At 39.6% G+C, this 101,447-nt stretch overlaps 3 protein-coding genes across 3 annotated transcripts; 1 reads left to right on the top strand and 2 right to left on the bottom strand.

Moving 5' to 3' along the window:
* Positions 1-9,116: 9,116 nt before the first annotated feature.
* cnih4 (cornichon family AMPA receptor auxiliary protein 4) lies at positions 9,117-14,450 on the bottom strand. The gene is made up of 5 exons (XM_062992130.1): positions 14,367-14,450; positions 11,719-11,787; positions 11,330-11,442; positions 11,091-11,231; positions 9,117-9,933 (listed from the first exon to the last, which is right to left on the bottom strand). The coding sequence occupies exons 1-5, from the start codon at positions 14,433-14,435 to the stop codon at positions 9,906-9,908; spliced, it is 420 nt and encodes a 139-aa protein (XP_062848200.1). The 5' UTR covers positions 14,436-14,450; the 3' UTR covers positions 9,117-9,905.
* A 4,068-nt stretch (positions 14,451-18,518) lies between these two features.
* On the top strand, positions 18,519-27,118 carry fez2a (fasciculation and elongation protein zeta 2a). Its single transcript, XM_062992313.1, has 9 exons — positions 18,519-18,832; positions 21,090-21,198; positions 21,276-21,392; positions 22,630-22,741; positions 23,363-23,628; positions 24,673-24,753; positions 26,514-26,589; positions 26,668-26,733; positions 27,055-27,118. Exons 1-9 carry the CDS (start codon positions 18,519-18,521, stop codon positions 27,069-27,071), a joined length of 1,158 nt encoding a protein of 385 aa, XP_062848383.1. The 3' UTR covers positions 27,072-27,118.
* An 8,876-nt stretch (positions 27,119-35,994) lies between these two features.
* rspo3 (R-spondin 3) lies at positions 35,995-66,923 on the bottom strand. Its single transcript, XM_062992129.1, has 6 exons — positions 66,620-66,923; positions 47,933-48,115; positions 47,669-47,812; positions 46,530-46,676; positions 46,245-46,418; positions 35,995-36,877 (listed from the first exon to the last, which is right to left on the bottom strand). Exons 1-6 carry the CDS (start codon positions 66,714-66,716, stop codon positions 36,666-36,668), a joined length of 957 nt encoding a protein of 318 aa, XP_062848199.1. The 5' UTR covers positions 66,717-66,923; the 3' UTR covers positions 35,995-36,665.
* Positions 66,924-101,447: the final 34,524 nt, after the last annotated feature.

Below are 101,447 nucleotides of genomic sequence, written 5' to 3'. Positions count from 1 at the left end.
TGAGGATGAAGCAGTTGCTTTAATAGATGGATTTCATGTGTGCTTTCCTCCAGGTACCTTCTTCTTACCACCTAGGATACATGCAAACAGTACATTGGCTGTTCTAAATTGCCCCTTGTTGTGAGTGAGTGAGTGTAAGCGTTCGTTGTCCATTGTACCATTAGTTCCAGCTTCGTGCCAAGTGTTTCTGTGTCGGACACACCACGACCCTGACCAGAATAAATCAATACTTGTTCTCCAAATTAAAAACATTTTGATCGTTCTAATTCTGATTTGTAGTGTGTATCATATCGTAACCCCTATTTGAACTGAACATGCGTATCAATACACCTGCTAGCTGCTAGTGTTTTCTATTTGTATTACTGCAGCGTTCATATGCTATGATGTACTAATCCCCTTGTGTCAGTAAGCTGTTGTCCTTTCCGATTTTTTTTACTTAATCCTTGATTTGTCTTTTTATATTATTATTTTAGCTATTATTTACTGTACTTTAAATTGTTTGATTTATTTTATTTGGGCTTATGAATTTTTGCTTAGTTATATTATTAATTTTATTCATTCGTTTACCTTAATTCCTTAATTATATATAAATATATATATATATATATATATATATATATATATACAAGGGATCTTCAAAAAGTTTCTGCACTTTTATATTTCAGTTGGAAGCAGTGGGGGTGGGAGGAGTAGTAATTGGTCGTGTCTGATAGACTGAGAGCTTTTATTCTGGATTTAGCGCCATCTGATTTCCACCTTTTTGGACGCTCAAAGAAGCTTTAAGGGGAAGAAGATTTTCATGTGATGTAAAAGCAGCGGTGCGTCAGTGGCTACACGCTCAACCAAAAACATTTTTTTGCTGATGGCATTAAAATGGTACGAGGCTGGGAAAAATGCATTGCAAGGAAAGGTGACACTGTAGAAAAGTGATGTCATTTGTTCTTGAAGTTTAAAAAAGTGTGGAAACTTTTTGAAGTTGATATATATACACCGATTAGCCATAACATTAAAACCACCTCCTTGTTTCTACACTCACTGTCCATTTTATCAGCTCCACTTACCATATAGAAGCACTTTGCAGTTCTACAATTACTGACTGTATTTCTCTACGTACTTTTTTAACCTGCTTTCACCCTGTTCTTCAATGATCAGGACCCCCACAGGACCAGCACAGAGCAGGTATTATTTAGGTGGTGGATCATTTTCAGCACTGCAGTGACACTGACATGGTGGTGGTGTGTTAGTGTGTTGTGCTGGTATAAGTGGATCAGACACAGCAGTGCTGCTGGAGTTTTTAAATATTGTGTCCGCTCTATTAGACACTCCTACCTAGTTGGTCCACCTTGTAGATGTAAAGTCAGAGTCGATCGCTCATCTATTGCTGCTGTTTGAGTTGGTCACAGGACGCTGCCCACAGGGCGCTGTTGGCTGGATATTTTTGGTTGGTGGACTATTCTCAGTCCAGCAGTGATAGTGAGGTGTGTAAAAACTCCAGCAGCGCTGCTGTGTCTTATACACTCATACCAGCACCATGTCAGTGTCACTGCAGTGCTGAGAATGATCCACCACCTAAATAATACCTACTCTGTAGTGGTCCTGGGAGAGTCCTGACCATTGAAGAACAGCATGAAAGGGGGCTAACAAAGCATGCAGAGAAACAGATGGACTACAGTCAGTAATTGTAGAACTGCAAAGTGCTCCTATATGGTAAGTGGAGCTGATAAAATGGACAGTGAGTGTAGAAACAAGGAGGTGGTTTTAATGTTATGGCTGATAAGTGTATATATATATATATATATATATATACAGTGTATCACGAAAGTGAGTACACCCCTCACATTTCTGCAAATATTTCATTATATCTTTTCATGGGACAACACTATAGACATGAAACTTGGATATAACTAAGAGTAGTCAGTGTACAACTTGTATAGCAGTGTAGATTTACTGTCTTCTGAAAATAACTCAACACACAGCCATTAATGTCTAAATAGCTGGCAACATAAGTGAGTACACCCCACAGTGAACATGTCCAAATTGTGCCTAAAGTGTCAATATTTTGTGTGACCACCATTATTATCACTGCCTTAACTCTCCTGGGCATGGAATTCACCAGAGCTGCACAGGTTGCTACTGGAATCCTCTTCCACTCCTCTGTGATGACATCACGGAGCTGGTGGATGTTAGACACCTTAAACTCCTCCACCTTCCACTTGAGGATGCGCCACAGGTGCTCAATTGGGTTTAGTCCATCACCTTTACCTTCAGCTTCCTCAGCAAGGCAGTTGTCATCTTGGAGGTTGTGTTTGGGGTCGTTATCCTGTTGGAAAACTGCCATGAGGCCCAGTTTTCGAAGGGAGGGGATCATGCTCTGTTTCAGAATGTCACAGTACATGTTGGAATTCATGTTTCCCTCAATGAACTGCAGCTCCCCAGTGCCAGCAACACTCATGCAGCCCAAGACCATGATGCTACCACCACCATGCTTGACTGTAGGCAAGATACAGTTGTCTTGGTACTTCTCACCAGGGCGCCGCCACACATGCTGGACACCATCTGAGCCAAACAAGTTTATCTTGGTCTCGTCAGACCACAGGGCATTCCAGTAATCCATGTTCTTGGACTGCTTGTCTTCAGCAAACTGTTTGCTGGCTTTCTTGTGCGTCAGCTTCCTTCTGGGATGACGACCATGCAGACCGAGTTGATGCAGTGTGCGGCGTATGGTCTGAGCACTGACAGGCTGACCTCCCACGTCTTCAACCTCTGCAGCAATGCTGGCAGCACTCATGTGTCTATTTTTTAAAGCCAACCTCTGGATATGACGCCGAACACGTGGACTCAACTTCTTTGGTCGACCCTGGCGAAGCCTGTTCCGAGTGGAACCTGTCCTGGAAAACCGCTGTATGACCTTGGCCACCATGCTGTAGCTCAGTTTCAGGGTGTTAGCAATCTTCTTATAGCCCAGGCCATCTTTGTGGAGAGCAACAATTCTATTTCTCACATTCTCAGAGAGTTCTTTGCCATGAGGTGCCATGTTGAATATCCAGTGGCCAGTATGAGAGAATTGTACCCAAAACACCAAATTTAACAGCCCTGCTCCCCATTTACACCTGGGACCTTGACACATGGCACCAGGGAGGGACAACGACACATTTGGGCACAATTTGGACATGTTCACTGTGGGGTGTACTCACTTATGTTGCCAGCTATTTAGACATTAATGGCTGTGTGTTGAGTTATTTTCAGAAGACAGTAAATCTACACTGCTATACAAGCTGTCCACTGACTACTCTAAGTTATATCCAAGTTTCATGTCTATAGTGTTGTCCCATGAAAAGATATAATGAAATATTTGCAGAAATGTGAGGGGTGTACTCACTTTCGTGATACACTGTATATATATATATTCACACTCAGTGTATTTCTTTAGAAGTGACCTCTTCTTTATTTTTCCGCTACATGATGTTCTTATGCTTTACAAAGTGTTACAGTCTCGCCATCCTAGGAACTTTGATTTGCTTTCTAATATGTGCTATTTGTGTGTGTATGTATTTTATGGCATGTATTAGAAGACTTGATCAAAAATATCACCTAGGCCGAGTGTCCACCTTTTTTTCAAATGTTCTGCTTTTCCGCCTGCATCAGGTAAGCTCCTCTTCACAGGTTTTCACTTCCTTCACCAGCCAAATGTGTCCTGGAAGTGAGGGATTATGTTCACACACACACACACAAACACACACGCACCCTCTGCACTGTTAAAATGCTTTTTCACCAATGTTAATCACGTTCAATGTGCTGCTTATGCAAACGAACCGTTTTCGTTTTGGTGACTTTGTATTTCATTTAAGAATTTGGATCTGCTTTCCTGTGACGTGAAAGCATGGCTCTTAGCCAGCTCGTTATAACCACATGGCCTAGGGTGCAGTTACTGGGCAAACAGTTTGTTTTGCGTCAGGTTCTGAAGGATCTGTTTTGCATTTAACTGTGTTAATATTACAAGTGATTGTACTGTTCTGTAATGTGTAGGAGAAGTCTTATGTATGCATATTTTCAATAAAGCATTCAGGGTTTTAAAATAGAACTATGAGTCAGTACGTTTTACTCTGTACTGTTTTCATTCCAGAACCTTGTAAACACTTTCTGAGTACTAAGTTTTGTACTCTGATCAGCCATAACATAAAAACCACCTCTTTGTTTCTACACTCACTGTCCATTTTATCAGCTCCACTTACCATATAGAAGCACTTTGTAGTTCTACAATTACTGACTGTAGTCCATCTGTTTCTCTACATACTTTTTAGCCTGCTTTCACCCTGTTTTTCAATGGTCAGGACCCCCACAGGACCACTACAGTGTAGGTATTATTTAGGTGGTGCATCATTCTCAGCACTGCAGTGAAAATGTGTGTTGTGCTGGTATGAGTGGATCAGACAGCAGCGCTGCTGGAGTTTTTAAATACTGTGTCCACTCACTGTCCACTCTATTAGACACTCCTACCTAGTTGGTCCATCTTGTAGATGTAAAGTCAGAGACGATCGCTCATCTATTGCTGCTGTTTGAGTTGGTCATCTCACTATTCTCAGTCCAGCAGTGACTGTGTGTTTAAAAACTCCATCAGCGTTGATGTGTCTGATCCACTCATACCAGCACAACACACACTAACACACCACCACCATGTCAGTGTCACTGCAGTGCTGAGAATCATCCACCACCTAAATAATACCTGCTCTGTGGTGGTACTGTGGGGTCCTGACCATTGAAGAACAGCATGAAAGGGGGCTAACAAAGTATGTAGAGAAACAGATGCACTACAGTCAGTAATTGTAGAACTACAAAGTGCTTCTATATGGTGAGTGGAGCTGATAAAATGAACAGTAAGTGTAGAAACAAGGAGGTGGTTTTAATGTTATGGCTGATCTGTGTATGTCGTGGCATGGCAAGCAAGTTTCATCTCAATAATTATTTAGAATATTGCTTTCTGATGTTGTTGGAAATGGAACAGTTGATGATGTTCTCTTGGTATAATAAACGTAAAATGCAAATGTTCTTTTTTTTTTTTTTTTTTTATATATTCTTACTATTTCATTTGAAGAATATAAAAACTATTTAAATGTAATTTTAGATTCAGGTTGGACTAGAAGCCAGGGCCTCTTAGTATAATGAATGTAAAATGTAAAGTTTTACTATTTTATTTCAAGAATATAAGAAAAACAATTTAAATGTAATTTTAAATACAGGTTAGACTAGATCGCTAAGAAAGATTGTAGAAGTCAAGATTAGGGTCAAACATTTCAAACTTGTTTTTGAAGATCTGATTTTTTATTTTTATTTGCATTGTTTTTTTAATCACTACACAGCTAACCACAAGGCCAGCAACCATCTTGTATAGTTCACATTTCATGTTTTACCACCACTTTTATTCTGGTTAGGGTCAGGGCAGAACTGATTTTAATTCATTAACACACCCCAGACAGGACTGCAGTCCATTGCAGAACCAGCTAGCTGACAGCACTGCTGGGGATTCAAACCCTGGGTCCTCTGTACTATCACATTCAATGTTTCTTAGCAATCAATCAATGGCTCGGTGGGTAGCATTGTCACCTCACAGCAAGAAGGTCCTGGGTTTGATTCCCAGGTGTCGTGCTCCAATTCTTTTCTGTGTGGAGTTTGTATGTTCTCCCGGTGTCCGTGTGGGTTTCCTCCGGGAGCTCTGGTTTCCTCCCACAGTCCAAAGACGGTCAGGTAAATTGCAGATACTTAAATTGCCCTTAGATGTGTGTGTGTGTTATTTATTAATTAGGATTTTAATGTCATGTTTTACACACTTTGGTTACATTCATGACAGAAACGGTAGCTCCTCGTTACACAAGATTCATCAGTTCACAAGTTTGTCGTCAAGCACAGTCATGAACATTTAGTATCGCCAATTCACCTCACTTGCATGTCTTTGGACTGTGGTAGGAAACCGGATCACCCGGAGGAAATTCACGCAGACACGAGGAGAACATGCAAACTCCACACAGAAAGGACCCGGACCGCTCCACCTGCGGATCAAACCCAGGACCTTCTTGCTGTGCCACCGTGCTGCCCGTGTGTGTCTGCCCTGTAATGGACCTGCTCCCTGTCCAGGATGGGTTTTTGTGCCTTGCACCCATTGAGAGCTAGAATAGGCTCCAGCACCCCCCGAGACCCTGATAAGGATAAGCGGCTTAGAAAGTGAGTGAGTTAAAATTTTGTTAACCAACAATGGTTCATACTGATGTTAGAGTCTGGACATTCGCAGGAGATAAATAGGTGGACTGCTCTTTGGTACCTAAAGTCAAACACCATTGCAAATTTTATGTTAGTAAATATTAACGAGTGCACCCCTAGAGAGGAATGAGGTCAGAGAAAAAGTAGTGTCTGATGTTGACGTCAGTGTAAATAAAAACGTGGCATATTTTCTTCTTTTGATCTTTTATTCATTTCAGATGAAGTATTTCCCACAAAACTGACACCACAGATTAAGTTCAAGTGAATTTCAGGTTATAAAGAGAAAGCATGCATCCTCCAACATCCCCTTATACAGTACATCCCAGCATTAACCAGGTTAAACACAAGGACTTAACAGATATGAAGGCTCATGCCAGTGATGTGCATGTGAACCGAAAATGAACATACTTTTGCGAACAGCTGCTGAAAAAAATTCTATGCAAACAGGTCCTGTGTGCTGGTCCCATGTAATTTCAGCCTAACACTGTACGCCTTCACACTGGTTCTTATTCGGTTTACCTGTAGGTTCACCACAGTGAATATCACTGCATTAGATCCCTACTGACTGATGTTTGGTTTGGTTTGTAAGGGCCATCATGTCCTTTATTGGCGTTTTAGAAAGCAGGTCATAGATTTCTGGAAGACAGGTATGTTAGTTAAAGTCATATAGAATTTTCCGTAAGTACAAAGTACCGTATGTGAAACAAAACAAAAAACCCAAACTGTCACCTTATGGTAAAAGAAAATACAATCCAGAAGCCAATTTTTTTGCTGAATATATATTTATAATTATATAATTATTAATTATATTTCAGCTGCTCCCATATTTAGGGGTTGGATCATTCTGCTCCACATACTCGATTTGGCACGTTTCCATGCCAGACGTCCTTTCTGACGCAACCCTAATTTTTATCCAAGCTTGGGACTGGCACTGAGAACGCACCAACAAGTGCACATCCCAATGGCCACCACCTTCCCTCTTTAATTGACTTGATAGACAATTATGTCCGTGTAGATGGCCAACCAGCTGATAACACTGCTGAGATTTGAGCACTAAGATCTCAGCAGTAGTGGGCTGGTGTGTTTTAAGTTATTGGCCACAATGACCCAAGTATGTTTTATTTATTATTGAATGACACACAGTGCATGTTCCTTAGAAGTGTTTATGTAAGACTGCATGATGGCAAAGCTCAGTAGGAAAATTCGAACAATGTAAACAAAATATAATGATACTGTAGAATCCCCATTCATGTGGTAGGTTCATCGATTTGGCTATATGACCACTGATCAGCCATAACATTAAAACCACCTCCTTGTTTCTACACTCAGTGTCCATTTTATCAGCTCCACTTACCATATAGAAGCACTTTGTAGTTCTACGATTATTGACTGTAGTCCATCTATTTCTCTAAATACTTTTTTAGCCTGCTTTTACCCTGTTCTTCAGTGGTCAGGACCCCCATGCTGGTATGAGTGGATCAGACACAGCAGCGTTGCTGGAGTTTTTAAATACCATGTCCACTCACTGTCCACTCTGTTAGACACTGCTACCTAGATGGTCCACCTTGTAGATATAAAGTCAGAGACGATCGCTCATCTATTGCTGCTGTTTGAGTTGGTCATCTTCGAGGCCTTAATCAGTGGTCACAGGACGCTGCCCACGGGGCGCTGTTGGCTAAATATTTTTGATTGGTGGACTATTCTCAATCCAGCAGTGACAGTGATGTGTTTAAAAACTCCATCAGCATTGCTGTGTCTCGTCCACTCATACCAGCACAACACACACTAACACACCACCACCATGTCAGTGTCACTGCAGTGCTGAGAATGATCCACCACCCAAATAATACATGCTCTGTGGTGGTCCTGGGAGAGTCCTGACCATTGAAGAACAGCATGAAAGGGGGCTAACAAAGCATGAAGAGAAACAGATGGACTACAGTCAGTAACTGTAGAACTACAAAGTGCTTCTATATGGTAAGCGGAGCTGATAAAATGGACAGTGAGTGCAGAAACAAGGAGGTGGTTTTAATGTTATGGCTGATCAGTGTAGCTGCAACAATAATAAAGATGTTATATGCATGACAGATCAATAAACAGACATCACTCTTGTTGATGTACCTAAAACAATGGTTCTTAACATTTTTACCTGGGCTGCTACAATGATAAAAATATTTGATTAAAATGTTTGCAGCCATATAAATACCTTACTATACTAGTAATAATGAACCTAGTTTTAAAGTGTAAGATGCACATTAATGTCACTGACCGAAAACTAAACATGTAAACCCAGCAGAAAAGCTAATTAATAGAAATGAAATCTAATTACAATTTTTTAGAAATGCTACACCTTACTGGTACTATTTGATCATGACAGACTGGCATTGCTATTCAAGTATTAGTGACTCAAAACCTAATTATCTGGGCCCAGATGCTCAAATACCCAAACAAAACTATTAGGACACCCACTCTAATTTTAAATTCATTTGTTTCAGCCAACAAATGCTAACAAGTATAATAAATTAAATAAAGGAAATACTATGCTTCCAACTTTCCAGTTCAAGCTTGGTTTAAACAAACTCCAGTGGCCGGCCAGCACAGAACCCTGACTTCAGCCCCACTGAACAGCTTGGAATGAACTGGAACATCCACTGAGACTGTGTTGACCATGCGTCAAAGTCACAAATTCCCACAGACGTGCGTCAAAGTCTTGTGAGAAGCCTTCTCAGAGGAGTCTGTTCTAGCTGAAAGGATCACTTAGAGGTCAGTCCATTTATATCTATTTTAATACAATTTGATTTTGAAATAGGATGTCAACCAAGCTCTTGGTGTAATTTTTGAGAATCTGGGGGCTGCTAAATCAGCAATTCCCCAATTTATTACCCCTGAGCAAAACGCTATAATTCTAACTAGACTCCCTTATAATCCTCTTTAAGCAATATCAAGATGTGACAACGATTCCCTTGCCAACAAGCCTGATAGATGATCTGATATAATTGTTAAGATGAAAGCCAGAAGGCACAAAGGTAACCATGGTAGCATTGTATTACTATTGTAACACAACATGTAGACACTGACATAGCAGAAATCCTACACATAAAAGATCATATGTTCCTTACTACCATTTAGAATTATTTTGAACAAAATTTAATTTGATTTATTTTTAACTAATGAACAGCAATAAAACATAGTACAAAACGTGTTCTAGCAACTGACAATAAAAAGTACATCTTGGAGACAGCTGGACATGTGTTCAGTGACAGGATTTACAAAACAAGCTTGTTGAGCGATGACGTGCTCCGGGCCAATAGGTCGCTTCGCTGAGTCAGTGCGATTGTCATGTTGCTTCAGCCCTGAGAAGCAGTGCATGATGGGAGCAGTGCTGAGAGTAGTGCTGAGAGTCTCTTACACAAAAAGCTAAATAAAGAAACTACACAGATCTGTGATGTAATGCAAATAAGCAAACAGAAAGAAACACTGGTCTTTCAAGTGATTCTTTAGTGATGGGAAAGGTTCTGCTGGGGATGATGTATCTGGTATCTAAAGGAGTGTATGTGTGTGTGATGTGTCTCTGGCTGTAGGTGATGTCTGTATTCACAGCACAGAAGAGACAGTTTATGATTTGGCAGTTGGATTCTTACTTCTGTAGAACATCAGTCGTTGATCAGTGCCAGGATCATGCTGGAAGTGAAACCAGAGAGAATGAAAGTGAGTGTGGTTCAGTAGGACAGGGGTTAACTGGACAGAGGTTAAACCAAGAGTCAGGAGGTACAGAAACCCTAAACAGGCAGGACAGGTTCCAGTTACTGGCTAGTCACTGTTTAACTTTTAATTAGAAAAGCAAAGTTGTTATACATTCAGTCATTTCATTTAGTTTATAGACAGTATATACAGTACATATTGCACTGCATTTGACATATTGCACTATAGATATATTGCAATTTTATTTACTGCATTTACTGAGCTGCTAGTTTCTTAGGTAAACCTGCATTGCACCACAATTACTGACTGTTACTATGTTGCTATGTACCCATCTGTTGCTATGCACAATATATCCAAACCATTTCAACCAGTCTTAGTTTTGGTATTAAAGATTAAACACCCCTGGCCAGATAACATAGTTTGTTTATTTTCAAAGTAAAAAGTCATCCAACCTCTGCAGCGACTTATTATTACTATTTTTTACTTTTATTTCTGCATTTCTCCCTTTTCCCCCCTTTCTCCAGATCTAGTCATATCCAATTAATTTGTATCGCCTACCCCAAGGGAACTTTTTTCCAAGCGACCCAAATTTTGTCCATGATTTTTTACGCAACCCAGGCAACACAAGCATTGCATCTTACTCTGTCTGTTTTTTCTCTGTACAATCTGGTCCTACTGTGGTTTACAAGATGTAACATAAATTGTCTACAATAGTGTGTTTGTGTACAAGTGTTTGTGTCATTTAATTTTCAGTATTTTCTCTGCAACCCTTTTTTATTTGGCTCGTAGCCCTTTCACAAAGTTTAAAAAGCCCTGCCCTACCCTGCCCAAAAGCGTGATACCCAACACAAGCTGACCCTCCGACATACGTGTGGTACCCAGGTGCTTCTTTTCACCTGCCTGAGGCAGGTTCACACAGGGATCAGTACTGCGCACACACTTCTTTACATTATTCATCAATTACACCAGCAATGAGGACTTCCTTTGGCCCGTCCTCCCTCAGACATAGCCAATCCCGTCTGTGTAGGTGCCCAATAGACTGAAACCAGAGCTGAGATTTAAATGTATTTATTTATTTTTTTAAATATTATAGGGCTGTGTTATGTGCACGGCATTAACACAACAGTTTGTCTTACCTGTACAGGTAGATGAAAAAGCAGAGCAGGTGGAAACCTAATTTAATCATGGCCTCTTTCATGTGGGACTTTAACTGGCCTCTATTGTGAATTTCCGTCGGGTCAAACACTCCCATGTTCCCCATAGGAACCTTCAGATATCTAGGGGGAAAAAGAAAACACTTAAGCAATGCTGGATATCACTGGGAGGTATTATGTGTTAAATAAATAACACCACTCAAGCACTTGGAACAGCTTACCTGTAAACATTCCACGATGCAACAGGTACATTGAGCAGAAAAATGAACCAGTGCATGGAGACTAGCATCAGCACCGTGGCCAGAGCCTGACCAATGAGTTCAGGTATGACCCACTATATATACAGAGATACATAGTTAGTCACATAATAAAACATTAGGATTATGATATTTTACATTAAAGTAAACAGGTTGGCAGGGCCAGTCTCAAAATCTATAGGTCTTTAATAAAAGTAACTTTGTAAACTGTCCAGAATTTCACAATCAGATTCTGCAAGTCAATGAACTGCACATTCCCCAACTAGAAGACACCAGTCTAATATCATGAGGACTTTAAGTGACATACATTTAGACATGCATGGTTCAATGCAGAACTGAAAATGAACACTTACTTTGTTTAACTTTGAACAGCAAGCCCGAGCGTTAATGTAATCACATTCAAGATCAGACAAAGTAATAATCTGCATGTACAGTTAAGGTCAATAAGATTAAAATAGAATTTTTTTTTATCAAATAACAGAAGTCAGCATCACAACATTTGCTAAAGCAGCATCAATAGTGTTAGAACACACATTAAACTTCAAACACACATCATTTAGACAGCAAAACCAGCAGAAGGTTTACCCGAAGCCAATCAGTTTTGAGCAGCGTCTGGATTTACACTCACCTAACACTTTAGGTACTTGTACCAGGTAAATACAATTTCTTACATGAATAAATATGCTACAAATAAATGGATTTGGTCACCTCCTTCTACCTCATCCATCAATGAACAGGGATCCCCCACTGACCAGATGTTAAATGTCTGTATTAAGCAGCATTTTAACTATGCTACTGTATGGACAAAATTGGCAACAAGTCTATTACAGGAACAGCAAGGTAGGATGTTGTGGAGACAAAGTATTTGAAAAACTGATTATTATTTTTTTTTTTTTACAAAGATATGCAGGCCCATTTCTGTGCTTAAATGTCTGTCAGGTGCATCCAGCTTATTTATCCCTTAGATGTGTCTAGAACTTGGAAAGGCCCACAGGATGCAAAAGCAATCATTTACATTTATAGCATTGGCTGACGCTCATATCCAAAGCAGCTTACAGAAGTGCTTCTTCTACACAAATCTGTAACAAAATAGATAGATGGCCTAGATGCCCAATGTGCAATTATAGGTGAACAGTTATATTTAAAATGAGAGGAATAATAAACGAGGCACTGTGAAGCTTGAAGACCCAAACATAATACAGTAGACCCTTGAGTTACGAACGGTTTACCATACAAACATTTCGGGTTAAGAACGATATTTTTTTCAACTTAACGTACGAACAAATTTCGGATTACGAACAGAAATTCGCGAAACACATGACGTCACGAACAAGTTGACTCCAACCGTCTCTCTCTCTACATATATACTGTATATACAGTGACCGAACATCCATACGGTGTTTTCTTTATATTTTGCAAAATTCGATATTAAAATGTCCCCAAAGAAGGTTCAGAGGAAGTGCAGTGGTGAGAAAATGAAAAAAAAATCACTATTCGTTGTTGTATAATTATTCTGCCAGTACCTGTCACCGTGTATCAGACAGAGGGGACATGGGGTGTGTTCGAAAAGCTAGTGTGCTGTCTACATAGGCAGCATTTTACGTCATCCTGTGCGCGCTCCCGAGAAGGAGGCTGTTCGAAATCCTAGATGCCTTAAAATCCACACTTCTGAGGCATCTTATTATTTCAATGTTATTTTGGCTCAAGAACGAGTGAGCATCGAACGCTGCCTTAATCAAGACAATCCCAGCATTCATGGCTGACGGGGCGGATAAACGAATGGAGTTATTTTCAAACGTAAATAAAATATTACTGATTTTTAACTTGCATAAACTTGTACCGAGTGTTTTTATTTGCAAGTTCGGGCTTGTCAGGAAATTTAACCGTTATCGGTACATGAAGGGAGATGTTATTGACGTTAGCTACTTCAGTTTATTGGTTTTAATGGCGAGATGCTAAATGCTAAATGCGAAATGCTAAACCCGATGGAATCGCTGTCTAAGTAGTGCGTTCGAATAACCTGCCTTTTAAGTCACTAACTTATTAGAATCCTCTCTACTAAGTCAGCTGCCTATGTAGACAGTAAGACAGCAAGGCAGCTCCCTAGGTTTTCGAACACACCCAGTGAGTGAGAGAGAAGAAGGAATTCGGCTCAGTAAAGTAGTCTTTCTTTCGTGCAATTACACCTACAAAATACAACACTATTGAAATATAGAAAAAGAAATATGAGAGTTATTGTTGTTTCTGGTAGATACATTTTATTAAAAAAGAAGGAAATGTATTATGGTGTATGGTACAGCACACGTACTGTACTGAAATGTGATGTGTGTTTTTTATGTACAGTACAGTACTACTGTGTATTGTTTATTATAGTAATGTCTAATCTATCATTTAAGATTTAAGGGAAAATATACTTGAATTTATAACAAAAAAAAGACAATTTAAGACATTAGAAAGGTTAGGTAAGGGGGTGGTTTGGGAGGTCTGGCATGGATTTATTCTGTTTACGTGATTTCTTATGGGAAAAATAGGGTCCACTGTACTTATAATCATAATAGAATGATTTTTTTTTTTAAATAAAAGCCTATTAAATAAAAATCCTCAAAAATAATTCGAGAAATGGATCAATCATCAAGTAGTTTGTATCAAGAAGCTAATGAACTTTTGCCCTGACTAACTTTTCACTAAGGAACAATGAAACACCTCGTTTATTTTTGAGGAAATACAGTAAGTTCCTTCCCTACATGACACAAACACAGTCCCAGTTTTCTTTGTAAAATGGGAAATTACACAAAACCAGTCCTACTTTAATCTGAAATAGCAAAATCTATCTACTGTAAACCTGTCTAGACGAGCTAATCTGTTAACGTTAGTCAACCGACTGTAAACCCGGGCTAGCTAAATAGTGCATTAACATTATACGCCAGGTTGTTCTCCTAAAACCCGCAAATTAAAAGCGACATCTACTCCGATATTTAAATGATATGCAAATAAAGGATACAAAATATACCGACAGGAAAATCAAAGAGCAGCAGTCGACAAGAGACAGAATAAACACGGCGGCTTCCATCTTCAACTTCAGTCCGCGTCTATTTCCTCTTGAGTTCTGCCTCGCTGCTCCGCATTGCAGCCTTCACACAGCGCTACCGCCGCTCAGTGCTCACACCGCATCATTACTGCCAGCACGGTCCTGCTATTCCAATAGCGCTTTTCCACCAACAGAACCGTGGTTCTTGAACCGGTTCTGTTCAGGTTTCTTCGAACCTTAGTGTTTTGTAGAGAACCGACCCGCGTTTCCACCAGTTTTTGGGAACCAAGCGTGCGTCATCAACGGTGGGTGTTACACAGCGAAAGTAAAGAGTAACATGATGGCGGAGCGTGTAGATTACGTGCGAGCATTTGTGCTGTTGTTACAGATGTTCGTTTGTATGTAAAAAGCGTCGATCAGCTGTTGGTGATAAGAAGACGTAGACGTGTTTGTCGCAGTTGTTGTAGTCTTTAGTTCACTGACGTGAGAAGCGTTTTGCGCTTCGCTTTTACCACGACTCTGGGCGTAAATAGCTGGGCGTAAAAAGTTCCATGACACGAACATACTGTGGCGCCGGCGAGTAGGAAGGAGAGCGTCGGGGCTGCGAGTGAGCTGCCCTTGGCAGTTCACTCAGTGGATTAGGACAGACACTCATTCATACACACAGACATTCATACAACAGACAAACATAAAGGCTGCCTATCCAGCCCTCACCGTAGCCACCCCAGCCCCAACACTGGGCTACACGGCCACGGTAAGTACGGACAGCATGGCCGCAAGGGCTTCTGGGTAAAGCCCGTGGCGGCCCCCTAGCGGTGACGCTACATTGCCCCCTCCCTAATGGTCAACCGACCCGGTGACCAACTCGCCAGCGTCCACTGGGTGGCTCCTCGGCCAGACCGCACCCCATTACACTGCCGAGCCGCTCTTCCACCCACTGCTGGACCGGGCACCCTGCCCCTACAGCCACCTGGGCTAGCGCACTCAAACAGACCGGACATATTGGCCAACTGTACCACCAGAGCCACCCAAATGCCCCAATCCCACTTCTGACACCAATGTGGCGCCGGCTACAATACATTTGTGTGAAATAGCCATCAAATCCAGTCTAAAAGCTCCACATGTATCTGTGTTTAGCAGGATTAACTTCACGTGTCGTGTTTATGTAGCTCGGGGTTCTGAATCCACAAAAAGCTTCAACTAAATAAAGCGTAACGTGGCTGAATGTACTAAAAGTACAACACAGAAACACTCAATTTCTCTGTTATTACTGGTTATAAGTGCTCTGTACTGCCCAAATTCATCCCTCAGTGTTTCCACGTTACGCTTTATTTTTCACGTTAAGTGTTTATACTGTCCAGGTCACTTTTACCACGTTATATCACACAGTTCATCGCTTTGAAAATGTCAGCGAATATCAGTGGCAAACTGGCTCAAAATGTAATCAGGTGAACTTTAAACGATGAGAGTGGTTTAAATTCTATATAATGTTATAATGTCTCATGTGAAAACATCCGCTCCAAACCTCTACACTGTGACACGCCCATAGACAAACGCTGAAAAACCAAGTATTCTGTGGTGCCAGATAAGAACGCTAGTTCGCTATCTGAAACCTCTTTTTTTCGGTGGAAACACGTGGAACCGGTTCAAAATCAAGTTCGGGAACCGGAACGGAACCAGAACCGTGTCGGTGGAAAAGGGGTATAACTGCATTCCTTCGTTATTTTTTTAAAGCTGAACCTGAATTTGCAGTAAAATTTTTCAATAACATCAAATTTAACACCCTTTTCATAGTTTTAATCAACATCTGGTTGATTAAAACTATGGTCATTGTGGTGGTGGGTCTGCTTCCCTTGGTAACATTGGACTCAAAACAGGAGTAATTATCGCAGGGCAACACACTACATTAGGGTTTTTAAACACATTAAAACACATCAAATTAATCAAAACGAAACACAAAACACCGCTCAGGTGGCACATCTGTAAAACACGCTAGCACACACAACTCGTCGGTTCGAAACTCAGCTCTGCTATCCGGCAGGCTGGGTGCCTACATGAACAACAATTGGTTGTTGTTCATACAGAGTTGTAGCCGGACGAGACCTCAAAAACTGATGCAATTACAACCTCTGCTGGCTGATTGATGGTCCCTGCACAGAGTTCAGGAATAATGCGTTGATCAGGGTGTGGCTCTCCGTACACAAAGCTGATCTGCAAATAAACTCACCCTGTGCAGGTGAAAAGATGCAGTCGGCTACTGCACACGTGTTGGAGGGGCGCGTGTCAGTCTCGCTCCCCTCAGTCAGGAGTGGAGGTCAGCATCGGTAGAGAGCAAGCATAATGCAATCGGGTAATTGGATACTAGATTGGAAGGAAAACTGAAATACACTTGAATAATGATGTCACGATCTGGTCCCACTGTGGTTTACAAGGTGTAAAGTAAAGCTGTTATGTGCCTGTTAAAATTCGTTTATTTAATTATTATTATTTTAGTCTGCGACCTGCACTCCACTCAAGGGTTGCGACCCAGGTTTTGAAAAACCCTGCACTACATTACACTCATTTTCATACTCATTATATACCATTTTTAAGAAGTCCACCTTCTGTATAAAACTTCTCCATTCATTTAATTTGAAACATTTTGTTCTCGAATTCAAATCTCAAACCTTAAGACCATCTGGATTGTCCTGGACTTTTCTCCACAGTCACCTGACCTAAAAACCAGTGTTTCAGTGTTCAGATATCTTTATCAAACTGTTTTAATGTAGGTGAAATTAAATTTAAATTAAAATCCATACAAATATAAATACAATATCATTATATTACACCATTACATTTTTTATCAAACAAGACCCAATCTCCACTACAAAGGACAGATGATAAAAACAAATAAATAACATTGTTACTATGTTTCTTTTAACCACAATACTTAAATTATCAAAAATATCCTAAATATCGGGCTGCTCAGGTGGCGCAGCGGTAAAGTACGCTAGCTCACCAGAGTTGGGGTTTCGAATACATCATATCGAATCTCAGCTCTGCCTTTCCAATTAGGCTGGGCGGCTGCATGAACAACGATTGGCTGTTGTTCAGGGTTAGAGGGTAAGAAAGTCGGATCATAGGTCCTCATAACTGGTGCAACTGCGGCCCCTGCTGGCTGACTGATGGCGCCTGCAGAGGGCTGAGGAATAATGCTGATGGGGGGTGTGGCCCTCCGTACACAGTGCCCGTCAAGTGTATGAACTCGACTCATGCAGGTGAAAAATGCAGTCTGTACTGACTGTGCGTACAGGGGGCGTCCTCAGTCAGCGGTGAAGGGTCGAATCAGTATAGAGGACGCATTCAGGGTAATTGGACACGACTAGACTGGGGGATAAAAATTGGGGGGAAAAAGAGGGGGAAAATATGTTTGTTTATTGTTTGTTTATTAAGAATTTAACGTCATGTTTTACACTTTGGTTACATTCATGACAGGAACAGCAGTTACTCATTACACAAGATTCATCAGTTCACAAGTTTATATCGAACACAGTCATGGACAATTTAGTATCTCCAGTTCACCTCACTTGCATGTCTTTGGACTGTGGGAGGAAACCGGAGCACCCAGAGGAAACCCACGTGGACAAGGGGAGAACATGCAAACTCCACACAGAAAGGACCCGGACCGCCCCACCTGGGGATCAAACACAGGACCTTCTTGCTGTGAGGCGACAGTGCTACCCACTTAGCCACCGTGAGGGGAAAAAAAAATAATAATAAATTTAAAAAAATAATAAAATAAATAAATTATATATATATATATATATATATATATATATATATATATATATATACAGTATATATATGTATGTATCAAAACATTTTCTTCCTCTGGGTCTCAGGAGGATATGGGATGGGGGGGGTCTATATATCCACTGCGACCCTGACCAGAATCAAGTGGTGAATGAAAATCCCATCATTTTATTTTGGTGTACTGAACTAAAGGAGTCGAATCACTAATAGAATCGTTGTGTACATTAGTGGGGTGTCTGTGACTGTGAGGCTGGATCAGTGTCATTATAAATTCCTACGCTGACTGAATAGGACACTTGAAGCCGTGACTCCCCCGGGCTGCAGCAGGGGATGATGGCGGCGCCTGGATCGCCGGATCTGACCGCATTAAAGCCGTCATTACAGACCAGTACTGGACACAAAAAGCAGTCGGAACCTGAGGGGCTTAAGCTGAACGTGGACGGGTTAACAGAGCTGCTGAACAGTCTTTCTGACCCTGTTAATACCGGGCACAACAACGGAGAGAGCGCAAGCTTTACATCAGTGGAGGATCTGATTACCATGTTCGACCAAAAGTTAGACGCGTGTTTTGGAAATTTGGAAGCTGAAAGCGAACTTATAGCACCGGTGGAACAACTTACCGAAAACACAGTCCTACACAGCGACGAGTGAGTGGAATAGTGAAAGAATGTGTTCACACACTAGTGCACGATGGCGAGACATGCTGCTGTACATGTATAGTGCTTCTGTACTGACAAGGCTGCAAGCTTTATTTATTATTATTAATTATATTTTTTATTGCACAATAAAATATACACCTCAAATGCTAATTTAAGTTTTTTTAAATTATTACTGAAATATGGTATATTTATTATTTCTTCAGGCTGTATGAATGGAAGGTTAGTGCATAGTAGACATAACAGCATCTCCAGTTCACCATGACAGCGGGGTCACGTGATTGAGTGTGCTTAAAGGAACATACAAGGATTTTATCACATGGTCCAGCGGTTCTCATCCCGGGGGGTCGGCACCACGTATGGGGTTGCAGAAATCGTTAATTGTTATTTTATGGAGCTAGCAAAGACAATTTTATGAGCATATTGTTGTGTATGTTTTATAGTAATGCAGTTATATATTTATTAGGATTCTAACGTCATGTTTTACACACTTTGGTTACATTCATGACAGAAACTGTAGTTATTCATTACACAAGATTCATCAGTTCACAAGTTCAATGTCAAACACAGTCATGGACAATTTTGTGTCTCCAGTTCAACTCACTTGCATGTCTTTGGACTGTGGGAGGAAACCGGAGCGTCCGGAGGAAACCCACGCAGACATGGGGAGAACATGCAAACTCCTCACAGAAAGGACCCGGACCGCCTCCCCTGGGGATCAAACCCAGGAGCCACTGTGCCGCCCATGCATCGTGGTCCAGCGATTCTCTGCCCGGGAGGTCGGCACCACGTATAGGGTCGCAGAAATTGTTATTAATTGTTATTTTATGAAGCTAGCAGAGACAATTTTATACGCATATTGATGTGTATTTAATTTAGACCTTCAACATCATTGGGCTACTGTAGAGTGTAATGCACAGAACTGGTGGATCTGCATTATTTGTAACTGTGCCCAAATAAAGTGTGGCAATTATTTAACATTATTAAAAATAGAGACAATTTTGTGAGTAAAATGAAATCACAATTTTTGTCCCTGAATTTAAAATAGTGTTTAATTGGCCATACATATTCTAGATTTACCCATACGTTCCATAACCTTATCTGGTCCAGATTACTTGTCAATGGAAACGATGACCAAACACAGTATCATAGGTTTGTACCCTATAGTTCCATACCACACTGTTTGTAAAATAGTGCTTGAGCAGACTGTCTTTTTGCAGAAGTGAGGAATCGTGGAACCACGTGTGGGGTCGCAGAAATTGATATTAATTGGTATTTTATGGAGCTAGCGGAGACAATTTTATTAGCATATTGTTGTGTATTTAATTTAGACCTTCCCTCACGCTGTTTGTAAAATGTACTGTTATTGTTGAATGTTATTCCAGATGTTTTACAGTAATACAGTTAGTTACTGTATGCAGATAAGTTAAGATTATCTCTGTCTTTACCTTTTTCTGACACAGGAAATTATGTCTGCTAAATGACCAACCAGGCCAGCAGAACATCCTCAGGTCTCCAGGTGGCAGGCTAGTGTATTAGACTGCTGCGACATCTAAGCATTTAAAGATAATCACTTTCAATATTTAAATATGTACAGGAGGTGCTTAATGGTGCAGCGGTAAATTCCGCTAGCCCACTGCCGCTGGGATCCAGGATTCGAAATTCTAAGCAGTGCTCTTGGCTGGTTGGGAGTCTACATACAGACATGATTGGCTATATGGGTGAAGGGGGTGGCATAGACCCCACAATGGATCGGCATCCTGTACAGGGTGTGTTATTGCGTTGTGCCCATTTATTGCTGGGAAATCTGATTCACTGTGACCATGACCAGGCTTTCTACATTAATGCTGCCATCACAGAAGTGTAAATTACCTTTGCCCAGGGCACTGACACCACATACCACAACAGACCCTTGCTTTTGGACTTGTTGCTGATAACAGTCTAGATGGTCCTTTTCATCTTTGGTATGGAATACTGATTTGACTGACCACAATGCACATGTCCACTGTGTGATGCCTCAAAGCCCAAAGAATTCGACGGTGTCTGGACATGGCTGACATAAAGCTTCTTTTTTTGCTGAGTAAAGTTTTAAGTGGCATTTGTGCATGTAACTTTGTATTGTAGTGCTTGACAAAGGTTTGCCAAAGTAATCCCTCACCCATGTATATCAGCTATGAGCTAATTTCAGTTTTTTGATGTAGTGATGCATATTTAAACTCTTAATGCAAATGGTCTTCTTTTTTTCTAGAATTTGGAATTCTCTGATAGAACATTTTGGTAAAATCATGCCAGTGGACTGGAATCAGTCTTACACCCGCACACTTCACCTCCCCACACTCATGACTGAGGACAGTCCGGTAAGTTAAATACCCGTTTTCAATTCTCAGCTCTTTTAGATTCTGTTTGGACTATTAATTTGTATCTTGTTGTTTAGAGGGTGGATAGTGTGAATTTGGATGTTTCTGATGATGAGGAGCTGAGGGAGCAGATGGACCTGCATTCCATCATCGTGCCTTGTGTTAATGATGAGCCCTTTGTAACTGCAGAGCAGGTGCCATTAAATAAGCTTTACTTCTTATTTGACTTGTAGTACATCATATGCCTGTGTTGTAGCTTGTTGGGCAGTGCGTCTATGAAAATAAGTTTTTGTTTGTTTGTACTGTATGGTTTGGTTGTATGATATTTCTGCATTGGTACCCATGACTCTTCAAAATAATTAAATTTGAACTGAAATGTCTTTACTTTGAAAAATATTAATGCCTGCAGCAAACCTAGTACACATTTACAGGTTTGATTGGCATACAATTTACATACAGAATTACATACAGACATGACTGCCTTTGTCTGAGGGTATGGCCGAGGCCCCGTGATGGATTGGCGTCCTGTCTGGGGTGTGTTACAGCATTGTGCCCAGTGATACCAGGGAAACCGAACCCCCCGCAAACCTAACAAGGGTAAAGGGGTGGTAAAAAAATTTAATTAATTAAACAATTAAATCTCCTCACATTATGAAAATTGACAAGCAGTGTTTTTTTTTAACTCCTTAATTGGTTCATTTAGTGAAGAGAAAGACCAATAAGGGTGTTATGTTTGAGATTCCCAGGATTAATTGTATCCAGAGTGTCAAGCATTTAACTAAAAGTGTGTGGTTTATGTTGCATTTCACTTAGCATAGATTTAGGAATTAGAAACGTTGATCTCCACTTGCTCAAGCTACAGTGTGGGGACTCCAATGTCAACACTGTTCTTTAGTTTTGACTGTCCAAGCACCAGAAGTTTATGAAAAAGTGAATTTTTTCACTTTTTATAAAAGCAACGACTACTGTATGTTAACTGAGATAAAGTATATATTAACAATACTTGAATTTAAACTATGAATAATGCTACTTCAGTTTTGTTGTCTGTATGAGCTGCCATGTTAATAGTTTCTTCACCCCCCAAGGATTCAGAATATAAAAATTTAGAATTTAAAAGCTGAACATTATTGAGAGGGCTGGTGGGCTACCACATATAGAGTTTGTAGAGCATGCTTAAGCACAAATGACCCAAATAAACAAAATAAAAGCTAGAAATATTTCACATCAACAACAAACAATGAAAAGTTTATGGTAAGTGAGCAATGCTAACAGTGTCTATTGAAAAAAAAGCTAACTGGATATGTTGACTGAGGGATTCGTTCCACTGGACATTTTCCTACAGTAAAATGAAATTCTGCAAGAGACTTACTGCAGGTATTTGATAACACTGTAGCGTAGTAGTATTAGTAACAGACTGACTTTGATTTGAAGGTGATTGAGGAGATAGAGGAAATGATGCAGGACTCTCCAGATACTGAAGCAAAGCAGAACCCTGTTCAGTTAAAACTGACACAAAAATCCATCAACCACAGCTTTGAGGAAAGTAAGTATCTGAACACATTTTATTGTGCGATTGTGCTACAATGTGGTTTATTTTTAATCCAATTTAAAATTTAATCCCGTGGCTGTTGTTTGTCAATGCACAGAACTGGTGGGTCTGCATTATTTGTAACTGTGCCCAAATGAAGAGTGGCATTATTAACATTATTAAAAATAGAGAGAATTTTGTAAAACAAAATCACATTTTTGTGCCTGAATTAAAAATAGTGTTTAATTGGGCATCCAGTGCACTATAATGTTCAGTGTGTTTGTGTTATACACTACTGTATGTATACACTATATTACAGGCTATGAATAGGAAGTGAGTTGTTTACCTTGAAGGTAAAACTGAGTGAAATATTAGTAAAAATCACCACAAAAATACTCAAAATTCATATACTGTCCAAAAATGTAAATACAATTAGTGAAGTACGATGTTCCAAAACACTTGCTAGATTTACCCATATGTCCCATAACCTAATTTAGCAGATGTACCTTGACAAGGTCCAGATTACTTGTAAATGGAAACTATGACCAAACACAATATCACAGGATTGTAACCCTACTGTTCCATACCATACTGTTTGTCAAAAATACTGTTTGAGCAGACTGTCTGTTTCTGCAGGAGTGAGGAATCTCAGTGTTGCAAAACTGAATGAGCTATTGGAAGAGGTGGAGGCAGAGATCAGACACTACTCTGAGGATCTGGTAAAGCATCTGGCTCTGAGAGATGAACTCGAGTTTGAGAAGGAGGTGAAGAACAGTTTCATCTCTGTGCTGATAGACATGCAAAATCGTCAGAAAGAGCACAGAGAGTTCATGAAAAAGAAGAAAAGAGAAAAGAATGAAGCCAAAGCAGAACATGGAAGAGCAGGGAGATTACCAACAAGTGTGAGTAAACACCCGGTATTACTGAATATAAAAAACATGCACAAATATATAATTTATAAATCATGCTAATTTCTAAAGATCAACCCTTTGTAGTTGATAATATCATAATATTGTATTTGGAATAATACCATGTTACATCTGGCAAATATAACAATTAAAATGCATGCTTCCAACTTTACAGCAATATTTAGGGAAGGCCCCTTTCTGTTCCAAAGCAAGATCTATAAACACATAAAGAAAAGCTTGGTTGAAAGAAACACTGTGGTCTGCAAAGAGCCCTGACCTCAACCCCACTGGACAGCTTTGGAATGAACTGGAACATCAATTGAGGCTTTATTGACCAACATCAGTGCCCAGCCAAACAAATGCTTTTTTGGCTAAATGGGCACAAATTTCCACTGATATATTTCAAAGACATGAAGAAAACCCTGGTTTAAAGAAACTCTAGCGGCCTGCCTAGAGCCCTGACCTCAGCAATATATACTGTATTTCCAGCTCACTGACCTTCTTAACCGCTTATCCAATTAGGATTGTGTGTGTGTGTGTGTGTGTGGGGTGGGGGGTGCTGGAGCCTATCCCAGCTTTTCAATGGGCGCAAGGCATACCTTAGACGGGGAGCCAGTCCATCGCAGGGCAGACACACACACACAAACACACACACACACACACACACACACACACACATACGCTTCACCTATAGGGCAATTCAGTGTCTCCAATTAACCTGACTGCATGTTTTTGGACTGTGGGAGGAAACCTGAGCTCCCGGAGGAAACCCACGCAGACACGGGGAGAAGACGCAAACTCTGCACAGAAAGGACCCGGACCGCCCCGCCTGGGGATCAAACCCAGGATCTTCTTGTACTTCCAGCTATGTTTTTTTAAATTATTATTTTAATGACTGATACATGTGCTGTTTTTTCTTTTTCAGTTCTGTCTTTTTTTTCTGGGACTGTGGTTTTTCTGTTTAATTGGACTTTCTTTTCCCTCTCTTTCATTTTCTTTTTCTGCTCTTTCATTTTCTGCTCTTTTCTGCTCTTTCAGCACTTCAGCATGGAGAGCATTTCAACTGCCATACAAAATGGTTTTCGGCAAACTTTTAGGAATGGGGGCGGGGACAAACAGGTGGCTATACCCTTTCACTACTCTTTTTTCTCTCTCTGAAAGACTAAACTATTTTGTTTGTGATTTCACCTACAAATTTTACACTGTTTACACTAGGGCTGCACGATATTGGAAAAAACTGACGATATTGGAAAAAACTGACGATTTTTGCGATTTTTTTTCCTGCGATATATATTGCGATATTAAAAAAATGCAGGAATTTTCACCACATTATTAATAATATTAATAATGCATGTATCTTACTCTAAATAAGGGGCTCATCTGTAAAAAAGGGTGGTGCCTACAAGAGATACAAAAGATTATGACAAGCTACATCTTTGTACTCGGTTGAAACTGAGCATTAAACTAAGAAAGCTTCAATATCACATGAGGGAATTAACATGATTGACAAAATGGGTCATTTAATATTTTATTTCACAATCAAAACCTCTTCAAGTAGTAAACATTATTAAAAAAAAACTATACAAACAAAAGAACAGCTATACACCTGTTCGAAATCCGAGATGCCTTGCTAAGCTCACTACTGAGGCATCTTAATATTTCCATGTTATTTTGACTCAAGAACGAGTGAGAATCGGAAGCGTCCTTAGTGATGAAGGCAATCCCAGAATTCATTGCGGCATCTCTTCTCTCACAGAAAAATAAACATGGCTGACGGTGCGGACAAAGTTATTTTCAAACGTAAATAAATAATTATTGATTTTTAACGAGTGTTTTTATTTGCAAGTTTGGGCTTGTCAGCAAATGTAACAGTTTTCTGTACACGAATCGAGATGTTATAGTGACATGTTAGCGCCGTCCCACCTCATTCCATTGGTTTTAATGGCAAGATGCTAAATGCTAAACGCGAAACCCGATGAAATCGCTAAGTAGCGCGTTCGAATAACCTGCCTTATAAGTCAATGACTTATTAGAATCTTCTCTACTTAGGCAGCTGCATATGTAGGTAGTAAGACAGCAAGGCAGCTCACTAGGTTTTCGAACACACTGGTAGATGTATACTTACATTAATGACATTGTTGCAAGTCTGTTTCAGTGAATTCTCCCAAAACTGACATCATATTTTAAACAATAACAATTACATTGACCTGAGCAGCTTTGTATTCATGATAAGTACAAATTGTGACTGAGATTTCTGACAAAAATCTGAGAATTCCCTGAAATCTGGATTCCCTGAATCTTTTTATAATATTATGTGCTGTAAATGGTGAATTTTTCTTTGAACTGACAGTTTTCTCACAAAGTGAGGCACAAAGTGGTGAGCCATGACCAAATTGTTTGCAAAGACTGAACCTTTAATGGATCTTCCTTTTATAAGCAACAATGATACAATAACCTCTTACCAGTTTGCCTGTTAATTGTGGAATAGTACATAATAAAACCTAAATATTCTATATTAAATTGTGTTGCAGGTATCAAACTTAAAATGTATTTATATTTACACAATGCTGTCAGGTTGAGCAGCCAAAACATCAAATGCTATTTTTGTACCTGTGTCAGAATGCTTATATGATTTTACAAAATCTCCTATCTTTTCTAGACATTTGGTTTGTAAATAAATTATGTATTGCTGTATATTTAAAAAAACGAGCTAGTCAACTTCAGTAATCAACTTGTCAGCAGTTTTAACCCATACTTACTATAACCACTACAAATGACAAAATGCAATGCATTGTTAAATGAATTTCTTTTAAAATAAACTTCAAAGGTCCCCTGCTTCCTCAAGTGCAACTTCTTAAACGTAACTTTTTTATCTATAGTACCTCACTACAGTCATTCCTTATGAGAAGAAAGAAGGACCTCCAGCAGTTGAAGATCTTCAAGTTCTCACAAAAAGTAAGTGTTGTCTGTTAAAGTGCTGTGTGGGTAGCAGTTGGTGAAACTAATCTGAATAATTATTACTTCTCTCCACAGTTCTTCAAGCCATGAGGGACGACAGTGATAAAGTACCCAGTCTTCTTACAGATTACATTCTTAAAGGTAACCCCTTTAATTACAGCTTCATTTGTGATGTAGTTCTAATGACATATACTGTATTATACAGTAACTATACTACTGAAAGTCTGCATGAGTTTCCTCTCACCTGCCAAAAACATGGTGGGAGAAGATGGCTAATCTAAATTGCCATCAGGTGTGAAGGAGTGATATATGTTTACTTTCAAATAACTGGTTCACAGTCCAGAGTGTATTTTGTCTTGTTCCCAGTGTTTCTGTGTGGATAAACTGGGACCCTGACAGGAATAAAGTGTTCAGTAAAATAAGTAACAGTGTTATTAATTACAGTGTTCTTTTCTTTTGCAGTTCTTTGCCCTTTCTAGGAGGAAAAGTAGAGAATGTTTTTTTACTTGGCATTTCAGGACAGAGTTTATTAAAGAACAAAATTCCAGATGGATGGCTGCAGTGTTATCAAATACGTGCACCCAAATTTAACCATGTACCTTTTATTAATGGGCTTTTGCTTAAATATTTATTCATGATTCACTGGATGTTAAGTGTGTTTCCATGTACAGCAAAATCAGATACAAAAAGTATTGGCAATACCTTTTTTACTTTTCCTAATGTATTTACATGCACATTTATTACCAAAAGAAACCTCTAAAAAGTAATGTCAGATTAATGAATACTAAAAGTTACTACAAGTTCTATTACATACTTATACTGAATATACATTGATAAACCTCTCCAACCCTTCTCATGCTCTTGAGATGGATGTGCCACCCCGGAGGAGCTAGACTACCTGTGCAATCTGAATGGGCTGCAGGTACAGACTTATGCTACCAGTAGTGACAAGGAAAATAGCAAAATGCAAAACTAGAGAAGAATCAGTCAGGAAGAACAAGGAGAGAGTAATTGTTTGTGGCCACCATCTGCAAAACCATTTCCTTTTGGTGGTTGTCTTGCTGTGGCCTCTAAAGTGCACCTGTTGTCACTTTCATTTGCACCAATGCTTCCTCAGTGGACAGATTGAATACTAGAAGGTTAACTGACTTGGTGTTAGACTGTGATAATTAAGTGTTCCTTGCTGCTGCAACAGTGATAATTAATTTGAACACTAATAATTAAAACATTTTGATTGTAGTTTATAGAAACCATAATATGAAATATCAATATCACATTTCGAAACTAGAAGGGCGGCACGGTGGCTAAGTGGGTAGCACTGTCGCCTCACAGCGAGAAGGTCCTGGGTTTGATCCCCAGGTGGACCGGTCCGGGTCCTTTCTGTGTGGAGTTTGCATGTTCTCCCCGTGTCCGTGTGGGTTTCCTCCGGGTGCTCCGGTTTCCTCACACAGTCCAAAGACATGCAAGTGAGGTGAATTGGAAACACTAAATTGTCCCAGACTGTGTTAAAAATAACCTTGTGAACTGATAAACCTTGTGTGATGAGTAACTACTGCTCCAACACATCATACCTTTTTTACAGGTTGCATAATAACCTGAGGTACATCCAGCTTGTAATTAGAAGGAAATACAGTTATGGACTGACTCATGTGGACCTAAAAGCTCTTAAATGTTAGTTAAAATAAATGCATGTAAGCATGGTAAATGCATTATTGAAAACATGTTGTTGCTGTATTTTGTACATGTAAACACACTTTGATTTTCTTTTCATGTTTACTGTTTGATATGCTGTTTTATTTCACTGAAATTTGTTGTCACTGTATGTTAAACTATGGAGTGTAAAGATCAAACCGAAACCGAAGTGCTCTTATAATCACCCATGCAACAGTGACACTTGCAATTGCAACATGATTTCTGTCTACTTTTTTGATCTTGTGTGACGTTTTACTCCGTTTGACTGTGGTGTTGACTGGGGTGTTGTAGTTTCGATCCTAAGGGTTGAGATGTTTAGTTTAGTCCTGAGCATGCAGTCTGCCTGTTAAATGGGTGTTGCTGCTCTGAATAGAATGTATTTTTTAACATTAATTTACTAATTAAATCATCTTTAACTTTTTAAACAGAAATTATCTGCTTACATTCATGCTGATATTGTTGATTGCATTGTTTACACATTAACATGAATACAAAATGAAGGGATAATAATGTTAGTTATGCAGTTTTCTTTCTGTAATTCATGCATATTGAACACGTTGAATCCAAATGCATTATGCAACAGATTCATTCATTTATTGTCTGTTTTAGCAGCTTTATTCTATTCAGGGTAGCAGATGCAACAAATTATAAATTAAAATAACTGTAGAATCAGACATTTGCATAACAGCTTGGTCGTATCTGATATGTTCTCCTTCTGGAAACTGTCATTTCTGTGATGGCAGTGGTTAAGGACTGGTAATTAAAAAGAGTGCTAGATCAAGTCTCACCATCGCCAAGTTGCCACTGTTGGGCCCCTGCACAAGGCCCCTAACCCTCAGTTGCTTGAATTGTATTCAGTGATGACTGTAAGTTGCTTTGAATAAAAGCATCTGCTAAATGCTGCAAATGTAAATAAGCAAGCAGTGTCGAACTAGTTTAATGACACGTAATTTATTAAACTGCTTTGTCATTGTTTGTATGTTTTAATCTTTATTTACTAATTTAATTGTTTATTTGACATCTGTATTAGTGAGGTTTCCTAACTCGATTGTTTTAGTTTTTAGAAAAAAAGAGCGTAAAACAAAAATAAAGTAAAATGGAACCATCTGTGTTTTGCTTCCGTTCTTTTTTTCGCTAATAAAGTCCTCTCAGCCTTGTCCAGTATATCCACTTCAGTTTTACACATGATGTCTTTTGTCTATGTATTTATTAATTTAGAACAAACAAAGAACATGTATACTAAATGTATATGTAACTTAAAAAAAAACTGTATTTCAGTAAAAAATATGGCGGAAAAGTATTCAGTGAAATGTGTTTGTAATCAAGTTTAAATCTAACAGGTTGTTAATATTCATTCATCCATTCATTCATCCTGGTCAGGATCATGATGAGTCTGATGCATTGAAAGCCAGGAAACCCTGGACAGGTCACCAGTCCATCACAGGGCAGACACACACACACACACATACACACTTAAGGCAATTTTTAGTAGTACCAATTAACCTGAGTGCATGTGTTAGGACTTGGGGGAGGAAACCCATGCAGACACAGGGAGAACATGCAAAATCCACACAAAGGATCAGAGAAGGCCGAGAAATTTAACCCAGGCCCTTTCTGGCCTTTTCACGGTGCTGCCCGGTCATACTTACTCACTTACTTTCTTAACCACCAGTCCATCGCAGGGCAGACACACATACACACACTCATTCACCTATAGGGCAATTCAGTGTCTCCAATTAACTGCATGTTTTTGGACTGTGGGAGGAAACCGGAGCTCCTAGAGGAAACCCACGCAGACACAGGGAGAACATGCAAACTCCACACAGAAAGGACCTGGACCACCCCGCCTGGGGATCGGACCCAGGACCTTGTCGCTGTGAGGCGACAGTGCTTCCCACCGAGCCCTGCCCGGTCATACTGGTGAGGTAAAACTGAAATAGATCCTTCTGGCAGCAATTTAGGCCATAATGTTTGAACAATCTAGCCCATTTTTTACTTGATCTGATTAAAAATGTAAAGCATTGAAGGAAGTTTTATGATTGTGAATTTCAGAGGGGCCCTTATTACCTTAGAGAATTAAAGATAATTTGCAAAGTGGATGCTGCAAAAATGATATTATTTATTACAGTAGACTGTATTATCTTGATGCTGTAGTTGCGAACAAAATACTAATATTATTAATCGGTGGTGTTCAAATACTTATTTTGACCTGTTAAAATAATGTTTATGTGAAAAACTTTTAATTTATTTTTATTTATATGTATGCACATATTAATAATTCACAAAGTGAAAGGAAATTATGTATAAATCTAAAGTGGATAAATGCACTGTTAATTTCTTGTTGGTTGTTCTCTGTTTCTCTCTGACTTTAGCCAATTTTAAAGATTTCTTATGGATTTTTACTGTTACCCTTAAACCTTTCTTTCAAAGGTAAATCATCATTATAGAGATTTTCCTGAAAAGCACTGACCAGAGTTGCTCAAATCTAGATGGAGTTTATTGCATTTAAAGATTTATCTTCATTTTCCTCTTGGCTGTGGATTTGATGATTTCTTAGAAAACGGTGTTGAAAATTTTTCCTCCTCTTATCAACACTTTGGAATGTAACTCTTAGCCACTTTGCTGATTTATAATACTCCCTCCAAAGTTAAATGTCTTAACAGAGATTCAGTTCTCTTTTCTGCACTGTAAAATGTACTCAACAAAATAATGTTTATTATATGTAAAGAGCAAGCTATATCACTCAGCAAATCATCAGGGAATACTTCTAGTTTTCTGTGTTTAGCCAGACACAGCAAAATAAAATGGGGTTCATTCATTGTTTTGTACCACAAAACAATTTTCATTTTGGCAGAGGAAGGTAATTTTTTGTTGGCTCACAAAGCCAGTCAGCCGCAATGCAATATCATAAAAAGGCTAAATGCTCTTGGAGAAGAACATGTACTGTAAACATGAACTCAGAGACTGTCCAGGCTTATGCATGTCTAAATGTAATGCTGTTCTTCTCACTTCTCAACCATTTTAATTACAGTGGTACTTCGAAATTCAACGTTAATTGGTTCTGGGACTGGCGTTGAGTTTAAAAGACGTTGAGTTTCAAGGTATTTTTTTCCATAAGGATGTATGGGAAACCTGTTAATGTGTTCCATGGTCCTATGGAACTGCATCATTGGCAACCATCAGTCACAATTGACTATGGTTCTGCACACTGAGAGTTATATAATGTCTTTTGACAGTTTGGACTTGGACATCTCCTGGTGTGGCTATGCAGGCCTATGCGGGAGTGGCAGTCCTTGCCACAGCAATTGCACCTGAAGGAAGTGGCTACATGGACTGACTGTTTTTTTCTCCCTTGACCTTTTCTCCCTTTTCTCTTCTTCCATCAGCTGGAGCTTCACTTCGTCACTTTTTAGTCTATGGTTTAGTTTACGCCTCCAACAAGAGTGATCCAGGGCAAGTTCTTCCCATCTGCTGATGTCCATGTCTAAGGGCCTTCATGTCTCGTTTGCTAGCATCTTTAAAACAAAGTTGGGGGCGACCTAGAGTTCTCTTGCCAGTTGACAGTTCACCATATAAAAGGTCCTTGGGGATCCTGCCATCCTGCATCCTACGAACATGTTCTAGCCATCCAAGACAGCGTTGACGCAGAAGGGTGTAGATGCTGGGTGTGGTGGCACGTCTGAGGATATCGGTATTCAGGATTCAATCCCACCAACTCACTCCAAGGATTTGCTTCAGGTGTCACATGTGAAAGGCATTTAGCTGTTATTTTATATAATAACACAATATAATATAAAAACACTGAAATACAATTGAAAAACAGTTACAAATAACTGTAAAAATACAATAAAACCTGCACTTTACCTTTACTTCTTTGTTTACTTTTCTTACGCTTTCTAATCATGGATGCTTGCTCTTAGAATACCGTATTCCATTCAGTAAAGGCGCATTCACATAAGAAGCGACAAAATAACTGTTATGCTTTTCCACTTTTTCCCACATTAAGTTTTGTGCACCGCTATTTAGTCTCATGTGAATGCGCCTTTACTGAACGGAATACGGTATTCCAAGTGCAAGCATCCACAATTAGGAAGCGTAAGAAAACAATAAAGAAGTAAAGGTAAAGTGCAGGTTTATTGTATTGTTATATTGATTTTAACTGTTTTTCAATTTCATTTCAGTGTTTTAAATAGAATTATTGTACTAAAACAACGAGCGAGGAATTTAATTAGTGGACAGAACTAAGCAGTAACAATTAAGAGAAGTTTAGTGTTCCTGTGTAGTTCTTTCAGTACATTAATCCATGTTAAGCTTTATTTTTTAAGATGATTCTTACAATTCCAATATGGATTCTTACAATATGGCCAGTGATAGCTCAGTGGTTAAGGTACTGGACTAGTAAACAGAAGGTTGCCGGTTCAAGCCCCGCCACCACCAAGTTGCCACTGTTGGGTCCCTGAGCAAGACCCTTAACCCTCAATTGCTCATTGTGTTTCGCTCATTGTGTAAGTCGCTTTGGATAAAAGCGTCTGCTAAATAATGAAAATGAAATGGAATGAATGAATTCCTCAGAACCCCAAGCTACAGTATAACTCAAGTTTATATGAAATACAGTGAGGAAAATTTAGCTAAACACAGAGTGGATTTGATTGTTATTTGTCTCATATTTACAGTTTGATGACATTTCACCGCATCGCTCAAGGCAAGCGCTAAACAAAGCAGCTGTTTATTGTTAATTTAAAATTGAATTAAAAAAATCTTTAAGCTGAAAACGTCAAATTTAAAGGAACGTCGAGTTTAAGGGTATAAATTTCTCCCCGAAGTGAGTTTTGAGTTTAGGGGACGTTGAGTTACAAGGTACCACTCTATTTTTAAATCATTGAATTTAAAACTTTGAAATCAAAACATTCTAATTACACACTCTGTCTTATCACTAAATATAAGATTGAGGTAAACAGTTCAATCACTTTGCTGCCGTTGGAAACAATAACTGCAGTCACATGTTGCTTTTCCCCGTCTTATATTTAATAATTCTCAAAGTTGTATCAGAAACTAGATGTCTTCTTTTAGATACTTGGTTAACTCTTAGTCTAACTCACTAATCAATCTAAGCCATGTCAATTAAACTAAATTAAGAGGTAATGTATTGTAAGCAGATTAGTTTACTATCTGGACTGTACCTTTTCAAATAAGTTTGTGGGTACAAAAGTAATTGTATAAACTGCACCCTCAAATGCAGGTGCAATAAATAGCTCTTCACAGCAATTCCACAGAATATCCATGATTTGTTTTTATATATAACCTATTGATAGATGACATTTTTAACATGTTTTGTGCCACAAGAAATCAATGAATACGTTTCCACTAAAATGTTAATAAGAAAGTTTTTTTGGTATGAGAAAATTATTTCAAATTACTACATATGGTTCTTTTGCTCTTTTATTAATTATTAAGTGTTTCAGCCATACACATTACTAACAGGTGTTAGTAACAGGTGAAATAAAATAAATTATATGTTTCTGTCCCAAAAGGTCAATAAAGATATGACTTAACAAATGTTGTCTGAGAAAACTCCAGCATTCATGAAGTCTTGACCTCAATCCCATTGGCACAAATTGTGCATGGGCACAAATACACACAGATACAATCTGTGGAAATCTTGTGGAAATCCCACCCAGTGAAGTGGAATTCCATGATTTTGGATGGGGGTGATATACAGTATATCCGTATATTAGGCCTTTTACTTGGAAAGGGAGGAAACACCCTGGACAGGTTGCCAGTCCATCACAGGATATATACGCACACACACACACACACACACACACACACACACACACATTCACACATAGGGCAGTTTTAGTAGTTTAGCATCTGTGACCTTAACATTACGACAACACAAAATATATTTGGTTGTTTTTCAGTTTTGTGCTTTCCAAGCAGTTCAACTGGTACAGTCAAGGTTGTGTCTAATAAAGTTAATTACTGAGTGAATATGTTGAGCATTTATTATGTTATCTTGTACTTATCTGTTTGTAAACGTAAAACAATTTTTCTTGCTTTTCCCTTGTCAGTTCTGTTCTAATTATAAGTTTTTTTTTTGACAGGCAACCTCTACGACACTTTTAATTTACTCGCCAAAAAAAGTATATATAGGACGTTTATACAACAGCAACTCTACATAATGTCACACAAATTTACATTCAAATCACAAAGCTGCTGTACATGGCTGCTGCTGATTTGACATCAGGCATCAGGCATCAGGCTGCAGTTTCCTTAAGGTCCTGCTCCACTCCGGAGACTTAATGGTTCCTATTCTTTGCCACGCTCCTCTGCAACTAGTGATTAAGTGAGTTATAGATGCCCTTCGGAGCAAGTGGGGCAGAGAGGACAGAAATGAACCAGTCACTTGTCTGATTAGTGCCTCCTTTTTTGTGCATAGACAGTATACATTTAAATTATACAGGTAGCAGCAGCACCCCTGAAAGTAGGGGGTTAAGGGGCAGAAGGGTGAGAGAAACAGCAGGTTGCCAGTCCATCACAGGATATATACGCACACACACACACACACACACACATTCACACATAGGGCAGTTTTAGTAGTTTAGCATCTGTGACCTTAACATTACGACAACACAAAATGTATTTGGTTATTTTTCAGTTTTGTGCTTTCCAAGCAGTTCAACTGGTACAGTCAAGGTTGTGTCTAATAAAGTTAATTACTGAGTGAATATGTTTAGCATTTATTATGTTATCTTGTACTTATCTGTTTGTAAACGTAAAACAATTTTTCTTGCTTTTCCCTTGTCAGTTCTGTTCTAATTATAAGGTTTTTTTTTGTTTCTCCATGATAAATCACGGAGGCAAAACCTTAGAAGATATTCCTCATAGAGGGTTAGCATATTATTTACTACAAAATGTTTTGTATACTGGCTAATATAAAATTTAATTTAATTTAAATAAAATAATACTAAATAAATTTGAGATATACTGTACTATGTCTGAGATACAGATCAATGGATCTATTGAGATGTGCTGTAGTTTATAATAATATATAGACCTATCGAGCTGTGCTACCACTACTTATAATATGATATAGACCTATCGACATGTGCTAACGCTAATGCAAATTAAGCGATGACGTCATCTAGGGACTTCTAACGACTTTTAGGACAGCCAGGAGCTACTTTCCTTACTGAGGAGTTGGCAACACTGATCGCATCGAGGAGGGTATATTCGCCTGACACACGCTCCCTCCGATGCATGCACAGTCCACGACCCCTTCTTATTCCCATACTTTGGTGGATTCGCACATGAGGCCAGTCTTGCGCATAGAGAGTCACACACTAATCTCTGCATTCCTCCACTTCTGTAGAGGCGCCTCAGGATACTAACCAGGGTTCTTACACAGCGTTAAAGACCCCACCCCCTTTTCAGTTCTGTCTTTTCTCATCCAGCAGACTAGTGGCCAATTTAGTATGCTGCAGGCACTGTCAATTGTGCCTGCTAGAGGGCGCCCAGCCTACCAAACTCCTAGAGTTCAGAATCCCAGCACTGGTGTGCTAGTGGAATATGTCACTGTGCCACCTGGGTGTCCTGCTTTATTTTTAACTTATTTTTAAATAGTTTTTTTTATCAATTGTTGTGCTAATACAATAACCCCTCTCACTTCCATAGACCAAAGAAACTACAAAAGGCATACAAACATGATGATTTATTGAACATACAGGTGTTTTTGGTTTCTGGTCAGATGGCTTAATTAAAGCTCAGACTGTTACTATACACAGGCAAACGTATCCTTCGTTTGCAGACACTGAACAAAGATTAATAATACATTGCAGGGAGAACCATTTCCTTTTGATCCAGTAAAATGCCAGCCTCTCTTCTGACCTGGTGGGTTTCTACCAGTCCATCATGCAGTCCAAGCCATTCTGACAGGCAACCTCTACGACACTTTTAATTTACTCGCCAAAAAAAGTATATATAGGACGTTTATACAACAGCAACTCTACATAATGTCACACAAATTTACATTCAAATCACAAAGCTGCTGTACATGGCTGCTGCTTATTTGACATCAGGCATCAGGCTGCAGTTTCCTTAAGGTCCTGCTCCACTCCGGAGACTTAATGGTTCCTATTCTTTGCCACGCTCCTCTGCAACTAGTGATTAAGTGAGTTATAGATGCCCTTCGGAGCAAGTGGGGCAGAGAGGACAGAAATGAACCAGTCACTTGTCTGATTAGTGCCTCCTTTTTTGTGCATAGACAGTATACATTTAAATTATACAGGTAGCAGCAGCACCCCTGAAAGTAGGGGGTTAAGGGGCAGAATGGTGAGAGAAACAGCTGGGGTTATTTGATGGGATCACTGTGCAGCTCCTCTTTATACTATGATAGGGTCTCTGCTCTCTGGATCTCTTTGGAACCGCTTGCGATGCTGTTCTGTTTTGTTCCTGTTGTCGTCCTCCCGGGTTCCCATTTCTCTTTCTCGCTCTCGCTCCTTTTTCCGCTCTTTGCGACTCTCGGTGGTAGCTTTCTCCTTCCGATTGTTGCGATTCTTCTTCTCTCCTTTACGTGAGGCTTTGTCTCCCTTACCTAAAAAAATGAACAAATGGACATTAGCTGTAATAGTCATACAATCAGGTGGTTATTTATTTTATTTTGTAACTCATTCCTTTTTTTTAGCAGCCTCTGGCTCATATCTTCGTCATGGTAATCCAGACACTATCAAGAGTAGACAGTTGCATTCTGATTAACCTGGCAACCTCTGAGCTATCTGCATGCAGGTAAGTATCTAATCATCTAAACGAACCACTCAGAAAACCATGTTGCTACTCAGAATACCTATGTGACTCTATGAGTCTGTTCAAAAAACTAGTAAGCTGCCTTGCTGTCTTACTGCCTACATAGGCAGCTGCATAAGTAGAGAGGAATCTAATAAGTCATCGACTTGTAAGTGAGGTTATTCGAATGCACTACTTAGACAGTGATTACACCAGTTTCTGCTTACCAAGCTAACACAGTTAGCCTCATGCCATTCAAACCAATGAGATGAGGTGGCACAATGCACTAGCATGTCAACTAACATCTCCCTCTGTGTACCGAAAACGGTTCGCTGACAAGCCCGAATTTGCAAATAAATGACACTTGTACACGTTTATAAAAATTAAAAATCAATGGTAAAGGATGATGTAAAATGCTGTCTATGTAGATAGCTCACTAGGTCTTCGAACACACCCTATATGGCAACTCTGGATACTAAAACGTTCCACGTGTAGAAAGCTACAGATATGATCCTATATTATACTTATTTGACCAGAATAACGAGTATAATGCTTGATGTTATTAAGATTCGTCTTAAATACAATGTATATGATTTGTACATACAGTGGTAGCCCAGTGGGTAAAGCTTAGGGCTATTGATTGAAAGGTTGTGGGCTTGAATTGCACCTCTGCCACACAGGCACTGTTAGGCCCTGGAGCAAGTCCCTTGACCCTCTGGGCTCCAGGGGAGCTGTACTGACTCTGCGCTCTGATCCCAGCTTCCAAACTAGATGGGGTATGCGGAAAATGAATTTTATCGTACTGTACACATGTATATGTATATATGATCCCTAAAAGACTTTTCATCTGCCCTAGATTATTATTAGATTATTATTATTAGTTTATCCTCATCAAGTTTGTGGTGGGTCAGTGTTAACTGGAAACACTGAGGACATGGGTGTAATACACCCTGGAAAAGGTGTCATCAAAAGGTGACACATTCAAATATTCACTTACATCTAGGAGCAATATATAGAGCAGCACGTTCACCTACAGTAAGTTTTTATGAAGTTAGACAAAAGCGAAGGAACTCCTGAAGGAAACACCCTTGGGCATAGGAAGAACATCCCTCAGAACAGAGAGTGCCTGGGGGTGAGGATCAAACCCAAGTCTGCCACACTCACTCTACCAACTGCCCTCCTATATATTTATTTTATTAAATGATGTTATTATTTGACATGATGTTCTTCATTAAATGATGTAATGTCCTTCTACTTTCCAAAAACATGCAGATTGATTAGATGGGCTGCTTTGTTCCTGTGTTTGATTGAGTGAATTTCTTTGCCCTGTGATGGATTGGCACCCTTTCCAGAATGTGCTTTGACCCACCCTAACCAAGACAAAGCTGTTTAGAGATCAGTGGATTAGTCCTAATCTCTGTGTTTCCTACAAACCAAGCCATAACGCCATTGGGGTGCAGTTTATGGACATGTTTAAAACTGGAAGCCTGTCTACCATTTCTATAAACTGTCAAGCAAACATCCCTCAGGACAGAGAGTGCCTGTGAGTGAGGATCAAACCCAAATCTGCCGCACCCACTCTACCAACTGCCTTCTTATATGTTTATTTTATTAAATGATGTCATTGTTTGACATCATTTTGAGGTTCAGATGGATTCTTAAGATAGAAATGTATTTTTCTGGGGGTGGCACGTTGGTGCAGCTGGTAAAGTGGGTGTCACGCAGCATCATGGTCTCTGAGGTTGCAGATTGATTCTTGTGCATGCTTTGCCCACATTCAGTTGGGTTTCTTCCAGTACATTTCCTTTCTACTTTCCAAAACCTGCAGATTAATTAGGTGGGCCGCTTTGATCCAGTGTGTGATTGGGTGAATTTCTTTGCACCCTGTCCAGAATGTGCTTTGACCCACCCTAACCAAGATAAAGCTGTCAGCGTAAATCATGGGCGGCTCGTTCCTTAGGGCGATCGGGCGACGCACCACCAAAGGGCGAAAGGGAAGAAATTTTTCTATCACATTCAACCAGTGTTAAACTAGCTGTGACTGTTCTGGACAGTCTGTCTTGCCTCTGAATATCGTAGTTTAATCAGCGTCGAGTTGTGTTCCGTACAGTACCGCCCCTTTTGGCCGATTTCAGTCTGACTGAAAATCGCCCCGGATTGCTCTCATAGACTCTCATGTTAAGGCACTTTTTTTTCGAACTGCAGGCGCTGCAATACAATCTGAATGAGTTCCGGGAGGGCTCGCACTTACGTGCTTGCGTCACACGTAACCTGCTGTAGCGATCTCGTCACCATGACTACCATCACCTCAGTTCGGAGCAACTCCATCGTGTCATTAAGGGAAATGCCATTCAGTTGTAATAGTAATCAGGATAAATTAGCAACTAAAGAATTAGGGCCACCCTGACCAAATTTAAACATCAAGCAATTATCTACAAAGGGGGGAAAATCATATAAGTTACAAGTAAGTTACAAGTAAGTAATGTAATTTTTAAATTGTGAATTGTGATTGCACTTATTGTATCTCCCCAATTGTTTAATTGTACTTCTTTATTCATTGCACATCAGCTCTGATGCCAATCTTTATTCTGGATCTGCTGCACCTAAAATAAAATGCTATCTGATGAAGACTGAATTAAATTGTTAGGGTGAGAGCTTTACTTCATTTTATGATTAATGGTGAAGCTGGTCTCTCTCTATGTTCAAAGTTATTTGTGAGGGCAAACTGACAGATGACTTAAGATGTTAATTATTTAAGCTTTAATTTACCCATTGAACGGGTCACCTTGGCCATCATCGCAACAATTGTTCCCCCTTGAGAGATTTGGCAGGAGCCGCCACTGGTGTAAATAGAAGAATAAATAATAAACACCAACATTTTTCTTTTGGTTGTCTGTGTGAATAATGCAACGCCTAAGCTCGGACTGACCACAAGGTGGCAGCCTTTTCTAACAACTTGTGTTTTTACTGATTTTTCTTTTTTAAATATCATGCACTTGGCTCGGTTTCTAGTTGTATTTGTCAAAAATAGAGGACCTCGAAATAAAACTCTGTTGATGTTACTTTATCTGGTGTTGCTCAACACTCCCAACTAGCCAATTCTGATTCCTGCCGGAGGCTTATCAGCGGGTGAGTGGAGCAAGGCTGAGCTCTGTTGTGTGGAGGATTGGAAAAGTGCTGAGGTGGACACACAGCTGCCTGCCCCCCTTTGCATCCCTTCGCTCGGACTCGATTAATCAGCGATGCTCTCTCTGTTGCTGGGGGTTCAGGGCAGCCTGCCTGCTGCAGCCCACACTGACCCGCGCATTCCTGGGGTCTGACCAGAATGATACAGGGCTCTACCAGCCAGCGCTGTTTAAAATTGTGCAGAAATAATGAAGAGTGTGAGTGTCGGCTGTGAGGAGACACAACTGTTCTGCTATCTCATGTACTCTCATTGACCAGAAGAGTCCAACATGCCTCCCACAGACTAGAATCAGTGGATTGTTATGAGAGAGCTGTCTCATTTTAGTTGTGTGACAGATCAAGCCTTCCTCATCACTCACTCACTAACACTGTCACCCCCTCCCTCCTATCATCCTGGCTCTTTATACACAGGAAGTCCCCTCTACACACATTGTTTTCTTTGTTGTAACGATTTAGAGATCAGTGGATTAGTCATAATCTCTGCGTTTCCTACAAACCAAGCCATAACGACATTGGGGTGCAGTTTCGACTCTTTATGGACATGTTTACTGGGGTTCTTTCAAAGCTGGAAGCCTGTCTACCATTTCTATAAACTGTCGAGCGATGCATTGATTCCAAATGGGATATCGTTAGGCAGGCCGAATCTTCAGGAATATAGCACATTCTTCGGCATCTGGTCACCATTGCTGAAGCAGATGGAAGGCCTTGTTAGATGATCTGGATGAGGGATTGGAGGGGAGTCCATTTAAAGTTGGATCTGTTCAAAACAGCCATGTGAAAATGGATCTATTCATCACACATGGTGTATTATCAACAAACTAGCTGGTGCCTGAATCTCACAGCCCTCAAAAACATGTTGCAACCCTTAAAAGCGAGTCTGCTGCCAGAGCTTGGCTCTGAGTCGCTTATGTTTCTCAGTTCAACGTCAATATTTCAACATAGGAGCAGAAGGCATCATCTGGCGCTGATTATTCATAATTTTCAAACGAGTGATTGAAAAGGGGTACAGACGGAAGAGGAGGTACGAGACTACATTTGAAACCAGATGTAATTATCACATGTCATAAATGCAGAGCGCTCAGGGACCATATATCACTCTGGCCTCGAGTGCGGACCCAGATACCATGAGATAAATCCAGATCAAACCAGATATGAAACCAGATATGCAGATGATCCAGATAAAGCCAGATATGATGTGACAGAGTCACAATTACATTAATGAGGATGCGGGCAGACATGCCGGCTTTTGGCAGGAGCCAGGCAAGGATTAAAGGCTCTGCTTTGTCCCATAGGAGGAATGCCTCGGGTTTCCACACTTTGTTGTGAATGACCTAGCATGGACAAACATAGGGACAGTGGTTTTGAGTATAAAGTAACCCTGAGACATTGTATTGTATTGATAGATCAGGGCTCTTAATATTAAATTAAATAATTAACCTAAAGAAACTGTCTGAGCATGTCCTCATGAACTACATACATCAATTACCAACAACATAAAGAGGCATATTATAGAATTGCAACAAAGTTATTCTGACTGATCACCTAATGCAGTAACTAATAACTCAATCAATGTTATATATAATACCATATCAATCAATGTATATAGTACCATACTGTACATTTTTATTCTTATTGCTTGTTTTTATACTGTAAGTGAATGTTGTATGTATACAAGAAATTGTTGTTGTCTGATGTGAGCTGCTGTAACAAAGAAATTTCCTGCAAAGGATCAATAAAGAATCTGTTCATCCATCCATCCATCCATCCATCTATCTAACCTGGTGGTAGTGTTCTCTTCCAGAGTGACTATTCCTCATGTACAGGAAATTAATTATGGGTTTCTAAACAGTTTACCTATTAATATAATGTATATTTACAATCAGACTACAAAAATTCTAGTCTACAAAGATCAGAAATTGTATAATTAGTCATCCATCACCATATGTGTATTTGATGTTAAATGTTTGACCCTATTCTGCAGGGGGCAATTTACTAAAATGATTTTCTCCCTTTAGATTACAGGTCACTACAAATCAGTACAATGCTTTTTTGACTGATCATGTGATCACATTATAGTTCAACATTATGTGGACACTCCTTTTAAATACAGTATTAAGTTCAGGTGATTTAGCCACACCTGTTGCTGACAGGTGTATGACATCTATAATGTAAAATAAATGTTATGCTTACAGAAGACCCTGTTTGGTTTCAGAATGACTATGCCCCAGTGCACAAAGGTTGGTGAGGTTCATAAAAATATGGTGTTTGGTCTGGAGGAACTCTAACGGCCTGCACCAGAGACGCCCTGGTTTTAAACCTAGTGAACAGTTTTGGAATGAACTGTAACACTTATGTTAAGCTGGACCTTCTTGACCAACCCCAAAGCTGGACCCCAGAAATTCACTTGTATTATTAATATTTTGTTTATGCATTTTCTTCCCTTTTTCTCCCTTTTAGCGCTTCCAATTGCCCGATTGCGTCACGCTTCCTCTCCACCAATGCCGAGCCCCGCTCTGATTGAGGAGAACGAAGCTAACCAACACCCCCTCCGACACGTGGGCAGCAGCCGTATGCATTTTGTCACCTACACTTTGACGAGTGCAATGCGGATCGGCACTGTGTACGGAGAGACACACCCTGACAGCACTTTTTTCTCGTCTCTGTGCAGGCGCCATCAATCAGCCAGCAGAGGTCGTAATTACATTAATTATGAGAGAGTCCCTATCCGGCTTTAATATCCCACCCCTATCTGAACAACAGGCCAATCGTTGTTCATGTGGTTGCTCAGCCCAGCCGGCAAGCAGAGCTGAGACTCGATAAGATGTATTTGAGATCCCAGCTCTGGTGTTCAGCATGTGTTTTTACTGCTGCACTACGTGAGCGGACAGAAATTCATTTTTGATTGGGCAGTGGTAGCTCAGTGGTTGAGGTACAATCCTCACCGTTGCCAAGTTGCCACTGTTGGGCCCTCAGTTGCTAGAATGTATTCTGTCATAACTGTAAGTGTCTTTGAATAAAAGTGTCTGCTAAATGCCACAAATGTAAATGATTGAATGAGCTCACTCCAAAGCCTTCCTAGAACACTGTAACATAAACAGGGTATAAGAAAGGTTGGGTGATGTGGTGGACCATTGCTATACTATACTATACTATACTAATTGGAGTGGTTCTTCTTAGGATCACAGTGCCCTTAACAGCACACTGAATAGTTTGATAAATATAAGAATGATGTAAATCTTATGTTCAATCCTTCTTGTTCACCAGATCTCAACCCAGTTGGGAGCTATGGTAGAATTTGGACCAACTCTTAAACCCAATCATTTAAATAATTTGAGGAAAAGCTTGCAGGGAAAAATATATTCCATTTCTTTGGTGCAGCTCCAGTCTTGTAGAATAAATGCCAATAAATAACAAAAATATTCTGCTGGAATGAACTGATACACTGTGTTATTTTTACAGATCATAGAAAAATCTGTAATATGAATAGTTCTACTGAATTTTGCCATTCCATTTATCCGAAAGAGTACCAAACTTGGAATTTTATCCACCATGTGCCTATTTAAGGATTCGTGTTGAATAGAAGAGAAAAGGTGAAAGGACGTGACCAGGACATTGATTCCAGATTTGAACAGGATGCATAGGAATAAAGGTCAGGCAGCGCAAGAGGGAAGAAAACAAATGACAAGTCAGGGGGAAAGGGGAGGAAAAGGACTTGGCTTGAGGAAAAATAAAGATGTGTGAGTGTATCGAGGGTGAGGGGGAGGATGGATCAGTGTCAGAGGGATACTTGGGATTACTCGGAGCTGGCGGAGGTCGGACCACTGACCCTGCTGGTGTACGCAGAACATAAACACGGATGGGACATAGCCCTGGCAGATAATTAGTGCTTAGTTGATGTTCCAGGAGCCGGGGTAGCTGGGTAATCACAGGCACGGGGGAGGTCAATAACTGAGCCTGCAGTGTGTAACACTCACCCTTGTTGGTGGGCCCCAGAGGATCAGCATCACGCCGACTCCTGGCTAAGGGCTTATATGCCATGGAAAACCCTCCAGGCAAAAAGCGCAAGTGTGTATATGTGTGCATGTGTGTTTTTCATTGGTTACAGGCAACAGAGGGGATGGCAACCCAAAGATTTTTAGATTTTTCCTTTTCCCTCAATTCAGCACAACTGTTTTGTGTCTGCTCCTGAGCCCGGGATTTAGAATCAGCAATCACTCATATAAAAGTATTCATTAGTTAAAAACACAAAAGTGCATCACAGACCAACAATTAAGATCTAACACACTTGATACAAGCACCAGGAGTTAATGAGGGATGTGGTCAGGAACTGTTCTGCTATCTATCACGCTGCACAATTCCACACTGCGATCCAAACAAACAAAGATTTAAAGCCTAATTATATAAATATGTTTTAACAACATAGCCAGTTCTTCAAAGTGGTCCATGTTTTTTAGGTTTGTTCTGTTTGTTAGAAACTATTCCTGCCCCTTAATTTGAGAAAGAGTTTGACTTTTTATTGGGTATGAAACAGATTTCTTTCTAAATCTAAAAGCTTTTGACATTTGGCACAACCTCATAGTTGTATCAACACTAACCACTGAGGGCAATAAATATTTTTACGTTAATCCGTTTTAAAAGTTGAATTCTGTGCGATCAACCGCTCGATTGGAGCTGACAGGGAGAAAACAAAGACTTTGTTTAGAATAGAATGAAATGTGACAGGGTTTCCTAATACGATGGTTTGGGCTGCTCTTCCGTTCTCATTGAACAGTTGAGCAGTTTTTGTCCTTTATTAAAAGCTTCAGAATGTTCCTTAAGAATAGGACCCACGTCAATTGGCACTACCACTAAGTAGCCAGGGCAGACCAGGACTACCTGCATGGTTCAAGATTAGAATGGAAGTACTGTAAAAGAGCATATTTAAAACTGGAGTGCTTAAATCTGTGATGCTCAAATAGAGGACAATGAACAATAATCACCTAGGCAACTGTGAATCTTTAAAAGAATACCACACCCTTTTATCACAAAAAATTCAACTCATACGAGTGTTCTTTTAAAAGTTTCCACACTTTTTAAACTCTATTTATTAAGAATTTCAAAAACGTATTACATCACTTTTCTACAGTCACCTTCCGAAGCATTTTCCCAGCGTCGTACCAACTTTTTAATGCCATCAGCAAAAATGTTTTTGGTTGAGCGTGTAGCCACTGATGCACCTCTGCTTTCACATCATCACATGAAAATCTTCTTCCCCTTCAAAGCTTCTTTGAGCGTCCAAAAGGGTGGAAATCAGGTGGCGCTAAAACCAGACTATAAGCGTCTCTCAGACACGACCAATTACTACTCCTCCCACCCTCACCGTCTCCAACCAAAATATAAAAAAGTGCGGAAACTTTTTGAAGATCCCTCATATTTAATAATGTATTAATAATAACTGTACTGAGGAAAAAACAAAACATGTTTACTTAAAACCTGTTTACCTAACCACTATATGCACTGATCAGCCATAAAATTAAAACCACTCCCTTGTTTCTACACTCACTGTCCATTTTATCAGCTCCACTTACCATATAGAAGCACTTTGTAGTTCTACAATTATTGACTGTAATTCATCTATTTCTCTACATACTTTTTTAGCCTGCTTTCACCCTGTTTTTCAATGTAGAAACAAGGAGGTGGTTTTAATTTTATGGCTGATCAGTGTATACTATCACAATAACATTTTCAATAGTAGACTGTAGACTTCCAGTATAAAAAAATGTGCAATTTACTATTAATAGATTGCCAACTTCTAATTTACAACCATGTAATTATTAATGAGCATTCTGTACTTCATTCAATCTGTACTGGTTTGAAAGTTGAAAAGAAGCTAATAAATAGATATAGCCAGGTTACAAGGTTGATGCACCACAATGACTAACTGTCTACACATCTCCAGAACTGTCCTTATATGTTCATAAAAGTAATTGTTAGCATGTTCACTTGAAACTTACCACATCTCTTTTTCTTAACAAAGCACTCTCTTTTCTCCAATGTGGCGGGGCAGTCTCTGCCCTGTGAACTGGGGGTTTGCAGAATGGTCCGACTGCGACCTTCTTCTCCGAAGCAGCTTTTCCCTATCCGCAAGCACGGTCCCCACTCGCCCCACTCTCCCACCTCACAGTGCACTGAGATAAAAGACATGCCGGGGTGGACCAGTAAATAAAGGCTTTTATGGTATACTTAATTATAACACGTTTGTCAGGAAAGCGATTCATGACTAGTTTCATTACACTCACCTGAAGAAATACACTCCATTGATTGCTCGCTGGGCTCAAACTCTTCAGGACAGATACTGTGGCACTGGCCATTTAGCAGATAGTGTCCTGATGTACACCTTAAACAGGTTTCGCCGTTTAGGCAGGAGACACAGTTTGCTGGGCAGGCTGCAACACCACACACACACACATACACATGCTATTTCAAACCAACTAATTGCATTTAACAACACAATAATGTGCATTTCTACATGAAGGACCAATTCATTTCTTACATTTTGGTAAAATTCTTGGGGGTTTGTGAGTCATGCATTCAGGCTTGACTCATATTGTACAAGTATACAAATACATACCTACAAGTATACCAGCATACAAGCCAGTTTTGCAGTCATACTCTAATAATGAACCCATTTTTTTTTTCATGAACCCCCCGATTTTTCGTAATTGCTTTTTAATCCAAAATTAAAGTCAACATTTACTAAATGCTTAATGCTGTAAATTTGTTTAGCAACATCTGCACTTGCTATTTGTTCTCCCCTTATTCTAATAAAAATCATCTGGTGGCTTTGTGGTTTTCTTGCTGGTCTTGCTAAATAACTTTGATTTAAAATGCCTTAAGTAAGTGTACACTAAGTACAGATTTTAAATTTAAGTTAAATGTTACCTGGCCAGCCAGTGGCTACCAGGAGTTCAAACATTGTAGACAGTAAAATTGGCTTTTCTCTCTAGGTAGGAACAATGCATTTGTGATGCATCATTTAATGCAACATTAGCCAACATGAGCAGACAGCTGTGAGCTCAGGTTCTCCTTTAAGTTTGTTGATTTGCCCAATAAGGCTGGATGAACTTCAATTAAAAAAAAAGGTTACACGTCTCAAAGAAAGCATGGAATAGTTATAGGTTGCTATGCGGTGTTATAAAGGAGACCTAAATAGCGAGTGGAAATAGACAATGACTACACAGAGAAAAATGCAATAAAAATTCTGTAAAGCAGTCTAAACTGTTTAGTACAGTAAGTCCCACCCCACTGGTCCCTATATTCCCAAGTGTGGTGTAGGAACTAGATTTTTATAATGTGAACACACCTGAGGTTCCTACATTCCTGGAAAAGTGATAGAGTTGTAACTGATTGCACTGATTGCAAAAATAGAGGTACTCACGAGGGACGCATTCCCTCTTGACATCATTGGGAAATAGATCCTCTGGGCATCTTTCATGGCATTTCCCCTTATGTAGATATGATCCTGCTCTGCAGCGTGTGCAGAAATTTTTATCAAAGCAGGTGTCACACTCTGATCCACATTCTGGAAGACACACCACAGACCTGTTAATACCCACTGTAATTACACCCCCAGGACCGTTTATAGGCTCAGATGATTTTTTATTTTTATTTTTATTTTTTAAGATTTTTTTATTATTCTTACTTGAACAGTCATTTTTTTCAGGTGAGCGAGTGCCAAAAAACCCCTTAGGACAGGAAGCCAGGCACACACCAATCTGCCTCATGCCATCCCTCTCCAGGTGAATGAAGAGCTTGGGCAGACACGTCAGGCAGCCATTGTAAAGTGAACAGGTTAGACAGCCTCCCGGACATCCTGGACTTCCTCCTGCAATCAGTAGAAAAACAATTATAAGCATCCTTGTATGTTTTGGTGTGAGGTTAGTTTTAGCTTTTTAGTTTGATTCCAGAACCTAAGAAGTGTAAGCCTTTATAAATAAAAACTTTAACCTTTCCAGGTGCATGTAGTGTTTTCATAGTCTTGCTCTTTTCCAGATGTGATTTTTATCCCTCAAAAAACGGATGATTCAGGTAAGAATACCAATGTGTTTTTCATTTCTATTATAGCTACCTTCCTTAAAGTTCCTTTGCATACTTAAATCCTAATGACAGGTACCTATATTCACCTATAAAATACTTATCCTACTAAGCTTGCCATTACACTAACAGTTCATATTCTAGAGTTACTCTTTCAAAAGGTATTTCATCATATTTTGGGTTGTAGTTTGGATCAAAGTAAAAAATGTTTGGCTAGATTTCAAGAGCGGAAAGAACTGTGTCATGCCAGAGGATTCCAGCTATTTTGCATCCAATACCTTTTCTAAGGGAAAAAACACAGACCAACAACCTGATTATGTTTGTATGAATAATGGACTAAACTTCCCAAACTGATTTACATGATTTAACAAATTGTTCATCATCTAGTCTATCTTATTAAACAGGCTGTACCGTTATAATAACTGCGCCGAGCTGAGGCCATCGAGCGCGTCCTCCGGGTGGCGGATGGAGGAATGACCTTCAGTATGAAGGTCAGCCGCGAATATAACAAATAAGTGGAGGAAAAACGAGAAAGAAGGAAAGCACGAGCAGCCACCGTGCTTCGATCCGCTCTCCCGGCGGGACTGAGCTACCCACACTGCGGCAAAGTCGGTGCAGCCAGGATTGGACTAATCAGCCAACTCAGAACCCATAGACAGATTGTCCAGTGAAGAACGAAGGAAGACAATCGTCCTCGGCAACGAGGGATGGCCTAGAGAGAATAACTGATCTTGGATTACCAGTCAATACTGATAAGCAAACTTGTACTCTAAAATTATTTGTGTCCTGTCCATGTAAATGAGGCTATTTCAAACAAGCCAATAAAACCTATTAAATATGTTAATGCATATATCAGAAATTACATTATATATTACTGGACAAACTGGACCATGTTGGAGTGGACAGTCTCCTGTCCAACTGGATACTGGACTACCTCACCAACAGACCACAGTATGTGAGGGCACGGGACTGAGTGTCTGATATGGTGGTCAGCAGCATAGGGGCCCCTCAGGGAAAGGTCCTGGCACCGTTCCTCTTCACCCTGTACACGGCTGACTTCATGTACAGCTCACCGGACTGTCACCTCCAGAAGTTCTCTGATGACTCAGCGATCGTCGGACTCATAAACAATGACGAGGACAGTGAGTACAGAGGACTGATTCAGGACTTCGTGGACTGGTGTCTGCAGAACCACCTCCAATTAAACGTGGGAAAGACCAAAGAGCTGGTGGTGGATTTCCGCAGGTGCAGATCCACTTTACCATTAGTGAACATCCAGGGAATGGACATTGAGAGAGTGGACTCTTATAAGTACCTGGGTGTTCATCTAAATAACAAACTGGACTGGTCAGCTAACACTACTGCGCTTTATAAAAAAGGTCAGAGCAGACTATACCTGCTTAGGTAACTGAGGTCATTTGGAGTGTGGGGGGAACTCCTGAGGACTTTTTTTGATACAGTGGTGGCATCAGCCATTTTTTATGGAGTGGTATGCTGGGGCAGCAGCATCTCTACAGCGGACAGGAAGAGACTAGACAAACTCATTAAGAGGGCCGGCTCTGTCCTGGGGAGCCCCGTAGACCCAGTGCAGGTGGTGGGAGACAGAAGGATGTTAGCCAAGCTGGCATCCATGCTGGAGAACGACTCCCACCCCATGCATGAGACTCTGGCAGCACTGGGCAGCTCCTTCAGTGACAGGCTGCTTCACCCCAAATGTGGGAAGGAGCGATACCGCAGGTCCTTCCTTCTTGCTGCTGTTAGACTGTATAACCAGCACTGCTCCAAGCAGATCACACACTCGCTTTAAATTATTCATAACAATGTTTAACTTTTTTCCCCATGGGAAATTATTACAATGTGCAATATTTCTCCCAGGTGCAATCATTTGTAATTATTGTAAATATTTTTCAGAGTTTTTTCCTGACTTATTATTATTATTATTATACATTGTTCTTCTTATTGTCTATCTTTTTATACTGAGTGCTGTACTATCCCTTTGCTGCTGCAACGATGTGAATTTCCCCACTGATTATCTTATCTTATCTTATCTTATCTTATCTTATCTTATCTTATCTTATCTTATCTTATATCAATCCCAATGTTATACTGATCCAGCATTTTAGACTATTATTGACTTAACTGACTTCTGGTTAAAAACTGTAATGGGGCAGGTATCGCCCTGCAAGTAAATGCAAGGTGGAGCCCCACACCTGCAAGAATAGATAAAGAACCTAAGTGAAAATGCTTAACCAAGGTAGAACAATACTGTGGATAAAAAGCCACTAACAAAAAAGTCACAAATGAATAATTTGGCTAAATCACAGTATTAAAGTAAGAAATAAATGACACAAAAACATCCACAACCTGCAATAGAGAAAGTGGATAAGACAGGGATAGTGCAGAACTGAGAACTGCTCATCACAATATGACAGGCTGCTCTGCAGATAAGTATGCTGGCATTGCACACCAGTGGAAAACAAGGCTGGAGCAATCCCTTAATCCCAGTTTCGGAGAAAAGCAGGTTTGCCAACAAAGGAGCTGGCAAATGCAAGAGGAAGAATCATTTGTTGGCCAAAATGGCAATGCAGAAAGACAAGTCTTCTAACATGACTGCTGAGACATGTAACATAAAACATTCCTAGTGTCCATATTATTTAGACCAAAGCCAGATATGTTACAATGCAAATTTACCTTTCTAGAAATATAAGCATTTTATTTTAAATAAACACACAGTCATAGGGTGCATGGGTGACAAAAAGGTAAATGAGACTAACTCGCTACCGGAATGCACTATGGAATCATGGGTTCGAATCTCCATCAGTGCTAGGTTGGTCGACATCTACATACAGACATGATTGGCTATGTATGGGGCCCTGCGATGCCCTGTTTGTTGTGTGTTACTGCACTGCGCCCAGTGATTCTGGGGAAGCCAGACTCACGCGACCCTGACCAGAATGTTGAAGAGTTAAAATATGAAATGGGAAAAAATGAAGATTGGGCCAGTGTAGTAAATAACATATTTGGCACCAGGACTGGCTGCCTTCAGCATTAACACATTATAACAGTAATAGTAACAGTAATAATTAACACAGCAGGCTAATTATTAATAAAGGCACACTATCCAGGCTGGCTTGTTCACCCCCAACAGCTTTTTATCCACCCCCATTTTTACTGCTCATAAATGCGAACATGGTGGATAACCTAGATAAATCGATAGGTACAGTTGTTTTACTTGAACAACATACTTCTACAGTCTTCCTATTACACAACAAGGACTATTTGAAATATATATGAATGGCTATAATGTTTGCTTGTTTGAATGACTTTCTAATTAAGTTAAAATAACAAAAATAACAAACAAACAAATATTCACTATCTGTGATCTCTGCACTCCAAAATATGCACATGTTCCATGATTGGCAAAGTCAGCTAAACTATAATTACCAAAATTATGTAAGCCCTTGACTGTCACATTTATATGGGCTTGTTTACCATCCAATTCCAAAAAAATGGTCATTAGTAGGGAAACCACCCAGGTCTATTATATCCTCCACTGTTCTATTTTTATGTGGTAGTGATTAACATTACCCTCTTCAGGAACTAAAGAGCCTAGCCCAACCTATAAAAACCCAGATTTATCCATTAGACTGGCATATAGTGAGGCCTGATTTATCACTCCATAGTCCAATGTCAGTATGCTTTACATCACTACAGCAAAGTTTGCTTATCCACACATCTTAGGACTGCAGCTCGGCCATGGAAACCCATTTTATTAAGTAGTAAAGGCACATATATTGTGCTGATGTTGCTTTTGGAGGCAGTAAGAATCTACATAGTAAATTATGTAACCCAAATAATACCTAGTCTGTGGTGGTCCTGTGGGGGTCCTGACCATTGAAGAACAGCATGAAAGGGGGCTAACAAAGCATGCAGAGAAACAGATGGACTACAGTCAGTAATTGTAGAACTACAAAGTGCTTTTATATGGTAAGTGGAGCTGATAACATGGACAGCGTGTGGAGAAACAAGGAGGTGTATATTAACACGTGCTAGTGAGTGGCATCCCTATATTAACACAACATACATTGTCATTACAGACTTTATATATAGCTGTTAGGTTTTATCAATCAGAGTAGAACTATTTTTAGAGAAAATGACTAGTTTTTTTATAGGTAAGCAATATGAACTAGTGTTTCTTCCTACAACGTTTTAACTGGGCATATTATCAGGCTTAGAAAAAAAAAAGATTTGTTCATTTCAATAAAAAACTCAGTTTCTTACCAAAGAATGAATGCTACATCATGACTTACAATGAGACATAAGTGGGGCCATGACCATGCAATACATTAGATTACCCATTATAAAAGGGTTCAGCATTTCTCAAATTACACAAAATCGTTTTCAAAACAATTGTTTAGAGGGCAAATTGTTAAATAAAGTCCCTTTCTGGCTACCGCTCATGTAATCTAGAAAAAAACAACCCCGGGACATAAGCAAAGATTAAAGTGCCTATAATAACCCTACACCTCAATGTTTACCAAAACATTTTTAAACGCCACAAGCTGGACTTTGTATACTCTCTAGAATTTAAAACACTAGGAATGTTGGGAACAGTTAAATGGTTCCAGGTTCTGCAAAAGAATGAGCAGAGCTATCAATTAAGGCTGCGACAATGACCATAATGCAGCGTAATAATAAACATGACAGGAAGCTTCCTCATCTGTGCCTTCTCCTGCCATGGAAACTAATCAGCGAAGACACTCTGCATACTGGGGTTTGCACGCAAACACCAGCACAGTAGCAGTTGCATCCATAAGCTTAACAACTGGTTAGATTTTAAAAAATTAGAGGTTCAGGCTGGCACATTGACCCTTGGGCCATACCAATCCACCGTTTTACTGCTGAAACATGATTTGGGAAATAGAGAGAGTAAAGAGTTATTTACAAATTGGAAATACACCCTGGACAACACACATGTACTCATTCTCACCATTTAAGCTTCTGCATATTTATGAAAGAGGGAAGGATACCGAAATAACCAGAGACATCCCACGTGGACATGGATAGAACTTGCCTAACTCCTCAGAGTAACCAAGGGTAAGATTTAAATCTAGGTTCCTAGGACTGCAGTGGTTTACCCACAATACCTGATGTACCATCCACTTCTTTATAAACTGGTATTATTTAATACATTTGAGAATACGATTTACAAAACCAACTGAGCAGCATTTACATCACATTCACTTATGTGTTATTGGTTTAAGAAATCTAACACAATTTAAATAGCATCACACACGCAACAGTATTCAATCGAATTTGGGCAAACCAGCTTAGAATGTTGGCTTAGAAGTGAATGTGGGTGGAGCCATTCCATTATATACTGTATACTGTATATTATATACATTATATACATTGTATACATTGTATACTGTTATGGAACTTGTAAGAAAAGTTCTTATTGTATGAGTGTGGACTCTACACCGATCAGGCATAACATCAGCTCCACTTACCATATAGAAGCACTTTGTACTTCTACAATTACTAACTGTAGTCCATCAGTTTCTCTACATACTTTTTAGCTTGCTTTCACCCTGTTCTTCAGGACCCCCACAGGACCACTACAGAGTAGGATCATTCTCAGCACTGCAGTGACACTGACATGGTGGTGGTGTTGTGCTGGTATGAGTGGATCAGACACAGCAATGCTGATGGAATTTTTAAACATCTCACTGTCACTGCTGGACTGAGAATAGTCCAAAAATATATCCAGCCAACAGCGCCCCGTGGGCAGGGTCCTGTGACCACTGATGAAAGTCTAGAAGATGACCAACTCAAACAGCAGCAATAGATGATTGATCGTCTCTTACTTTACATCTACAAGGTGGACTAAATAGGTAGGAGTGTCTAATAGAGTGGACAGTGAGTGGACACGGTATTTAAAAACTCCAGCAGCATTGCTGTGTCTGATCCACTCATACCAGCACAACACACACTAACACACCACCACCATGTCGTTTTCACTGCAGTGCTGAGAATCATACCTACTCTGTGGTGGTCCTGACCATTGAAGAACAGGTTGAAAGCAGGCTAAAAACGTATGTAGAGAAATAGATGGACCACAGTCAGTAATTGTAGAACTACAAAGTGCTTCTATATGGTAAGTGGAGCTGATAAAATGGACAGTAAGTGTAGAAACCAGGAGGTGGTTTTAATGTTATGGCTGATCGGTGTATATAAGTGTTGACTGATATAGAAAAAAGAAGATTCTAGTCTCTAATGAGAAGTATAAGTATTACTTAACCTATGTGAATGTACCTGTGGGTTAAATCGGTGGACAATACGAGGGTTCAAAAAGTTTCTGCACTTTTTAAAACTCTATTTCTTAAGAATTTAAAAAACAAATTGCATCACTTTTCTACAGTCACCTTCCGATGCATTTTTCCCAGCGTCGTACAAACTTTTTAATGCCGTCAGCAAAAAAATTTTTTGGTTGAGCGTGTAGCCACTGATTTGGAGCGCCTCTGCTTTAACATCATCACATGAAAATCTTCTTCCCCTTAAAGCTTTAATAAGTGTCCAAAAAGGTGGAAATCAGATAACACTAAATCTGGACTCTAAGCTCTCTCTGTCTCTCAGACACGACCAATTACTACTCCTCCCACCCTCACCGTTTACAACCAAAATATAAAAGTGCAGAAACTTTTTGAAGATCGTACTCGTACTATTTTATGTGAACAAAAAGCAAATATTTTAGGAATTCTATTACACTTACGTTTTAAAATTTAGACTACACAGACATAGAAATTTGATTATGTTTACATTGTAGCTAGTAAGATATGTCCAGTTATTAAATCAATCCATATTTCTATTTAAATGGCACAAATCTGCTAGCAAATTAGATATATACATTCATTGGCATTTGAAAATCTATATCTATGTATGAAAATCTATGTATTAATACTATAAATACAGAAAAAAATAAATAAAGTGTTTTACATAAACCCTCTATTGAATAGTGTAAATCAGCAGTACTAATACAGACTGTTCAAAACAGTAACTTAACAATAAATTAAATCACTATTTAGCTAAAACAGCTTTTTCCTAAAAACACTCATGTTCCATTTAAGGGGGTGCAGGCATTCCAAGTCCCTGATTCAGTTTCAGGACCCATAGCCAATGGAAGTAGTATAGCGATGCGAGGCAGCATTGTTTTAGTTTGAATGCGAATGTCAAACAGTTAGGCATCCAGTACAGCTGTCAGGTCAGGTAGAAAACACGCCGCATATGGTCACTGATTACATCAGTAAGTTGGTGCTGCTACAGATTTGTGCCAATGTTGACTGATTTACATTAAATACTTCATTGAACTCCTAAGCCTAAATATGGATGATACCTCTTGGCTGCCTGAGAAAAGACTCCTGATTGAAGTCGATTGGTTCCATGTGTATCTGACAGGTTGGAAGCTCAGATGGTGAATGTCTCTTAGGAAAGTTTGACCTAAACACAGGTTCTATGGGGAGATTTTGTAGTCCAGCAATGAGCAAAACTGTGACTGAATAATTTCCTGTCTTTCACAGGAAAAAAGCTACAGAATGAGCTGGCGGGTTTACAGGAATAAAATTTAAATGACAAAAAATGTGCCTGCTTAACATCCTAAAACAACCCCTAGTGATTAGAATAAAAGTGCTTTTGGCAGCAGGATTGGTTAATTGAATTTGTAATTATACCTAGTTAGAAAAGCTGCAATTCATGTGCTTTTCTTTTAAAAATAAAAGAATAAGTGTTACAGAAGTTTGTAGACAGAAACATACAAACATAATGTCATAATTTCATTACAAATTCATTCTCACACACCGATCAGCCATAACATTAAAACCACCTCCTTGTTTCTACACTCGCTGTCCATTTTATTGGCTCCACTTACCATATAGAAGCACTTTGTAGTTCTACAATTACTGACTGATTGTTAGCCCCCTTTCATGCTGTTCTTCAATGATCAGGACTTTCCCAGGACCACTACAGAGTAGGTATTATTTGGGTGGTGGATCATTCTCAGACACAGCAGCGCTGCTGGAGTTTTTGAACACCTCACTGTCCCTGCTGGACTGAGAATAGTACACAAACCAAAAACACCCAGCCAACATTGCCACGTGGGCAGTGTCCTGTGACCACTGATGAAGGTCTAGATGATGACCAACTCAAACAGCAGCAATAGATGAGCGATCGTCTCTGACTTTACATCTACAAGGTGGACCAACTACATGGGAGTGTCTAATAGAGTGAACAGTGAGTGGATACGGTATGCTTTATTCTATACAGGGTCATGGTGGGTCTTATTCATTGGGCGAAAGTTAAAAAACACCCTGGACAGGTCACCAGTCCATCACAGGGTAAACACACACACACACACACACACACACACACACACACATTCACACACTCACTCACAATTAGGGCAATTCTTAGTAGCTCCAATTAGCCTGACTGCATGTCTTTGAAAGGAAACCGGAAAACCTGGAGGAAACCTACATGAACACAGGAAGAATATGCAAACTCCACACAGAAAGGACCCTGGAATGGAAGCCAGGCCCTTCTTGCTGTGAGGCAACAGCACTACCCACTGCACCACTGTGCCGCCTCATTATAAACTGATGACACAATTTTTTTTTTAATTTATAGATTGATCAAATCAGCCTATCATAGTAGTATGTATGGAAAATGTATCCTGCAAACAAAACCCTCGGCAATTTTAAGCTAGATTTTTCAGCTTTAGACAAATTTTCAGGTACTTGCTGCCAGCCAATTATTTTTTGGACTCTCTTAATCTAGTCATATCCAATTACCTGATTGCATTACATTTACATTACATTTTCTCTTACGCTTCCTCACATGCTGAACTCTACTCCGACTGCAGAGAGCCGTGACTACCACACGGCCTCTCCGACACGTGTGCAGAGACTGCATCTTTTCACCTACACGAGGCGAGTTCATATGCTTTATGTACGAAGAGACACACACTGATCCACATTATTCCCCGACTCTGTGCAGGCGCCATCAATCAGCCAGCAGAGGTCGTAATTGCATCAGTTATGAGGAATCCCCTACGTCACTCTGCTCTTGAACAACAAGCCAATCTTTGTTCGTGTAGGCGCCCAGACTGCTGGGTGGCAGAGCTGAGGTTCGAACCGACGAGTTCGAGATGTCAGCTCTGGTGTGCTAGCGTGTTTTTCCGCTACACCACCTGAGCGCCCCGCTGCCAGCCAATCATGAGTGCTTGTGTAGTATGCACAGCTCAACAACACAATTTGTCCAATTCCGTACTAGTCAATAAAGTCCTGCTGCTTTTCAGTGTGTTTATAATTTTAGTCAGAATGAATCTCTAAAATCAAGCTAATTATAGTAAAACTAACAATGATCATACAGTAACACAAAGGATTAAGGAGTATATGGGAATGTACACTAATCAGCCATAACATTAAAACCACCTCCTAGTTTCCACACTCACTGTCCTTTATATCAGCTCCACTTACCATATAGAAGCACTTTGTAGTTCTACAATTACTGACTGTAGTCCATCTGTTTCTCTGCATGCTTTGTTAGCCTGCTTTCACCCTGTTCTTCAATGGTCAGGACCAACACAGAGTAGGTATTATTTAGGTGGTGGATCATTCTCAGCACTGCAGTGACACTGACATGGTGGTGGTGTGTTAGTGTGTGTTATGCTGGTATGAGTGGATCAGACAAAGCAGCGCTGCTGGAGTTTTTAAATACCGTGTCCACTCACTGTCCACTCTATTAGACACTCCTACCTAGTTGGTCCACCTTGTAGATGTAAAGTCAGAGACGATAGCTCATCTATTGCTGCTGTTTGAGTTAGTCATCTTCTAGACCTTCATCAGTGGACACAGGATGCAGCCCACGGGGCGCCGTTGGCTGTATATTTTTGGTTGATGGACTATTCTCAGTCAAGCAGTGACAGTGAGGTGTTTAAAAACTCCATCAGCAATGCTGTGTCTTATCCACTCATACCAGCATAACACACACTACCACATCACCACCATGTCAGTGTCACTGCAGTGCTGAGAATCATCCACCACCCAAATAATACCTGCTCTGTAGTGGTTCTGGGAGAGTCCTGACCATTGAAGAACAGCATGAAAGAGGGCTAACAAAGCATGCAGAGAAACAGATGGACTACAGTCAGTAATTGTAGAACTACAAAGTGGTTCTATATGATAAGTGGAGCTGATAAAATGGACAGTGAGTGTAGAAACAAGGAGGTGGTTTTAATGTTATGGCTGATCGGTGTACATGTATTTCGGCTATCTATCTACTAGAGAGTACATACAATTATTTATTTATCAGCAGTATTTAAGTCCTGTTGTTTTATTTCTTATCATTTTTCCTGGTAAACTATTAATTTGCATAATAACTCATTATCATGTTATCATTATTGCAGTCTTGATCATGTGCTGTAACAATAGCTGGTCTATCCTGCTCTCTGTGTAAGCCCTGGCCATTGATCAATTGTGTATTGTGTTACCTCCTCAGTAACCAATCACAGAAAGCATGCACTACCTTGTGATCCCTAAGTGACCACTAACAAACTGTTGGGTCAAGAAGTGCACTGTTAAGTGTTATAGTGTGCACTACACACACTGTTCTGTTTTCAAATCTCTAAATCTGATAAAAAAATATTTACGTTGACCTTAACCTGGTTGTAAATTTGTGATATGCATTTTCTATACATTGACTATTTTGAAAGCAAGTTCATTGAGTGTAATGGGAGAACCAACATATTTTAACGTTAAAACACTGAAACATGCTGTATATGTGAAAAAAACACAGAGATAAACAAAAAACTAATCCCCTCCATGCCATACAAGACCAGAGGTGTTTTCAACCTGTTCTCTCCCCGCTCTGCATTCCATGCCTCTGAACTGTGCTAAGACATCTTTTTTCACTTCTTATTCCCTAAGTTTAGCCTTGGCTGGCAGATTGCAATAGATCACAGATATACTGTTTGACATATCTCTGCAATCTTTACAACTGCTGTCCATTTGCCCACATGCGTTCCTGCCAAGGCCTTCTGATTCACAGAACCCTTAACTCAGAGGAATTCTGCTTCGCCTTGCGCTGCCACGAGCACTTGCATAAGTTCAGCGAGAGCCATCTGAACTCTCGAAAAAATTGTTTAGTCATGGCTCAAACCTAGAGACCGCAAAACCAGCCTTCCCAGAATCAAACTTATTAGCGGCACAGTTAAACTTAATTAAATCACAGGATTTCAGAGTCAGAAATTAACACACAGCACTGATCCATGCCCAGAGACGTGCGGTCTGAGTCATCAGGGAACACAGTTCATTTCCTGAGACATTAATTATATGAGGTGGCCACACACAAAGTTGATTAATTAAAATGAAGCAAACAAAATAAATGAGTTACACTGATGAATATTCCGTGCAGTGTGCATTCTCGATTCACAAAATCTCATTAATGTGTTCTGCGGGGACCGTGTGCTGGATTTAATTCATGTGGAAATAGAGCAACACTGCTTGAGGAAAATATTGTAACCACACTCCTAATTTTAAATGTGTCTGAAAGGTTCTTTAAGGTGATGCCAAAGAAGAACTTTGTTCAATTTCGTGAATAATAATGAAAATGTCTCGCTATAAATGTTTATAAGGAAGGTTAGTTAGGTGTGAACTCTTTATTTTATTGTAGCACTAACAAAATAATAAGGGCTATGATCTAAGGCTATAGGCTCAGTTACATCCACATGACTCACTAACCAGTATACACACTGCCAACACATACATACGTATAGAAAACTGTCTAAATAAACCATTGTTATAATGTGTTGTCTGAAAAACATACTCTTTCTGTCAGAAAATGTAATGCTTTAAAACACAGGACTGCTCAGGAAAGCAGGAAATGTTTAAGGTCAAGCAGCCGCTAGGTCACTCACTGTAAATTCATATTGTGGTTGTGGTCATTCACCCATCACAGTGTCTGTCACAACACAGCACAGCTTCCTCAATTAATCAGCTTGGATGATTAAAAAATAACCCTTAATGACACCAATCATTAATTCATTCATTCACTGTCTGTTTTACCATCTCTGCATCCTGGTCAGGGTTGTGATGGGTCTGATTCATTGGAGAAAAGGCAGGAAACAACCTGGACAGGTCACCAGTCCATCACAGAGCAGACACACACTCAATTTTTAGTAGCTTCATTTGGCCTGATGTTTTTGGACCGGAGCACTCGAAGGAAACCCACACAGATACAGGAACAACATGCAAACTCCACACTGAAAGGACCCTGGCTGCCCGGCCGAGAAATCAACCCCAGGCCTTTCTTGTTGTGAAGCATCAGTGCTACCCACTGTGCCACCATGCCACCAATGCTAACTTCGGGACAATACAAACAGAATAAAAGTTCTTTCCGTGTACACTTGGGAAATACAATGCCCTATGCAATGTAGATGCTTCAACAACTTGTGTTTTTACTAGTGGTAAAAAGGTTTGTTTATTATTGAACGCTTTAAATCAATGAATATAATAACTCAATGTAAAAATTATCACGATCAGCCATAATATTAAAACACTCACTGTCCATTTTATCAGCTCCACCTACCATATAGAAGCACTTTGTAGTTTTACAATTACTAACTGTAGTCCATCTGTTACTCTACATACTTTTTTAGCCTGCTTTCACCCTGTTCTTCAATGGTCAGGACCCCCACAGGACCACAACAGAGCAGGTATTATTTAGGTGGTGGATCATTCTCAGCACTGCAGTGACACTGACATGGTGGTGGTGTGTTAGTGTGTGTTGTGCTGGTATGAGTGGATCAGACAGCAGCGCTGCTGGAGTTTTTTAATACCGTGTCCACTCACTGTCCACTCTATTAGACACTCCTACCTAGTTGGTCGACCTTGTAGATGTAAAGTCAGAGACGATCGCTCATCTATTGCTGCTGTTTGAGTTGGTCATCTTCTAGACCTTCATCAGTGGTAACAGGACGCTGCCCATGGGGCGCTCTTGGCTGGATATATTTTTGGTTGGTGGACTTTTCTCAGTCCAGCAGTGACAGTGAGGTGTTTAAAAACTCCATCAGTGCTGCTTTGTCTTATCCACTCATACCAGCACAACACACACTAACACACCACCACCATGTCAGTGTCACTGCAGTGCTGAGAATGATCCACCACCCAAATAATACCTACTCTGTAGTGATCCAGTGGGGGTCCTGACCATTGAAAAACAGGGTGAAAGCAGGCTAAAAAAGTATGTAGAAAAACAGATGGACTATAGTCAGTAATTGTAGAACTACAAAGTGCTTCTATATGGTAAGTGGAGCTGATAAAATGAACAGTGAGTGTAGAAACAAGGAGGTGGTCATAAAATTATGCCTGATCAGTGTAAATTGATTTTTGGTTTGTTCCTTTTTAGTGGCTGTAAGCCACAACTGTTTCTGTCCTTAATTTTTACTGCAACTCTGTAGTAATTTCTGAACTTTTTGGAACATCTGTAATTATGCATTGTGGTTGGGTGACTTAAAAGTGGGAATAGTGGCAATGACTTCATGGACTCTGTGTAGACAAGGAACCCAGTGGGACCTGATGGTCCAAGATAATGAACAATGTCTGGGGCTGGAAGACCCATAATTATGTATAAATCTTGCTTTGTTGCACTAAATGAATGTAAACCTCAGATATGTAGTTTAACTCTGATGCTATATATAGTTTGTCAGTTTGTTTAAAACATTCTATTTTATTTACGATTTGTTAAACAGTGACTGGTATCCCAATGAGTCACTTTTAAATATAAAGAAAACCTCTAAGATCCAAAGGAACAAGTTAAATCTTAGTCATGTTAGACATTTTTTTTATAACTACAACCATCTTGTGCTTTGTTGTTTGAATCACTGGTGTAAACCCTCTTAAACATTAGTGAAGTGTCATTGATTCTAAAATCAGTTATTTGTTATTTATTAACATATCTAGAGCATAAGTTGCATATAAACACCTTAGTTTAGCTTTTTTTACATTCACATTATACATATTAAAGTAAAAATCTCAAGGTTGGGAGTGTTTGTAAAATGCAAATAAAAACAAAGAGTGGTGATTTACAAAGTCATGTTGGATTGCATAAAACAGTACAAATTTATTCAATATAAATTTTGTGATCTTATAAACAAAAATATTGGATTCTGTGTTCTTAAAATGACTGCTTTTCCTAGAACATTCATTCCAACATGACACATTCTACAAGTGTTACAGCTTCCTAAGCAGAAAAGACCCCGTGTCTGCGTGGGTTTACTCCGGGGGCTCCGGTTTCCTCCCACAGTCCAACAACATGCAATTGAGGTGAATTGGAGATACTAAATTGTCCATGACTGTGCTAGATATAACCTTGTGAACTGATGAATCTTGTGTAATGAGTGACTACTGTTACTGTCATGAATGTAACCAAAGTGTAAAACATGAGTTAAAACCCTAATAAAAACAAACAAAATAAGCAGAAAGGTAGGTAGGTGCTAGACTGGTCTGCCTGCTGTCCAGATCTATCTCCCACTAAATGCCAACTAACTGGCCATTCTACAGCACAAACCTGACAGTGGAGTACTTGTCTTGTCACAGACAAATTGGCAAAAAACTTAATTAATTACTGGATAAATTAGTTTTATTTGTACCTAAATAATTATAAGTGTTGTTGAAATGTGATGTAACACAGTGGTACACATGCTCCTTTTTGTAGAAGGCATAGAATTTGGAGTGACCAAATATTTAACAAACATTTACCAATAGAAACTGTTAACTGTTATTAGTGTTCCAACTATTTTGGAATTTGTATTAAGACATGATACAGGTTGTATTATTTCTGATCTTTGTGTAAAGGTCATAAATGTTACTTAAAATTAAGTAAACTAATTTAAATAGTAACTGAAGTTACACTAATTTCCCTTTTTGATGACAAAACTATAAGAACTTTGTAATAAGTTTGAAAAAAGTAAGCTTGAAGAATTAAAGATAATACAAATATTATAACCTACTCCGATTCTTGATACTCTCAGAATCTTCATTAAAATGTATAAAATACACACATAATACATACATTTCATTAAAAAGTAAACCTGCTGGCTGTTGTTGGCATCTTTTTTTTCAGAGTAAAAGTGATTATCAGTTGTTTCTTTCAAGAATGACCATTGGGTAAGTACATTTACAGTAAACAATTTTTTTCACACTTCAGTCTTGACCCTACAATAGTAATAAAGTGTCCTCTGTTAGGATGCTTACTTCAGATTAAACCACAGCCTATATTGCTACTTGTAGTATTTCCGCTCTGAGCACGACAAGGCTATCGGTGACAATAAGGCAATAAATGAAACTGTATTGTACAGAATTGTTGGTGCAAAAAAGCTGAATCAATAAATATTCTGTATCAGGGTAATTATTACATGAAGTCAGATGACTTTGTATCCACTTTTGAGTCATGTTCAAACAGTTAAATGACATCTACATAAGGAGTTTATTAAAACAGACATAAACCTCCAAACATATTTATTAAGTCTTATTCCCTTAGGTATCATTAAAAGTTTGTCAGTTTAGTTTGTTTTGATGTCAAATTGACATAAGTCCTAGGTAATATAAACCTTCTTTGACAGATTATGTTTTGGCTGTTTGACTCAATTAATTATATTTATTTATTTGACCTCTTTTTTCTTTTCTTTCAGTTTTCTTTGTTGAGTTTAACTAATCAAATCACATTGATCATTTTGCCATTTAATCATGTTATCATAGGTTTCTTAAAAAACCCATTACCACATTGTCAGTCTGAGAAGTGTACTTATGTCAACAAAATTAGTGTCAACTTGACATTAAAATCAACAAAGTCAATCATTTGGATAGCTGATGCTTTTAAAAATGTTTATGTAAGTTTACAAAAATCTGTGAAATGACCTTAATTACCACTGACTTGGTCCTTACCACTCTTACCACTCTTAATAAATAATCACTAAAATATATCCTGAGGAACTGAGGTCATTTTTCAGTTAAAGTAAAATAAAGCATGTGGTTAAATTCCCTTAAAAACAATAGAAGAAGGATATAAAATAAACTGCCTGTACCACAAAAAAAATATAATGTGCATGAAAGACACTGTCTGGTTGTACCACATTTTAACATAGAATTAGTGGCTTTTAAGAACTTCAAAAAGACATTTTATTAATTAGATACAATTAATCATTTGACAAATGGAATTGATAAAAGCTGTTAATGGCTGTTGTTATTAATGGCTTATGTTGGCTACATGCAGCTTTACCCATAAGCAAAGTATAACTTTAATTGAACATTATAGATTTAAAACTGATATGCTAATGTTAAAACTTAGAAGTCTATAATTAAATGTTGTATTCTCATTAAGGTTTGGCAGTTTATTTTAAATATGTTTGTGTTTTAGGATTCTTTGGTGTACACACTAGGTAACATCTCACGTTGGCATCAGAACGCGTCTCTAATGCAAGAGCTTTAAAACCATTAATTAGAAATTATATGAAAATAGTTCTTTATGACAGCAATAGTAAGCATTATACAATGCTCTCAAGAGAGGGAAGTCTAATCTCTTCAGTTCTGTCACTGTGCTATATGTTATGTTTTAACATAATATCCTAAATAATAAAGGCCCAGTGTAGACACTGTTTTCTTATATATTATACATCTTATTAACACATTTATAAACATTGTGTAGCACAAAGTGCTGAGGGAAAATGTATGTCAATTCTTATTGTGACTAAACTGTTCAGAGTTTTGCATGTTCGGATTCCTGATTGTAACCAATGTCACCATTTTATTTATGTATTTTGATTTATTAAAACAAAAACATGCACAGCTGGAGTAAGGTCACAAAGACCAGCATGGCAGGAGTAAGGTGTTCAATAAGTGTTATAAAAATAGTGCTTTCTAAAAACTTTACTTCAAGCCTGAGGGCATAAAAATAAAAGTACTTTAGTTTAGTGGTTAGAATGTAAAAATGATCTTTACTTTATGGGAATTAAAATCATCCACTGAGATTTGGCATAAGGACTCGAAAAATAGAAGAATTAAAAGTACATAAAATATTTATGTAATGCTTATAAAAGTGTTACTGAAGCATAGTAGATACCCCTAAAAGAAATATTCTACACAAAAGAGATATGGCATATTAACAAAAAAAAAAAAAAAAAGACATTCCAGAGTGGAAAACTGGGCAGATTATATTGCACTGCACATACTGAAATCATGTGCAGGTGCATGAAAGCCCATCATCAAAATATGTTTTGCTAGCACTCAACCGGGACCTATGCCCCCCTAACACATTCAGATGAATTGCACTGTATAAAGCAATGAATAATGATTTATTAAAATTTAGGTCACAGTGTCACTAATGTTGAGACTTGTGTAAAATATGGAATAAATAATATAGTGCTTATAATGGTACTTTTTCCAAACCTGCCACTTTTGTTTAAAGGCATGGGAATCAATATAATCAATAACATTGCATATAAAGACTGCTTTGGTACAGTGACTCAGAATAGTGTTTTAGTAAAGTGTTTTGAATGTAAAGTACAATTCATAGTGTTTAGTACAGTTTTGACTGTAGAATGCGCATCATAGTGTTTTAGAACAGTGTTTTGAACGTAAAATACTCAGCACAGTGTTTTAGCACAGTATTTTAAATGTAAAATGCGCAACATAGTGTTGTAGTACAGTGTTTTGAATGTAAAATACACAAAATTATTTTAGTATTGTGTTTTGAATGTTAAATTGGACTTCAGTTTAGAAACGTAGGCACCTGAATAATCAGTTGAGCTTGCTCACAGACCACACTATTCTTGCATCATCATGATTTTATATTATTTATTGTTTGGTTCTTTGCTTTTCTAAAATCGAAGTCTGGTGATAATTAAAAGATATGTCAGTTTTCTCCTGTTTTATATTAAATGATGCACAATACTTTTAGAGCATTATCAAAAAATCTCTATAAATCTCTATAAATAGTCCAAATTTGTTACAAAAAACAAGAGGTCATGATTAACTATAAATGTGTTATTAAAGTCCATTGCACACTGGATACCTTTAAAATTAGTGTTACCGTTTTACAAAATCATTGCAAATTATGAATATGGTATATTCAAATATATTCCAAAAGAAAAGAGTTAGAAAAGTAAACTTTGTATACAGCGTGTTAAGATTGTGTGCAGGTGCGCGCAAAAGCCTCGCCCCAAAGTGCGCACTGTAAATGTACTTACGCTTGTGCTGCCGGTGCCTGGAGGTGTGATGCTGACTGTTTGCGTACTCCATCCAGTGCAAAATCAACAATACTATGGAGATCTGTTTCAATTGCATAGTAACCACAGGGCACGTCTTGCCAACGTCTCCAATGTTAATCTGTGTCCTCCAAAGATCCGCCACGCGTTGCGCCTGGTTTTAATGCAATGCAACGCGACGCAGTACAATGCGCGCTTCTTACAGGGAAAACGAGCCGCGGCTCTGCTCGGGAGAATTTATAATGGCCCAAAAAAGCCTGGGCCGGTTCGGAAGCACCATCCTGGAACGAATCCGCATAGCAGCCGTTAACAGCCAAGTATCCCCAACGTCCCTCTCATTTCATAGAAAAAAAAAGCAAGGATACTCCTGCGCCCGACGCGCCGAGTTCAGAAAGCGCAAAGTGCCAGTCTTTAGTCGCACCTCGAATCAGATGCAGAAATGACCTCAGGGACAAAAAAAAATACAAGAACATGTACAAGTTTGGATTTAAATTATCCACAGATACAAAAGTCAGTCAGTATTTCCCGTTGAAAACAGAAAACGCGCAGCTTCCAGGTGCAAGAGCGCAACTTTATACAGAAGGAGATCCGCGTTTCGGCATCATCTCACCAAATTAAACTACAACTTTCACTTAAAGCCGGTTTAAAACAACCACACAAACTCGCTTTCTATATTCCTGGCGCAGTGTCGAGCGTAATACGCTTGGCTGAGCAACTGTGTGTCTCTCCAGCTTGCTGTCCACCGACCAGCACACTGTCCATGCGATAACTGATGACTTCAGCTCTCCGCCGCCCGTTCACCCCTGTACTCAACTCCAAAGTTTATTTAGAGGGTGAAGCCCCCAACGTCACCCCCGACACCACACCACCCACCCACCACCACCACCACCCTTTCTCCCCGACACTAGGAGAAAAAAAACAACAACCTGAGCGTTATGATCTTGTGATCCAACTGTGTGTCAAATGCTATTAAAAGAACGGTTTCATCAAACTCCACAGCTGTTGAAGAATGAATGGAGGATGATAGGCACCAGTTAGACGATGCCATGTGGATAAAGTTACATGTTTTATATGATTTTTATGTCTTTAGTTCGTTCCAAGTTTTTGTTCAAGTGAAACCATGTAAGTTCACAGATTAATCTAGTCACTCTGAAACACAACGTCCTAACATATAGTTACATGTTATTTTCCTATATACAATAAATTAAAGGGCCCTTAAATTAGAATTAAAGTAATATCATTTTCGAATAAATTGCCTAACACTGTCCCAAACCCTGGATAATTTCTTAATAAACAATTCATGAAATATATTTTAGAGAATTGAGATTTTTCTTTTATTCTTTTACATTTAAAAGTAAAAATCAGAAAATAGTGGTTTTACTCTTCAAAGAACAACTTTCCTCATGCCATGAAGGCTATTGTATTTAATAAGCCTATAAATAACATTCAGTGCTACAAAATTATAATGCCCAATAAGATGATTGACAGGACTGGCATTAAAAGTTGGCCAATGTAGTTTTTTAAGCTTTTGCTTATTTAATTTATTTATTTTCACCTAAAAATTAATTACTACTACTAATAATAATTAATAACTAATTAGGGACAGTGGTAGCCTAGTGTGTAGAGCTTTGGGCTATCAACAGGAAGATTGTGGTTCAAATCCAGGCTCTGCTATGCAGCCACTGTTGGGTCCTTGAGCAAGGCCCTTAACCCTGTCTGCTCCAGGGGCGCCGTACGATGGCTGACCCTGCGCTCTGACCCCAGCTTCAAAACAAGCTGGGATATGTGAAGAAAAAATTTCATTGCACTGTACAACTGTATATATACAGGGGTTGGACAATGAAACTGAAACACCTGTCATTTTAGTGTGGGAGGTTTCATGGCTAAATTGGACCAGTCTGGTGGCCAATCTTCATTAATTGCACATTGCACCAGTAAGAGCAGAGTGTGAAGGTTCAATTAGCAGGGTAAGAGCACAGTTTTGCTCAAAATATTGCAATGCACACAACATTATGGGTGACATACCAGAGTTCAAAAGAGGACAAATTGTTGGTGCACGTCTTGCTGGCGCATCTGTGACCAAGACAGCAAGTCTTTGTGATGTATCAAGAGCCACGGTATCCAGGGTAATGTCAGCATACCACCAAGAAGGACAAACCACATCCAACAGGATTAACTGTGGACGCAAGCTGTCTGAAAGGGATGTTCGGGTGCTAACCCGGATTGTATCCAAAAAACATAAAACCACGGCTGCCCAAATCACGGCAGAATTAAATGTGCACCTCAACTCTCCTGTTTCCACCAGAACTGTCCGTCGGGAGCTCCACAGGGTCAATATACACGGCCCAGCTGGTTCAGCTGTGAGTGCAGCTCAGCACCAGGATCCTGTTGATCTGGGTTCCAACCTTTTATTTGTCTGTGAGGAGTTTGACACTTTAAGTACTCTGACTGACCTTCCAAAACATGAAGAAGGTAGATGATATTTTGTAAATTAACCCTAGTGTAAGTTACTGAGTTAATGGGTAAGTGTGTGATGCTCTATAATGGCCTGGTGCCCTGTTCAGCATGTTAGATGTATTGCAAACCTGACCAGAATGAAGCATTCAGTGCCAATAAATAAATGATTGAATTATTTGATATTATATTGTGATCTGTTTTCAAACAAATTCTAGACATACAGGGTAAATGACAGGTCATCTTTACTCTCAACTTTGCCACAAACATAATAACAGATATTTATTTTGTCATTATTAGATGAATCAATGCCAATAAAGTCTGCTGCAAATTCAATAAAACACTTAGTAATATTGTGCTGTATGATAGATTATACTGTACAATAAAGAATGTCTAACATAAGGTTTATGATGCATAAATATTACACTGCAGCATTTCCCCTAATTTTATGGACATTAGCTGTCTTCATTTGCCAAATCACTAAATCAAAGGTTAATAAATACTATCTCCTAGAATACATTGCCATGTTAAGATGCTGTACATTTATTTAATAATCAAGAGTTGAAGAGCTTCCAACAATCACTGGACCATTGCAGGGCAACACACACTCACATATTTACTCGTAGACTCACACCTAAGGGAAATTAAGAACAGTCAATCCACCTTCTGTATGCCTTTAGGTGGTAGGAGAAAATTTTGTTTTGCTATACAATACCCACTCTGCCACCAGCAATGCCTATTTGAACAAATATGCATACCAGCTAATCCCAAGTACCTTTTTTAAAGTACGCTAGATTTGTTTCAGCCATATTTTTATATCATGTGAAACCTATAGGAGCTTTTTAAATGGGTTACTGACAATGCATATGGAAATTAACCTACTAATTAATCTTGATGTGAAAATAAAACATAAACCAATAATATTTTTAGCCGTGCAGTCTACTCCGAATAAGGCTAAAGTAAGTCTACAATGAATGAACTGTCTATGCTAAGACACAGACAGATGAAAACGTATTTTCTGTTTATTCCACAATGATTTTCCCTTTGTAAACATTAAGACCACCTTAATGCTGCATGATTGCTTTGAATACCGCAGAACTATCTGCACCCCTAAGAGCTTCCATCGCTAGATGATTTGAGGCATTTTATGTCAAAACTATACATTTGCCAGACCAGGTCCTACAGAAACACAGTCCATGATTATACACTTTATTTTTTTTTAAATCTGTTGATTACATTTACAATATTTCAGATAGACAGCTGGAGTCTCAACAAAGATCGTTTATGGTTCTCGAGCACTTTGGGGTCATGTATCTTGACAAAGACATACATTGGCGTACAGAGACTCGGACTCTGACACAAGAAAAACTCCTTGCCAGTTATCACCAGGGTTGGGATTCAAATTGGCAACCTTTTGGTTAAAGTCAGTCCCATCCCCTTTTTAAGGCACACAGTGGGAGGATTACGGAGCATGTCAGTGGTGATAAACACAGGATAGAGTTACACTTCATTTTAGTGCCAGGAAAACAACAGTGCTGTTTAAGTCCTCTAGAGGGAGTCTGGTGTTATGAACTGGTATAATGCTCCATGCTTTTTTACTCCTCAGTTGGTGGTGATCCTTTTCTTTCCGGAAGATCTGCGACATATTTTCATTTGATATGCAGCAACGGCCACATAAAGACAAACGCCTGCATTTTTGTGTGCATGCTCTGGAATATAAACAATGGTAATGATTACTGGAGTACGTGAGAGTGCTACACAGTGCAGTAGTCTCCCCCTTTCCCACAGGGAAGCTTATTTACACGTCTGGCACTGGAAGGAGAGGCCTGCTTTTCCTAAGCAGTGTGTTGATGTTTATAAGAACATGACGCAGACCAATGTTTCCCCTTTTGCGGCTACCTCTATCAATCACAGAAGGGGCGCTGGGAGAAATGCCAGACTTTCACGTCTTTCAGAGCAAAGTAGTTTGAGCTGCCTGAAAGTTGGAGCGGAAAGATCATATTTTAAAATCATATCCCTGTATTTGACCATTAAGCTGGATTTTTGTTTGGAAAAATGCTTTATTGTCATCAATGTGGGGGGTAGAAATTCCAGAGAAGTTGATCTTCAGGTGGGGGTAGAATAAAGACCCTCTTTGTACCCCCAACCCTCTGATAAATAAGTCCCAGGAAAGAACACTAGCAGGAACGCTGGAGATGAGATGAGGTCATTTGGTCATTCTATGCGATGGCTGATGAGAGAAGCCGTCAGCAGCCTGAAATGAAGTTGGGCAGGTGCACTTCTCCAGAGCAGAAAGGTAACTTAAAATGTAAGGGCAACACAAGTACCAATATGTGGGAACTGGATGTTACAACAGGTAAATATGTGGTAGTTCAGGATCCAATCAAAGCAGTGTAGTCTACACCAGTGGTACTCAGTCCTAGACCTGATTCAAATCTGATCAGTTGTATCAGCTATAGCATCTTCATGGTTGGTATGAAAACCTATGGCTGCACTGGCCCTTTCTAGATAGGACAGCATATAACTGGTCTAGAATGTAAGGTGGCTGACATCAAATTACACTGATTCTACATGTTCTAGCACACAAATCACTGAAGAAAAAGAAAAGTGCAGTGTTGAACAATCTAAGTAATTTTATTTTTTGGATTTTCTCCCTTAGCATTGCAAATTAGTCTTCTGCTGCTGGGGAGCTTGATCATGTCCGAGGAGGGTATCCATGACACCCTCCGTGTGAGGCCAGTCTTGCACATGGAGAGTCATGCACTGATCTCTGCATTCCTCCACTTCTGTACAGACGCCTCTGGCTACTAATCAGGGTCCTTACACAGCATCAAAGACCCCAACTGACCGGTAGCAGAGCTAAGATTCTAACCTGGGGAGTTCAGAATCCCAATGCTGGTGTGCTAGTGGAGTATCCCTCTGGACTTTTTGATGAACATTTTGATGTCCTTACATGGACATCTCAAACTAAAAAGTAACTCCTATGCATGTATTAATGAATCTTTAACAGACACTTACAGACCAGGTTTGTAGTGTGGTCTGGTAACTCTATATGCAAGGCAAAAATTTGTAAATAGTTAGCAAATAGTAAGAGAGTTTCTTACTTTTTTGGCCAGTGGTATGATTTTTTGCTCCCACCACTACCTCACTCTACCCCTGGGGTTTTCTCCAGTGGATTTCTGTAGAGAGGTGCACATATTTGTATGTTTCTTATTTAAAGAGTAAATGCAATAGTCATAACAAAACATTTACTGTTGTTACTACAGCAGATACACTGATCAGCCATAACATTAAAACCACCTCCTTGTTTTTACACTCATTGTCCACTTTATCAGCTCCACTTACCATATAGAAGCACTTTGTAGTTCTACAATTACTGACTGTAGTCCATCTGTTTCTCTACAAACTTTTTTAGCCTTCTTTCACCCTGTTCTTCAATGGTCAGGACCCCCACAGGACCACCACAGAGCAGGTATTATTTGGGTCGTGGATGATCTCAGCACTGCAGTGACACTGACATGGTGGTGGTGTGTTAGTGTGTGTTGTGCTGGTATGAGTGGATAAGACACAGCAGCGCTGCTGGAGTTTTTAAATACCATGTCCACACTCTATTAGACACTCCTACCTAGTTGGTCCACCTTGTAGATGTAAAGTCAAAGACGATCGCTCATCTATTACTGCTGTTTGAGTTGGTCATCTTCTAGACCTTCATCAGTGGTCACAGGACACTGCCCACGGGGTGCTGTTGGCTGGATATTTTTGGTTGGTGGACTATTCTCAGTTCAGCAGTGACAGTGAGGTGTTTAAAAACTCCATCAGCATTGCTGTGTCTTATCAGTTATTGCTGATCGGTGTATAATGTGGTGTCTTATGTTGGGCAAAAATCAGCACAATATTTTAATTAACCTAAGTTAATAAAATCATTTGTACATTACTTAAAATATCACTCAATTTATCTGCCTAGAACTTCACATCAACACTCCTGTTATGCCCATTTGCATCTCAGATGACCTCACAGGTTAAGAACTACTGGTATAATTTGTAAAAACAGAGCAGATATTTATTGAAATTCATTCTTCAAAGAAAATTGTGGAGAATGACATATCAGCTTAAAATTTAATTCACAAAGGGCTTTGAATCTGGAAAAACTTTGTATGAAGAAGTCAAATGATTAAACTCTCCACAGCTATTATTTCATTCATGCCTAAATGTCATCTATTTCCATATAGATTTGTGTATAAGAGTTGGCAAGCACACAGAGCAAAAAAGTTGCATAATTCTTGTAAAAATCCTGCTCTCCAGAACACAGAAATGAATATACTTTGGGCAGGGTGCCATTATACCGGCAGTACATTACAGAGTCACTCACTCAAACTCACTTACACTTAGAAGCGAGTGAGAGAAGCAAATCCACCTATTTACATAAATAAATAAGGAAACTTACTCCAAACTCCAGACTGGCATTTGCTGGAATCTTTGCAGCACCAAGGCTACTTCTTGTGCCCCAGGGCTTCAGCTTAATCAGTTACATTACTCTTTAAGCTCTTCTGGGATAACATGGTACGCAAAAACTTGTAGGTGCATAACCCGCACACCAAGCCAGCCAATGTTAGTAAAACAAATCTAAGAAAACATAGTAGTTGCAGTTTTGGCATATTCAGCTACTGCTAAAGAAAGTGTTGAGGATATGATTAAAGAGACAATGTTAGTGAAATCACATGTGTTTATGTGACAGGCTGGCTAATGTTAAATATGTGGTCATGTTACCTACATGGTATATTTTGATCTTTGATTACAATTAAATACGTCTCAGAGACTGTAAAACAGGTGAGCCAGTTTACTAATAGCTATGTAGCCAACTGGTTTGGTTGGGGTGCATTCCAAAGCTTATAACTTGTAATGCTGTTCATAGTATGACAAAAATGTATTATGATGGTGATGGTTGTATCTTACTTCTTACAACCCAAATCACATGCAATTAATGAATTGAATTCCTCATGAACATTAATTCGCTCCAGGTGGAGGTTTTTTCTATATATCACGGTTTTTCCCTCTCACATTTGCCAGCGCCTCTGTTAAAAATTGCAGCAAACATGCTAATTATCCAAGGTCAGGATACCAGGCTGCTTCAGTTCAGTTTTCCACTGAAGTGTGATGCCAGCACAGTTACACTATATTGCCAAAAGTATTTGGACACCTGACTACAAGTTTGTTGGACATCTCATGTTAAAAACAAATGGTATTAAAATAGAGTGACGTCTATGTGATCTTTTCATCTATAACAACAGTCACAGTTCTGAGAATGTTCCAACAAGATTTTGAAGTACTGTATGTCTGTGGGAATTGTATCCATTTAGTCAAAAGAGCATTTGGGCACTGATGTTGGTCTAGAAAGCCTCAACTGATGTTCCAGTTCATTCCAAAGATGTTCAGTGGGGCTGAGGTCAGGGCTCTGTGCAGACCACTGGAGTTTCTTTAAACCAAGCTTTTCCTCAAGTGTTTATAGATCTTGTTTCGATCAAGGGGCACAGTCATACTGGAACAGGAAAGTGCCTTCCCTAAACTGTTGCTCCAAAGTTGGAGGCATATAACTGTCTTTAAATAATTTATTAATTATACCTGTAAACTATTATTGTGTCTAAAATACACACATAATACACAAATAAAATAAATAGAAGAGGTGTCCTAATACTTTTATCCATATAGCATAACTCTTTTTTAGGGGAACTCAACTAGGGTTGCAGCATTCTGCCCTGGAGGAGTGGATTGCCCCTTGCATGCATGCATTGCCAGTCCTGGCTGGTTCTTAGGGTTCCTTATGTTTCCTTTTTCTCTGAGAACTGAGTTGTCACAGCTGTCTGTCATATTGTGACATGCAGTTTTCAGTTCTGCACTGTCCCTGCTCTATCCACATTCTCCGTTGTGAGATGTCTTTCATTCATGTCTTTCATTTTTTACTTTGTTTCTGTTAATTTGGCCACCATATTGTTCTACCTTGGTTAAATATCTTGCATCTGGGTTCTCTTTCATTTTTGCAGGTGCAGGGTTTCACCTCATGCTTTACCCGCTTCGTTACAAAAAATCAAAAGGTCAATGAGTGCGAAATTACCCAACCCAATGTAGCATAGGTTTTTTTGGAAGAATTTTTGTATATTATTAGGTTTGATTCTGGCATTATCTACGCATTCCTTTAGAGGCGTGCGCCACATATGCTGGCCAAAGTTTACAATAAATGGAACATAAATGAAAAGGGCTGATTCGCTCATTGGATATACATAGCATAACCACTATGGGGCTGTCATTTACACTCATGTCGAGAACTGAAGTATCAAAGCTAGAAAGCTCCCTGTCATCATTCTAGTCTGAGAACACACAATCAGCAAAGCCAGCTAGCTAAACAGACTTGTGCAGGATTTAAATGCACTGCATGGCTATGAATTACCAAAAGCCCTATACAGTAGTGGCAAACCCCCTAGAGATTTAATCAAAGCACTTCTAGCAGCACATTCAACTTCTTCTTGCTGGATCACTTGTGTCCGAGCCCTAAGTGTTCCAGCTGAGGGGTTTGAAGATTCTAAAGAGCCCGGAGATTTATATTAATCTGTGCAATGCTGGGGGATTCTTTTACTTTGATTAAGGCTTTTTTTTCCCTCGCAATAGGCGGTCTGTCCGGTCCAGTCAGAGCCATTGTCCGAGAGTAATCACACTTTTGCCTGGACAAGGTTGGACAAGGTAGGGAGTAACCTCCCTTATGTGTCTTGCAGTCTTTCTGCCAGTCCAGTAAAAGCAGGATATGGTGGGTATTGTATTACGGGCGCTCTTAACTTCTCTGCATTTGTTTATTTACACTTAGCTGCTCATTACAGACAAGCTTTTATGAACCACCCATGATTTTATACATGACTCTTAATGAGGCGGTGTGGAGGAGAAAAAAGACATCTGGAGACTTGATGGATGCCATCCAGTAAGTTTAAAAAGCAGTCAGGCCAGTCAAACAAAAACATGCAAAGGCTTGGACTTGAATAAGTTGAATGTGTCAGTTCAGCCAATGGAAATCAGAGTACATATACAAGAACCAGACGCAAGTTCACAGCTAAATTCCAAAAAGGTGATTTTGCCACCTGTCTCTTCATTACAGTTTTCTACAACCTCCCAGACCATTTTATTTCACCCAGTTTTTTTTTTAATCTGCCTGCTGCAAAATGAATAAGTAAATAAAATCAAGACAAAAAATTCATGTAGTAATAACTAGGAATATAATGATGCACCACAAGACAGTTAAAAATCGATTCACATGTGTAATGATTCAAATTGGTTTACATGTATAATGAATCGATATTCACTTTAAACAGCAGAGGGCACTGGCGCTATTCACCTCGCCTGGTTGACGTCACTACATGGTTGCCAGGTTCGGAATTTTCCAGCCAAATTTATTTATGTGAGGATACTTTCTTTATTTGTATTATTCACTTATTTATTTAATGTGGGATTTATTTCATTTCAGTTTTTTTTTACACAAAAAAGGAAATGTGCAGCATTGTTTTGCATAGTTTGTACCTACCTCAGAAATAAAAGGGCATTCATTATTTAGATAAAAAAGATGAGCACAAATACAGTATTTTGTTTTATTTTTTAAAGAAAAATAAACTTTGTCAATTTGTCTTCAATTTCATTTTTTGTAAAAAATTGGGAAAAAATCGTATCGTGAACCCAGTATCGTAAATCGCATTGCATCGTGGGTAGAGTATATCGTTACATCCCTAGTAATAACATTACATCTTTGAGGTCTAATTTTGATGTATAGGTTGTACATCTGCACTACAGTTTGGTCTTGTCTGGTCTTGTTCAACTGAAACTGTTTCAAAGAGATGAGAAAAAAAATTATAACCAACAATTGTGTGGTCATTCATTGTCTGTTTTACCACTGATTAATTTTGTTCAGGGTAACAGTGAGTGCAATTCACTGGGTAAAAGGTAGGAAACACCCTGGACAGGTTGCCAGTCTATCACTGGGCAAACACAATCTCTCTCTAGCTCTCTCTCTCACACACACAGTAAATTTTGTATCTCCAGTTAGCCTGACTGCATGTGTTTGGACTGTGTGCTGCCCACCAAGCCACCGTGCCACCGACCTGAAAGTTGTAACATACTAAATTAGAGAACTAGGCACAGTGGTAAAACCTACAGACCTGAATAAACTTGTAAAGGTAGGAAACAGCCTGGAAACACCTCTATCTCTCTCTCTCACACACACAGTCAATTTAGTATTTCCAATTAGCCTGACTCCATATTTTTAGACTGTGGAAGGAAACCGGAGCTCCCAGAGGAAATCCATGTGGACACGGGGAGAACATGCAAACTCCACACAGAAAGGACCCAGATTGCTCCACCTGGGAATCAAACCCAGGACCTTCTTGCTGTGAGGTGACAGTGCTACCCACCGAGCCACTGCTCTGAAAGTTGTAAAATACTAAATTACAGAACTAGGTACAATGGTAAAACCAACAGACCTGGATAAACATGTGAGCCACTGAAGACATCAGACAGACAAGCACTGATTCTTTAAAAAAAGGCAAAACTAGATGGTTTAAAATGCCTTTGGCAATATGTTCTGCGATCGGATGAGACAGAAATCTGAAACACCATGTTTGAAGCTAAAAAATGCATTGCACCAAAATCTACCTCAGCTGTAAAGCCTGGTGGAGTATAGAGCTGCTTTGCTGCCTCAGGTCTTGGATAGTTTTTAATAATGAACTTCAGAATTTTGCTGAAGGTCAGGGTAGCAGTCCATCACCTGAAGCTTAACAGAATTTGACGATCAAGACAGCAACCAGAAACAGATGGGTGGTTTTAAAAGAAGACAGTTTGTGGTTTTGAATAACCAGGTCCATGGCGGCACGGTGGCTCAGTGGGTAGCACTGTCACCTCACAGCAAGAAGGTCCTGGGTTCGATCCCCAGGTGGGGCGGTCCGGGTCCTTTCTGTGTGGAGTTGTGTGCATGTTCTCCCTGTGTCTGCATGGGTTTCCTCCAGGAGCTCCGATTTCCTCCCACAGTCCAAGGATATGCAAGTGAGGTGAATTGGAGACACTAAAGATACTGTGTCCAGTACCTAATTATCAATTAGGATAAACTGGACAGACCCCCTCCCCAAAATATGTCTGTGTAGATGTCCTGCTGGCTGATTGCGCTGCCAAGATTTGATGTCAGATCTCAGCAGTGGTGACATACAGTGTATCACAAAAGTAAGTACACCCCTCACATTTCTGCAAATATTTCATTATATCTTTTCATGGGACAACACTATAGACATGAAACTTGGATATAACTTAGAGTAGTCAGTGTACAGCTTGTATAGCAGTGTAGATTTACTGTCTTCTGAAAATAACTCAACACACAGCCATTAATGTCTAAATAGCTGGCAACATAAGTGAGTACACCCCACAGTGAACATGTCCAAATTGTGCCCAAATGTGTCGTTGTCCCTCCCTGGTGTCATGTGTCAAGCTCCCAGGTGTAAATGGGGAGCAGGGCTGTTAAATTTGGTGTTTTGGGTACAATTCTCTCATACTGGCCACTGGATATTCAACATGGCACCTCATGGCAAAGAACTCTCTGAGGATATGAGAAATAGAATTGTTGCTCTCCACAAAGATGGCCTGGGCTATAAGAAGATTGCTAACACCCTGAAACTGAGCTACAGCACGGTGGCCAAGGTCATACAGCGGTTTTCCAGGACAGGTTCCACTCGGAACAGGCTTCGCCAGGGTCGACCAAAGAAGTTGAGTCCACGTGTTCGGCGTCATATCCAGAGGTTGGCTTTAAAAAATAGACACATGAGTGCTGCCAGCATTGCTGCAGAGGTTGAAGACGTGGGAGGTCAGCCTGTCAGTGCTCAGACCATACGCCGCACACTGCATCAACTCAGTCTGCATGGTCGTCATCCCAGAAGGAAGCTGACGCACAAGAAAGCCCGCAAACAGTTTGCTGAAGACAAGCAGTCCAAGAACATGGATTACTGGAATGCCCTGTGGTCTGACGAGAGCAAGATAAACTTGTTTGGCTCAGATGGTGTCCAGCATGTGTGGCGGCGCCCTGGTGAGAAGTACCAAGACAACTGTATCTTGCCTACAGTCAAGCATGGTGGTGGTAGCATCATGGTCTTGGGCTGCATGAGTGTTGCTGGCACTGGGGAGCTGCAGTTCATTGAGGGAAACATGAATTCCAACATGTACTGTGACATTCTGAAACAGAGCATGATCCCCTCCCTTCGAAAACTGGGCCTCATGGCAGTTTTCCAACAGGATAACGACCCCAAACACAACCTCCAAGATGACAACTGCCTTGCTGAGGAAGCTGAAGGTAAAGGTGATGGACTAAACCCAATTGAGCACCTGTGGCGCATCCTCAAGTGGAAGGTGGAGAAATTCAAGGTGTCTAACATCCACCAGCTCCGTGATGTCATCATGGAGGAGTGGAAGAGGATTCCAGTAGCAACCTGTGCAGCTCTGGTGAACTCCATGCCCAGGAGGGTTAAGGCAGTGCTGGACAATAATGGTGGTCACACAAAATATTGACACTTTGGGCACAATTTGGACATGTTCACTGTGGGGTGTACTCACTTATGTTGCCAGCCATTTAGACATTAATGGCTGTGTGTTGAGTTATTTTCAGAAGACAGTAAATCTACACTGCTATACAAGCTGTACACTGACTACTCTAAGTTATATCCAAGTTTTATTTCTATAGTGTTGTCCCATGAAAAGATATAATGAAATATTTGCAGAAATGTGAGGGGTGTACTCACTTTTGTGATACACTGTACATAATAGACCTCTGTACCACAAAAGTGCAGTATAGTTCTTCCAGTTGTTCACATAATTTTTTTAGCATGTATTGTAAATGATGAAACAATGTGTTCAATAATGACACGCAATGATATATGAAAAAAAATACAACCCCAAATCAGATAAAGTTGGGACAGCATGGCCAATGCGAATTATAATAAAACAGAGTTTCTTACATTTACTTTGACTTTTATTTGATTGCAGACAGGATGAACCTGAGATATTTCATGTTTTATCTGCTCAACTTCATTTCATTTATTAATAAACATCCATTCCTGCTTTTCAGGTCTGCAACACATTCCAAAAAAAAGTTGGGACAGTAAAGCATTTACCACTTTGCAATGTTGCTTTTCCTTTTCACCACACTTAAAAGACGTTGTGGTGGAGAGGAGACCAAGTGATTTAGTGATTCAGCTTTTATTTTGTCCCATTCTTCCTGTAAACACGTCTTAAGATGTGTAACAGTACGGGGTCGTCGTTGTCGCATTTTCTATTTAAAAATTCTCCACACATCCTCTATTGGGGACAGATCAGGACTGCAGGCAGGCCAGTCCAGTACCCGTACCCTCTTCTTCCACAGCCATGCCTTTGTAATGTGTGCAGCATGTGGTTTTGCATTGTCTTGTTGAAAAATGCATGGACGTCCCTGGAACAGATGACGTCTTGAAAGCAGCATATGTTGCTCTAAGATCTTAATGTACTTTTCTGCATTAATGCTGCCATCACAGAAGTGTAAATGACCTTTGCCAAGGGCACTGACACGCCCCATACCATGACAGACCCTGGCTTTTGGACTCGTTGCTGATAACAGTCTGGACGGTCCTTTTCGTCTTTGGTCTGGAGCACACGGCGTCCATTTTTTCCAAGAAAGACCTGGAATGATAATTCATCCAACCACAATACACATTTTCACTGTGTGATGGTTCATCCTAGATGCCTCCGAGCCCAGAGACGTCAACACCACTTCTGGACAGGGTTAATATAAGGCTTCTTTTTTGCACAGCAAAGTTTTAAGTGGCATTTGTGCATGTAACTCTGTATTGTAGTGCTTGACAAAGGTTTGCCAAAGTAATCCCTCGCCCATGTGGTTATATCAGCTATTGTTGAGTGGCGGTTCTTGATGCAGTGCCGTCTAAGGCATTCAGCTTAAGCTTGCACCCTTGGCCTTTAAGCAGATTCCTTGAATGGTTTAATGATATTATGCACTGTAGAGGGAGAAATATGCAAATTCCTTCCAATCTTTCTTTGAAGTACATTGTTTTGAAACATTTCAATCATTTTCTCACACATTTATTGGCAAACCTCTGATCATTTTTACTCATCAAAGACTCAGCCTTTCCTGGATGCTGCTTTTGTACCAAGCCATGATAACAATCACCTGTTGACATCACCTGTTTGGAATCACATCATTATTTAGTTTTTTCACCTCTTTACTAGCCCTAAATAGCATTTTTTATTTTATTTGCATTTTCCATACTGTCCCAACTTTTTATGATTTGGGGTTGTAAATGATAAAACAATGTGTTCAATAATGACACGCAATGATATTTGAAAAAAAAAATTGTTTACTATTGGGACTTAAATAAAGGTCAGACTGCTCTGTATTAGAAACTAACACAAAAATCCAGGTGATTCCAAAGAGGCTTCAAACTGTATATTGTTTATCCCAAACTGTTTTCAGAAGTCTGTCTTTATAAAAAAAGATGTTAAAGATGCTGTCCAGATGAAAGTTTAAATGAGACAGCTGCACCAAATCTAAATTTTAAGTACTGCATAAACTTTCAAAAGTGATGAATTTTCTGCAATCTGACTCAACTATTTCTCCATATTCAAGTCATCAAACTGTCTAAAACTTTAATCCAAAGATATGGAAATTACAGAGAATGTGTACGTAATGTGTAATTTGGATCAGGCACGCAGGCACTTAAGCATCCACACACCTGAATGTAATCTAAACTACTGCCATGTATTTTAAATCTTAACAATGAACACCAAATGGCAGTAATGACTGCACAATATTTTTGCATGGTTCAACAAAAATGATACCAGATGAGTTTTTGAAACAGTTGGCAAACTTAGTGAGCAATCCAGCTTTTGTTTAACAACAACATTCAGTATGAAATTATGTCACGATCAGAGCGGGGAGGTGGTGTCATATCTGTTTGCATGGATACATTTAAATTTTCGGCATTTAGCAGATGCTCTTATCCAGAGCGACTTACAAAAGTGCTTCCATAGTGAACCCTGTTAGAACCAAATGTTTAATGCAAGAAATGAATAAGAGCATTACGTGTCAGCTTAAGTGCTTAGTAAAGAGGTGATGAAGGTTTTTAATCGTCTTTTGAAGACAGCGAGAGACTCAGATGTTCGGACAGACAGAGTAAGTTTGTTCCACCACTTGAGTGCAAGTAGAGAGAAGAGCCTTGATGCTTGTCTTACTCGAGTTCTGGCTTAGAGGTTGCGTGGTACAGAGCGGGGTTTTATTAGACCTCAAAGGTAGCCTGGGGCTGGTCCATTTTTGGCTTTGTAGGTGAGCATCAGTGTTTTAAACTGCGTGCAGCTACAAGACATAGAAGCACCTGCCAGGAGGGAGTTCCATATTACAAGTGACTGGACGAGAATCTGAGTGGCTCCATGGAGAGAAATGGCCGAATCTTCCTGATGTTGTAGAGGAGGAACCGGCACGATCTTGTCATGTTGGCTACATGAGGAGAGAAGGTCAGCTGGTTATCCAGGACAACACCAAGACAGATGACTAGGTCGTGGGATGGAGATTGATCTTCAGGAATAAGTATCAGTATCAGAGCTGACAACCATAGCTAGATATCTCGCAGACATGCTGAGACTTGTGTGTCTGAGGGAGGAAATGACAGAATGAGCTAAGTATCAACTGCATTAAGTGGTAAGAGAAACCATGGAAGTCTATGACCTTACCAAAAGAGAGCGGGTGTGGATAGAGAATAGAAGCGGGCCAAGTACAGAGCCCTGGGGAACACCAGTTAAGAGAGTTCATGGATGAGCAGCCCTTTAAAAGTATATATTCAATATACAGTACATTCAACATGTTTATGTAAATACTTGTGGTCCAGCAGTTTTTTTTACAAACCATCAAGTCTGCCATATATCAGATCTGGTCTCTTTTCCTTTTCCTTATAATTCACACAAGAGCAATTTCTAAATAAAAGAGCTCCTACAGTACAGAGCGTTATGTTTCTTTACATCTTTCTGATGGCACAATACCTATAGTCTTGTTGCACACTAAACATTACAGTAATGTCCACCAGCTATTACTCAAGCATAAAGCTAGATATGCACATAATTGCAGATTAATATATTTATTCTTTTTTTTTTTTTTTACAGCTGTATTAAATTTTTTAAATGTATGCAAATAAATTACACTTAACAACAAATTACATCCATTACCAGAGAGACTGTGACAAACTGCGGTGGTAAACTGGTCTTCAATATCTGGTGGCTTTAACACACTAAAATAAATAAACTACTGACCAAAGAGTCAAACGTGGTACTTAAGCGCAAGTTCACCCCAAAGAATGTTTGCTTTTGAGTGCTAATACTGAGGCGTAAAGATTTCAATAGTTATTAAGTCTGACATTTTATATAAGGGCAGAAAAAACCCTGAAAGCTGTTAAAGCATAATAGTGCTAATTAGATATTACATGCATTTACTGCACATGAAACCTGGACATCAAAACCTTCTTACATAAAAAGCATTGAGTCATATAAAACAGTATGATTCAAAGCATGCTTTTTATGACTGAACCTACTAAATAATTAAAGCCAAAATATGTTCCAGTTAATGGCCACATGACTGGCTCCACTAGTGCCAGTAAGCTGTCTGCTGGTCATAACTGATGGACGCTTACAGTGGAGGGAAACAGGTGTCAGGCACATGGGGCCTGTAAAAAACCAGCATATCTAAGTGCTGAAGTGGACAAGGGGACGTTTATGGATTGTGATAATGATCCCTCTATAAAACTAACCTTGGCCTAATTATGCTAGTAGTCATTGGACACAATTTCGGAAGTACCAATACATTAACCTTATAACAATAAAATCAAATTGGCTCATGAAAATGTGCTTAAGTGAACTCAGAACACAGCCAATATGTTTGTTATTAAACCAAAAAATTGGATGGGATTTGTAGTCACAGGTTTAGCCGTAGACTCTCCAGTAGGAGGGATTTATAATAATTTTGACCACTTTATGTATGTTTACACTCATATACATGTAGTATATGGCGATATGACATGTGGAAATAAATAAAAAAAAAATTAAAAACATATGACATGTACCATTGTATTATTGTGTGAGATTTCATATGACAATACATCCAACATGCATCACCTGCTAGTTTTTTTTTTTTTTTACCCCAGTTTAGTCATTTTCAATTTATCTGCCATTCTGGCCAAGGAGGGTGCAAACTAGCACATGCCCTCTCCAACATGGATTAGCAGTACATTTTTACTGAAAGCTTTACTAACACAACAAGTAGACAAGTGGGCAATGAAGTCCCCATTAGTCGACAATGAACCTACACTTAAGAAAAGACTGTGGGTCAGCCTGGGCCATTCTATAGCATTTAAAAAGATGTCTATAATGTCTATAAATCCAAAAATACAGGTTCCCCTTATAGAACATGTATTGTAGCTGATTGCTACAAAGAAAGATGGTGCATAAAAAGCCTCAATCAACCTTAAAACTTATTTAAACTGACCACCAGAGGAACAGTGTCAGAACACACTACCTGTGGTCATCTGAATGAAATGTGCAATTGATATGGCTGAAACCCTTAAAGTCAATAATTGCAAATCAGGTTATATATATATAAAAATATAAATATATATATATATATATATATATATATATATATATATATATATATATATATATATATATATATATATATATATATATATATATATATATATATATATATATATATATACATATATATATACTGTATATACTGTATATATACAGTATATATATATATATATATATATATATATATATATATATATATTTTTTTTTTTTTTTTTTTTTCCAGCATTGTACCAACTTTTTAATGTCATCAGCAAAAAATGTTTTTGGTTGAGCGTGTAGCCATAAATGCACCGCTGCTTTCATAATCACATGAAAATGTTCTTCCCCTTAAACCTTGTTTGAGCGGTACAGAAAGGTGGAAATCAGATGGCGCTAAATCCGGACTATAAGATCTCTCAGTCTCTCAGACACGAGCAAGTACTACTCCACCACTGATGTCAGCAACTCTAATCTGACCACATTTTTCAGTAACAAGTAATCTAACGAGTTACTATTTCCAATCCAGTAATCAGATTAAAGTTACTTATCCAAGTTACTGTGCGTTACTATTTTTGCAACTCGGGGAGTGACGTCTGGCCTATGCGACAATTAAGTCACGAGCTGCATCCGAAATCGCATACTTACAGAGTATGCACTAGATTGGAGGAAGTATGCACTACTCGGCTTTCAGTACAGAAGTATGCAGTATGCACACAACACCGCTACGTACTACACGTGGGGACGTGATGACGTAATATCACCATAGTTACAGACTCATTACAAACCCCACTCGCCAAAATTTTGGATATTTATCAACTTTTTGTTATTTATTTGTCTTTAAAAATTGTATTTCATTTATCTTACTTACACTTGTGAACAGAGGACTCCGTTTTCCGCGTCTTTCTTGTTTCTTATTCCGCTTCAATCGCCTACGCAGCTCCAATTGCATTACGGCAGCTGCTGAATGTAACTAATAAAGTAACTTGTAATCTACCTTAGTTACTTTTAAAATCAAGTAATCAATAAAGTAACTAAGTTACTTTTTAAAGGTAACTATGCCATCACTGTACTCCACCCACCCTCACTGTTTCCAACGAAAATATAAAAGTGCGGAAACGTTTTGAATATCCCTTATATATATATATATACTGTACATACAATTATGATATTTTTACTGTCATTTTTTTATTAAAAGCCCCTATCCTTTTTTTTTACTTTCCTATTCCCTATTGCAATTCCTTTGGAGCGTTTAGCGGCAAGGGGGAAAAACACATCCATCCTTCCCATTCCCAGACACGCCCAGTTGTATCTGTTGGACTCCTAGCCAAGTCAGTAGCACTAATGAGATTTAAAATTAAGCACTCTGTGCGGTGGTGAGGTAGCTCTTAGGACTGCTGCACCACCCACCATTCTGCTTTACCATTCTGCTGACAAGTTTATTTAGACACTACATTTATATAGAAGTCTACATAGAGACAGTAGAGTGTTTTATCCACTTGATGCAGGATCATCTGACTGTAGGACGAGTAAAATCCCTGAGGACCTTAAAGTCCAGACCGGAAAAGCATTCACATCTTAGATGATTTAATTCTATGATCTGGAGTTTGGGGCTACCTTTAGGTGTAAACTGGAGATCAACAGTCTCCATAAGATTTCTGTCTTTTCTGAGGTACACTAAACTGAATTTTATAATGGCAAACACATGGCAAAACTGAAACTAGGAAGAAATGCAATAAAACATAGTAACAAAATATGGCAACATTCGTCTCTCATAGTAAAAGCCTGTATGTGATTGTGAGTGTGTATGTGAGATTCCATCAGTGGAGTGTTTCCTTAACAGTGTGGGTAAGCCTCCTAAACTGTGGTATGATGGGAAACACACTCTGGCCTCCTGATCTCCCAGCACAAATCACATTCGCCACACATACATTTATGTGCAGGAAAGACACGGGAGCATCATTCACACCACTGTAATGTTTTGCATAATCCTCCTGGAATCCACAGCTATTAAAACAGCTATTAAAACAAGCCTGTGCTAAAAAAAAAAGCACATTCATGTAAATATTAGTCTGTCTTAGAATTAATCACACAACCGGTGTACTGTAATTATATTTTCCAGACATCTTAATTGTTTTATATATTGGAAGCATTCATTTAATCTTAGCCAACACAAGTGCCGACTTAACTAAGCTCTAAAAGTTGTTAAATTCTGTCAACACTGGATTCATGAAGCTTAGTTTTTGTTTTCATGCTGAACAAATAAATCTTGGTTTAGAGATTGACAGTATGTTTCTTTCACACTGTAACTATTTACTAGATTACACAAATAAAACATGAGTGCAACAAAAGCTGAGGAAACTGTATTAGCTTCATGTGTTTGTTATTAGAGTTACTTTACTGTAATCATTTACAGCTTACAGTCTTTTATGTATTTATCTATTTTTATTTTCAAATCGATTTAACGGGACGGCACAGTGGCTCGGTGGGTAGCACTGTCGCCTCACAGCAAAACGGTCCTGGGTTCGATTCCCAGGCGGGGCGGTCCGGGTCCTTTCTGTGTGGAGTTTGCATGTTCTCCCTGTGTCTGCATGGGTTTCCTCCGGGAGCTCTGGTTTACTCCCACAGTCCAAAAACATGCAGTCAGGTTAATTGGAGACACTGAATTGCCCTGTAGGTGAATGTGTGTGTGTGTGTGTGTGTGTGTGTGTGTGTGTGTATATGTGTCTGCCCTGTGATGGACTGGTGCCCTCTTCAGGGTGTTACTGTGTGCCTTGTGCCCATTGAAAAGCTGGGATAGGCTCCAGCACCCGCGCGCAACCCTGATTGGATAAGCGGTTAGGAAAGTGAATGAGTGAATAAAATTGATTTAACCCCCATTTAATTTATTATCAGCGGTTTGCAATGAACCAGTCAAACATGAACAATTTAAACAGCTTAACACAACTAATATAACAAGTAATTACTCCAAATTCAACACTTTTAAAGACTACTGCATTCTAATAAAGCAGCATTTTCTATTATAACTTACTGAAAATGTGATGGGCCATACACCAGCTTCTGGCAATGTTTTTGAGGAGCTGTTTGTGAGCCTCTAGTTTACTAATATTTACCTTCATCAAATCCCATGAAATATTTTTTATGGGGTTCAAGTCAGGCTACAGTGACATCCACTCCAGAATCTTCCAGGACTTTGGTGGACATTGAGATATGCTTGGGATCATTGTTTGATGGAAGGTCCAATACCACTTGGCACAGAGTTCGAATCCCAGCTCTGCCATGCAGCCACTGTTGGGCCCTTGAGCAAGGTGCCGTACAATGGCTGACCCTGTGCTCTGACCCCAGCTTTCAAACAAGCTGGGATATGCGGAAAAAGTATACACAGATCAGACATAACATTAAAAATTGAAATTCTATAATTACTAACTGTAGTCCATCTATTTCTCTACATACCTTTTAAGCCTGCTTTCACCATGTTCTTCAATGGTCAGGACCCCCACAGAGCAGGTATTATTTGGGATCATTCTCAGCACTGCAGTGACACTGACTTGGTGGTGCTGTGTTGGTGTGTGTTGTGCTAGTATGAGTGGATCAGACACAGAAGCGCTGCTGGAGTTTCCACTCACCATGTCCACTCTATTAGACACTTCTACCTAGTTGGTTCACCTTGTAGATGTAAAGTCAGAGACAATCGCTCATCTATTCCAGCTGTTTGAGTTGGTCATCTTTTAGACCTTCATCAGTGATCACAGGACGCTGCCCACAGGGTGCTGTTGGCTGGATATTGTTTTGGTTGGTGGACTATTCTCAGTCCAGCAGTGACAGTGAGGTGTTTCAAAACTCCATCAGTGCTGCTCATACCAGCACAACACACACTAACACACCACCACCATGTCATTGTCAATGCAGTGCTGAGAATGATCCACCACCCATATAATACCCGCTCTGTGGTGGTCCTGGGAGAGTCCTGACCATTGAAGAACAGCATGAAAGGGGGCTAACAAAGCATGCAGAGAAACAGATGGACTACAGTCAGTAATTGTAGAACTACAAAGTGCTTCTGTATGGTAAGTGGAGCTGATAAAATGGACAGTGAGTGTAGAAACAAGGAGGTGGTTTTAATGTTATGGCTGATCGGTGTATGTATAAATGACAAATAAAGGCATTCTATCTATTTTATGACACCCAAGCTTACGCTTCCTCACAGTAGGCATGAAATTTTTTCCTAGGATTCCACACACTGCAGGTTTCCAGTGCCAGAGGAAGCAAAGCAGCCCAAGAGCATCACCGAGCCACCGCAATGCTTTACTGTAGGCAGGGTGTTCCTTTCAGCGTATGCTTCATTCTTCCTCCTCCAGAAATGCCACTGATCCTTAGACCCAAAAAGTTCCAACTTTTGTTTAATGGATCCACAGAAAAGAACAAGCCACAATACAGAACTTCTAATTACTATTCCATGAACCATGAAAACCATGAAAAATGCCATTAATAGAAAGGGTGATGTAACACAGTGGTAAACATGCCTTTATCTCAACTTTGATTATGTTGTAGGTGTCAAATTATACATTCCTTCATTGGATATCTTTTCTTTCTAATTTTGAGCTTGAGAAAAAAAAGTTGTACTTGGTCTTTTCATGTCTGCATAGGGTTCCAATTTTTTCTAGGTCCCCAGAAGCTCTAAAAAAAAAAATGGGGTTAAAAAATGGGGTGTATGGGTGAGTGTGTGACCTGCAGTTGATTGGTGCCCTGTCCAAGGAGGGCTGTTCCTGTACTGTACTGTTCCAACTATTTCTGCCTTTGTTCTTGCTGCAACACTGATGTAACTGATTCATTTGCAGTAGATGAATTAATAAAAAACAATTTGGAAATGAAACACATAATGCTTGAACACCAGTGCAGACAGCCATGTTTCTGGTCAAAACAATAATGACTTAATACAAAATTATTTCTGTACTATATGTATATATTCAGGGATTGGGTTAGTTGTATGCAGGGGTTGGACAAAATAACTGAAACACCTGGTTTTAGACCACAATAATTTATTAGTATGGTGTAGGGCCTCCTTTTGCGGCCAATACAGCGTCAATTCGTCTTGGAAATGACATATACAAGTCCTGCACAGTGGTCAGAAGGATTTTAAGCCATTCTTCTTGCAGGATAGTGGCCAGGTCACTACGTGATGCTGGTGGAGGAAAACGTTTCCTGACACGCTTCTCCAAAACACCCCAAAGTGGCTCAATAATATTTAGATCTGGTGACTGTGCAGGCCATGGGAGATGTTCAACTTCACTTTCATGTTCATCAAACCAATCTTTTACCAGTCTTGCTGTGTGTATTGGTGCATTGTCATCCTGATACACGGCACCGCCATTGGATGCACATGGTCCTCCAGAATGGTTCGGTAGTCCTTGGCAGTGACGCGCCCATCTAGCACAAGTATTGGGCCAAGGGAATGCCATGATATGGCAGCCCAAACCATCACTGATCCACCCCCATGCTTCACTCTGGGCATGCAACAGTCTGGGTGGTACGCTTCTTTGGGGCTTCTCCACACCGTAACTCTCCCGGATGTGGGGAAAACAGTAAAGGTGGACTCATCAGAGAACAATACATGTTTCACATTGTCCACAGCCCAAGATTTGCGCTCCTTGCACCATTGAAATCGACGTTTGGCATTGGCACGAGTGACCAAAAATTTGGCTATAGCAGCCCGGCCGTGTATATTGACCCTGTGGAGCTCCCGACGGACAGTTCTGGTGGAAACAGGAGAGTTGAGGTGCACATTTAATTCTGCCGTGATTTGGGCAGCCGTGGTTTTATGTTTTTTGGATACAATCCGGGTTAGATCCCGAACATCCCTTTCAGACAGCTTCCTCTTGCGTCCACAGTTAATCCTGTTGGATGTGGTTTGTCCTTCTTGGTGGTATGCTGACATTACCCTGGATACCGTGGCTCTTGATACATCACAAAGACTTGCTGTCTTGGTCACAGATGCGCCAGCAAGACGTTCACCAACAATTTGTCCTCTTTTGAACTCTGGTATGTCACCCATAATGTTGTGTGCATTGCAATATTTTGAGCAAAACTGTGCTCTTACCCTGCTAATTGAACCTTCACACTCTGCTCTTACTGGTGCAATGTGCAATTAATGAAGATTGGCCACCAGACTGGTCCAATTTAGCCATGAAACCTCCCACACTAAAATGACAGGTGTTTCAGTTATTTTGTCCAACCCCTGTATATATACAGTGTATCACAAAAGTGAGTACACCCCTCACATTTCTGCAAATATTTCATTATATCTTTTTATGGGACAACACTATAGACATGAAACTTGGATATAATTTAGAGTAGTCAGTGTACAGCTTGTATAGCAGTGTAGATTTACTGTCTTCTGAAAATAACTCAACACACAGCCATTAATGTCTAAATAGCTGGCAACATAAGTGAGTACACCCCACAGTGAACATGTCCAAATTGTGCCCAAATGTGTCGTTGTCCCTCCCTGGTGTCATGTGTCAAGGTCCCAGGTGTAAATGGGGAGCAGGGCTGTTAAATTTGGTGTTTTGGGTACAATTCTCTCATACTGGCCACTGGATATTCAACATGGCACCTCATGGCAAAGAACTCTCTGAGGATATGAGAAATAGAATTGTTGCTCTCCACAAAGATGGCCTGAGCTATAAGAAGATTGCTAACACCCTGAAACTGAGCTGCAGCATGGTGGCCAAGGTCATACAGCGGTTTTCCAGGACAGGTTCCACTCGGAACAGGCTTCGCCAGGGTCGACCAAAGAAGTTGAGTCCACGTGTTCGGCGTCATATCCAGAGGTTGGCTTTAAAAAATAGACACATGAGTGCTGCCAGCATTGCTGCAGAGGTTGAAGATGTGGGAGGTCAGCCTGTCAGTGCTCAGACCATACGCCGCACACTGCATCAACTCGGTCTGCATGGTGGTCATCCCAGAAGGAAGCTGACGCACAAGAAAGCCCGCAAACAGTTTGCTGAAGACAAGCAGTCCAAGAACATGGATTACTGGAATGCCCTGTGGTCTGACGAGACCAATATAAACTTGTTTGGCTCAGATGGTGTCCAGCATGTGTGGCGGCGCCCTGGTGAGTACCAAGACAACTGTATCTTGCCTACAGTCAAGCATGGTGGTGGTAGCATCATGGTCTTGGGCTGCATGAGTGTTGCTGGCACTGGGGAGCTGCAGTTCATTGAGGGAAACATGAATTCCAACATGTACTGTGACATTCTGAAACAGAGCATGATCCCCTCCCTTCGAAAACTGGGCCTCATGGCAGTTTTCCAACAGGATAACGACCCCAAACACAACCTCCAAGATGACACCTGCCTTGCTGAGGAAGCTGAAGGTAAAGGTGATGGACTAAACCCAATTGAGCACCTGTGGCGCATCCTCAAGTGGAAGGTGGAGGAGTTCAAGGTGTCTAACATCCACCAGCTCCGTGATGTCATCATGGAGGAGTGGAAGAGGATTCCAGTAGCAACCTGTGCAGCTCTGGTGAATTCCATGCCCAGGAGGGTTAAGGCAGTGCTGGATAATAATGGTGGTCACACAAAATATTGACACTTTGGGCACAATTTGGACATGTTCACTGTGGGGTGTACTCACTTATGTTGCCAGCCATTTAGACATTAATGGCTGTGTGTTGAGTTATTTTCAGAAGACAGTAAATCTACACTGCTATACAAGCTGTACACTGACTACTCTAAGTTATATCCAAGTTTCATTTCTATAGTGTTGTCCCATGAAAAGATATAATAAAATATTTGCAGAAATGTGAGGGGTGTACTCACTTTTGTGATACACTGTATATACTGTATATATAAATATGTATAAAATGCATTTTTTCCCTTGTCCCTATATTTATATTTTATTTTCTTATGCATTTTTCCCTTTTCCCTATATTTATATTTTATTTTTCACTATATTTACATTTTTTTAATGCATTTTTTCCTTTTTCCCTATATTTATATTTTATTTTTTTTTATGCATTTTTCCTTTTTCCCTATATTTATATTTTATTTTTTTATGCATAGAGTAGGTATTATTTGGGTGGTGGATCATTCTCAGCACTGCAGTGACTGACATGATGGTGGTGTGTTAGTATGTGTTGTGCTAGTATGAGTGGATAAGACACAGCAATGGTGATGGAGTTTTTAAACACCTCACTGTCACTGAATCTAATAGAATAGACAGTGAGTGGACATGGTATTTAAAAACTCCAGCTGCACTGCTGTGTCTGATCCACCCATACCAGCACAACACACACTAACACACCACCACCATGTCATTGTTACTGCAGTGGTGAGAATGATCCACCACCCAAATAATACCTGCTCTGTGGTGGTCCTGTGGGGGTCCTGACCATTGAAGAACAGGGTGAAAACAGGCTAAAAAAGCATGCAGAGAAACAGATGGACTACAGTCAGTAAGTGAGTGTAGAAACAAGGAGGTGGTTTTAATCAGTGTATCAGTGTATAAATCCATGCTCAAACCTGCTTTTATCAATGGTTCAGGCTGACGGTGGTAAAAATTAGCACTGGCATTGTTTTCTTTTTCAGTGGCTACTTTCATCATGGTAATGCGCCATGTCACAAAGTCATTTCAGTCTGGTTTTATGAACATGACAATGTGTTTTGTGTACTTCAGTGGCTTCCACAGTCACCAAATTTCAATTCAGTAGATCATTTGGGATGTGTTCAACATGAATGTGGAAGAATTACATGATGCAATTATGTCAACATGGACCAAAATCTCTAAAGAATGTTTCCAACACCTTGTAAAAGCCATGCTGCAAAGAAATAAGGGAGTTTTGAGAGCCGTAAGAAGTTAAAGTAGTCCCCAAACAATTATTACATGCAGTTTTAAAAGAGTGGGCTATAACACCATAGTAAACATGCTTCTGCTTTATCTCTTTTGGAATGTACTGCATGTGTATATATTTACAATAAACAACAAAACAACATTCATGAAACAGTTTTATACTGTGGACTGAATTGTGGTTTGTAGAAACCAAATCTAGTGCTGAGTACTATCTTAAAAGGACTTTCCTCATTTATTAAGCTTATCCTACTTTCCATCACATCGCAAACAACTTCTCCAAGATCTCACTAACACTTCTGATAAAAGCCTGACCAGCCAAAAACAGCTTTTTTACTCTTCAGCATCAACAGTGGAGTCATACTTCAGCTATTTAATCTGTGACATTTTAATGTTGGTTGTTAAGAAAAGGAGATTTACGAGGTTGAGAGGTGTTGCATGGGAATGTAAAATCATGCACTGCAACACACTGTTCCTACATACTCTCTCCAAAGTCTTCTACCTTATTTACTGTGCAACACACACTAAATATACCAGCACGCTTATTAACCTGGGTATTCAGCAACACGGTTAACGTCAAGCAAACTGCTAACATAGGCTGGGAACTTTTTTTTCACAGTTTGTTACTTTTAGTACATGCATACATCCATGGTGTTTGAGACATAGTCCATGTTAATACAAGCACACATACACCAATCAACCATAACATTATTACCACCTCCTTGTTTCCACACTCACTGTCCATTTTATCAGCTTTACTCACCATATAGAAGCACTTTGCTGTTTTACTATTACTGACTGTAGTCCATCTGTTTCTCTACATACTTTTTTAGCCTGCATTCACCCTGTTCTTCAATGGTCAGGACCCCCACAGGTCCACCACAGAGCAGGTATTATTTGGGTGGTGGATCATTCTCAGCACTGCAGTGACACTGACATGGTGGTGGTGTGTTAGTGTGTGTTGTGCTGGTATGAGTGGATCAGATACAGCAGTGCTGCTGGAGTTTTTAAATACCATGTCCACTCACTGTCCACTCTATTAGACACTCTTACCTAGTTAGTCCAACTTGCAGATGTAAAGTCAGAGATGATCGCTCATCTATTGCTGCTGTTTGAGTTGGTCATCTTCTAGATCTTTATCAGTGGTCACAGGACGCTGCCCACAGGGTGCTGTTGGCTGGATATTTTTGGTTGGTGGACTATTCTCAGTCCAGCAGTGATGGTGAGGTGTTTAAAAACTCCATCAGCGCTGCTGTATCTGATCCACTCATACCAGCACAACACACACTAACACACCACCACCATGTCAGTGTCACTGTAGTGCTGAGAATGATCCACCACCCAAATAATACCTACTCTGTGGTGGTCCTGTGGGGATCCTGACCATTGAAGAACAAGGTGAAGCAGGCTAAAAAAGTATGTAGAGAAACAGATGGACTACAGTCAGTAATTGTAGAACTACAAAGTGCTTCTATATGGTAAGTGGAGCTGAAAAAATGGACAGTGAGTGTAGAAACCAGGAGGTGGTCATAATGTTATACCTAATCGGTGTATTTTAGTAACTTATAAATAACATAAATAAATTAATTTTCGGACTATGTCTAAATATATTACTATATGTACTATGTATTACGATTCAAGGAAAACCAGACCCGCCGCAACCCTGACCAAGATAAAACAGTGGTGAATTTTTATACCTGTTTCCAATGTGTAGCTAAAAGGCTAAAACAACCATATACATTATTTCTATGCTATATGTAACTCTATTGGCTGGTAGAGATACATGCTGAGTCTGGTTCATCTCAGGGTCACTTCCTGTAATTTTAAGGGACTTTTTCCTTGCCACTGTTGCCCTCGGCTCCACAGGGATTTTTGTTTATTGGTTCTGGATGCTGTAAAGTTGCTTTGAGACAATGTCTATTGAAAAAAAAGCGCTTTATAAATAAATTTGACTTAACATAGATGCATCACCAAGTCATCTGGATGGCACAGTAAAATCTAAGTAGCTTTGGTTTGAAAATGGTACAGACCTCTCAAATGAGGTTGGTCCACTAGGACAGTCAAACACATGAGACGTGTCAAAACGAAGCCAGATCTCACTACTACTGCTGACATTTCACACACCGTTTAAAGAGTTGCAGAACAAGAACAAATAAATAAACACCTCAGTCCCACTGAGCAATCACACTCCCACCCCCTCACACACTCAGGTTGAACAGACGGCTCAGGAACAAGCTGACAATGGTACTGCCAGATAATGTGCTCTCAGAGTGCCCATCAAGAACTGTCATCGGTGAAAAGCTCCAGTGCTGAAAAACCTAGGCCTTGGAGAGAAAAACACACTGTTTTTCACAGAGAACCTAACAGATGGGCCCGAATGAAAGTGAGGAAAATGGAGAGTGAAGGGCGAGGACAAGGAATGTGAAGGTCTAGTGAGAAGGAATTAAAAAGATATACGTCAAAGTTTGAAAAGAAGGTCAGAGATAAGAAGAGAGTAAAATCAAAGAGAACCAGGAGCTCGAGAGAGCTCAGTACTGAGCTGATCTCTGTTCAAAGGACATACTGCAGGGATGCTGAGACCTGGCCCGGTCTCCGAGGGTCATGCCTCATTGGAATACAAACATCCTGCCTTAGCAGTGTTAGCTTTTAATCTGTCCTAGTCTCTTCCCAGCTCTTTGCCAGCTAGCTCTGTAATCGTATCCTACCTGCAGCGTATCCCTTACAGGCTTTCATCATCTTTCCCCATTAATGCACATTTTCAGCCGAGTGAAAAAAACAGAACAACAAAAAACATCTAATTAAGGAACATTATGCATATGTGTTAGTGATCAACTAGTGTTTATATTCAGCTCGTGTTAACTCTCTGTAATCCCTTCTCTCAACACATTACTACACTGTCATCGCTTTGCAATGGTTGGCTGCACGGATGGGTCAGCTTTCTCAAATGTCCCTTGTAACCGACTAGCCCCTAATAATGCAATCCACTGATCAGAACACTGAGCTAATCGTGAAAATTAGATTCAGTGTTAGACTCACGGGATGGATATTTAGACTGGCTCCTGCACTTTTCATAGCCAAGAAATGGCTGCAGAGAAAACATCAGAAGTCAAACGCCACCATCACCTTAAGTGTTGTTTATTTCCGGAACAGGCTAAGCTATTCTTTAAATGAAAAGCAAATACATGCTGGTTGACGCACTTGTATGTGTATGTGTCTTCAGCCAATATAAAAGTGTCAGTCGGGACACACAGATAAGTCGAGCAAGATGATGGTGATTTTTTCCAGTGATTTAACAGAATTCTGTGTCCCTATTGTATGTCAAAACAGTGCATATTAAATAGTCTCTACTATCTCTTGATGCATGCTCAATAATCCAGGTACACCAATCCACAAAGTTAAATCAAATCATCTGGACACAAAGTTTGGTGTGAAGATACGTTTTATCAGATTCATCTCATCCATGTGAATTCTTCAGTCTGAGCTGGTGGTGAATACCGATTTGCATAACAACCAAAACCGTAACAAGGTAACAGGTGTGTTATTCACATTTGATTGGGGTATAGCTGCAATCATGGCATTGTAAGACATGCTAACACGCATCCATTCTGACACTATGGCCAAGGACAGAGAGAAATCTCTGGGTGAATGCAGTTATCCCAATTGGACATTCATGGATAAGCTCTACTACTACAACTTTTATTACCATGGTATTTCAATGAATAAACACATAATTATGAGAAATCTGGAGTATCAAAGGTCTTTTACTGCTGTACATAGCATATAGGTGTACAAATACTTATTAGACAAATTAACAAAAATATATCTGTTTTCTGATCTCAGGTAATGTAAGTGTTTAGCATGTTCTCTTGATGTGTGCATGTTTTTCATGACAGTAGGGGGATTGACAGATCTAAAGGTGTGAGTTTGTTAAGGGACAGTTGTGGCCTAGCGGTTAAGGTGCTGGACTAGTAATCCAAAGGTTGCTGGTTCAAGCCCCACCAAGCCAGGTTGCCACTGTTGGACCCTTGAGCAAGGCCCTTAACCCTCAATTGCTTAGACAATATACTGTCACAGTACTGTAAGTCGCTTTGGATAAATGCTTCTGCTAATTGCTGAAAATGTAAATGTTAAGGTTTGTGTTGGATAGTGCCCTACTTGGGGTGTTCCACCACATCCGTATCCCTGATTTAGAGTTAATAAAGCTTTCTGAGCGTGGTGATGTGCGGTTCCAACTCTAAGACTAAGAACAACACATAAATTTGGTCTCATTTTGAAGTTAAGGTTTTTTTCTTTCTATTTCTGTGCCACAATGTACTGCGTGCTTTTAGATTGCAATGAAAACAAAGCATTAAAAAATATAGAATTTTTTGTGGTTTTCTGAAATGCTCATATTTGAAGCAAAATGGCCAGTATAAATGTGATTGTGACTAAAAATAGTCAATATTGATACATATGCAGTCTTGTAATATTACAAAAGATAAATACTATAATTTATCAGAATGCACTTTTTTGTTTTAAGGTACCTTATAAATAAAATGAGCTATAATTACTTACACTGATGAAAAGTAGACATTCTAAACTTTAATGATACAACCTTGGCAGAGAGGGGCTTGGGCCAGCATTTAAGAGTCACAGTTCACTGCTGGTTTATGTATTTATTAGGATTTTAACATCATGTTTTACACTTTGGTTACATTCATGACAGAAACTGTAGTTACTCGTTACACAAGATTCATCAATTCACAAGTTCAATGTCAAACACAGTCAAGGACAATTTTGTATCTCCAATTCACCTCACTTGCATGTCTTTGGAAACCCACACAGACATGGGGAAAACATGCAAACTCCACACAGAAAGGACCCAGACTGCCCCACCTAGAAATACGTCCTAGACAGAACCATAATAGCAGGGCTAAATATTTATTATATTTGCAAAATGAAATATTTAATATTAATCAGCCAGTTTAATCAAATAAAGACAGAATGTAGTGTGGGTGCTGCACAGAACCAGTGTCCTTGTGACCTAGGTTAAAACCTCATCTCAGTCACTTATTGTGATAAGCTTAGCATGTTTTTTTTCAGCATGGAGTTGTTTACTTCCAATTTCCTAAAGCACTGACTGACCAAAATTTCACACCACTCGTTCCTTGGGAAAAAACTACACCGTTACTCATGATGGTGGAAAATAAATAAGAATCTGAAATTTTGTTAATTTTTCTGCATGGAAAAGGAAAAATTGGTACTCTAACATAAAGAAACTTTTACCATCAACGAAAGATGTTAATGATATAACGTCAATGTGGTTTATAGTATTTGGTATGAGTGACAATCAGTGTAAATTTCGTTGACGAATGATTTTCGTCATAGTTTTCGTGAGAAAAGTTGCAACAGATCCAAAATTCTTTTGAGCCTGTCGTGAACCGTACCATCGTGTCTGGCCTCTGTATGGACTGCTCTCTCCCAGAGGTTACCTACATTAATCTCCACAGCTGCCTCTGCTGCTTTGAACCTAAGCAGTTATACTTGAGGACATGAGGGTAAACACTCAGCAGTCAATGCTATCAGCAGAACTTACTGTGAAGTAGCATGTCAGGGCCTCCAGTTATCTGCAGCAGGCTTCCTCTGGGCTTGTTGAAGCTGCCTGGGTGTACAATTAGGGTTTATTATTGTGCATAATTGCCTACTAATATATAAATCACTGAATATATTATTAATACAGGAATCTAAATTACTAATATAGATTGCTTTGGATAATATATGGCGATACTTCGCAGACGAAGATACAAAAAAAAAAAGGGGTTACTGTCCACAACGGCTACAGGCACTTTGGTGCAGGGAAAAGTCTAGCCAGGGTCCGAGGTCTCACCCACACGGTTCTTCCTCCTCTGACGTTTTTCCTTCGGCACATCCCTGCGGGCACTTTCAAAGGCTGAAGGGGCTTTATTTATAGTGAGGCGCCAGGACTTCCACATTTGTGATGAAGTCACTCCAGTGGATCTCCAAGATTGTACTGAGACAGCATTGGGGGAAGCACTCTAGGAGCTTCAGGTGCTGACGGTACAGGACCCAGGACTCTGAGCCGTACAGGAGTGTGGTAAGGACAACGGCTCTATACACGCTGACCTTAGTATCCTTCTTGAGATGTTTTTTTGCTCCACACTCACTTGTACAGCCTGCCAAAAGCACTATTGGCCTTGGCCAGCCTGTTGTCCACCTCCTTGTCGATCTTAGCATCTGACGTGATGGTACATCCCAGGTAGGTGAACTGGTTAACGGTTCGAATTTCAGCCGCACCAATGTGGATGTATGGATCTCACTAAGTACTTTACAAGTCTAATTGTGTTAAATTAGCAAATAGTTTGTTGTTTTTTATATTTGCATTAAATTGAATTTTGCAGTAATTAATGTTTAATAATGACTAATTTAATGTAATTCTAAAAAGGCAACCAGTATATTCTACAGAAGAGATAACACACGTTTTTACAAACGTCTGCAGATGTGTGAATAAGTGCATTGCTATGACAGATACTCCGCTCCACTATGCCCATATTCCCCCATTTCCCACACTTCCCCGGGACGCACAGCTCTCCGATAGGCTAACTTGATAGCCTAAGGTTAAATTTCCGCTCTTCTGTCCTCTTATCTCCTGCTCCCCTCATTTCTCAGTTCTAATGAAGAGACCAGCATAGCAGTAGTAATCGTTCTAGGTCACAACTGAAAGATGTTAGAATTTCCTCCCATCCCAATGCAGAGTGATTGTATCTGAATTTGAAATATATTGACTACTTACACAAAACTTGTACATAGAAAAAAGTAAGATGGCATAGATGAAATAGATGATAGAAGTGAGCTTTTACGAGACAATTTCACAACAGAGTAAGAAAAGCACGTACAACTATATCTCCCTTGTCATATCTGTTTGTTTTTTCCTATTTTCTTCTTTTATCTGGTCTACCACTACAGTTTGTTCTCACTTTAAAAACTTTTTGTATATGTATGAAGATTACAAAGATCAGGGATGTACAGTGGCTGAACTGATAAGATTCTTTCCTATCTCAGTGTAGTAGATCAAATCTTCATAACTTCCTATTTTACCTGTAAGCAAACAACAATTGTAAACATATTCTATAGCTTTTGGCTAAAAGTAAATTAATCGATGGGTTCTTCTGAACTGATTCGTAACAAATACATAAACCCAATCATACAGCCTGTCACGAATCCAGCCTTTCTGGAGTGCTCCTTTGTGCCATGTTAATAACCCTTTAATGGTCTGCTCAACCATTTGGAGCTTACTTTGAGTGTAAATACCTGGATAAAAAATAAGCTGTATTTAAATATGGGCTGTATCTACTCCTTGGTTGACATGTTAAACTCATAAATATTGGTAGATGACACTGTGGTTTTAAGAAAACTGTCTTTCTAACCTGTATGTCTTATTTATTAGGATTTTAACATCATGTTTTACTCGCTTTGGTTACATTCATGACAAAAACGGTTACTCGATACACAAGATTCATCAGTTCACAAGGTTATATCAAACACAGTCATGTACAATTTCGTATCTCCAATTCACCTCACTTGCATGTCTTTGGACTGTGGGAGGAAACCGGAGCTCCCGGAGGAAACCCATGCAGACAGTGGGAGAACATGCAAACTCCACACAGAAAGGACCCGGTCTGCCCCACCTGGGGAGAGAACCCAGGACCTTCTTGCTGTGAGGTGACAGTACTACCCACGGAGCCACTGAGGCTCATTAAAAAATACTGTGTGCAATAGTAACAAAAATATGAATTGTTTGTTGTAGGTATAGTCCCAAAAAACTAAGAAATGCAAAAAAATACAA

Source organism: Trichomycterus rosablanca, chromosome 3 (assembly GCF_030014385.1).
Source record: "Trichomycterus rosablanca isolate fTriRos1 chromosome 3, fTriRos1.hap1, whole genome shotgun sequence".
NCBI lineage: Eukaryota > Metazoa > Chordata > Actinopteri > Siluriformes > Trichomycteridae > Trichomycterus > Trichomycterus rosablanca.
Note: the sequence above shows the minus strand (reverse complement) of the source record. Positions and strands in the feature narration are given on the sequence as shown.

Excerpts from the sequence above, each read along its gene's own strand:
- cnih4 (XM_062992130.1), bottom strand. The coding sequence starts at position 14,435 with ATGGAAGCCGCCGTGTTTATTCTGTCTCTTGTCGACTGCTGCTCTTTG. Across the intron at positions 11,443-11,718 it reads GCTGTTCAAAGTTAAACAAA|TGGGTCATACCTGAACTCAT; the intron begins GTAAGTGTTCAT and ends CTGTATATATAG. Across the intron at positions 9,934-11,090 it reads TTTTTCATCTACCTGTACAG|CATGATCCTGGCACTGATCA; the intron begins GTAAGACAAACT and ends TTTCACTTCCAG.
- fez2a (XM_062992313.1), top strand. The coding sequence starts at position 18,519 with ATGGCGGCGCCTGGATCGCCGGATCTGACCGCATTAAAGCCGTCATTA. Across the intron at positions 21,199-21,275 it reads TCATGACTGAGGACAGTCCG|AGGGTGGATAGTGTGAATTT; the intron begins GTAAGTTAAATA and ends CTTGTTGTTTAG. Across the intron at positions 24,754-26,513 it reads ATGGGGGCGGGGACAAACAG|TACCTCACTACAGTCATTCC; the intron begins GTGGCTATACCC and ends TTTTATCTATAG.
- rspo3 (XM_062992129.1), bottom strand. The coding sequence starts at position 66,716 with ATGCAATTGAAACAGATCTCCATAGTATTGTTGATTTTGCACTGGATG. Across the intron at positions 46,677-47,668 it reads CAAGAGGGAATGCGTCCCTC|CCTGCCCAGCAAACTGTGTC; the intron begins GTGAGTACCTCT and ends GTGGTGTTGCAG. Across the intron at positions 46,419-46,529 it reads AATGGAGTGTATTTCTTCAG|TGCACTGTGAGGTGGGAGAG; the intron begins GTGAGTGTAATG and ends CTTTTATCTCAG.